This window comes from Dromiciops gliroides, chromosome 1, assembly GCF_019393635.1.
Source record: "Dromiciops gliroides isolate mDroGli1 chromosome 1, mDroGli1.pri, whole genome shotgun sequence".
Taxonomy (NCBI): domain Eukaryota; kingdom Metazoa; phylum Chordata; class Mammalia; order Microbiotheria; family Microbiotheriidae; genus Dromiciops; species Dromiciops gliroides.
In genome coordinates this window covers 569,053,150-569,197,328 of record NC_057861.1, presented here as the reverse complement: position 1 = coordinate 569,197,328, position 144,179 = coordinate 569,053,150, and the positions used below count along the sequence as shown (strand labels likewise).

The 144,179-nt window shown below is 37.3% G+C and overlaps 1 protein-coding gene and 4 pseudogenes across 1 annotated transcript; 3 read left to right on the top strand and 2 right to left on the bottom strand.

Moving 5' to 3' along the window:
• Nucleotides 1-28,397: 28,397 nt before the first annotated feature.
• LOC122751893 lies at nt 28,398-30,612 on the bottom strand (annotated as a pseudogene).
• A 13,167-nt stretch (nt 30,613-43,779) lies between these two features.
• On the top strand, nt 43,780-108,288 carry LOC122737361 (methylthioadenosine phosphorylase). Its single transcript, XM_043979851.1, has 8 exons — nt 43,780-43,940; nt 65,380-65,466; nt 67,048-67,106; nt 72,551-72,718; nt 91,666-91,768; nt 102,303-102,542; nt 105,288-105,410; nt 106,874-108,288. Exons 1-8 carry the CDS (start codon nt 43,908-43,910, stop codon nt 106,910-106,912), a joined length of 852 nt encoding a protein of 283 aa, XP_043835786.1. The 5' UTR covers nt 43,780-43,907; the 3' UTR covers nt 106,913-108,288.
• LOC122751886 lies at nt 107,915-110,331 on the top strand (annotated as a pseudogene).
• Nucleotides 110,332-116,606: 6,275 nt separating this feature from the next.
• On the bottom strand, nt 116,607-117,822 carry LOC122751875 (annotated as a pseudogene).
• A 25,599-nt stretch (nt 117,823-143,421) lies between these two features.
• LOC122751866 overlaps nt 143,422-144,179 on the top strand; it is an 8,355-nt pseudogene continuing 7,597 nt past the window's right edge.

Below are 144,179 nucleotides of genomic sequence, written 5' to 3'. Positions count from 1 at the left end.
TGACCTGGGGCAAGTCACTTAACCCCCATTGCCCCGCAAAAAAAAAAAAAAAAAAGAATTGGAAATCAAAGGAATGCCCATTAATTGGGGAATGGCTAAAAAGTGTGATGAAATATTATGCTATAAGAAATAACAAACGTGGATAGAGCACCAGCCCTGGAGTCAGGAGTACCTGAGTTCAAATCCAGCCTCAGACACTTAACACTTACTAGCTGTGTGACCCTGGGCAAGTCACTTAACCCCAATTGCCCCACCCCCCCCCCAAAAAAAAAAGAAAGAAAGAAATAATAAGCAGGATGACTTCAGTAAGGCCTGGAAAGACTTGTATGAACTGATGTATAGTGAAGTAAACAGAACCAAGAGAAAATTATACACAGAGACAGAAACATATAGTTTGATGAACCAAGACTATCCCAAAGGACTAATGATGAAACATACTATCCACCTCCAAAGAAAGAACTGATATTGATTAAACACATGCTATTTTTTCACTTTCAATCTTTTTTTTCTTTTATTCAAGTAGTTTTCTTGTACAGAATGACTAATATGGTAATATTTTACATAATTTCACATGCATAACACATATCTGATTGCTTACTGCCTTGGGAAGGGGAAGTGAGGGAGGGAAAGAGGGACAAAATTTGGAACTCATAAACTATAAATAAAAATTTTATTATTTTAAAAATAAACAAAAACACATCAAAGAGATAATTCCTTGTCATGAATTGGTTCAATGATACATTTATTTAACATTACATCCAGACAACAATATTTTTAGACAAGCATACTTATTTTCTTTTCTTTTTTTTTTTTTGCAGGGCAATGTGGGTTAAGTGACTTGCCCAGGGTCATACAGCCAGTAAGTGTCAAGTGTCTGAGGCTGGATCTTAACTCAGGAACTCCTGAATCCAGGGCCAGTGCTTTATCTACTGCGCCACCTAGCCGCCCCCCAAGCATCCTTATTTTCAAAAACTTGAGTTATGTATATCCTTAAGATTAATTTCAATGAAAGGAAGGATTCATGAGAGCATTCAAGCCACAAAACCAGCAAGGCTTTCAACTCTGTTTCCATTTCTGAACTTTGGTGTCCACTTAGATGTGAGATTTTTCCATGTACTACTCCAACTCTGTTTGACATGAGCAGGAAGTGGTTTTATGTGGAAAATAAAGAGCATTTGATCATTTTAAAAAGCCATATATATTTTTATAACATACCATAGGTATTTGTGAGAAAATAATTTATTTACTATATTCTTTTCAGAATTCTTCCTATGTATGACTGACAAGTTGTTGGGGTTTTTTAACCAAAATTTTACTTAATCATAATCCTAATACATTTACATGAGTTAAGATTATCTCATCCATGGCATTTTATAATAGGTGAAGAGTTGACCTTGCAGTTAAGAAGAGCTAAATTCATATTCTGCCACTGTAACATTAGTCTCAGGCTATTCTCAGACTATAAATTGCAGATAAGATTGCCAATCTGCATCAATGGAGGGAATTTACATTCCAGGAATTCCTCATAACAATGAGATCAGAGGTCTGTATGGAAAAATAAAACAAAACAAACAAAAATCCATCCTGTGTTAGTGGTAAACATATTATTCTGAAGAAATGCTTTAATGTGAGAAAGTCAGGGAAACTTGGGAAGACTTGCATAAACAGATACAGAGATATACACAATGTTCATGAAAAGAACAATAAAATATATTTAAGGTAAAGACTAATTGATTCCAAAGACAGAGAAAAAAATTAAAACAATAAACAAATAAAAAAACCTTACTTTCCTCTTCTTGGTAGAATGATGACACTATGCCAACATGCTCAGTGTGTTTGTTTGTTTGTTTCTCTTAACTACTCTATTTTGCTATAAAGGAAGATTTTTATAACAAGGGGAGGGTGGTATTGGGAAGAAAAATGGTTATATACAAAATACAATAAGGTTCAATGACAAGAAAAAAATCCTTTGTAGCTTTTCTTTACACAGGAACAAAAGACAAAGTATGAGAAATATTTTCATGGTGCTTTGTACACATTTTAAATGTGTTTAATTCTTTTAGAATTATTAACTATATATGCATGTATATATGTGTACATATGTGTATATATGCATACTAGAAATTGAGCTTTTAATATCATTTCCACTATTTCCTTTATTCCAAATGGGTGAAGAAAGGGTTAATATGGTCAGAAACAATAACCTATTATAGTGTATTCTGGGTAGAAGATTATGATCAAGTACTTCCATTCACATGGTGAATACCGTCTCCAATCCTTCAGGATATCACTCCCACACCAGAGAAAGAACTATAATTAAATCATAGAAAATCATGCTGCTTCTGTAGATAAGTGTATAGGCACAACCTGGAAAAAATATGTTATGACAATTGGGTGTTTTTTTCCCTCTTTAAAAAAAAAATAAAAGCCTGAAGGAAATTCTAGCTCAAGAGTCTTTGCCAGATGACATAGCAATTCATCCTTTTCTCATTCATAAACAAAGTAGAACCTGAGTATCATCCTACATGAATACTCAGTTTTGATCTTTTGTGTGTGTGTGTGTAATAAATCCAGTGGTTCCATTTGCTAAGCTTGGTTGCAACGGGTGTATGGTGACATTTAAAGGAGAATTGTAACACTACTTCAGCATGCCAAACTAGTTTTTCCCTCTTTGGTTCATTTCAAATGATCCTTATACAACTTATGTTGGAAACCTTTCTACACACAATAAAACCGAGAGATTCTTTCCTGAGGTGATAGAGGAAAAGATCCCACAAACATGTAGAATAAGTGGTTTTCAGTTAGGATAAGCTCTGTTGAGCCCCCAATAGATTCAAGAAAACAGACAGACAGACACAGAGACAGAGACTCCATTGTTCACTTATGATACCTGCTGCTTCCAGATTATGCTGATTTTTTTCATGTTATGGACTCATTCACCAGGATACTATGCCTACTAAGAAAGTGCCATAAACAGGTAGGAGAATGTTACTAATTCAATCCATTTGCTTTAGGTAGCAAATTTGTTGTGAGATGTATCTTTAATCATGTGCTGAATAAAAGAAATAAATGTGAAACCATTCATTGGCTTTGGTGAGAAAGTAAGGGAGTCCGGACCAAACTTTGTTACTATGTTATTTATTCCTTAACCTTATGTAAGTAATTTTCGTTTTGTTTTTTGTATTTTTTTTCTCTCATTAGCCAAATGAGGATTATGATGCTTCCAACCTACTCCACGGAGCTTGTTTCAAGCATGTTTGTACTTTTTGTTTTGTTTTGTTTTATCACAAAAGTATTTTATTATTTTCCAGTTACATGTAAAGATAGTTTTCAACATTTGTTTCATAAGATTTTTAGTTCCAAATTTTTCTCCCTCCTTCCCTTCCCTCCCCCCTCCCCAAGACATCAAGGAATCTGATATAGGTTATATATGTGTGATACAATTAAACATATTTCTGCATTAGTCATATTGCAGAAGAAGAATCAAAACACAAGGGAAAAACTCAAAAAAGAAAAGGAAAAACAGCCAAAAAAGTAGAAACAGTATGGTTCAATCTGCATTCAGAATCCACAGTTATTTTTTTATCATGAGTTCTTTGAAATCATCTTGGATCATTTCACTGCTGAGAAGAGTCAAGTCTATCATAGTTGATTATCACACAATGTTGCTATTCCTGTTGTTTGTACTTGTTAAATTAATTGAGGTCCCTTGGTGGAAGACATACTACAAAGTGCAAAATACTAGTATATAAACTTTGTTTAATCCTGTCTTTAAAGAAATTATTCTTTAGGTGATCAGTCTTGGTTTTTGTTGTTGTTTTGTTTTTTTTAGATAACCATAGTAAGTTATGGTTTCATTGAAGTTGTAGTGAAAGAAAAAAGGTTTCATTTCTTCCTATTACATTTATTTGTGTCCCTTTTCTTTGTGAGAATTACAGTATCACAGAATTGAAGGGCTAAAAAAGAATTTCTGAGGCTAGACAGTCAAACCCATAACCAATGTGAGAATCCGTTCAATGATAAATCCTCAAAATTGCTTAGTTTCTGCTTGAAAACTTCCAGTGGGGAACAATGCGTTGGGAAGGAAATAAATGTTTATGTAGTGCCTAATATTCTAAGCACTTTTTTTTACAAATCTTATCTCACTTGATCCTCACAACAACCCTCTGAGGTAGGTGCTATTATTGTCCCTATTTTACAGTTGAGGAAACTGAGGTTAAGTGACTTGCCCATGGTTACAAGGCTAGTAATCATCTGAGGACAGATGTGAACTCAGATCTTCCTGACTCCTGGCCCAGTACTCCATCCACTGAGCCACTAGCTGACTCTTTCATATTATCCCCTAAAGTACCCCATTCCACTTTTGGATAGCTCTAATTGTTAGGACACTCCTTCCTTGCAGAAAAGTAACTTTAGCTCTACCTGACTTTCATCTCCTGCTCCTGGCTCTGTCCTCCAGAGACTAGCAGAACAAATAAAATACTGCCTCCCTATGACAAGGCCCTGACATTCTTTTCTTTATGTAACATTTTATTTTTTCCAATTATGTGGAAAACCAATTTTTAACATTCCCTTATTTCTAATTTTAGGTTCCAAATTCTCCTCCTCCCTTTCTTCCCCCTGAGAAGGCAAGCAATTTTATATAGGTTTATATGTGCAATCATGCATAAGCTATTTCCACAGTAGTCATGTTGTGAAAGAAAACACAGACTAAAAAGAAATAAATAAATAGACAAACCATATCTTTTTAAAATAAAGAAAATGAAAACTAGGTATGCTTTGATCTGCATTCAGACTCCAGTTCTTTCTCTGAAAGTGGATAGCATTTTTTTTATCACGAGTCCTTTGGAAGTGTTTTGTATCTTTTTATTGTTGAGAATAGCTGTCACTCATGATTGATCATTGTACTATATTGTTACTGTGTACAATGTTCTCCTGGTTCTGCTCACTTTACTCTGTATCAGTTCATATACATCTTTCCAGTTGTTGTTTTCTGAAATCCACCTGCTCATCGTTTCTTAGAGCACAATAGTATTCCATTATAATCATATACCACAACTTGTTCAGCCATTCCCCAGTTGATGGGCATACCCTCTTTGCTACCACAAAAAGAGCTGTTTTAAATATTTTTGTCTAAATAGGTCTTTTTTCCTTTTTTTCCCTCCAAATCTCTTTGATATACAGATGTAGTAGTGGTATTACTGGGTCTAAGGTTATGTACAGTTTTGTGGCCCTTTGGGTATAGTCCCAAATTACTATCCAGAATGAAAATATTAGAAAGCAGTAAACCAAGGACAGATCTCTGAAGTACTCCACTATAGATATCTTCAAGTTATCATCATCTCAATGATTAAAACTTTTGCATCCAATTATTAAACAAATTCTCTATCAACCTAACTATATATTTACTTAACTCATATGCCCTCAACTTATTCATAAACATAGCATGAGAGACTTTGTCAAATCCTTTGCTGAAAATGAAGTCTGTTACAATAGCAATAATAATAACAAATAACAACAACAACAATAAATTCCCCCTAGTACCCAGCCAAAAAGAAAATTAGGCTATTCTGACAAAATTGTGCTATACCTCTGAGGTCTCCATTCTAAGATCCTATGACCTGGGTCCTAATCCTGATTGTGACATTAACTACCTTAGTGACATTGGACATCACTTAACCTCCCTGTGTCACAATTTCCTCTTCTTTCAATAAGTGAGTTGATTTCCAGCATCTCTTTCCGCTCTAAATCCTATGATCATATGATGTTAGTGGAGAGAGAACTGCATTAAGTGTCAGGAGACTGAAGTTGTAGTTTTTAATAATAGAATATCCACTGCATCTGCAATGGCATCTAGAAAATTGATCAAAAAAGAATTTATTGGGGCAGCTAAGTGGTTCAGTGGATAAAGCACTGACCCTGGATTCAGGAGGACCTGAGTTCAAATCCAGCCTCAGACACTTGACATTTACTAACTGTGTGACCCTGGGTGAGTCACTTAACCCTCATTGCCCTGCAAAAAAAAAAGGCATTTATTAATCATGACTGGCCATATACTAGGTTCTAGAGATACAATTTTTTTAAATAACATAATTTGTTATCAAGTTACTTGTATTCAAGTTTACATGATATTGGGAAAAATAATATGTATATACGTGCATAAAAATAAATGCAGAGTTAGTTTAGGGGAGGAAGGGCACTAGCCATTGGAGAAGATCAGTAAAGCTTCATTTAAAGCATGTTGAAAGAAATAAAGGATTTTAAGAGAAAAAGGAATGCATTCCAGAAATGAGGGATAGCCATTAGAAAGGTATTGCAATGGGAAATGGAGTGTCATGTATGAGGGATAGCAACAATACTTTTTTTGCTAGACTATAGAGTGAAGGAAAGGGAGCAACATATAATAAGATTGGAAAGATAGGTTGGGGCAAGCTTTTAAAGGCTGTAAAAGTTAAAGAGTAGCTTATATTTGATCCTAAAAGAAGCAATTTGATCTTAAAGGAAGCCATTGTAGTTGAGTAGGTGAGTACCAATATTAGACCACTTGTAAGTTAGGAAAATCTCTTTGGTAGATTTATTGAGAATAGAATAGAGAAGGGCAAGACTTGAAGTCAGGAAGACCAATTGGTAGATGATAGTACAGAAAAGAAGTAATAGAAGTAATGATTGCAGGGGGCAGCTAGGTGATGCAGCAGATAAAGCACCTGCCCTGGATTCAGGAAGACCTGAATTCAAATCCAGTCTCAGACACTTGACACTTCCTAGATATGTGACCCTGGGCAAGTCACTTAACCTTCATTGCCTGGTGAAGAAGAAGAAGAAGTAATGATTGCCTATGCCTGTGTGGTAGTCATATGATAAGAGATAAGGGAGTGAATGAAAGCTATGTTATGGAGGTAAACAATATTTGGCAGTTTAGGATAATGCCAAAGTTGTGAACCTAGGTGACTAGAAGGATGGTGGTACCCTCAACAGAAGGGATGTAGGTTTTGAAGGAAAGATAATAAATTCAGTTTTGAATGTATTGAGTTTGAGCTCTCCACATGACAGCCAGTCTGAAATATCCAATAGGCATTTGGAGGTATGTGACTAGAGCTCAAAAAAGAGACTAAGATGGATCTATTGATTTGGGATTAATTTGAATATCAATGATAATTAAACCCATATAGGTTGATCTGGTCATAAGGTGAGAAAGTATAAAAAAAAGAGAGAAAGGCTCAAACATAACCTTAAAGTAGATCCACAGTTTAGGGGAGAGGGGAATAAGGGTGTGACACGGTTAATGAAAAAGCAAAAGATGTGGTTAAAAGCAAAAGGAGTGGTTAAACAAAGAGAACCAAGAGAAAACAGTGTCACATAAATGAAAAAGTATCCTTTTTTAGTTTAAAAAAAGAGAGAGAGGAAAGAAAATATTAGAAAAAGTGGTCAATAATGTCAAATGCTGCAGAGAGGTCAAGAAGAATGAAAATTGAGAAAAGGCTATCAGGTTTGCTCTTCTGTTGGATGATGAGATTGGAAGCCAGATGCAAGGGGCTATTGAGAAGTGAGCGAGAGGAGGAAAAGTGAAGGTAATAAGGGTAGATAGATTTTTCTAAAAGTTTGGTGGTAAAGATAAAGATAGCTATAAACCTATAGCTTGAGAATATAGTACGGTCTAATGAAAATTGTTTTCAGGGTAGGAGAGACTTGGGCATCTTTATAGACAATAGGTAAGAAACTAATAGATAGGGGTAGAATGAATATTACAGAGAAGTGGAGGGGGTAATGATAGTGGGAACGCCCTCATAGAATGACAGATGGGATCAGTGGTACATATGGAAGAATTATTTTGGTGAAAAGAATGGTACTTAATCTGGGACTATGTAAAGCAAAGGAAGAGAGAATGAGGAATGATAGCAGGTAGTTTTGTGATTCAGCAAAGGACAAGTTTACAATGAATGATCTATATTTTCTCCATTTTTGTTTTTCCTTCATTTTTGAAGAGGACCAATGACATCATGGGGTGAAGCCTTTATTCATACATGAATTGGATTTAAGTGAGGCAGAGTTGCACAAAGACACCATTCTTCCAGAATCCTCAAAGACTAGCAGCAAGACAAAAGTCAGGATGATGCCTGGGGTGCAATGGATGACCTTGATGTCTTCAATGTCTATTCATTCTGCTGGGGGAAGTCTTTATGTGCTTGAGGTAGACATTCTGCTAACCCACTGATAGGTTTGAGGACTGTTGGGTACACTCAAACTGGTTTAATCTGCATGCTTCTTGGAGTCACAGGTAAGAGAGAGAAGACGGTAGTTCATCTACCTTTGGTGTCCACCTGTAACCCAACTCTCATTTTCCCAGTAAGGTCCTTAGCTGAGAGGAATGGGGAGAGGATGGTATATGAGGGAAAAAAGAGAAGGTTTGAAATAGGTTTTGTTCCAAACAGAATTAGAGATAACAAAATTAATTATGGAGGAGTAAAAGGACTGTCTTGCTATTTTGTGTGCTCAGTTGGGATTAGATAACATAAATTTATAGCGGAGTTGATTTGATAAATTGCACAATTTCCTTCATTTCTGTTCAGCAGCACATGAGTAGGAGCAGAAGAGGTTGAATGGGAGCAATCCAAGCTTCCAATTTGTCAAATTGTGAGCAGCAATTGGACAAAACAACATGGAATTTAAGAGTAGAGGATGGTATGGATTTGAATTAGTCAAAATTGGGAAGAGAAGGGAGTGCAGCTAGAGCAGGAGTGAAGGTTTGGAAAAGTATGGAAAGACACAGGAAGCAGGAGTGGTACTGGTCAGGCCACAGAATGAATTTAGAAGGGTAAGGCATAAGGAGAAAAGGAATGATAAGAGGTTGAGATCTGATAAAAAGAATTTGGAGTTTTAATCATTAAAGTAGAATATTTGTGGATAAAGTTGTGATACAGGGTGTAGCCATTCCTGAGTATAGTTGAAGTGGTGTGGAAGAGTAGATCATGAGAGTTGAGGAGGATGAGAAAGTTAAGACATTAGAGTGTTTCATCAACATCATATGTTAATGTCCCCTGATTAAAAGGGATTACAAGTTGGGGTAGAGAGGAATTCAGTGATCAAAGAATTGAACTCCTTAAGAAAAAAAGTGAAAATTACTTGGGAGTCAGATGGATAATTGCTAAAAGGATAATGATTGGGTAGTAGGCTTCCACCAGTCATGGACGACCATGGATCAGCACCTTGAAGAGCCACAACCCACAGTGTGGCTGAGCAGTCCAACACGGGAGCCGCAGCTCCTGCCTCAATGAGGACATCAGAAAACTGCACTCTCTGTTGCCTATAATAAATTTAAATGAAGTGAATCTTAAAGGAGGAGAAATTGCCAAGTGATAGAACAAAAGAGAGAATCTGGAAAGACTGAAGGGGACAGTGGGAAGCTTGGATAATTCTGACTCCATTTCTAGGACTAGCATGAAATAGAAAGTGAAGTTAATTTTGTACAGAATGACCAGAGATATAGTGTCAGACCTTCAGGGAGGTCTCTGGATATTTGAATATGTAGAAAGAGCCCAAGAGGAAAGAAATCTAAAATGTAGGGAAGTATGTTAACTACAAAAATAAAATAAGATAAGGTGTTCTAGAAGGTACAGTGAAAGAGTGGGACATGAGAGCTGTAGGGTTGAGGTCAATGTAAATAAGGCAGTCAGATTCAACATCCCAATGGATAAGATGTATTTGTTAGTAATAAGAGTTGAGTCCAAGAAGAGAGCATTTGAGCCCTCTTTAAACCACTATTTTCTGCAGGTAATGGAAGGCTCAGCCTCCTTGTGCCTCAGGCTCCACATTCAGGAGGCAGTCTGGGGTGGGGGAAGTGGGAATCAATTAACTGCTCCTATTTCAGGCCATTGGGACAATAATAATACTTGTTTTGACTCACAGGGTTGTTGTAAGGGTAAGAGGAATTCACTCATCCCCTACTATCCCCCACCTTCCTGCCCCCATCCCTGTCAAATTAATGTAATCCTCTGGGATTACATCCTAGATTATAATCACAAAATATGAAGTAGGTGTGAAGGAATTTCCCTACAACTTCAGAACAATGTAGTCACACTTAATAAATTATACTTAATGTGTAAACAACATGTCATTTACACCTTATATCCCTTTATGAAGTATAAAGTGAACCTCTATTGGTCAAGAGGGGATCATTAAAATTAGTGGGCAAACAAGCTGGAAGAATTTCACCAGTTCACTATTTTCAGAAGATTGCATGTTCAAGAGACAGTTGCAGGAGACTTTTCCAACAGAGGCTACAGAGCAGGAATTCTTAATCTTTTTTGTGCCATAGACACTTGTAAAACCTATGGACTTCTCTTCAGAATCATGTTTTTAAATGCATAAATTAAAAAACAAAGGATTACAAAGGAAATCAATTATAATTTAAATATATTATAAAAAATTTAAAACAAAACAAGTTCACAGCACCAGTTTAGCACCCCTTTAACATACTACTATGGCCTTTTTTTTTAATAACATTTTTTTTTAATGAGGCAATTGGGGTTAAGTGACTTGCCTGGGGTCACACAGCTAGTAAGTGTTAAGTGTCTGAGGCCAGATTTGAACTCAGGTCCTCCTGACTCCAGGGCCGGTGCTCTATCTACTGCACCACCTAGCTGCCCCTACTATGGTCTTTTTTGTTTGTTTACTTGCTTGTTTTTTCTTTCCTTTCTCTTTTTTTTTCTCTTTTTGCGAGGCAAGGGGGTTAAATGACTTGCCCAGGGTCACACAACTAGTGTCAAGGGTCTGAGGCTGGATTTGAACTCAGGTACTCCTGAATCCAGGGCCGGTGCTTTATCCACTGCACCACCTAGCTGCTCCTTACTATAAGGAGAGATGATGATTTCTAGTTGTAACTCATTCTATGAGGTGCTTTGCTCTGTGGAGTTGAGGAGAGAATTGTATGAGTTTAATTTGATATATCATAGAAATTATGGAGAAGACAGAGAAAGAAGGTGAAAAGAAATGCATTTCTTACCTCAACTTTATTTTTTATGGGGAAAATTACAAGGAGAAGTTTTTTTGAGGAGTGGGTTTTAACTATTAGAAGATAGGGCTTAACAGAAAACTGAAGAGTGTTTCTCTGCCAATGGAAGAAGATGAGCTGGAAAAGATAGATAAAAAGAAGACTGAGGTATCTTTATTCAGTGGGAAACTTGTAACATTTGTCTTTTGAAGAGACTTTATTTGTTATCCTGAGTGAAACAAATTTTGAATTGGGATGAGGGAACATTTGGTTTTAATTAACTAAAATATGTTGAATTTTTACTAATTAATGAGATATATAAACATAGTCCTGGATTACCGTATAGTTCAGGGTGATAAAGTTAAAAAGGAGAAAGAGTCAAGTAGTAAAATGCCAATAAGTGAGGTTGATGACTCATATAACCCTATTATGGGGTGGCTTGCCCAACTAGTGTTAAAACAAGTATTTTAACATAGATCTCCTCTGACTCTAGGTCCAGCACTTTTTGTCAGGAAAACGTATATTCCATCTGCTACTTTAATTTTTTTTTAATTTTTTTTTTTTTAGTGAGGCAATTGGGGTTAAGTGATTTGCCCAGGGTCACACAGCTAGTAAGTGTTAAGTGTCTGAGGCCAAATTTGAACTCAGGTCCTCCTGACTCCAGGGCCGGTGCTCTATCCACCGCACCACCTATCTGCCCCTGCTACTTTTATTTTGATAGAGCATGAGAAACCATGAGGAAAGAGTTCCAACAGTAAGGATTCATTCTCTGGAACATTTTGCCCCCTTTTCCCCAGTCGTGCTGTAGTGGCCTATATCATAAAGTTATACTACTAATATAGCTATGCCATTACTAATGACCAGAAAGGAACTAAGAAGGTCCCACTCTTTTGACTAGCCTAGCCTTCCTACTGATGATGTATATAGAGAGGTTGATCAGAGTACATCTCATCAGTTGAGTACCCTTCAGTTCACTTTGTGAAATGACAAGAAGAGGTAAGTCACTTGGAGACATCAAAGTTTTTAAAGACAAAAGTCTAAAAGAAGTTTTAATATTTTGTCATTGCTTTAGGAGGTATAAAGATGCTCCTCCATCCATTTGATGAAATTTTAAGTTGGAAGGACCTGTCATACCCCCAGCCAGCCCTATAGACTATATATAGTTTTCTTAAAGACTTCATTTCCAGCAGTTTTGAAGAATAACTTTTTGAGAGGGAATCATTCTTAGCTTCAACCTTTTCTCTCTTTTCCAGAGATGGCAAGAGGTAATTTCTGTGCCACCATCCCCTTTTTGCCCCACTGGCAATGGAATCATTCAGCAAAGCAACTTGATCAATAAGATTTGTTGCATTCAGCAGAGAGCAAGCCTCTGAGAGTCCAGTTGAAGAGTCAAGGTGAACAACAGAGAGGAGCAGGAACATGAAACTCAGGTGAGCAACCTCAGTAGAGCTACTACACCAGGGGTGGGCACCATGAGGACACCATAAAAATAAAAAAGACATTAGGGCCCTAGGGTTCCAGAGAGGTGCTTTGCCTTGGCCATGTGTAGCCTTCTACTTGAAAGAAGTCTTTACTGATTCCCCTAAATGTTTGTGCCTTTCATCTAAGATTGAAATTTGTTCTCTTTCTCTCTCTGTTTCTCTCTCTCTGTCTCTTTCTCTGTGTCTCTCTGTTTCTCTCTTTCCCAATTTCTCCTCTCCTTGTCTTTCTCTCTCTCTAAATACATACATATATGTGTGTGGGTGTGCACATGTGCATATGAGTGTGTATATATGTACATACATTCATATATATATATATAATATGTATATTTTTTCAGTTGGTCTAATCTTTGTGACCCTATTTAGGATTTTGTTGGCAAAAATACTGGAGTGGTTTGCCATTTCCTTTTCTATCTCATTTCATAGATGAGGAAACTGATGCAAAGTGGGCTAAGTGACTTATCAGAGTCACATAGCTAGTGTCTGAAGCCAGATTTGAACTCAAGAAGATGAGTCTTCCTGATTCCAGTACATGGTACTCTCTACTACACTACCTGGCTAATACACAAACACACATATGTATATGCATATGTACATATATACACACACATAGATGTATGTATATATATACATGTATGTGTATTATTTGTATGTAATTATTTGCATTTTCCCCCTATTATAGAACTTCTTGAGAGTAGGGATTGTTTTGACCTTTTTTTGTATCACCAGTACTTAACACAGTGCCTAATGCATAGTAGGTATTTAATAAATGCTTGTTGATTTGACAACTTATTAATCATACATTATTATGCATGTTTGTCATATCACGCTCTTAAAAGGTGTTTTTCTTAGCCCTTCACCAGTTGTGACAAGTTAGCTTTCATTTCCAATGCAAATGCCACATTTTCAAAGATGTATTTTATTTTTCTGATTAAACTCAAATAATGTAACAACCCATGGAAGCGCTTTAGTTCTCACCCGTCTCTCATTTTTAAAATGTAGAAAAAAATGTTAAAAGATAAAAACTGGACGATATATCATTAAAAATTTATTAAAAATATATCATATCATGCTTCTCTATGTGTAGTCTCTGTCTCCTGGTCAGGAAAGAGCAGGAAAAGGAATTTCTTTGGAAAAGAAATGAATGTTATAGTCATCTTACACCGGATGGTTATTTGAGTGGCCTATAGTTCCGTTTTCTCTGTGTGTGTATATGTATGTATATGTATGTATATGTGTGTGTATGGATGGATGTATGCATAATTTTTTTTTGAGGGGCAATTGGGGTTAAGTGACTTGCCCAGGGTCACACAGCTAGGAAGTGTTAAGTGTCTGAGGCCGGATTTGAACTCAGGTACTTCTGAATCCAGGGCCGGTGCTCTATCCACTGCGCCATCTAGCTGCCCCTATGCATAATTTTTAATGAGTTAAGGGAGTCCTAGGGATAGCCTATAAAATGAGGGACTTGGACCAGATGACCTCTGAGGTCATTTTCACCTCTAGATCTGTGTCTATAGTTTCGTCATGTAGTGATGAACATGGCCATCAACCAAATACTTTTCTCCCAGAGGGCCTTAATAGCTAAGGTGAATTTAAGTATGCATTCACAATGTTTCATTTAAAAAACATGAGCAAACATGTTGTTTACCTATGAATATTGCTAATTACTTACAAGACTTGTAATGAAAGTATGTGGTAATATGTATGTAATATTAATGATAACAGCTCGCATTTGTATATACCATATATTAAATCATTATTATGGGAAATGAAAAATTCTCCTTCCTTATTGAGTTCTCCTAAAATGGGGATTTCCATATTTTGGTTTTTTTTAATAAGACCCTAAATCCAAGCTTCTGCACTTGGACATTGAAATTGAAAAGGGAAGGAACTGCACCAAACAAAGAATTCAAGATTTCAGAGGCAGTTTGACCCAATAATAACCCCATTAGTGGTTTTCCTTTCTTGCTATCAGGAATGCAAGCAAGTAAATCTATTTTTTTTCTCCTTCTGTATCAAAATCTAAAATGAACTTTTAAAAAATCAAATATACAGAATAAACTTTCAATACATGTTAAAATGGGTTAGAATTCTTTTTTATTTACAGACATTTATTATTTAGCTGAGAGATTTAGAAATAGATGAGCAAAAATTGAAACTTAGTACCTGGCTGGCTTCTGTTCCTTTTTAGCTAGATAGGCATTTTGCCAGGAATGTTTGAAGTTTCGGGTCAAGCGACATCCTGCTCTAAAACCAGTGAATCAGCATACTTTTCTGAACAAGTATTGTAACTCTGAATGTTGTCTTAGATTTTTTTAAAATCTGCCATAAAAATATCGAGTTAAAATAGTTAAATATTTTTATCAGGTGGAGAACAGAAATTAGGGTGGAAGATTGTCCTCTGTTGGCACTTAAATAGTGTGACCAATGATGATCAATTAATACCCTAGAAACATTGCCTCTGTATCAGAGGTTCTTAATCAGGGATTGATAACTGAACATTAAAATGTATGCATAATACACATATGTAAGCATATATACATATGTATTATACCCACAGATGCATATACATATATGCTTGGAGAGACAGACAGAGAGATCTAAGCCTGGAGCTAGGAAGATCTGAATTCAAATCTAGCCTCAAATACTTGTTAGCTATGTGACCCTGATCAAGTCACTTAACCCCATTTTGCCTGAATTCTTCATCTTTAAAGGGGACACATTGAAGAAATAACAAACCACTTCAGTATCTTTGCCAAAAAAAAACCATGGACTTTGTCCATGGGGTGACATAGTTTGACATGAGTGAGGAACTATCTGTCTGTATATATCTATACATACATACATACATTTGACTATTTCAATATATGTGGTTTATTTTGTAATCCTATATATTTTATTTTATTTTATGATTTTAAAACATTCTGAGAAGGCACCCATAGGCTTCATCAAATTGCCAAAGGATGTAAAATAGGCTAAGAATCTTTGCTTTATATGTTTAGTTCAATTTTTCTTGGTTAAGCAATTGATTATTGGATAGCCAGACAAATTAACATGATAGAGGAACACCCATATTGACTGAGACTTGAACAATGTCCAGTAAACAATGACCATTTATAGGGGATATGGAGTTCACAGGACTTTTAGAAGGGATCATAGAGATCATCTAGTTTAACCCTTCATTTTACAGATGAAGACACTCAGCTACAGTGACCTGCTCAAGGCAATATGAATAAAAACTAACAGACCCAGACTCAAACCCTGGACTCTGGACTACAAATTCAGTGTTCTTTCCACTAGATCCCACTGCCTTTGTCTCTCTCTCTATAAGATGGCCCTTCTGTATTAAGAGATCTCAGTCAATCAATGAGCAATTAAGTGCTTAGTATATGGCAGACACTCTGCTGAGTCCAGGCACCTAACTTCTCTGTAAAATTACACTCAGTAATAATAGCTAATAATAATAATGAGCTAGCATTTATATTGTGATTAAATGTTTGCAAATCACTTTACAGACATTATTTCATTTCACAACAATGCTAGGAGGCAAATACTATAATTATCCCCATTTTACAGGTGGGGAAACTGAGGCAGATGGATGTTAAGTGATTTGTCCAGGGTCACACAGCTAGTAAGTGCCTGAGGAAGGACTTGAACTCAGGTCTTCCTGATTCCAGGTCCAGTCCTCTATCCACTGAGATACCTAACTGTCTAACTAACCTCTAAGGTACTTTCCAGCTCTAAATCTATGACTGCCATCCTATGATTGTTTTTCTACCTAATTTGATTGTTGTAATTATAGCTTTAGTCCCTTCTAATGTTTTGCTCATTATACCTTATATGATTTTTTTTTTCAAGTCATGAATGAGTTGTGCAATCATTACCTAGTAGCATGCAAATATGCCGCCACCTGCAGGACACATTGTGAGCATATATGCAGGAAATATGTGAGCAATTTAGGATTTGGTTCATTTGAATCATGGGATTTCACGACTGAAAAAGATCTCAGACATCATCTAATCTGAATTCACATTTCATAGAAATGGAGGCCTGAAAAGATGAAGTAATTTGTCCAATGTTACACAGTGAATTGATGTTAGTCCTAGCATGAGATTGTAGGTCTTTAGGATTTTTCCATACACAGCCCAGTTTCTCAATATTCTAGAAATAACATACAATGCTTTTGTCACATGGGATTTGCTCTTTTCTACTCTGACTTCTCTCTTTCTTCTAGCGAGATAATATGACTCCATACTTCCTGTAATTAACTAGAATTTTGAGTAATTAGAGTTTAAATAATTCAAATTCTCCCACTATTTGCTGCCCCCACCTGGTCAAGTATTTAACACTTTGGAATTTAGTTTTTTCCTGTGCCCAAATGAACTTATAACAATACTTAAAAAGGTCTGTGATTTTAATCCTTACTGACATAGGTCCTAGCCCTTCTACGACTTGGCAAGAAATCATCATGAGTTTCTATGGCCAAAAAGTAAAAAATAAAGAAAAAATAAAGAAAAAGTAAAAAATAAAGAAAAAATTTATAAAGAAAAAACCTTGCCAATTTTCTAGCAATGAGCTTCAGTAAACTTAGCTGGGTTGATTCTCAGATGGATCCAGGAATGTAATATTATTGTTCCTACATTCTGTATTTCTGTGGAAAGTATCACTCTCGTTCCAGATTCACAACCTCATTGTTATTCTTGATTCCTTACTTTCAACCACCAAACATAAGCTGCTAAAGTTTATTAATTCTACCACCATATCTTTTGCATCTCTTCTTTCCCTTCTCATCACTCATATAACCATCACCCTCATTGCTTCTGATCTGAATTATTGCAAGGAGCTACAAATTAGTCTCCATATTGAAAATTTCTCCCTCTTCTATGAATCCGCTACACAGGTGCCAAAGTGATATTCCTAAAGAACAGTTACCAGGTCATCTCCATTTGACAGGCTCTAGTAGTCTCTAAAGTGAAATACAAATTCCTCTGTTTGGCACTTAAAGACCTTGACATAATAGTATGTGACTCCAGTCTGACTTTCCAGACATAAAGCACATTATTCCTTTTCATGCACATTGATCCTACACACTATCCCTCATACATGGCATTTCATAACCTGTCTCTGCCTTTGCACAGACAGACCTTATGCCTTGAATGTACTTCCTCCCCACCTCTGTCTTTTAGAATCTCTAGCATAATTCAAAGCCTAGTTTGAGTCAATTCCTACTTGATCTCCCCAAAGTTATTAATTTCCCTCATAATTATCTAGTATTTACTACATTGTACTTACTGAATATAATACCTTGTATTAACTTTGTATATATTTTGTAAAATATTCCTGCCACAAAATGGAATGCAAGCTATTTGAAAATAGGGATTGCACTGATTTATTTATTTATTTTGGTGAGGCAATTGGTATTAAGTGACTTTCCCAGGGTCACACAGCTAGTGTTAAGTGTCTGAGGCCAGATTTGAACTCAGGCCCTCCTGACTGCAGAGCTGCTGCTCTATCCACTGCACCACCTAGCTTTGCCAATTGCATTTATTTTTGTCTTTGTATCTCCAGAGCCTAGCAGAGTGTCTGGCACAAAGGAGGAACTTAATAAGTTCTTGGTAATTGATTTTCCTAGAAGGTACCTCATGGTGGACTGACCATGAAACCCCAGGCAATAGGTATAGAGAGGGGACAATCAGGGCTAATAATCTGGGGTACATGTGAGGTATTGGAGGTGGGGGCATTTCAGATGTTGGCAGCTGAAGTATAGGAACAGTGAATCAGAGAACCACCTGGGAAAAGATGCATGGTTCCTTGGATATTAGATGCCTATTTGATCCATCAATTATACTTATTTAAGGAGTACAAATGCTATCAGCACTTTCTAAATTTTAGTATACTGGAGAAAAGACCCTGTTATATCTCTGGAAGTGAAATTGTTGTTTGTCCTTCATTCTGGAAGAGGAGCAATGACATCAGAAGGGGGTATGCCTTTACTTGCAAATGAATTGGATTTAATGAGGCAGAGCTGTGCAAAGTCCTCAGTCTCATCGTCTTCTCCACAGTTATTGGAGTCCAGTGGCAAGAAATAGATCAAGACAATGGGAGATGGCCCCTGGAGATGAAGTACAAAGGAACAGAAGGGTAGAAGACCTTGATTTGAGTGAACATTTTATGCGGAGATGATCTAAAATGATTAGAGGTCTTTAAAGAGGTAGGTAGTAACAGATGGTAAGAAAAATTATTTTTGCAGAGGTATTTGGATCAATGTTTTATGTTTTACAACTACTGGCCAATCTTGTCACTGTACATATTCTCAGACAACAAATGTTCTATTGTTGTTGTTTGTCCTTCATTCTTTCTTTTTCTTTTCCTTTATTCTTGAAGAGGACCAATGGCATAAGGAAGGTGATGTGATGACTAGCAAGAGAATTGGATTTAAGTGAGGCAGGGCTGTGCAAAGTCACCAGTCTCACTCTCTCCTCCAGAGCCATCTGGGTCCAGTGGCAAGACATGGTTCAGGACTAGAGTTGGTCCCAGACGTAGTGGGAGACTTTCATTTTTTTTTTTAAAGCTAAGGTCTTTCCCAGGTCTCATTTGGCCTAAGGCTATATACCCATTCAGTAATTAAGGCTAGGTGAAAAAAAAGAGAAAGAGAGGCAAAAGAAGGACCTTTTTATTCACACACAAAAAAATCAATCCGGGAGGGGAAGACCCTCAGGGTTTCTGGCAAGAGCAAAAAGAATTGCTATTTATAATCACTCGGAGCCTCCAAAGCCCAAAGACCAACAGAGGATTGGGCCAGGACTTATTGGTCAATCAGTGAAAGCCAGAATCATGTGCGTTTAAGGCATACCCAAATAGCTCCATATAAATCCTAATGGGCCTTACCAAAGTCTGCTTTTTCCAGAGCTCTGTTTCAAGAAATCTACTTTTCTTTGGGCAGAGTACCCACATATAAGTACATGATTTCCCATGTGGACAGACAGAGGGAGGAGGAGGAAGGAAGAAAGGAAGGAAAGAAAGAAGGAAAAAATAGCATTGCCAAGTGGGCCAGTTAGTTCCCCATTGGGGCAGCTATTCTAACTCACAGATTGGTGTTTATCCTTCCTTCTTAAAGAGGATCAATGACATCAGGAAGGTGATGTCATGACATGCAAATGAACTGGATTCAAGTGAGAAAGGGTCACCAGCCTCATTCTCTCCTTCAGAGTCGTCTGGGTACATAGTTCAAGATGGCTGGAGAAGGCACTAGATTGCAGTGGAAAGACACACTGACCTTTTTTTTTTTTTTTTAGTGAGGCAATTGGGGTTAAGTGACTTGCCCAGGGTCACACAGCTAGTAAGTGTCAAGTGTCTGAGGCAGAATTTGAACTCAGGTACTCCTGACTCCAGGGCTGGTGCTCTATCCACTGTGCCATCCAGCTGCCCCCACACTGACCTTTTTAAACTAAGGTCTTTCCCAGGTCTCAGTATGTCTGAGACTACACTCATTCAGTGATAAAGGCTAACTTTTAACTTTTTAAGGATTTTCCATCTTAGTGAAGCCTCCTAGAGTTTATGATCTGCTAAAATTTCTTTCAAGAAGCTAGAATTAGCTCTATAACATGATAAAGAATGATAGCGGGGCAGCTAGGTGGCGAAGTGAATAGAGCACTGGCCCTGGAGTGAGGAGTACCTGAGTTCAAATCTGGCCTCAGACACTTAATACTTACTAGCTGTGTGACCCTGAGCAAGTCACTTAACCCCAATTGCCTCACTTAAAAAAAAAAAAAAGAATGATAGCAGACAGGGTGAACTTTATTTATTTTTTTGTGGGGCAACGGGGGTTAAGTGACTTGCCCAGGGTCACACAGCTAGTAAGTGTCAAGTGTCTGAGGCCAGATTTGAACTCAGGTCCTCCTGAATCCAGGGCCGGTGCTTTATCCACTGTACCACCTAGCTGCCCCCTAGGGTGAACTTTAAATCACGTAGGCTAGCAAAAAATTCCAGTCATGAATTTAAGTGAATGAATGCAATAGTAAGAAATATTAATCAAGTCCTTACTATTTGATAAGCACTGGGTTAGGTACTAGAATTAGTACTGGAGGTACAAATGCAAGTTAAGACAATCCCTGTTCTAAAAGACAGCTTATACTTTCTACTTTAAAGGAAAAAAAGCAACACATAAAGGAAAGAGAAATTGTGGTGTATGCATACATTTTGAAAATAGATAAGAATAGTTGTGGATTCCTAGTTCTGGGTCAGATGACTAAAAAAACCATATGACCAAAACTATAACAACCAGAAAAATATTGATTGCTAATCGGTAGGCTGGACCAATTTTTTAAAAATGAAAACCCCATATTAATTAATTTATGTAGAGACATACCAATCAAACTATAAAAATATTTTATAGATCTAGAAAAAAATATTAACAAAATTCATCTGGAAGAACAAGGATATCAATGGAATTAGTAAAAAAAAGATGCAGAAGAAGGTAGTCTAGCAGTACCAGATCTCAAACTATATTATAAAGCACTAATTATCAAAACAATCTGTTACAAGAAGCTAAGAAAGAGAGAGATGGATCACTGGAAAAGAATAGGTGCAAATTATACTCTAGTAAATGATATGATAGTATATGATAAACCAATCCAAACCCAAAGATCCAAGATTTCAGAACAAATACTCAGTAACTGACATAGAGCAACATCTCACACTGTATTATTAAAGTAAGATCAAAACGGGTACATGTTTACACATAAAGGGTGATGCCATAAGCAAATTAGGAGAGTATGGAATAGTTAATCTGTCAGAATTATGGATAGGGGAAGAATTTTAGGACCAAAGAAGATAGAGTATTAGAAAATGTAATCATTTTGATTATATAAAATTGAAAAGCTTCTGCAAAAACAAAACTAATGTAACCAGATTATAAAGAAAGCAGAAAACTGGGAAAGAAGTTTTGAAACTGGTATCTCTGATAAAGGCCTCATTTCTCAAATACATAGAAAACCAAAGCAAATTTATAAAAATACAAGACATTTCTAAATAGATAAATGGCCAAAAGATATGAACAGGCAGTTTTCAGACAAAAAAAAAATCTAAGCTATTTATAATCACATGAAAATGTGCTCTAGATCACTATTGATCAGAGAAATATAAAGTAAAATAAATCTGAGGTACCACTTCATACCTATCAGAGTGAACTTACATAATTGGACATGAGTAACATATTTGATCTCTTACCAGCTGATGGAGGCAGGAAGGGGAGGGGGGAAAGAAGGATAGAATTTGGAACTCAAAACTTTAAATAAAAATGTTTATTATTTAACAAAAGAAAATTGCATTCTAAAAAAAGAAAAAGAAATTAAAGCCTGCCACCAGTTGACTTATTTCCCCAATCAGATGAATGCGATTAACTAAATAAGGGTCCAGTCAGGTAAAATCAATTTAGGTAAATGTTCAGGTGAAATGACAATTAAAGTCTGTAGTCAGCTGACTTCAACTGAGATCAGAAATCAGGATGACTAAATTAGCCAATTAGGTTTTCTACTCAAGTGACATCAAATTAAGGTCACAGAAAAGGTGAACATGATCAGTCAATTAAAGTCTCCCCTCAGGTGACTTTCATTCAGATCAGAAATCAGTAGAAATCAATTTATGCAATTATGGCTCATGGGGAAGGCTTAACACATATAAAAATGTCAATCCTACCTAAGTTAATTTATTTAGTACCATACCTATCAAACTATCGAAAAATATTTTATAGATATAGAAAAAATAATTTAAAAATTCATCTGGAAGAACAAAAGCTACAGGATATGAAGGCAACCAGTGAAAAAATGTAGAAGCAGGTGGTCTAAGAGTACCAGATCTCAAACTGTATTATAAAGCAGGAAACATCAAAACAATATGGCACCAGAAGCTAAGAAAGAGACAGGTGGATGACTGGAATAGAATAGGAGCAAATTACATGCTAGTAAATGACAATAGTAATCTAGTAAAAGATAAACCCAAAGATCCAAGCTTTTGGAACAAACACTCATTATTTGACCAAAAACTGCTGATAACACTGGAAAACTGAGTATATTGCAATAGCTCACACTAAAGTAAGGTCAAAATGGGTACATGTTTACACATAAAGGGTGATGCCATAAGCAAATTAAGAGAGCATGGAATACTTAATCTGTCAGATTTATGGATAGGGGAAGAATTGTAGGACCAAAGAAGATAGAGTATTAGAAAGTCTAAACTAGAACATTTTGATTATATAAAACAGAAAAGCTACTGCACAAACAAAACTAATGTAACCAGATTTTAAAGAATGCAGAAAACTGAGAAATAAGTTTTGAAACAAGTATCTCTGATAACGGCCTCATTTCTCACATATATAGAGAACAGAAGCAAAGTTATAAAAATACAAGCCATTTCCCAATTGACAAACGGTCAAAGGATATTAACAGGCAGTTTTCAGACAAAGAAATTAAGTGAAATGAAAAAATGCTCTAGATCACTATAGATCTGAAAAATGTAAACTAAAACAATTCTGAGGTATCACCTCACACCTATCCCAGTGAATTTATGTATTTGGACATGTGATTCACATCTGATTTCTTATCAGCTTGGGGAGGCAGGAAGGGGGGGGGGAGACAAGGAAGGATAAAATTTTGAACTCAAGAGTTTATATGAGGGGCAGCTAGGTGGCACAGTGGATAAAGCACTGACCCTGGATTCAGGAGTACCTGAGTTCAAATTCAGCCTCAGACACTTGACTATCTGTGTGACCCTGGGCAAGTCACTTAACCCCCATAGCCCTGCAAAAAAAAAAAAAAAGTTTATATGAAAATGTTCATTATTTTTAAAAAATAAAATTCCTTTCTAAACAAACAAAAAAAGAAACTACTGTCTCCCATCAGTTGACCTGGCTTATTTCCCTAATCAGATGTCCAGTCAGGTAAAATCAATTTAGGTAAACATTCAGGTGAAATGACAATTAAAGTCTCTAGTCAGCTGATCACAATTGTGATCAGAAATCAGGATAACTGGATAAGCCAATTAGATTTTCCACTCAGGCGACATCAAATTAAGGCCAGGGATCCTGAACACGTTCAACCAATTAAGGTCTCCCCTCAGGTGACTTCTATTCAGATCAGAAATCAATCATCCAATTATGGTGGCCAGTCAGGTGACCTCAATTAAGATCAACAATCAGGTGAACTCAATGAACCCATGAAGGTCTCCAGTCACATAAACTTAAAGATGAAATTAAGTGCCTGGAGACCTGAAATCATTGAAATGATTTATGGGTACCAATCAAATGAACTCAATTAGCCAAATAAGGATTCAGTTGGGTGATATCAGTTTAGGTAAACAGTCAGATGAGCTAGAACAATTACAGACTCTATTCATGTGTACTCAAAATCAGAAAATAGGAGAACTCAATCAGCCAATTAGGTTTTCCAGTTAGGTAACCACAATTAAGGTCAGCAATCAGATGAACTCAATCATCCAATTCAGGTAAGAAATCAGAAGAAATCGATTTATCCAATTATGGCTCATGGGGCAGGCTTAGTGCATATAATAAAAATGTCAGTCCTACCTAAGTTAATATATTTATTTAGTGCCATACCTATCCAACTATGAAAAAATATTTTCTAGATTTAAAAGTAAAAATAAAACGTTCAACTGGAAGAATTAAAGCTCCCAGATATTAAAGCAACCAGTGAAAAAATGCAGAAGAAGGTGGTCTCAAGCAGGAATTATCAAAACAATCTGGTACCAGAAGCTAAGGAAGAGACAGCTGGATGACTGGGATAGAATAAAAGCAAATTACACTTTAGTAAATGACTAGAGTAACCTACTATAAGATAAATCCAAAGATCTAAGCTTTTGGGCCAAACACTTATTATTTGACAAAAATTGCTGGGTACACTGAAAAACAGCATTGGTAGAAAGTGGATATGGGGGCGGCTAGGTGGTGCAGTGGATAAAGCTCCAGCCTTGGATTCAGGAGTACCTGAGTTCAAATCCAGCCTCAGACACTTGACACTTACTAGCTGTGTGACCCTGGGCAAGTCACTTAATCCCCATTGCCCCGAAAAAAAAAAAAAAGGAAGAAAGAAAGTGGATATAGAGCAACAGCTCGCGCTGTATACTAAAGTAAGGTCAAAATGGATACATAGTTACAGGTAAAGGGTGATGCTATAAGTAAATTAAAGGAACATGGCATAGTTAATCAGTGAGAAATATAGATAGGGCAAGAATTTTGGGACCAAAGAAGATAGAGTATTAAAAAGTGTAAACTAGATCATTTTGATTCTATAAAATTGAAAAACTTCCAAACAAACAAATCTAATGTAACCAGATTATAAAGAAAGCAGAAAACTGGAAAAGAAGTTTTGAAAAAAATATCTCTGATGAAGACCTCATTTCTCACATATACAAAGAACTGATGCAAATTTATAAAAATACAAGTCATTTCCCAATTGATAAATGGACAAAGCATGTGAACAGGCAGTCTTCAGACAAAGAAATCAAAGCAATCTATAATAATATGAAAAAATGCTCTAGATCACTATTGATCAGAGAAATATATAGTAAAACAACTCTTAGGTATCACTTAAAACCAATCAGAGTAAACTTATATAATTGCAGATGTGTAAAATATCTGACATCAGCTGAGGGAGGCAGGAAGGGGGATCAATAGTGATCTAGAGCATTTTTTCATATGATCATAGTTAGCTTTATTTTCTTTGAGAACTGCCAGTTCATATCCTTTGACCATTTATCAATTGGGAAATGACTTGTATTTTTATAAATTTGCTTGAGTTCTCTATATATGTGAGAAATGAGGCCTTTCTTAGAGATACTTGTTTCAAAACATCTTTCCCAGTTTTCTGCTTTCTTTAAAATCTGATTACATTAGTTTTGTTTGTGCAGTAGCTTTTCCATTTTATATAATCAAAATTATCTAGCTTAGACTTTCTAATACTCTATCTTCTTTGGTCCTAAAATTCTTCCCCTCTCCATAAATCTGACAGATTAACTATATAATCATATGAAAAAATGCTCTAGATCACTATTGATGAGAGAAATGTAAACTAAATCAACTCTAAGGTATCACTCCACACCTATCAGCATGAACTTACATATAGCACATGTGATTCATAGCTGATTTCTTATCAGCTGAGGGAGGCAGGAAGGCGGGAGAGGCAAGGAAGAATAGAATTTGGAACTCAAAAGTTTAAATGAAAATGTTTATTATTTTTTAAAAAATGAAATCTTTCTGAACAAAAAAACAAATTAAAGTCTTCCATCCTTTGACCTGACTTATTTCCCTATTCAGATGAATTCAATGAGGCAAATAAGGGTCCAGTCAGGTAAAGTCAATTTAGGTAAACTTTTAGGTAAAATGGCAATTAAAGTCTCTATTCAGATGACCTCAAATGAGATCAGAAATCAGGATTAACCAATTAGGTTTTCCACTCAGGTGAACGCGATCAGTCAAATTAGTTCTCCCCTCAGGTGACTTCCATTCAGATCAGAAATCAGGAAACATCAATAACCCAATTATGGTGGCCAGTCAGATGACCTCAATTAAACTTAGCAATCAGGTGAACTCACTAAACCAATTAAGGTCTCCAGTCACATAAACTTTAACAAGAAATTATTGTCGGGGGCAGCTAGGTGGCACAGTGGATAAGCCCTGGCCCTGGATTCAGGAGGACCTGAGTTCAAATCCAGCCCCAGACACTTGACACTAACTAGCTGTGTCACCCTGGACAAGTCATTTAATCCTCATTGCCCAGTGAAAGAAAGAAAAAAAGAAAGAAAGAAAGAAAGAAAGGAAGGAAGGAAGGAAGGAAGGAAGGAAGGAAGGAAGGAAGGAAGGAAGGAAGGAAGGAAGGAAGAAAGAAAGAAAGAAAGAAAGAAAGAAAGAAAGAAAGAAAGAAAGAAAGAAAGAAAGAAAGAAAGAAAGAAAGAAAGAAAGAAAGAAAGAAAGGAGGATAGAAGGAAAGAAGGAAAGAAAGAAAGAAATTATTGTCCAGGAGACCTTAAATCAGCTGAAATGATTGAAGGGCACCAATCAAATGAATTCAAATAACCAAATAAGGATCCAGTTGGGTGACATCAACTTAGGTAAATGTTCAGATGTGCTGGAACAATTAAAGTCTCCAGTCATGGCATAGAATATGTGCAAATTACTCTCTACTAAATGACTACAGTAAACTAGAATATGATAAATCAAAGATCCAAGCTTTTGGAACAAACACTCATTATTTGACAAAAACTGCTGGGAATACTGGAAAGTGAAATGCCAAAAACTAGGTATAAACCAAAAGAGTAATAAAGGGTGACACCATAAGCAAATTAAATTGACATGGAATAGTTTACCTGTCAGATTTATGAAAAGAGGAATAATTTAGGACCTAAGAAAATAGAGCATTACAAAATGTAAACTAGAAAATTTTTATTTTATAAAATTAAAAAACTGCACAAACAAAACTAATGTTTCCTTATAAGGAAAGTACAAAACTGGGAAAGAAATTTTGAAACAAGTATCTCTGATAAAGGCCTCATTCTGAGTCAAATTTATAAAAATACAGATCTTTGTCTAATTGATAAATGGTCAAAGGAGATGAACAGGCAGTTTTCAGACAAGGAAATCAAAGCTATCTAGTCATATGAAAAAATGCTCTACATCACTTTTTTTTTTGGTGAGGCAATTGGGGTTAAGTGACTTGCCCAGGGTCACACAGCTAGTAAGTGTTCAAGGGCCTGAGGCCATCTACATCACTTTTGATCAGAGAAATGAAACTCAAAACAACTCTAAGGTGACCTCACACCTATTAGAGTGACAAATATAATAAAAAAGGAAAATATTGATTTTTGGAGGGGATGTGGGAAAACTAGGATTCTAATGAATATTGATACCAAATTTTTAAATAAAATACTAAAAAGAGGTTAGAACAATACATCACAAAGATCATATTATTACCAAGTGGGATTTATACCAGGAATGCAGGGTTGGTTCAATTGTAGAACAACTTAGTATAATTGACCATATCAATAACAAAACCAACAGAAATCATGATTAACTCAATAGATGCAGAAAAGGCCTTTGGCAAAATACAGCACCCTTTCCTGTTAAAAACACTAAGGAACATAGGAATAAATGGAGCTTACAATATAATCGTAAGGAATATTTATCTAAAAACATCAGTAAACATTATCTGCTATGGGGATATTTCTTCCCAATACAATCAGGTGTGAAGCAAGGGTATCTATTATTACCTCTGTTATTTAATATTGTGCTAGAGGGGGCAGCTAGGTGGCACAGTGGATAGAGTACCGGCCCTGGAGTCAGGAGTACCTGAGTTCAGGTCTGGCCTCGGACACTTAACACACACTTACTAGCTGTGTGACCCTGGGCAAGTCACTTAACCCCAACTGCCTCACTAAAACAAACAAACAAACAAACAAAAAAACAAATATTGTGCTAGAAATGTTATCTATTGCAATAAGAAAAGAAGAAAAATTTAAAGTAATTATAATAGGTAATGAGTAAACAAAATTACTCTTTGCAGTTGGTATGATGCTCTACTTAGAAAATCCTAGAGAATCAACTAAAAAACTACTTGAAATAATTAACAACTTTAGCAAAGTTACAAGATACAAAATTAACCCAAAGTAATCATCAACATTTCCATATATTACCAACAAAGTACAATAACAACAGATACAAAGAGAAATTCAATTAAAAATAGCTGTAGACAATATAAAATACTTGGGAGTCTACTTGCCAAGACAAACCCGGGAATCTGAGGGAGAATCCCAGGGCAGAGTAGGAGGAAATTGAGTAGGATGGTTACAGATCAGATAGCATGGTGTGTGTGTGTGTGTGTGTGTGTGTGTGTGTGTGTTTCTTTATTAGAAGAGATGATTGATTAGGCATCTGCAATGGTGACTTCAACTTCTACACCTGGTTCAATGCTTATAGAAGTGATCTGCTTCAAAATTTTAGGACTGTATAAATCAATAAGACGTTTGTGAATTCTCATCTGGAATCGATTCCAACTCTTAGAACCTTCATCGCAAGGAGTTTTTCTAGTTGTAGTAATTCGAAGTGTCTTGGTGGGCATTCGAACAGGTCCCTTCACTTTCAAGTTCTTTTCTTTGGCTCATCTAATCAGGTCAGAACACATCTTCTCGAATGACTTCACGTTATGTCTGGTGAGCGTGATCCGGATCCGGTGAATGGCCACTTCGGGCTTCACAAGCGTCTTGCTGGTGTTTTTGAATGCCACGGCAGTAGAGCGGCGTCCTGACTGACTTATTCCTCGGTGAGAGAGAACAGCGGTGAGTCAGGAGGAGGAGAGGCAGAAACTGCCGACTCCAAGCGGCTGCGGCGATTGTGCCTTCACCAAAGAGAGGTAGCATGGCTTTTAAATGGCCAGGAAGTGAAGTGTTAGATCATGCGTCAATGTTGTTTGTCATTCATTTTCTTTCCTTCCTTCCTTCCTTCCTTCCTTCCTTCCTTCCTTCCTTCCTTCCTTCCTTCCTTCCTTCCTTCCTTCCTTCCTTCCTTCCTTCCTTCCTTCCTTCCTTCCTTCCTTCCTTTCATGAGGCAACTGGGTTTCAGTGACTTGCCCAGGATCACACAGCTAATAAGTGTCAAGTGTCTGAGGTTACATTTGAACTCAGGTCCTCCTGAATTCAGGGCCAGTGCTTTATCCACTGAGCCACCTATCTGCCCCTATTTGTCATTCATTTTCAAAGAGGACCAATGACATCATGAGGTAATATCTTGAATTGGATTTAAATGAGGCAGTTGCTCAAAGTCATCAGCCTCACCCAAGAGTCATCAAAGTCCAGTGTCAAGACAAAAGTCAAGATGATGAGAGATGGTCCAAGATGCAGTGAATGACCTTGATATCCTCAAATCTCTGACAAAGCTCTAAGCTATCCATAGCCTCCTTCAGTAGTCTTCAATGGCGATTGGAACAAATTGTACTTGTCTGCACATTCTGCCAGGGGAAGTCTTCACATGATTGAGGTAAACACTCTGCTAATTAATTGATGTATTTGAAGCCAGTTAGTACCCTTCACCAAGTTTTGCCCTTCTACCAAGGTTGTTTACTGTGGTGTGGTTGCCGCACATGCTTCAGCTTCTTGGAGCCACAGGTGAGAGTTGAGTTGCAGGTTGTCACCAAAAGTGGAGGAACAGCCCTGAAAAGAGCTCAACAAACCCTCATATCAGAAATATTTGTCCTCCCTGAACACTCTTTATACCCTAATCTGTGGGGAAAGGGCAATTGGCACTACTAGGGCAGGTAAATCAGTTTAGATGAAGCAGCAAGGGACACTCAGGAAGAGACCAGAGGCATGCCAAATGGATCAAACCGCTGTCACCATATCCTCTCAGACCCTAGAAGAGACAGTTCAGACCTTATGTGATGTCCTTGAATCTGAGAACTTTGTTACTTTTTCTATTTGTGTTCCTAGTGCTTACCACAGTGTAATCACAGTGTAAGCATATGCCACATGTCATGTCCTCTCTGAAAAGTAACCAAAGACCTAATTAATTGTTGTATCTTTTTAAAAATTCAATTTCAATTTGACCATTCTTACAAATTTAATACTGTTGACTATTCTCTTTCTTAATATTCCTTCCTTTTTCTATGTAACTTCACCCATCCAGTTTTCCTCTCATTTCTGACTGTTTCTTATCTGTCACTTTTGCTTGGTCCTCCTCCTCCTGAGCCCTAAATGTGGATCTCCCCTAAGGCTTTGTATTTGACACCCTATGACTGAGTCAGAAGAGATAATGTAATTGGTCAAACAATAACTGGTTATGCTAATGGTCAACCCTTCAAGAATGTGATGCATTTCTAATAGGAGGTAATAACCTTTAGGGTAGAAGCCAGTTCTGCAAAGGAAACTGCTCTTGAAGGAGAATAAGATTTTTCTGTCTTTTTTTCCCTCTGCGGCAATGAGAGTTAAGTGACTTGCCCAGGCTCACACAGCTAGTAAGTGTCAAGTGTCTGAGGCCAACTTTGAACTCAGGTACTCAGGAATACAGGGCTACTGGTGCTTTAACCTCCGTGCCACCTACCTGCCCAAGATTTTTCTATCTTACCCCTCAGCCCCACCAAAGATCATGTGATATAACAAAGGTTCTATTCACTCATTAGGAGACACCCATTCTACCATTCAAAGTGTTTGAGGTGCAATTGAGAGAGCAGAGAAACAACCCCCAAATGGAAAAGGAAGAAAGTCCCAGAAATAGGACTTGAACAGCAGAAAACAGAATCAACTCATGCTCTCAAGAGATCACTAGCCCTGATAATCAAAAATCAAGCTTCACTTCAGAGAGGAGCAGACCCTAGGAACACAGTTATGTAGCAGAAATGCTTCATCCAAGTGGGCTTGATCAGAGTTCCAGAAAGGGAGAAAGGATCCCAGGGTCCCCCACAGTGCCAGCATTTTAAATTGCTTTGGCCACATGCATGTGCTTTATTCTTTCTATGGATACTTTGTATAGCTCTAGGACAAAGCTTTTTAAACTGTGGGTCTCGACCCCATATGGGGCCACTGAATGTGGGGGTTACAAAAAATTGGCAACAGTAAAAGGTCATGTATACCTATTTTACATGTCTTTATACCTTGGCTGAAAAGGGGTTGCCAGTGGAAAAAGTTTAAGAAGCCCTGATCTAAGGAGAGTGTAACTCAGGTTTGTGAAGTAAATGTTTTGTAATTATTACTCTCACTATGCTATTTAAGTAAATGCCTTTGCTTACTAACTGACCACTAATGGAAACAACACCAGTGTGATGTGGAGGTTGGGCCAACTAGTTATCAGGATGGACATACCTAAGACATAAGGGAGATAAGCCCATTAGGCATGACTGCTGCCTGATCAGTACCAGGGGACAGAGATAACTCTAGAAGTCAGCACCACCACCCCTCTATTGTCAGGTGGTGGTCACCCCATTTCACCCCTCCACTGTCAGGCAATGGTCACCCCATTTACCCCCTATAAAATAGTTGTTCCCAGTCTGGTTGGGGTAGGAAAAAGTTCTAAACTTTCCTTTTGGCCAGGATCCCTTGTATTGAATAAAACTGTTCGGGCAGCTAGGGCAGCATAGTGGATAAAACACCAGCCCTGGATTCAGGAGGATCTGAGTTGAAATTTGACCTCAGACACTTGACACTTACTAGCTGTGTGACCCTGGGCAAGTCACTTAACCCTACTGCCTCACCAAAATAATAATAATAATTATTATTTAATAAGTATGTACATTGTACATACTTATATTGTGTACATTGTCCTCAACACTGAGGATTTAAAGATGGGGAAAATATAGTGTGTGCCTTTAAAAAAATTAAAATATACTGAGGAAGATAAGACATAAGTAATATAATACAAGTTAGTAGTCTAAGTGATGTAGGAGGCAAAAAGGGGTTAATAGAAAAACCTAAGACCCAAGCTCTAATACAGATATTAGCTCAAAAAGGGAGTCAGATCCCAGTTAATGCATAACTTATGTTAGGTTCTCATACCCATAGTGATCAACATCCATAACGGACCAGAGCAGGTCAGGTCAAAATAACAATAAAGGAAAAAGACAACCTATAGAAATGCTAACGAAAAATGATTATATTTTGAAACTAGCCATGGGAATCAGAAAGAGACATATGCAGAAAAGGCCAAATTTGTCCCCAGATTCACCTTATGACATGTAAACCCCCAAAACACACCTCCACTGAAAAAGGTACCCGCCTCGACCCTGCCAGGAACTCCAAATTAGGATAAGCCCTCCCTTGTAACACCCCTAGGTGGAGAATATTATAATGAGTAGAACAGTCCCTCCTTTGTACCTCCCCAAGGTGGCAATTATTATAATGAGACTGATAATCAATTTATCTATACTATAAATATTACTGTCTTTTCTTTCACTATTCAAGTGATACCTTTCCACTTTTCTGGTTCTCTCCCTGTGATCACTCACAGCATTGCAATAAAACTTGGTAAACTGAGTCACTGAGTCTTGTAATTCTTTTGGGATGACTCACGATCAATTAGACCCCAAATTTCCTGCCCACATCATAAGGACTTTATATTTTCTCCTATAAAAATAAAGCATTTGATGGCTTTTGAACAGATGAATAACATGGTCAGAACTCTACCTTAGGGAGCTTATTTTAGCAGCTATGTGAACTATAGACAGGAGAGAGGAAAAGGTAAGCTACTACAATGTGATTAGGATCTGATCTTGGATGATTTTTATGGAGATAAAAAAAAAAGTATTTATATTCCTTACTTCCAGTTCTCCTGCTTTCACTTACTTCTCAATCTTGTATAGTCTAGTTTTCAGCCTCATTATTCAAACTGAAACTATTCTCTCTAAAATTACCAACAGTCTTTTGTTATTGAGTTGTTTTTAGTTATGTGGGACTTTTTTGTGACCCCATTTGAGGTTTTCTTGGCAAAGATACTGGAGTGGTAGCTCATTTTATAGGTGAGGAAATTGAAATAAATAGGGTTAAGGAACTTGCCCTGGGTCACACAGTAGTAAATGTCAAATTTCTGAGACTGGATTTGAACTTAGGTCCTCCTGACTCCAGAGCTGGTGCTCTTCCCACTGTGCTACCTAGCTGCCCCATTAATTACTTTTTAATTTAACTGAATAATTAGTAAGATTTTGATATAGGGAGAAAGCACATGGGTCCTTAGGATTCTTCTGTAAAGAATTACACTCTCGAGCAAGTCCTATTTAGGAATAAAAGAACAGGTTTATTGGGGTACAAGAGAAACTGGCCAGGAGGAAGGTTTTAGAGAAACAAAAGACTTTCCTCTCTGCCTAGCTTGGGGAGTGCCTTTTTTTTTTTTTTTTAGTGAGGCAATTGGGGTTAAGTGACTTGCCCAGGGTCACACAGCTAGTTAAGTGTTAAGTGGCTGAGGCCGGATTTGAACTCAGGTACTCCTGATTCCAGGGCCGGTGCTCTATCCACTGCGCCACCTAGCTGCCCCTGGGGAGTGCCTTTTTATAGGCTAAGATGGAGTGAGTAAGAATGTCCCTTATTGGGTGATGGGTTGGGGGTCGTCTGGTGGTTGGCTGGGTAGGTGATGATCGCTGTGAGCAATCTGGTGATGGGCATTAACTCCATCCTGGTGGGCTGGAGCAGTTTGCTGGTGGGCGTTTCCTGGGTCTTCTCCTGAGGTAGACACGCCCAATAGGATTACCTCATCCAGGTGGGCTAGGAGGGTTGGAATGCAGGGTGGTGGTCCTGGAGCATGCTCAGTTCGATCTGGTGCTGCTTATCTCTTTTGGGTGTGTCTGTCCTTGGTTGAGCTCAAGGTGAGACCTACTTGATTTCAAGGGAAAATTCCCGGGGTTTCAAGGAAAAAGTTCCTTGACCTCCCCAGACAAGTTCTGGGGTAACCAGGGCCCATAATCCATGAGTCTTTCTCACTCCAGGCCCTGCATTCTATCCACTATACCACCTACCTACCAAGAACCTATTAATAGGCAAATCTAATAGTCCTTTCTCAGTAATCATCCCTTTATACCTGTTTCCTACATTTTACACCCCTGAGAACTCTTTCTTCTTGGCAGCTAGATGTAACAGAATGGATAGAGTGCTAGTTCTAGAATCAGAAAGACCTAAGTTGAAATCCTGCTTTAGCAACTGTATGACCCTGGGTAAGTCAATTAATTTGTTTTCCTTAGTTTCATCATCTGTTAAGGGGGGATAATACCCCCCAGAGGTTATGGTAAGAATTGTCGAATATTAAAATATAGCTTTTGTATCTGCCTGTCTCCTACAAACAGAATCAATAAACATATCAGAGAAATTATAATATCTTATAATATCTCCCACAATTTGTTCCCATACCTGTCCTCCTACAAAATATAACAGATCAGAGAACATGGTTAAGAACCAGATCAGAGAATTTAATATCTCCTATGAGACAAAACCAGATCAGAGACAGACAGAAAAAACATAATATCAATTTAATATTTTGTCCCCAGAAGAAAGAAATAACACATGATCATGTGTGGAGTGGAATAAGCTCCCACTCTCTATAAAATGCTCCAATGGCATGCAGTTCAAATAGCCTCTGACAACTGAAGCCCAACTCCTGGCCTTCTCGTGGCAGAACTGTTTCCACTTACAAGAGAAGGGTCGAAGGGGAGTCACTGGCACCTTAAAACCAGTTGCTTCCAGCAGGTGGGGCTCGTTAGCCTTGGCAGGCAACCCGCCTAGGGGAAGGAACCCTGATTTTAAATCTTCACTGCATACCATATATGGGAAAGGCTTCGGGAGTTAACCCAAGGAAAAATCAGGAGTCAGAGTCCCTTAGGCAGTTGGATGTTGGTCATCACATCCCTCTGGCAACTCCTGCAGTGGCACTGGTGCCAAACTGTATTGGCTCTGCCTCTCCTTTGGGTTCCACCAATGTTGAGGAGAGGGAAAACCTGCTGCATGGGCAACAGTTTGTTTTCCATATTGATCCGCCCAGGCCAGTGCCCTGGAGAGGACACTCCAGCTACTCCTCATGGGGTAGATACAACACGGGATGTGGCAGTTACTGGTTATAAGCCACTCAGGAGCTGTAGCTCCCTTATCAGACTGCACAGCCACACTGATGTGGGAGGCAAAAAAGGGTTAATAGAGAAATCTAAGACCCAAGCTCTAATACAGATATTAGCTCCAAGATCTTAGTTAATGGATAACTTATGTTAGGTTCTCATACCCATAGTGATCAACATCCATAACGGACCAGAACAGGTCAGGTCAAAATAACAATAAAGGAAAAAGACAACCTATAGAAATGCTGATGAAAAATGATTATATTTTGAAACTAGCCATGGGAATCAGAAAGAGACATGCGCAGAAAAAGGCCAAATTTGTCCCCAGATTCACCTTATGATGTGTAAACCCCCAAAACACACCTCCACTGAAAAAGGTGCCTGCCTCGGGGATTGTCTTAGGACTCCAGGAACTCCAAATTAGGATAAGCCCTCCCTTGTAACACCCCTAGGTGGAGAATATTATAATGAGTAGGACAGGCCCTCCCTTGTACCTCCCCAAGGTGGAGATTATTATAATGAGACTGATAATCAATTTATCCATAGTATAAATATAACTGTTTTTCCTTTCCTTATTTGAGAGATACCTTTCCAATATTCTGGTTCTTTCCCTGTGGTAACCCACAGTATTGCAATAAAACTTGAGAAACTGAGTCACTGAGTCTTGTAATTCTTTTGGGATGACTCACAATCAATTTGACCTCAAGTTCCAGCCCACATCAACACTGTGGCCTATGGTTCTTCAAGGCGCTGATCCATGGTCGTCTGTGACTGGTGGAGGCCTACTATGTGTGGAGTCTCCCTTCCCAAGAGAGCTGAGGACTCCCTCTTTCTGAAGGTATATAAGGTTTTCTCTGCTCTCTGGTTACAGGGTGATGTCAGTTTTATTAGCATGATACAAATTAACCTAAAGCAAATACTATAACAGGCAGCTTAAAGACACAGGAAGCGTTTACCAAGGACAAGGATGTCTAGATATTTGCTCTATTTACTCTTTGGGGGAAAGAAGATAGTGAATGGGGACTCATTAGTTGAAGTTTAGTCAAAAGGGGCATTTTGATTTGTTTACTCACTTAGGGAGAAAGGTTAGTAAATAGGGACTTTTCTGCTAGCTATCTGGATTCAGCCTGAAGTTTTAGCCAAAGGGCATTTTCCAGGGTCTCATAAAATCCATTTGGATTATATGGTACCTCCGTCAAATCCAGGTGATCCATATATTCATCTAACAGAATACAATGAGATAATATTTGTAAAGAACTTTGCTCTTATATTAAAAACATTAGCTCTTATTACTAATTATTATACTTTCCTCTCTGGGTTTCTGGAACACTATTATCTCTTCCACCTCTCTGACTATTCCTTCTCAGTTTCTTTTGCTGGTTCATACTCCCAAATTGCAGATATTTCCTGTTTTTTTAAATTAAGTTGCTATTGCTATAGATATCATGATTAAGGAGATCTCAGAGGATCTAATAGACCCAGAAAGAAGATCTCTAAAACCCAAAAGACTCTAATGGTGTCTTCCAAGGATTTTTATCCTCTTTAGATTTAGGTGGGTCATTATACATTCATCAAAGCTAAATGAACTCCACAGATGACATCTGGGAAAAGAATGAAAAAGACTTTCACAGAAGCTGCTCAAGGCAAAGTCCATTATCTAGGTGTGGTTTAATCCCATCAATCTTCCACTGAGCTAGACAAAAGAATCTATATCCATTTTTTTTGTTCCCTTGGGTTTGTCCTAGATCAAGGAGAACTGGACTTTCTGGATGGGGGGGGGGAGGCTTATTGAGAGAAAGGACTGAGAAACTGATCTCTGGGTCCCCCAAAAGAAATACATTATTGGGTTGGTTTTTGGGTTTTTTTTTGCTGAGGCAGTTGGGGTTAAGTGACTTGCCCAGGGTCACACAGCTAGTAAGTGTTAAGTGTCTGAGGCCGTATTTGAACTCAGGTCCTCCTGAATCCAGGACTGCACCACCTAGCTGCCCCAGAAATACATTATTAATAATTATTTTCTCACATCCTCAAGGCTCCATGCTTGGGACTCTTTTCTTTTCTTTCTACACTTTTTTTTGGTGTGATTTTTTTTCAGCTCTCGTGGATTTAATTATCATTTCTATGCATATGACTCACAGGAATATACCCAGCCTTTCTCTCTCCTGAACTTTAGGCCTACACCAACTACTCTACTGCCTATTAAATGTTTCTAACCGGATGTGCCCAGAAGGCATCATAAACACAATATGTCCAAAGCAGAAATCATCTTTTCATCAAAATGCACCCCTTTCTAAAATGTACCTATTTCCATCAAAGGCATCTCCATTCTTTCATTCTCTTAAACTCAGCCTTATCTTTAACTCTGCATTAACCCAATCAGTAGCCAAATCGTGTTTCAACCTCCACATCTCTTGCTTCAGAAATCTTTCTCTTCACTCACAAAGACACAACCTTAGTTTGGGCTCCTTATCATTTCTTGCCTAGATTATTGGAAAACCCTTCTAATCCGTCTCCTAGCCTGTTTCCTTAAAGGAAGATCAGATTGATGTGGGATAGAATTTGGGGTCCCAAAAGAATTACAAGACTCAGTGACTCAGTTTCCCAAATTTTATTGCAATACTGTGAGTGACCACAGGGAGAGAACCAGAATATCGGAAAGTTATCTATCTCTCAGATAAGGAAAGGAAAGACAGTTATATTTATAGTATGGATAAATTGATTATCAGTCTCATTATAATAATTTCCACCTTGGGGAGGTACAGGGGAGGGCCTGTCCTACTCATTGTAATATTCTCCACCTAGGGGTGTTTCAGGGGAGGGCTTATCCTAATTTGGAGTTCCTGGGGTCCTAAGCCAACCCCACAAACGGGTACCTTTTTCAGTGGAGGTGTATTTTGGGGGTAAAAAAGGGGTTAACAGAAAAACCTAAGACCCAAGTTCTACTTCAGATATGAGCTCTTAAAGGGATTCAGACCCCATTTAATGGATAACCTGAGATCTTGGACCCTCATCAAAGACAGGGCCTAGATTCTTGTTTACTGGTACCTTGAAGTCTGGCTTCTATTAATTACTCTACATTAATTCCCACCCACAACAAAAACATAAAGAAACAGGTCATAGAGACCTTAATTACAACAAAAATGCCTAGAGACAGATCACAGAGACCCTAGCTGAATACCCCAAAATTAGGCCTAGGAATAAGAAAAAGATAAAAAAACACCAAGACACTCTGACCTTGGCAAGTTGAGGTATGCTTTTTTTTGGTGAGGCAATTGGGGTTAAGTGACTTGCCCAGGGTCACACAGCTTGTAAGTGTTAAATGTCTGAGGCCAGATTTGAACTCAGGTACTCCTGACTCCAAGGCCGGTGCTCTATCCACTGTGCCATCTAGCTGCCCCTGAGGTATGCTTTTTATGAACATGAGCAGAAAAGCTCAGATTTGTCCCCAGATTCTCCTTATGACACGTAAACCCCAAAAACACACCTCCAGGGAAAAATGTACTTGCCTTGGGGGCTGGCTTAGGATCCCAGGAAGTCCAAATTAGGTTAAGCCCTCCCCTGTACCTCCTTAAGGTGGAGATTATTATAATGAGACTGATAACCAATTTATCCATACTATAAATATAACTATCTTTTCTTTCTGTATTCGAGAGATATCTTTCCATATTTCTTTTCTGGTTGACAGTGTTTCAATAAAACTTGGGAAACTGAGTCACTCAGTCTTGTAATTCTTTTGGGACAACTCAGGATCAGTCTGATCACCCTATTTCCAGTCCACATCAGTAAGTACAGACCCCTTTTTTTTTTTTTGTACTTCATGTATTGGGATATCTTAATTCCCTAGGGCTAGAAAAGGCCTAGCACAGGAGTAATAGCCCAATTTCTCTAGAGGCTAAATAATGATTAGGGAGAGATATAGGATAATAAATTGAGAGGATGGAAGAATACTTTTCAAGAATATAGAACATTTATAGGCAGCAAGGAAGGAATTGGGGGAAAGAAGAGAGATTGTGTGTATGTGCATGTATGTGTGTGAGAGAGAAAGAGATAGAGAGGTGTCAATTTTTGTTTTTATGTCTGTCTCCTATAGAAAAAACAGATCAGAGAAATTATTTTCAAAAGGTCTCCTATAGGAAAAAACAGATCAGAGACAATCAGGAAAAACATAGTATCAATTTATTTGTTCCAAGAACAATCATGCAGATACCCCTTCAGAAGAAGGAACTCGAAGACTCCCTCTTTCTGAGGGTATATAAGGTTTCTTTGTTCACTGGTTACAGGATATTATCAGTTTCATTAACATGATACTAATCAACCTAAAAACAAATACTATGACAAAATGGACATTTTAACAATTTCAGTTATAGTTCAACTTAACAGAAACACTATAAGATTATATGATTCCCAAAAAGGGGTTTTCAAGGAGGAGGATGCCCAGGAGGTAGGGACTTATCTGCTAGCTATCTGGGTTCAGTTTGAAGTTCATTCAAAGGGCATTTTGTTTCTATTAATCCAGGGTTTCATAAAATCCTTTTGGATAATAAGGCAGCTCCATAAAATTCATCATAAAAGAGGGATAGAGAGACAGAGACAGAGATAGGATGGTCAATGAAGCAAGTTCGAAGGGGAAGAAACTTGAAGAGATAGGTTCAAGGGTAAAGGGGAGGAGTTAGCTTTGGCAAAGAGAAGGCCCACTTAATCCTGAAACTGAAAGAGGCAGAGAGGAGGGGAAAAGACAGAGAAGTGGAGAAATGTCATGGGGTGCAGAGCACCCCAGAAGTTCTCTGGGGCACATCAAGGAATCTTCTGAGCTAGCTTCATCTCCACCCTTCATTCTGATCTCCCTTACCCCTGGGGAGATAAGTTTGGGTGTGGCTGTGGCCTTTGTGTCCTGAAGAGAGATCCGTAGCCACCCCTCACCCAATTCCTCTAGTCACTACCAGTGGGGGATGGTCCTCCTCTCCTCACCGAATTCCTCCAGCTACCACCAGTGGGGGATGATCCTCCCTCACTAAAGGAACTTTCCACAGTCAAATGGTCACCCCTCCCCCCATCAGTCCTCTATAAAAGTACCTGCCAGTCTCCTGCTCCAGGAGATTGGTACCTCAGAGCCACGCTTTGTTCCATACCTATCTCCCCATGAGAAGTCCAAGGATTTCTTTCATGGTTTCCCTTCCCCGCCCCCTTCCCTTCCCTTGCCCCTAAGTAAACTACCATCTTATTCTAACTGCTTTTGTGTGCAAGAGGGTGTAATTCTTTAAAGAGGAATTCCTAAGAACCCCAACCCCTAACCCAACCCATACCCCATTTTCCCCCATAACATTTTGAAGTCTGAAGGAGAGGAGAGTGATTGTGCAAGTTAGATTAAAAACCCAAATCTTCTCAGTAAGGTAAGATTAAAAAGTCTCTCCTAGGCTAGACTGGACTCAGGGTAGATTTGGGAGCTTGAAGAAATAAGAGTTAGTATGGTTTTAATGGGGAATGTGAAAGTGATCATCACAGGTGAATAAAAGAATTGCTGTGGCACAAGGGAGCCAACTTGAATTAGATAGCATGAGTTTGTAGTGGACCTAGAGACTCGGATTTGGAAAAAGTTAAAAGACTTAGAACAGGTACTGCCAAAAGTCCTAAAGCCAAAAGTGAGTAGTTTAAGAAGCACTGGAAGATGCTACTAATGAGGCAACTAGGTGGCTCTGTATATAATAGAATGCTCAGTTCATAATCCTGCCTTAGGCACTTACAGTCAATTTGGCCAAGTCATTTTGATGTGGGATAGAATTTGGGGTCAGATTGATCATGAGTCATCCCCAAAGAATCACAAGACTCAGTGACTCAGTTTCCCAAGTTTTATTGCAATACTGTGAGTGACCACAGGGAAAGAACCAGAATAGTGTAAAGGTATCTCTCAAATAGTGAAAGAAAAGACAGTTATATTTATAGTATAGATAAATTGATTTATCAGTCTCATTATAATAATCTCCACCTCGGGGAAGTACAAGGGAGGGCCTGTCCTACTCATTATAATATTCTCCACCTTGGGGAGGTACAGGGGAGGGCTTATCCTAATTTGGAGTACCTGGGGTCCTAAGTCAACCCCCGAGGTGGGTACCTTTTTCAGTGGAGGAGTGTTTTGGGGGTTTACATGTCATAAGGTGAATCCAAGGACAAATTTGGCCTTTTCTGCACATGTCTCCTTCCTGGTTCCCATAGCTAGTTTCAAAATATAATAATTTTTCTTTAGAATTTCTATAGCCTTGCCATTTCCTTTATTGTTATTTTGGCCTGACCTGTTTTGGTCCGTTATGGATACTGATCACTGTGGGTACAAGAACCTAGCATTTTGACTTGTAAGTTCTCCATTAATTGGGGTCTAACTCCCTTTTGGAGCTAATATCTGAATTAAAGCTTGGGTCTTAGGTTTTTCTATTAACCCTTTTTTGCCTCCTACATCAATTTAACCTGTCTGCCTCAGTTTTCTCATCTGGATTATGGGTATAATAATAGCACCCCACCCCCACCCCACCCCAGGTCGTTGAGAAGATCAAATGAAATGTATGTAAACCTTAAAGTGTTATGAACATTTTTGCATTTTCATTATTGTTATTATTCCAAGGAACATACCACAACATGAACCTCAAAGGAACCTAAGTAAAAACACTTTACTTTCAGGTAATGTAACAGCTATCTGAATTCTTACAGCAGGGATTCTTAACTTTTTTGTATCATGGATCCATTTGGCAGTCTGGTGAAGCCTATGAACTCTTCAACATAATGCATTAAATAAAGGAAACCAATTATTTTGAAATGCAGTTATGAAGATATCCCCACATATTCATCCTACAGAAAGAACCCCTTCTATAGAGCAATTTTTTGGTTTTTGTTCTTTCTTGAAAAGGACCATGACATTGAGAAGGCAAGTGAATTGGATTTAAGTGAGGGAGGATTGTGCAAAATCACCAGCCTCACTCTTTCCTCCAGAGCCATCTGGATCCAGTGCCAAGATATAGATCAGGACAAATGGAAATGGCCCCAGATGCAGTGGGAGACTTTGGCCTTTTTTTTTTCTTCCTTTCTATTTTTATTTATTTATTGGTGAGGCAATTGGGGTTAAGTGACTTGCCCAGAGTCACACAGCTAGTATTAAGTGTCTGAGGCCAAATTTGAACTCAGGTCCTCCTGACTCCAGGGCCACTGCTCTATCTACTGCGCCACCTAGCTGCGCCTGACTTTGACCTTTTTTAAGCTAAGGTTTTTCCCCCAGGTCTCAGTTGGCTTGAGGCTATACCCATTAAGCAAATGAGGCTAGGTAAAAATGAGGCAAGAGAAAAAATCGACATGGGAGGGGAAGACCCTCTGGGTTTCTGGCCAGACCAGAAACAATTGCTATTTACACTCACTCTGAGCTACCAAAACCCAAACTATTACTAACAGAGGCATGGGTTGGGGCCCAGAATTATCCAATCAGTCGTTTTGATAGAACAATAAATACGACAGTATAGAATGTTAGACTAGAAGGGACCTTAGGGATAATCAACTCTAACCCTCTCATTTTAGAGAAGCATATCCAGGCCACAGAAATTAAGATGTTTGTCTAAATTATACAGTTTAGAAATATGAAATGAAATTCAAACTTTACTTTTTCCCTTGTTCCCAAAGGTCAAACTTTCTTTATATACAACAAAACTAACCATTTGAATTTATGCCATCTTCAGAACAAGACTACAAAGAAGAGTTCTATTTCTTTTTTAAAATTTAATGTAATTTAATTTAATTTTTTGTGGGGCAATGAGGGTTAAGTGACTTGCCCAGGGTCACACAGCTAGTAAGTGTCAAGTGTCTGAGGCCAGATTTGAACTCAGGTCCTCCTCTTTTTAATGGGTAAAATGGCCCCTTGTAAGGGAAAGAGAACCCAGATACTACAGAAAGGATTCTGGAAATTGAAAACATGCTGTTGTACAGAGTGGGCTCATTCATCAACAGGAAATAAAAACTAACTGGAGACAAGAAGAATCAATTGTTCAGGTTTCTGCAAGCAATAAAAAGCAATTTTAGCAAGTTAAAAACTAGGTTGTATGTAGTACCTAAGTATTTCCATTTCTACTGTCAGACTATGGCTAATCTTAATATTTGCATTACAATTCTTGTGTCCACATTTTTTGTTTCAAAGCCTGTTTAGCAACAAGTCTTCAGTCTAGGGGCACACAACTTCACAACACTGAGCTTTCTTTGTGTCTTTGTTTTCATGTGGTCTTCTCTTTTAGACTTTAATGAAGGCAGTGACTTTTTGTCTTTTTGTTATCCTGAGCTATTAGCACTGTGTAGGCACATTATAAACATTTATTGGTTTAAATTGAATTTTGCCTCTTTTTGTATCCCAGTAAGTGCTTAATAAAAAATGTTTAATGATTGATTAATTGACTGCCTGCTTCTTCTGCAGAGGATGGAAAGGAGGAAGTAAAGAGAGGCCTCCTTTCAAGGCTCACTGGGTCTAACCAATAAGATCCTTCCTGGGACAGAAATTTCTGCTTTTGATGATTTGGGACAGAAAAAACGGAACGGAAGAGCATAAGGAGAAAGAGTTGTTAAAAAATTTAAATTTTAAAAAACTTATGGGGGAAAGGGGGGCCGGAACAATGGCTCCGAGGGGGCGGGGACAATTGCTCGAGTGGGTGGGATTCCACTCAACCAACCAATTCTACTCTGGGGAAGAAAAAGGAGGGGCCAGACGCTGGCCTCTCTTCGGCTGTCTGCGCCCTGCTCCTCCCTCAGCAGCTCTCGGTGTCAGAACCGGGCCTGCAGTCTGCACGTTGTTTGTATGTTCCACGCCTGCCCTGCTCTCTCAGGCCCAGCACTCCTGCAAACATGGCCTCTGCAGCTGCTGCCCCGCCTGTGAAGGTAAGTAAGAAGCTGAGGCCTGTAGTCTAAACTCCCAGAGAGAGGGAGAAGCCCAGCAGAGGATCTGGGATTGGGACCCCGGGCGACTTCTATGCACCCCCCGGGAACCGACGTGAACCATGCTGAGAAGAGAGGACACTAGAACCTCTATCTCACCTTCTGCACGGGTGGGTCGCGCTCGCAGAAAAAGCCGCCCCGCTTTGGGGGCATCTCTGCAGCAGCCCACACCCCGTCCTGGACTCGGGGCCGCAAGCTGGGGTCAGGAATGGGCCCTTCCTTCCTCTCCACCCTTTTGTTACTGATTGCAGTGAATATGCCCTGGGGTTTGCGGGGTAGGCGTAAGTTGGAGGGGGGGAGGGTTTGTAGTTTCCGAGATCTTGAATATCCAGGGGTCTTAGCGGTCATTCTGGAGAAGATATGGTAATATTTGACACAGCGCTAGCCCTTTTGGACTCTCCCAAGTTACACTTGCTTCCTTCCTCCTTTTCTCAGCTACTCTTTTCCGCCCCACGTGTGCACATGTGGGTAGTCGCTTTCAGCTTTACTTTGCAGTAAACCAGGGGGACTCATAGTCATGTAGCGTCCCACCCAAACTTTGAGATTTGGAGGAGCCCAGTGCCAGCAATTACAGGAATTCTGTGGGATGTGACTGAGTGCCTTTTTTTTTTTTAATTAATTCTCTCAATAAAGAGGCTTTTTTTGCTTTAGTCACTTCCTCCCGGCCAGATGCTGCTAGTCTGTCTTAGAGGAGGGTTTCCGTGGCAAAACTGAAAGTTAGAGATGTTTTTATTGGTCTGCACATTGATAACTGGTATACTGGGTTATTGTGTAGTGGAAAGTTTTGGCAGCAGAGAAGAATACCCATCTTTGGCCTGAGTGCAAATCCCTTCCCTAGGGCTTTTAGACATTTATTCCTCTGATGTTATCATTAGAGAATGGAGAATTAGGCTACTTGTTGTTTTAAATTAAAAAATGTCTTCTGGGATTCTGTTTATCATTAGCCAAGAGCATCGTTGATGGCCTCCAACTGAAAATGACCTGTCAACTTTTTATTCTGGAAAATGTTCAATTTTTTACAAGAATTTAATTTTTGTATTCTAGTTCACTTCAGCCAGTCCATATACAGTGTTATTCCTTCCCTTCCATTTTATTCTCTGGGTCTCCTTCCCCTTAATCTTATCCCCTTCTACTTTATCTACATTTTTGTTGCAGTCATATACTGGCTCCCAGGTATTCAACTTTCTTTCCCTAGGAATTCAGAACCAGGCTCACAGTTTTCCTCTTAGTGAAACCACTGTCCTCATACTTATGAACTCAGTGAATACATTGATTTCCCCTTTGATGAACTGGAAATCCACTGTTACCCTCAACGCTCTTGCCCTGTACTTCCATTCCACCTTAGACACATCCAGGGATGGTCATATCTATACTTAATTTTACTGTCACCAATACTTTCGTGATCCAGAATTTTGAAATTTCCTTTCTCTGTTTACAGATTTCATATTATTCCATTTCTCCCTCAGCCTAAATTACTCAATCTGGTTTTCTAGCCTGATACTCCTCTATCCACTCTTGACTCCCTTCCCAATCTTGACCCTATAATTGACTAATTTAGCTATATTCAGACTGTCCTAAAAGTCTTAGGGTAGGTTTAAGCTTAAAGCTTTTATGTTTTAAGAACTCTTACCCCAACCACCTACTTACTGTCTCCATTCTTACTTGAATGCTGCTGAATTCACACTGGAGAAAGACACAATGGTGCCCATTGGGTATACTAATTGATGTTAACTAATCTGAACTAGATCCTCACTATTGCAATACTTTTATTACTAATATTATCTTTATCATTTTTCTCATAGCCATTCCAACCATTATTTACTTGAACTATATACTATAAATTTCTAGACTTCAAGGCTGGAAGACCTGGATTCAAATTATACCTCAGTCTCTTACTAGCTGTGTAACCCGATGAACAAGTTGTTTTATCTTTCTGAGCCTCAATGTTCTATTTAAATTGAGGGAGAGTGCGGTCATAGTACCTATCTCACAAATTTGTTGTGAGGTTAAAATAAGAGAATACCCATAAATCACTATGCTCTCTTGAAAGTGTTATGTAAATGCTTCCCATACTAATCCCCTTTTCTCTGCAGAGTACCTCCACTCCTACTTTATTGAAAAAATAAAGGCCACTAGTCATAAGATCCTTAATTTGCCCTTTAAAAAATCATCATCTCATTCTCTAGTCCACCACACATTTTATCTCCATGATCATCTAGTGAGCAAGTCACTAGCTTCATTTTTTTGTTTGTTTTTAAAATTTCAACACCTAATCAGTGTTTAGTCCATAGTAGATGCTTGTAAATGATCACTTCTTCATTCACTCTTACCTGCTATATGCAAACATATCCACTTCTCCTCCTTCCTTGACCTCTGAAGCTATCCTTTCCCTTTCACTGCCAAACTTCCCCCAAAAGTCATGTGCCTGCACTTCATTGCCAACTGTTCATTTCTCAACTACTTAAAATTTGGCATCTGACCACCACTTAACTAATGTTCTGAGGATGCAAAGGATCTCTGACATTTTGCCAGTTCTCATCTATATTGACTTCTCTGAAACTTGCTGCTTTTGACTCTCTTCCTCCTCCTGGATACTTTTCTCCCTTGTTTCACATAGCAGTGCATTTTTTTTAAATGTCTCTTACCTGTCATACTCTTCTCAGTTTTCTTTGCTGGATCTCTCCATGTCCCATTGTACATGTTCTAACCCCTAACCATAGGTGAACCTGAAAACTGTACCCTAGGCTCTCTTTTCTATCTCATAGTTTTTTCATTACTTCTCTTTGCTGACCTCCAGGCTCATGTCTCCAGCTACATATTAGACACCTCAAACTGGATGTTGAGTAGACATCTTAAATTTAACATGCCCAACACTGAACTCATTTTCTTTCCTCCTAAACCTAAACACCTCTGTTGATGATGGCAGCACCATACTCCCAGTCTCCTAGTTTCAAAACCTATATGCCATCCTTGACTCTTTGTATCTCTTACCCTCTATATTTGTCAAGGCCTGTTGATTTCCCCTTTGCAACATCTCAAATAGTCCTCTTTTCTGCCACTACCACCACTCTGGTGTAGACCCTCTGTCTCCAAATGGCGTCTGCCTCCTACAAGTTGGGGTTTTTTTATTTGTTTGTTTTTTAGTGAGGCAATTGGGGTAAAGTAACTTGCCCAGGGTCACACAGCTAGTAAGTATTAAGTGTCTGAGGCCGGATTTGAACTCAGGTCCTCCTGACTCCAGGGCCACTGCTCTATCCACTGTGCCTTCTAGCTGCCCCACAAGTTTTATTCCCACATCCTCCATTCAGCTGCCAGAATGGTTCTCCTAAAGCTGTCTGAACATGTCCCCTCTTCCCTCCACTCAACAATCTAATGGCTCCCTATATTGTTACTTTTTTTTTTTTTGGTGGGGCAGTGAGGGTTAAGTGACTTGCCCAGGGTCACACAGCTAGTGTCAAGTGTCTGAGGCTGGATTTCAACTCAGGTCCTCCTGAATCCAAGGCCAATGCTTTATCCACTGCACCATCTAGCTGCCCCCATTTTATGTTACTTATTTTTTTTAAGTGAGGTGATTGGAGTTAAGTGACTTGCCCAGGGTCACACAGCTAGTAAATGTTAAGTGTCTGAGGCCAAATTTGAACCCAGGTACTCCTGACTCCAGGGCTGGTGCTCTATTCACTGTGCCACCTATCTGCCCCCTAATGTCTCCCTATAACCTTCAGGAATAAATATAAAATCCTCTCTTTGTGGTCCACACCCCACCACAATATACTATTCTTTTTTTTGGAGGGGAAGAGGGGGGGGGAGGTGTAATGAGGGTTAAGTGACTTGCCGAGGGTCACACAGCTAGTAAGTGTCTGATCCAGATTTGAATTCAGGTCTTCCTGAATCCAGAGCCAGTACTTTATCCATTGCACCACCTAGCTGCCCCACAATGTACTGTTCTTTCCGGTGATACTGACCTCCCTGCTATTCCTTTCATAAGAAAGTTCATCTCTTGACTGCTGTCCCCCTTACCTAGAATGTTCTACATCTGGCTTCCTTGGCTTCTTTCAGGTCCCAGCTAAAAGCTCAACTTTTATGGGAAGCCTTCTGAATACTCTTTTTTTTAAAAATAATAAAACATTTTTATTAATAGTTTTGAGTTCCAAATTTTATATTTGCAATTTTATATATTTGCAATTATATTTGCAAATTTATATATTTGCAATTATATAAAACATTACCATATTAGTCATTTTGTACCAGAAAACTTGAATAAAAGAAAAAAATGAAAGAAAATGAAAAATAGTATGCTTCAGTCTATGTTCAATCAATATCAGATCTTTATTTGAAGGGGATAGTATGTTTCATCATTAGTCCTATGGGATTAGATCATTGTACTGCTGAGAATAATTGTCATTCACATGAATTCTTAATTCTAGGACCTTCCTTATTTGCATATTGTCTCCCAGATTATGATTTCCTTGAGGGCAGGGATTGTTCTTTGCCTTTCTTTTTATCCTCTGTAAGCATTCATGAAGTGTCAACTATGTGCCACAAATTGCTGTGCCTGGCATTCAGTAGATGCTTAATAAATGCTTATCAGCTGAATGATTATCCTTATCTAAATCTCTAGCCCATGTTGGCATCCTGACTTTTAGTCAGAAATAGAAGTTAGGAACTAAGATCAGCTACTTGCTAGACATTTCTACCCGGATGACCTAAAGGCATCTCAAATTAAAACTCTCCAAAACTGAACTTACTCTCCATGAACCTACTAATCTTCACATCATCCTTATTTTTCTTTTTTTCTTGTTTCCTTCATGTGAACTACCTCTCCCCTGACTATCTCTCCTCTTCCCCCTCTCCCAGTCTATTCTTCCTACACCTCAACACTACTTTAAAGATGTCATCATGGGTTAGTTAGGTGGCACGGTGGACAGTGTACCAGCCCTGGATCCACGAGGCCTCAAGCCCAAATCTGGCCCCAGACATAAGGCACCCCACCCTGTCTGCCCCACAAAGAACAAAACATAAATGCAGATATCATCCCTTCATATTCATTTCAGACCTGTGTCTTCTGTGAGTTTCTTACTGAGATAGTTCTTATGATTTTGAAGTATTATCTTCCCATGTAAGAATGTATATGGTTTGATCTTTTTGTTTCTTTTTTTTTTTGCAGGGCAATGGGGGTTAAGTGACTTGCCCAGGGTCACATACCTAGTGTCAAGTGTCTGAGGATGGATTTGAACTCAGGTACTCCTGAATCCAGGGCCTGTGCTTTATCCACTGTGCCATCTAGCTGCCCCCCGGTTTGATCTTTTAATATCCCTCATGAAGTCTTTTTCCTGTTGGCCTTTTTATGCTTCTCCAGGGTCTTGTATTTGAAAGTCAAATTTTCATAGCAAATTTGAAAGTCTTTTCATAGCAAATGCCTGAAAGTCTTCTTTCTCATTGAAATTCCATTTTTTTCCTCTGAAAGATTATGCTTAGTTTTGCTGGGTATGTGATTTTTGGCTGTAGTCCTAGTTCCTTTGCCCTCTGGAATATCATATTCCATGCCCTCTGATCCTTTAATGTAGAAGCTGCCAGGTCTTGCTTTGTCCTTATTGGAGCTCCACAGTATTTGAATTCCTTTTTTCTAGCTGCTTGCAATATTTTCTCCTTGACCTGGGAGTTCTGGAATTTGGCTATAATATTCCTGGAGGTTTTCCTTTTGGGATCTCTTTCCGGAGGTGATCGGTGGATTCTTTCAATTTCTATTTTAGCTTCTGCTTCTAGAATATCAGGGCAATTTTCCCTCACAATCTCTTGGAGGATGGTGTCTAAGCTTTTGTTTTGGTCATGGTTTTCAGGTAGTCCAATGATTTTCAAATTCTCTCTCCTAGATTTATTTTCCAGGTCAGCTGTTTTTCCAAGGAGATATTTCACATTGCCTTCTATGTTTTCATCCAATTGGATTTGCTTTACTGTGTCTTGGTTTCTCATAAGGTCACTAGATTCCTATTCACTAGTTCAATCCTAATTCTTAGGCAATTATTTTCATCAGACAGTTTTTTAATCTCTTTGCTTTTCAAGCTGTTGACTTTTTTCTCATGACTCTCCTGCATTGCTCTCATTTCTCTTTCCATTCCTTCCTCTCTTTCTCTATACCTTCTTTCTATCTCTCTTACTTTCTCTTCAAAGTCCCTTTTGAGAGCTTCCATAGCCTGAGACCAGTTCATATTTTTCTTGGAAGCTTTGGATGTTGGAGCTTTGACCCTGTTATTATCTTCTTCTGAGGTTGTATTGTGGTCTACCTTTCCCCCAAAGAAGTTTTCAATGGTCTTCTGCTTTCTCTGCCTGCTCATCCTGGCTTGCTATTTCTTGGCTTTTAGCTCCTTTTTAAAATGTAGCACTGTTTCCAGGATACATTGTTCGTGCTACAGTGCTGCCCAGGGGGTGATTGGGCTTCTCAGCCTGCCTGGCCTGTGAGTAATCATGACTGCTTTCTCTTTGACCCGGAAACAGAAGTCTGATTGAACTCTGATTCTCTATGGTCGGAAGCTTGGCATGCTTTTGCTCCTCCCCCACTAGTCCACCACCACTTGATTCAGACCCGGGATGCTTTGCCCCAACTCCAGCAGATACTGCCTCCACTTCACCCCGGCCTGCCGCCGAACCCTGTCACCAGTCTGATCGGAGCCTCAGAAGCTGTTGGTGCTGAAGACTCTGACATGTGCAGGAAGCACTGTCCCTGGCTGGGTCCAGACTGCGCACTGAGCTGTTCAGCCTGATCAGTAGGTGATCGGAATTACCCTTTTTTGCAGAGAAATAGTCTCACTCTGTTCTTATATGCAGTAGGCTGTTCTGGGTTTTGTTTTTTTACCGCATTATTTGGGCGTGAGTGGACTGGTTTATCTATCTGGAGCTTGTGGGAGTCACAGCCTCTCCTCTGCCATCTTCACATCCTTATTTTTCTTGAGGTCACTGTCATCTTTCTAGTCAGTCTCTCCAAATCTCTCTTCCTTTATAGCTGCCAAAATAGTCCTGAACTACAGGTCTGACCATGTCTCTCTCCCTGCTTAAAAAACCTCACTGACTCCCTCTTGTCCCTAGGATGAAATTCAGACTCACTGTCTGGGTCCTCAGATACTTTCCCATTCATATTTAACTCCCATTCATGCATTCCATGTTACAGCCAAACTGCTTAACATCTGTTTTCTAAATTTGGGATTCAATCTCCTGTCTTTGTGTCTTTGCTCAGACTGTCTCCCTCCTCCCTGGATTATACATTTTCACCCGTCTTCTTGGTTCCTTAACTTTCTTCAAAACTCAGCTCAAGGACCACCTCCTTTGGGAAACCTTTCCTTAACTCCCTTACTTAAAACAAGTTCTTTTTCTTCTCAGATTATCTTGTGTTTATGTGTTTATGTGTTTACATGTTACCCCCCCCCCCCCTACACACCTCAATAGGCTATAAAATGCTTAAGGTTAAAAACTGTTTTTCATGTTGTCTTAGTATACCCAAGGTCTAGCACAGTCCATTGTACTTTACTCACTGAATCGTAGTGAATGACTTTGTAGGTTCAGTCATTTCAGTTGTGTATGACTCTTTTTTTTTTTTTGCGGGGCAATGGGGGTTAAATGACTTGCCTAGGGTCACACAGCTAGTAAGTGTCAAGTGTCTGAAGCCAGATTTGAACTCAGGTACTCCCGAATCCTGGGCCAGTGCTTTATCCACTGCGCCACCTAGCTGCCCCCTGTGTATGACTCTTCATGACTCCCATTTGGGGTTTTCTTGGCAAAGATACTGGAGTGGTTTACCATTTCTTTCTCTAGTTCATTTTACAGATGAGGAAACTCATGTATACAGTGTTAAGTGACTTGCCCAGGGTTACATAGCTAGTATACTCTGTAAGTATCCTTGACTAACTGCTCTGCTTACTGATCATTTATCTCTTCTTGGCTTTGGTGTAGCTAGGCAGCTAGGTGACAGAGCGGATATAGCACTGGGCCTGAAGTCAGGAAGACCCCAATTCAATTCCCTGATCAAATATTTACTCTGTGACCCCTAGGTAAGTCACTTAACCTTTTTCTGCTTCAGTTTCCTCAGCTAAAAAATTAGGAAATAGTACCTGCCTCCCAAAATTGTCATGAGTAGCAAATTAAATAATATTTGTAAAGCATTTAACATAAACCCTAGTACATGATAGATACTAAATAAATGCTTATTTACTTCCTACAGCCAGGTAGAATTGAAATGCAAAGAAGATTATATTGGAAAATCTTTGTGTACATTATGGAAACTGAATGCTACCTGTTCATCTAGGTTAGTCAGTTATACTGTATACTGGTTTCCAGGATGAGCTGTGAGATTTAAAATTGGATACTAGAGCATTAACCTCCCCTTTTAATCTTTCCTTTATTTTATCTCCCAGATCAGTAAGTTAAAGAAGCCTCTGGTCTCTAGTTAGAGCTTTTATTGTTTGGTAATTACAAGGTGATGTTGATTAGAGGGATAGGAAAGTAGAGATACAAAACAAATAGTCTTAAGTCTAAGCTTAGTCTATATTCCGTATAAAACTCACCAAAAGCCCAAGGCCACCTTTGAGGGGGGGAGAGCCGAGTCAAGCATGTGCTGCTTGCGAGCCGGGCCGAGTCCAACCTCAGTCATGCAGCCAGCGAACAAGGAGAGCCAAAAAGAGATATCACTTCCGTTCTCTCCTTGCCTTTTAAGCTCGCACTCCGGAAGTGGAGTGCCTAGCAGCCGGACTGGCGTGTGTAGCCCATGCACGGCCATTGGTCTCCTCCCTGAAAGGGTGGTCCTTGAAAAACTGGCGTCTTTCCATATTCACTAACCGAGTGTTAAAAACTTTTTTTACCACATTCCCCCCTTTGATTCCTCAAGAAACAAAGTGTTTCCTTGACGGAATAGTAAAAAGAATATAATAACTATTGCTAACTAATAATATGTGAACAACAATATAGAAAAGGAAGAGAGGAAAGTTTTATACAGAGGGGTGATGTTTTTGTCCTCATGAACCGACGCTTTGACATTGGTCTTGCAAAGGGAGGACCTCTGCAGAGAGTACATGTTATAGATGGTGTATATTATAACAGAAAGGAGATAGTAAAAACTAACAAAACAAAACAGTTCATATCAAGTCTCTGAGTTCTCTTGTCTTCTTGAAGTGGTAAGATGTCATCAGGAGGAAACTGGATTCTGGTCTGGAAAACTGGATTCTGGACTCTGGTCTGGAAAGCTGGATTCTCTTCTTTAACTGTTTGAATTGCTGTATCTTTACTAAACCTTAGCATAGCATTGTTAACAATCAAATTAATAAAATCCATTACAGAGCCAAGCAGCTCTAGTGTGTAATTAACCATGAATAGTTACTGTGTTGTTGTTTTTCCAGTTTTATAATCCACACTGCCCAGATTCTTTTTTTTTCCTAGTGAGGCAATTGGGGTTAAGTGACTTGCCCAGGGTCACACAGCTAGTAAGTGTTAAGTGTCTGAGGCCGGATTTGACAGGCCCTCCTGAGTCCAGGGCCGGTGCTCTATCCACTGCGCCACCTAGCTGCCCCCCAATTTTTTTACCCTCCTTTTTTTTTGTGTGGGACAATGGGGGTTAAGTGACTTGCCCAGGGTCACACAGCTAGTAAGTGTCAAGTGTCTGAGGCCAGATTTGAAAGTCAGGTACTCCTGAATCCAGGGCTGGTGCTTTATCCCACTGCGCCACCTAGCTGCCCCCATTGCCCAGATTCTTAAGCACATTAAAGTAAGTCCTATTTTATTTTTTTCCAATTACATGTGACAATTTCTAACATTGTTTTTTTTTTTTTAATTTTGAGTTCTAGATTTTTTTCCTTGCTCCCTTCCTAAGATGGTAATTTGAAATAGGTTATATATGTATAATCATCTAAAACATATTTCCATATTAGTCATGTTGTGAAAGAAGAAACAGGCGAAAAGAACCATAAAAAAAAAGTGAGAATAGTATGCTTAGATCTTCATTTAGACTCCATCAGTTCTTTCCCTGGATGTGGATAGCATTTTCCATCATAAGTCCTCTGGAATGTCTTGTATTGCTGAGAAGAGTTAAGTTCATAGTTGATCATCACTTCACTTTGCATCAGTCCATGCAAACCTTCCCAAGTTTTTTCTGAAATTCGCATGCTCGCCATTTTTTTATAGTACAATAATATTTCCTTAAATTCATACACCACAACTTGTTGAGTCATTCCCCAATTGATGGACATCTTTTCAGTTTCCAATTCTTTGCCACTACACACTTCAACCTTATTAATAATTGTTGCTGTCAGGAGGATCAAACCTATTTGGCTTCTGTTGTGTTACATTTAGAAACTTTAGAACCCTTTTTAATGTGACATTGTAGCAACTTCAAAAAGGCATAATTTTCACAGATCTCTGATTGAGAGGCAGTCTGACATAGTGGATAGAGACAAGCTGCAAGTCCAAGCTACTTAACATTTCAGTCCTCTAGGTACCTCTGTAAGATGAAGTTTCAGAGAAGGTGGCAACCTACCTTGATAGAAGTTTACTTGTTGCAGTATTCCCTATATCAGGGAAATTGCAGTTCTAGTCCTTATCCCTATCCTATATGGCTACAGCTTTTGATGGACAAATAGCAAAATGGCCTTTTTTATACTAGTATGATACTACTGAGGTGAGATTTGAACTCAGGTCCTCCTGATTCCAGGGCTAGTGCTTTATCTACTGCTCCACCTAGCTGTTTCTATTAGGGCTTAGAAAAGACCTAAAAGTCAAGTCTTTAGCCCTTGTTAAAGTGTTTACAATTTGGTTGGGAAGAGATACGGCACACTTCTATAACATGAGTAAATATCTTACATTTGCTTATTTTAATTTCCCTCTTTTCCCCAGAAGAAAGGGAATTCATTTGCTGATACTGTAAAACATCACCTCATCAGAATCTTGAATGAACCAGATTTTCCCTCCATCCCCCCATCCTGCCTTTTGAATATTAAGGGTCAATGAAAATAAAAGAAGCTAGCATAATTTTTTTTCACATCAGTTGTCTTGGAATCTCAAAATAGTCACTTCAATATCTTGTACCTTCTCCAACAGTGTCTTTAATATTTCAATTTACTCTAATTTTTTCAATTATTTAATAAATTAATAAATATACCATGTCATTATTTGTATACCATGTTACATTCTTTTGAAATAATTTTGTTTTTTTGTTTGTTTTTAGTGAGGCAATTGGGGTTAAGTGACTTGCCCAGGGTCACATAGCTAGTAATTGTTAAGTGTCTGAGGCTGGATTTGAACTCAGGTACTCCTGACTCCAGGGCTGGTGTTCTATCCACTGCTCTACCTAGCTGTCCCTGAAATAATTTTGAAGCAGGGGACATGTAATTTTATTTTGTGATCATTTCTAGGAAGAATTTTATTATTTCTTATAACAAATAGATAAAACATAAATAAAAACTATATCTGCCTTTGATCGGAGTCTGCTAGAGGTACTAGCCTATGTATTTCACCTTTATAAAGAAATTTCACTTTAATACTCCATTTCAATGCTTATTGTTAGCTTTTGAAATTCTCATTAGTCAGATTCATATAGTCATTGATCATATTCTTAGTCTTTCAAGTGTGGGAAACCTATTAACCTAAACTAGTGAAGTGAATTTTCCGGTTAACCATAAGCTCCTTCTGCTTCTGACTTTATTGTTGAAAATCTTTCTTAAATGTTTCTGTACATTTTCATAGGTAGATAATTTTGACTGCTAGTTGTTTATTCTTTATTCGAAATAGATTAACCCTTTGATGTTATCAAAGTCTGCTAGTTGCTTGGTTTTGGTTATTTTCTTGTTATTTTCCACTGTCAAAAGTCAAGTATAGTCAAAACCTTTTTTTATTAGTTGAGGGCCCTGATTTTTTTAGGCCTCTGGTGATGGGTTACCACCATTTTGGAGATCTAAAGCGCTTCATGCTAGGAAGAATTACAAATCACAACTAAGAAAATGAACATGCTTGCTGTGCAACAGTATTGTTTTTGGAGGAAATGTTATTGTTAATTACTTGAAAGAATGCTCAACCTCCCTAGTAGTAGATTTATTAATCACTGACTATGTGCCAGGCATTGGGGATACAAAGAAAGGCAAAAAGGTAGTCCCTACTCTCAAGGAGCTCACATTAATCGATTAATTAACTGACAGCTATGCACAAACAAAATATACAGAAGATAATTTGGAGGTGATCAGTAGAGGGAATACAGTAGCATTATGGGGAATCAGAAATTGCTTATCAAAGATGGGATTTTAATTGGGATTTGAAGGAAGCCAGGAGGTGGAGAGGTGGGGGCCGGGAGGGGGGGAAGGGGGAGGGGAACACATCAGTAAAAATGTTTGGAGCCTGGTGATGGAAGTGTCATGTGTGAGGAACATTTAGGAGGTCAGTGTCAATGACGAGTATGTGAATGGATATAAAATATAAGAAAATAAGAAAGGTGAGGGCAGGTAACAAAGAACTTTGGATGCCAAACTCAGGGTTTTGTATTTGAGTGGAGGTGGAGCCATAGGGAGAAAGAAAGATGCCATGGCCAGATTTGAGTTTATAGGATGACTAATTTGACAGCTGAATAGAGGACTCTGATCCTGTAGCTCTTCTGCCCTTTATAAACTAAACTCCTCAAAAAGGCCATCTATGACAGATGCCTCCACTTTTTTTCTTCATATTCTCTTCTTAACCCCTAACAATCCAATTTCCAACCTTATTATTCCATCACAAAACTGCTGTTACCAGTGATGGCTAATTACCAAATCCAATGACCTTTTCTTTTTCTTAGTTTAATCATAAAAGTATTTTATTATTTTCCAGTTACATGTAAAGATAGTTTTCAACATTTGTTGTCATAAGATTCTTAGTTCCAAATTTTTCTCCCTCCCTTGCTTCCCTCCCCCCAAGACAAAAAGCAATCTGATAGAGGTTTTTTATGTACAATCACATTAAACAAACCAATGACCTTTTCTCAATCCTCATTCTCCTTGACCTGTCTGTAAACTTTGACACTGCTAATAAACCTCTTCTTGACACTCTTCTCTAGATTTTCAAGACACCACGTTTTCCTGGTTCTTCTATCTACACTACTCCTCAGTCTCCTTTACTGAATCCTCATCCAGGTTAAGCTTTCTACCCATAAGTGACCTATATATAGTGTTCTGTCTTGGCCCCTCTTCTTGTCTCCTACTATACAACTTCACTTGGTGATCTCATCAGCTCCCATGAATGGTAATTTCCATATTCATTCTGATGATTCTTAAATCTTCATGTCCTGCTCCAGCCTTTCTGCTGACCTCCAATTTTACATCTGGGTTTCAGGCATCTCGCCAAAAGGCAAGATATAACAGTAGTACAAAGTGCTGTCTCTGTTCTAGAAAGTAAGCTCCTTAACTGCAGGAATTGGGTTTTTGTTTGTTTTGTGTTCCCAGTACATAGTATAGTGCTTGGCATGTTAACCAACTGAATGACTTTAGGGAGTTAAAGAAAGGCTGAGAAAAACAATAGACAGCACAAGGAAAGGGAGTGGTATATTGCTCTATATGTAATGAGTTTTCTACTTAGTTAATATTTCTGTGACTTTTGAAAATGTTATGATACCTTGAGCTTCTTTACATGGTTTTAAATTGTACACTCAAGTACATTTTACTTAAGTTTCCAAGGTTGTGCCACAAGGTGGCACCAACGTGCAAGAAATAGCTGTCAGCCCTGAAGGGCATTAGCTCTGTAAAAGGCCTTCACTACAGCAGTTGTCTTGTCATCCTGCAAAGCCACACAGAGATTTAGCTTGTTTTAAAAAAGAGATGGATCTGATTAGTTTTAGTTTGCCATAATGCAGTAGCCACTGAATTAAATTAGAACTGGTAGAATTTATGACTTCAATAACAGATGATTTCAGATATGGAATGGAACCTTGAAAAATGATCTAGTCCAGAAGTTCTTAACCTGGAGTCTGGGAAATGAGAGAGACAGAGAAAGAGGAAGATACATAAGAGAGATATTTCACTAAATTGGTTTCTTTTGTAATCATACTTATTTTGTACATTTAAAAACAATATTCTGAGAAATCCATAAGCTTCAGCAGACTGTCAGAGAGAATCTTGATGCCCCAAACCTCAGATCTAGTATAACCTCATCATTTTACTAATGAGAATTAAGTCCAGAGAAGTTAAGGTAGTTACCTGAATTCATAGTTCCTTCTGAGAAGTCTTTAATTGGTTCACTTTAGAAATTCTATATTCTTTCCATCATTATTTTTATTGTACAAGATTGGTACTGAGAGTTTTTTTTTTCCTCCTAGAAATGTCCAGGATTAGTCTTTTTTTAAATTAATAAAAGTATTTTATTCTAGTTACATATAAAGATAGTTTTTTTTTAATGTATAAGGTATTTTATTTTTTCCGTTACATTCAAAGATAGCTCTCAACTCCTGCCCATACAAGCTTTACCACTTCAGACTTTTCTCCCTCCCTCCCCTCCCCCCCTAAAGATAGTTTTCAACATTTGTTTTCATAGGATTTTTAGTTCCAAATTTTTCTCCCACCCTCCCTTCCCTCCCTCCTCCCCAAGACAGAAAGCAATCTGATATAGGTTATATATGTGCCATTACATCAAACATATTTCAGCATTAGTCATATTGTTAAAGAACAATCAGAGTACAAGGGAAAAACCTCAAAAAAGAAGGAAAAAGACCCAGCCCCAAAGTAGAAAGAGTGGTTCAATTTGCATTCATAATCCATAGTTGTTTTTTTTTTTCTGGATGTTGAGAACATTTTCTATCATGAAGTTCTTTGAAATTGTTTTGGATCGTTACACTGCTAAAAAAAAGTCAAGTCTATCACCATTGTTCATCACACAATATTGTTGTTAAGTGTATACAATGTTCTCCTGGTTCTGCTCCTCTCAGTCAGCATCAGTTCATGTAAGTCCTTCCAGGTTTCTCTAAAGTGCTCCTGCTCATCATTTCTTTTCAGATTGATTTTTTTAAAACCTTGTGTTTTAAATTTTCTTCCTCCCTCCCTCCTTGACCCTCCCTATGAAATCAAGCATGTGTAGTTATGTAAAACATCTTCACATTAGTCAGGCTGTGAAAGAAAATAGACAAAATAACTTTAGAAAGAAGAGCTAACAAGTAAAATTCTACTTCAATCTGTATTCAGATACCATCAATTCTTTCTATGTTGATGGTTTTGTTGTGAAAGTCTGACGAAGGAAAAGAAACAATGAAGTCTCCAAGCTGTAGAAAATAGGTTTATTGAGAAGAGGATACCAGTCTCACAATAAAGCCAGTCTCAAGTCTAGGATCCAAAGACCTCAAGCCACAGGTCCCAAGAGTTTTTATACACAAACAAGGCTTAAAGGTATTTACACAACATAGCCAAAATGGGGCACTTCTGCAAGGCAAACACATGCAAAGTGATAAAACACAAAACATAGGCAAAGGGGCTTCCACAACTGAAGTATGTGTGCAAGTCTTCCAACTAGTAGTTGACTCTTCCTGATCTAGCTCAGGAGTTACTATTCTTTTTTTTTTTTTTAAAGGAGTTACTATTCTTGATAGTTGACCTTAAAAGTTCTGGATTTTGGGGGCAACTCGGTGGCGCAGTGGATAGAGCACCGGCCCTGGAGTCAGGAGGACCTGAGTTCAAATCCGGCCTCAGATACTTAACACTTACCAGCTGTGTGACCCTGGGCAAGTCACTTAACCCCAATTGCCGCACTTAAAAAAAAAAAAAGTTCTGGATTTGACTGATTAGTTATGTGGTTGCAGAACGATTTCAATGGAATATGTGGATGGCCTTACTAAGATTTATCCTTCCTAATCCATTATTATTGGCTTAATCTACTAATAAAATAAAATATCTAGATATACTTAATCACAATTTTACTTAATATACTGATTATTATCTTAGTTAAATCACGTGTAAGGGGTGGGAAAAATCTCACTCACAGTTTGCATTTTTCATACATCCTTCTGATATCATCCTGCTCATCATTTCTTTCTGTTACTATTGCTAACTGTATTACCCTCCATCTTATTCCCTCCCCTTGATATTTATTTACTCTATTTTCCATCTTCCTTCACCCTATTCCTCCTCAAAAGTGTTTTGCTTTTTACTGCCCCGTCCCCCAATCTGCCCTTCCTTCCTTTGCCTCTTACCCTGCCCTCCTATCTCTTTCCCCTCCCACTTTCCCTCAGGGCAAAATATATTACTATACCCACTTGAGTGTGTTTGTTATTCCCTCTTTGAGTCAATTCTGAGGAGAGTAAGGTTCACTCACTTCCCTACTCTTTCCCCATCTTCCCCTCCACTCCATAAGCTTTTTCTTGTTTCTTTTATGTGAGCTACTTTACCACCTCTCCTTTTCCCTCTCTTCCAGTGCATTCCTCTTACACCTTAACTTTATTTTAAACATATCATCATGGGTCAGCTAGGTGACACAGTGGTCAAAAGCACCAGCCCTGGACCCAGGAGGCAGGATTAGTCTTAAATGGCAAATATGATTATTGTTTTTGTTCTTCCATTTCTTTTGTGTGTATATGCCAGTTTTATTTGCCTTTTAAGGCTCTTCTCAAATCCCATCATGACAAGCTTTCCTAAAGTTATTTCTATCTCTCTGATCACATGTCCTTGCACTGTGGGTTTCATTTATTCCTCATACGTTGTATCAGTACTTAGTGCTATAATGTCTTGGGGATGATATTTAATTGTACCTTATGTTAATTCTTCTTCATAAGGACCAATCCATCAGTATTTATTAAATGTGTACTTATGGACCAGGCACTGTGCTAATAAGCTCTGGAAGATTATAAAATGCTTTAAGGAAATTTGTAAAAATAGATTTAATAGGGGCAGCTAGGTGGCACAGTGGATAAAGCACAGGCTCTGGATTCAGGAAGACCTGAGTTCAAATCTGGCTTGAGACACTTGACACTTAATAGATGTGTGACCCTGGGTAAGTCACTTAACTGTTATTGCCCTGCCTCACCCCCCCCCCCAAAATAGATTTAATGAATTTTATCAAACATTTTAAGAAATTATTGAGAGGAAACTCGGGAAGAGGATTGGACTGGGATCCTTGAGACCTAATTTGTAATTCTGACCTTGCTATTAGCTATATGACTTTGGGCAAGTCACCTGACCCCTCTGGATAGAAGTTTTCTCATGTCAATAATGAAGGAATTGAATTCTGTCTATTTAATTTGTATTATGAATATGAAAAAATACTGGCTGAGAAGACATCAATTATTGGTCTGCTTTCTCTTTTTTTTTTTTTCAAGATGGGGCACAGTAGGGCAGCTAGGTGGTGCAATGGATAGAGCACTGGCCCTGGAGTCAGGAGGACCTGAGTTCAAATCTGGCCTCAGACACTTGACACTTACTAGCTGTGTGACCCTGGGCAAATCACTTGACCCCAATTGCCTCACAAAAAAAAAAAAAAAGATGGGGCACAGTAGAAAGAGACCTGGACTTGAATTGTGAAGAGCTGGTGCTAACCAACCTATAACACTCACTGGCCATATGATTGGTGAACCTGATAGAGCTTCAGTTTCCTCTTTTATAAAAGGGGGATAATAACACCAGTATTACCTCTTACTCTTGTGAGGAAAGTGCTTTCTTCCAAACTATATAAATGTAAATGTGAGTTATTATTATAAAAAATGTTAGGATGATTATGTATGCATCAAGGTTATCTTTGATTAAAAAAAACCTGCAAAGTGAACAAAGTTTTTTACAGGTGATTTTTTTTTTCTGAAACATACTGCATTCTTATTGTCTACATGGCTGACTGAGCTGAGAAGTAAAGAGAAAACAAGATACTTCTGGGTTTTTTTAATCAGGGTGTCGCATACAAACATCAAAGTCATTCACAATTCCATGATATGTTTCTGTGGAGATCATTTTATTCAATGATCTAATTAATATTAACATTCAGATGATGCCTTCAGGAGACTGATGAAGCATGCCTTCTGTGTTTGATGGATTAGAAATGCAGAATATGACGTTCAGGCATGGCCACATATTGAGTTGCCTTCCTATTCTATACTTATTTGCTACAGGGTTGGGGAGCTTATTTGGAGGGTATAAGGTTTAGTGGGGAGTAATAAAGATATACACCAGAAGGAAATGATAACATTAATAAAATATTATAAAATGCACAGAAGAAAGCAAGGAAGTTCAAAAGGGAACCCAAACAGCAATTTTATATACATTAAAAAAAATTTACAGACATTCCCAGCCTCACATTCATTGTTTTTTGTTCTTTTTATGTTGAAATGTTGATTTTTTTTTTGTTCATCAGTAATTTCATAATAAAAAGAAAAAAATTAAAATTGACATTAAATGAGATCTTAAATAGGGAGATATGTGCTCACCAGTTAAGGCTAAACAGAAGTAGGGCCCAATAGTAAGTTGATGGCAAGGTCCTACAAGGCCTCATATTTACAGATATGATGCTGATTTCATTGAGTCTTAGAACACTACAAAATGTTCTTGAGAAAAAAATTGAAGTATGGAAAATACATATTGGCCAAGTTCCAACATGTAAGTGGATGGAGCAGTGTGTATTTGGGACAAAAGTTTGTAAGTAGAATAATGAACTAGTCTATATAATGAACTAGAGCTACAGGAGGTCATCAGGCTGATTGCATTTGGGAAATTATGCAGTGTTTTCAAATTGCTGCTTGCTGTAAAAACCTACCTCCAATACTAGTATTCTTCTGACAATGTTTAATGGCTATGAGTCATTGAACACCATAGCCTCAAAAGAATGAAAACTTCAAATTAACCCAAAGACAAGAAAAGTGATAAGGTGGATGGAACATGAACAGGTTATAGCATTTTGCCTGTGACTACTTTGTGTTCAGGAAGTTATAAAATACTAAGGGTTTATGTGATCAGAAGTGGCCTAGGCATGTAACAATGAAAGAAAGAAAATGTGTATGGTATCCTCATACCACAGTTTGAGGGTGGAGTGGTAGCCTCATCATTCCAAGATAATAAAATGGACTCCTCCACTTTGCATGACTCTTTATAGAAAATGTTTTGAGAAAATAAGGAAAAGAATCATTTAGGATGAGAAATAAATCAGTAAGGATTATTAAGTATCTACTGAGTGCCGAGTGGAAAATGCAAAGATCAAACAAAGCAATCTCTTCAGGAGAGAGTCACAGAAGGGAATAACAATGGAATAGAATATTATTTTGCCATAATAAATGATGAAAAGGGATGGTTTCAGAGAAACCTGAGAGGGTCCAGTTACCACTCCAGAAGACTGTTGGATCATGCTTTCTATCTTTTTTTTGCAGAAAACTAGGGTAGCTGGGTGGTTCAATAGAGTACCAGGACTGGAGTTAGGAAGACTTGAGTTCAAATTTGGCCTCAGATATTTACTAGATGTGTGACCCTGAGCTAGAGAAGGAAATGGCAAACAGCTCCAGTATCCTTGCCAAGAAAACCCCTAATGGGATCATGAAGAGTTACACACAACTGAAATGACTACAGTAGACCAGAGATGTTAGAGACACATATTTTCGAATGCATCCAATACATGGATTTGTTTTGCTTCACTGACTTATTTGTTACTGGGAGGGGGGTGGGTTCCCTTTTTTAAAGGGGGGAAGGGTATTGCAGTAGTGAAACTAAGAAAAAGGAAGAAAATGTCAGTAAAACATTTAAAAAAGAGTAGAAGGAAGTTCTGAAGAGGACAAAAGCAATCCAGGTAATGTTGGCACTAACATTTTATAATTACATTGTTTTATTTTATTTCATTTTATTTTATGTGGGGCATTGAGGGTTAAGTGACTTGCCCAGGGTCACACAGCTAATAAGTATTCAGTGTCTGAGGCCGGATTTGAATTCAGGTCCTCCTGAATACAGGGCTCGTGCTTTATCTACTGTGCCACCTAGCTGCTTCCATAATTGTATAATTGCATTATTTTAAAAAGAAACAAGTTGTAAGTAGTTGCTAAGGGGAAAGCCAAGCCATATATAGGAGAAATTTACTTTGTTGTAGACAGTCGGGGTTTTTTGTATTTTTTTGTATATGGAGACATTCCTGGTTTGTTGTTTTTTTTTTTTTTTGGTTTGTTTGTTTTACAAAGTTTCACAATAAGAAAGAAAAATCTTTTAAAAGGACTACTTTAATACCTTATTATCCTGTGGGGGGTGGGGCATAGGTTGTGGAGGTGAGGGAAGGCAAGACATAGCAACTCAGGAAGATGTTGAGATGAGACAGAAGTTATGCTCTACATCAGAGGAGGGTGTACCCACATAGGAGTCACTGATTCTCGAAGTATAAGAAATACTGAGTTCTTAAGTAGGTGGAAAAAGGAGAGAACAAATCTATCCTGAAAAGGTTTACTTTGGGGGGGGGCACTTTTCTCCTGGTAATTTGATTGTAGGGTGCCTATCTTATACTTTTAGCATTTAGATTTCTCCATTTCAATTCATTAAACTATTTTAACATTAGCAACAAATTTTAAAGTATTTCTTTTCACATTAACAACAAATTCTGAGTTACATGCTTTACTTTGTACAGGGTTGGGATATTTTCCCTGTAATGGTAGCTTAAAAAAAAAAAAGCAGGTGCCAAAGTGTACCTGGGCTAATGTCTTCCTAAAAGTTTTAATCCTTCCAATACATTTGAACTCTAGCTGTGTTTATAGAGAGAAAAGATGACAATGTAATCACAAGTTTAAAGGAAGGAAGGAAATAAGCATTTATTTAAACAATTACTATGTGTCAGGAACTGTTCTAAGTAAGACAAGTAAAAAGAAAGAAAGCTTCTGCCCTAAAGAAGCTTATATTTTAACAAGAGACAACACAAAAGACAGGAGCCAAAAACTAGGAGTGAGGTGAAGGGAGGGATGAAGGAACAGGGTTTTAAAGATTTAAAGGCAAGATATAGGAACAGGTTGGGAAGGCTTGCTTGGGCCTCTCCTCAAAATGGAGGCCTCAGGATAAAGTTGGCAAGAAGAAAGAGGGATGGGTTTTGAGAATGTGGAGGCCCCAAGCACTGAGGGAAGTCTTAGGATGAGGTAGCATCAGAGGCATGGCTTAGAAGTTTGGAAGTCAGGGGCAGCTAGGTGGCACAGTGGATAAAATACCGGCCTTGTATTCAGGAGGACACTTACTAATTGTGTGACCCTGGGATCCCCCCCCCCCCAAAAAAAAAGGCTGGAAGTCAGGTAAAGGGCTACAAAGGGAAATAAGGCTGATATAGGCTCTTCCTCAAAATAGAGGCCCGCATAGGAATTCAACTATGGAAGAAGAGGCCAGGTTTTGCAGAGGGACAAAGCAATCACTGAGTGAATGTTTATTTCTTATCTTAAGATAATATGATTATTTTTTGGTCTTTTTTCCCCCTTTAGATTGGTATTATTGGTGGAACTGGTCTAGATGATCCTGAAATTTTAGAAGGAAGAACTGAAAAATATGTTGACACACCGTATGGCAAGGTTGATATCCTAAATCAAGTGTTGCTTATTTTTATTTTTCTCTTGGATATTTTGATTTTTTAAAAAGTGATTACATTTACTTACAGAATCTCCATAATTATTTACTGTATTGATCCTGGCCCCAAGTATAGACCATGTCACTAAATTGAGATATTTTTAAAAGCAGAAAAAATGTGTATATAGTTCATATTCAGATTTTACACAAGCTCAATGTCTTGTATTTCCAGACTGTGAATGTAGATATACCAAAGTATACATGCCAATATAGCAATATCGTTATGTTCTGGGTAACTTAATCATCTGTGGTGACAGCAAATAATGAGATCAAGAAAACAAAATTCTTCATAGAAATGTGATATAGAAAGTTAGAATTATCATTGAGTGAAAAGGAAAGGAACTTATAATAACATGCATGACTCAGCTAAAACCCAAACAAAAGTTTATCCATTCCGATAAAATATTCTAGAACTAGGAAAATAGATTAAATTAGAGTTGAGTCTCAACTTGCCAATTTTTTGGTTCACAGAATAATTGTTATATCATCTCCTTTGAACTCTGCAAAGCACACTAAGTTCCATTACTAGTAACATTCTAAATTTTTTTAACCTATGAAACTTTATGTAATAGATTTAAAAAAAAATTATTTTCATATGTTTAGGTACAATTTCAGGCTGATTCTCAATAATAGAAAAACATTTCATTGTTTTGAATAAGGAAGGCCAAATGTTGCTATTGCCAAAATAAGATAAGGACTTACACGTTGGCATCATAAGAATGCATAGCTTTTTTTTTTTTTTTGGACAGAACATGCAGAGAGAAAATAAGAAGTTCATATAATTCTTAGGAGACCCATTTCACTTAAGTGAACTGAACTTAATCATATTAACACATTTTGTGTGAATAAAATAGTGGTGTGATCATAGCATCGGATCTAGAGATGGAAAGTGCCATCTAGTCCTTACCCTCTCATATCTTTGGGGTCTTTTTAGGCCATTAGCAAAAATAGTAACAACTTTCATTTTTATACATTTGTTGCTGTCATTACTCCATGCTGCTGTTGTTTTTTTGCTCATCCTTAACATAAGGCCCTCTTGTGGGTTCTCTGAGCATATCTTGACAATTTAAAAAAATCATAGCTTGAGTAGGTTTGAAGGATATTTTTTTCTACCTACCAAAAATTAGGTCTTACTTGGGTGAATTACTTGGTTGTCTGGGTTGGATGACTTAATTAGTTAGAACATGAGACTAGAAGGGGTTGGGAAGGATGTCCGACTTGATACAGAAGTACATGTATATACCTTACAAGACTGAAAGTACTTCCAACTCTAGCTAGTGGGCAAGAGAATTTAAACCATTGACCCCAAAGAGGATAAATGAAGAGAGCATGAATAGCCCCATTACCACTTCTAGAAAACTCAGATCACTTATTCACCTGACTAGTTAGTTTTTTCATGTGTGAGGGCAGGAAGATTTATTGTCATAGGGTGTATCTTCTTGGAATGAATTATTTTCTTTAAAATGGTGATTATTTAATTTCTCACCAGTGTCTTATATCCTTTTTTTCCCCTTCATCATGTGCAGCCATCAGATGCCTTAATTTTGGGGAAGATAAAAAATGTTGACTGTGTCCTGCTTGCAAGGTAAGATTTAGAGCTAGAAAGGACCTTAGGCCATAGAATCCAACCCCATACTTTTACAGATGATGAAACCAAGTTCCAGAGAGGTTAAGAGATTTGTCCTAGGCAACTGTTAATAAAGATGCAGCAGCAACAACAGCACTCTGTAAAGATGTGTAACGATTGGAATGACGCCACCTGCTGGAGACTTACTGTAGAAGAGTTCTGCCCATGAAGTGAAGGTCTTTGAGGGCAAGACCAGGAGTCTTTTCTTTGGCGTCAGGAGGGCTAGTGGGAGGAGGAAGAGACTGGCTCTCAGTCTCACTCTCTTGCCTTTGGACTCTGGTGGAGAGAGGAGCTAGAAATGTGCTCTCCCTTTAATAGATAGGAATCTAGGCCTTTCTCTCTCTCTTTACCAAATTCTTGTTTTCCTTAATAAACGCTTAAAAGTCTAACTCTTGCTAAAGCTTATAATTTATTGGCGACCACTCATTAGATATTTTAGACAGACTAGCTAGAATTTTAGCCCTTAACAGATGGAATCTGAATCCAGGTTCTGTGACTCCAAATCTGGTCAAATCCTTTTTCTTTGTGCCACACTGCTTGTAGTTATAACTTGTAACGATTGGAGTGACACCACCTGCTGGAGAGTTACTGTAGGAAAGCTCCACCATGAGGAGAAGGCACCTGAGGGCAAGCCATGTGGTCAGTTCCTTGGCGTCAGGAAGTGACGTTTGCTTGTGGGTACTGTCTATCAAAGCTGCCAGCCAATTAGCTTGGAGCTGTGTGTGCACAAGTGGATGGGATGTTCCCAGTTTCACAGGAAGCTTCTGGGAGGAGTAAGGAAGCATTGGGTCCTTTTTTGTTCTTGACCTTGCCATGGCAGGTTGGATGATGGGGTCTCTTAGAAATAGTTAGATTTTTACCTTTCTCTCTGATCATTAGATCTTTTTTGGTCTTTTTTTTTTGGTAGGGAGTTAAGTGACTTGCCCAGGGTCACACAGCCAGTAAGTGTCAAGTGTCTGAGGCTGGATTTGAACCCTGGTCCTCACTGTACCACCTAGCCCCCCCCCTGATCATTAGATCTTAATGCTCTTTAATAAATATTTAAAAGTCTAAACTCTTGCTAAAGCTTCTAATTTAATGGTGACCACTCATTAGATATTTTAGACAGTATAGCTAGAAAGCAACTTTACAAACTTTAAGGTTTGTTTTAAGTAGGATTTGACATTTTTAAAAATCTTATTTGGCGAGGAGGACTATAATAATCTTGTCCTTTAAAATATTATCAGTGTTTTCTTTTAAACTCCACCTAAACTTCAAATTAAAATTGCCTGTTGGTTAATCTGATTTTTTTCTCCTCCTGTTTTATGATAGATTGTTAAGGGAAGATAATATACCTAATTTGGATTGAGTAGGTTTTTGGCTTCCCTGAAGCCTCATTAATATTGTCTCTAAAACTATTTATACAGTTTTTTTTTGTTTTTTGTTGTTTTGTTGTTTTGTGGGGCAATGGGGGTTAAGTGACTTGCCCAGGGTCACACAGCTAGTAAGTGTCAAGTGTCTGAGGCTGGATTTGAACCCTGGTCCTCACTGTACCACCTAGCCCCCCCCTGATCATTAGATCTTAATGCTCTTTAATAAATATTTAAAAGTCTAAACTCTTGCTAAAGCTTCTAATTTAATGGTGACCACTCATTAGATATTTTAGACAGTATAGCTAGAAAGCAACTTTACAAACTTTAAGGTTTGTTTTAAGTAGGATTTGACATTTTTAAAAAATCTTATTTGGCGAGGAGGACTATAATAATCTTGCCCTTTAATATATTATCAGTGTTTTCTTTTAAACTCCACCTAAACTTCAAATTAAAATTGCCTGTTGGTTAATCTGACTTTTTTCTCCTCCTGTTTTATGATAGATTGTTAAGGGAAGATAATATACCTAATTTGGATTGAGTAGGTTTTTGGCTTCCCTGAAGCCTCATTAATATTGTCTCTAAAACTATTTATACAGTTTTTTTTTGTTTTTTGTTTTGTTGTTTTGTGGGGCAATGGGGGTTAAGTGACTTGCCCAGGGTCACACAGCTAGTAAGTGTCAAGTGTCTGAGTCCAGATTTGAACTCAGTTACTCCTGAATCCAGGGTCAGTGCTTTATCCACTGCGCCACCTAGCTGCCCCTATAAACAGTTTTAATATTGTCTCTAAAACTATTTATAAAACTACTTATGTCCTTATTTATAGGGTATGAATGTCACAGCTGAGGGATTTATATTTAGCTTTAGGCTCATTTGTTGTGCCCAAGTCCTTTATTGTCACCCATCTGCCATACGTTTTCCTTAGGCTGGCTTCCCTGTCTTCCTTCTTTAAAAAGTTAGAATTTTTCCCCCCTTCAGTTTCAAATGTGTCTAAATTACAGAACAGTTGTAAGATTTCTGTCTTCTGAAAGGAAAAAAAAAATCACATGGCCAAAAATGAGTCAAACTGCATATCTGTAAAGGAACCACTTCCCTTAGAATAAACCTTTTTTAAAATTTTAAGTGGGGTTGTGGTTTTATCTAAATGAACCTATTTTCCTTTTGCCATTGATCAAGTTGAGTTTTGTATTTTTACATGGTATACCATGAGAAATCACATATTGTAATTTTTTTGTCTTGAGTGTTAGTAATCAGGATGAATGTAAAGTGGGTTTCGATTTCAGATAGTTCCTAAACAAGCGTGTCTCTAGTTGTATGCAAATTGTTTCACTTTTTCAAATACTATTCAAAATAAAAATGCTAGAAAGAAAAGCACATCAATAAAGCATTTAAAAATGCGCAGCTAGATGATGCAGTGGATAAAGCACCGGCCCAGGATTCAGGAGAACCTGAATTCAAATCTGGCTTCAGACACTTGACATTTATTAAATGTGTGACCCTGGGCAAGTCATTGCCCAACCAAAAAATAAAAAATAAAAGAATAAAAATATACAGAATAAGAAGAAGTTAAAGTGGTACAATGCATTTTTCTTACTACCTCACTAGATATATGGTATACTTGGTTTTTGTTCTTTGTATTTTTTGTTCTGGACAATGAGGGTTAAGTGACTTGCCCAGGGTCACACAGCTAGTAAGTGTCAAGTGTCGGAGGTCATATTTGAACTCAGGTCCTCCTGAATCTAGGGCTGGTACTCTATCCACCGTGCTATCTAGCTGCCCCTTGTTCTTTGTATTTTAAAATGCTTGTGGTTGTTGGCAATTGAAAAGTTCATAGCAGAAAATTTTTTAAAAAGTAAATCCGAAATTCCATAGGTGCTATTATCATTAGCTAATTATAAATAATCAGTCAGGGAGCTTTGAAAAACAATTTGGCACATAAAAATTAACTTAGTTATGCTATGCAAAAGAGAAACCTAAAACATTTGACTTGGGTTTTTTCCTAATGGGTGGGTACTTAAGGCCCTTTGTGATTCTTCTAACAGCCTGACACAGTACCAGGGGCAGAATGTTAATGATATTATATGCAAGGGGTGAATGTGTTTTTTTTGGTAATGTGAGATTTAAAATTGGATACTAGAGCATTAATCTCCCCTCCTTAACCTTTCCTTTAATTTATCTCCCTGACTAGTAAATGGAAGAAACCTCTGGTCTCTAGTTAGAGCTTTTATTGTTTGGTAGTTACAAGGTGATGTTGATTGGAGGGATAGGAAAGTAGAAATACAAAACAAATAGTCTTAAGTCTAAGCTTAGTCTACATTCTGTATAAAACTCACCAAAAGCCCAAGGCCACCTTTGGGGAGGAGAGGCTCATCAGGCACTTGCTGCTAACGGCCGCGTCCAACTCCAGTCAGTATCTGTCTGTGTGTCTCGCCAGTCTTCGGACCAGGAGAGCAGGAAAGAGAGCCCACTTCCATTCTCTCCTTGCCTTTTAAGCTTGCACCCCAGAAGTGGAGTGCTTAGTAGCTGGACTGACGTGCATAGCCCATGCACGGTCGTCGGTCTCTTCCCCGAAAGGGTGGTCCTTTAAAAACTGGTGTCTTTTTACCACATTCACTAACCGGCGGTTAAAAACTTTTTACCACAGTAAACACCCCCTAAGCAAAAGTAGTATTATGGAAGTTTCCATATATCAAGGTTCAGCATAAGAAATTAAATGGGGGGGGAGGGGGCAGCTAGGTGGCACAGTGGATAAAGCTCTGGCCCTGGATTCAGGAGGACCTGAGTTCAAATTTGGCCTCAGACACTAGACACTAGCTGTGTGATTCTGGGCAAGTCAGTTAACCCTCATTGCCCTGCAAAAAAAAAAAAGAAAAAGAAAAAAGAAGTTAAATGGGAATTTGGGGGGGAGTTTTGCAGAAGCTGCAGATGACATAGCCTATGGCCAAATACTTAACCCAAATTTTACAATAAGGTACTTGTAAACCCCATAAAAGAAAAAGAAAAAATTCAGACTTTTCTTCTGGTATCAAAAGAGAGCCAAAAAATTTTACACGGATTTTCCAGATTATGGGGGTGCTACTGCCCAAACCCCCAAGATGTGGAAGGGTAACAGTACTGATAAATTTCCTGGGATGTCTGGATGCTTTTAAAAACTTCACCTGTGGGAGCAGCTAGGTGGCACAGTAGATCAAGCACTGGCCCTGGAGTCAGGAGGATCTGAGTTCAAAGCCAGCCTCAAGACATTTGCTAGCTGTATAACCCTGGGCAAGTCACTTCATCCCAATTGCCTCCAAAAACAAAACAAAAAACTTTACCTCAGAGGCTTTTTTTTCTTTTACTGGCTGTAAACCCCCCCCCCCCCCCCCGTTGATTTGAGGTTTGAAGTATTCATACTACTTTTTTTCATGGTACTCCAATACTATGCACCTGTCATAAAAAGGAATAAATGTTCCTACCTGGTCCCTTGAGCATGTCTGACTTTAAGAAAGGAGAAATATCAGGGGAAAAAATGTTTGGGAAAAGGGGGCAGCTAGGTGGCACAGTGGATAAAGCATGGGCCCTGGATTCAGGAGGACCTGAGTTCAAATCTGGCCTCAGACACTTGACACTTACTAACATCACTTAACCCTCATTGCCCTGCAAAAAGAGAAATAAATAATCTGTTCTTCTCAAACCTTAAGATGCCATATAGATGTCAGATATACTACTTTTGTATCCTGTATTATTCTTCATGGGAAAAATCTATTTTATTTAAAAATTAATAAAGTCCTCATAAGCATATAATACATAGTAATGGGCATTTTACTTTTGTAATTTAAAAAATCCTAGGAGTAGCTAGGTGGTATAGTGGTTAGAATACCACCCCTGGAATCAGAAGGACCTGAGTTCAAATCCGACCTCTCAGGCACTTACTTAGCTGTGTGACCCTGGACAAGTAATTTGATTCCAATTGATTTCCCTAACCACCACCATGCTTCCTCCCCCCACCCCCACCCCCTGGCCGCCAAAAGGAAAAAAAAAGTTCCTGTGCTTTCTTCCTCTTTTGTCTTACAGGCATGGAAGGCAGCATACCATAATGCCTTCAAATATCAACTTTCAAGCAAACATTTGGGCATTAAAGGAAGAGGGCTGCACTCACATTATAGTGACTACTGCATGTGGCTCTTTAAGGGAAGAAATTCAACCTGGAGACATTGTTATAATTGACCAGTTTATTGACAGGTATGAGGTCACTTTTTGATTGTTGTTTTGGTTTTTTTAAGTTTCAAACTCCTGTAATATGTTATTAAGTAGTATGCGAGAAAATGCCTTTCCCCTCCTGGATGGGTATAATTAGGCTTGAGTAGTCATGTCTAAAATGCAGATGTGAAGCAGGTTATTTAAAAAAAATTAGTGTCAAGAATTCAGATGGTCTTATTTCTCTAAAGATCACGTACTGCCTCAAGCCCTGGCAGTAAGCAGAGTCCTGAGTCTGTATTGCATTCCCAGAAAGGATGGGGAGGAATTGTCGACAATAGTGGTGACCTTAGGACCTAAAGTCATTGGGGAAAAGAGACATTAGGTAAATTGGACAAGGAATGAACCTTGAATTAAGCTCAATTCTAGAATTAGGAGAGATAGTGATTTTTTTTAGCTATAAATAATTACCATCCTATATTCCAAACCTTTTTCTCCTCTGTAGTAAAAGTAGGTTTGGGAAGACTTTTGCTGGGTTCTGTTCAATGCCTATCAAGATATATTTGGATCTTTTTTAAAAAGTTAATAAACATTTTTATTTAGAGTTTTGAGTTCCAAATTCTATTTCTCCTTCCTCTTCTCCCTCCCTGAGGTGGTAAGCAATCAGATATATGTTATACATGTGCAATTTAATCACTTTTTAAGGGGTAATGCAGAGAGATCAGAATAGGGTATTGTTAAAGTGGCTTGAGGTGCCTGGGAAGAAAAGAACCTGACTTGAATCCCTCCTTCCTTTGTTTCTCCCTCTCTCTTTTCCTTTATTTCTTCTTTTCCTTTCTTTATTCTTTCTCTTTAAAAAAAATTACAATTCTAGAATGACTATTTTCATTGTTATAGTTTAAAAATCTAGCTGGCTGGTTCCTTTTTCATTGATCTTATCAGACCTGAAGTGTAGAAAGTTTTCTAATTGAGTCTGTAGCTTCTTGAAACTGTTTTTTATTTATTTCCACAGTGCCTGGTATATGGTACAGAGCTTAATAAATGCTTGATAATTGATTGACCATTGAAAAGTTTGAGGATAGGCATGCTCTTAGACCAACCTTGTAATCCATGCTGTCGTCAAATTTGAAATGGGAAGATATAAATGGTCCTCCAAGCATCTACTTACTTATATCTGCTTTACTACTACTTGATTTCTATCTTTTTTGAGCCAGAAGACCTGGATTCAAGTCCTGACTGTGACAACTACATACTGTATGACTTGGAACAAGTTATAGAACAAGTTATATTCCCATATTTGAAAAGAACCTCTTCTGTTTTCCCAATACCACTCTTTTAATATTGGTCCTTATCATCATTTGCCTCAAGTTTTGCAATGCAATAGCTTACTTATAGGTATTCTTTCTCCCCTCTAGTTTCTTATGTTGGCTGTTGGAAAATCTTTTACTTATCTATCTTATCACTTCATTGGTGGTCCAACTTGATAGTTCACTCTGATAGGTGTGAAGTGATACCTCAGAGTTGTTTTAGTTTACATTTCTCTGATCAGTAGTGATCTAGAGCATTTTTTATATGATTATAGATAGCTTTGAATTCTTTGTCTAATAACTGCCTGTTTATATCCTTTGACTATTTAGATATGTATTTTTATAAATTTGACTCAGTTCTCTATATATTTAAGAAATGAGGCATTTGTCAGAGATATTTGTTTATTTTTCTTTTTTTTCCCCAGAGATATTTGTTTCAAAAATTCAGTTTTCTACTTCCCTTGTAATCTTGGCTACATTAGTTTTGTTTGTGCAAAAGCTTCTTAATTTTATATAATCAAAATGATCTATTTTATATTTAATTTTATTCTGTATATCTTCTTTGGTCCTAAATTCTTCCCCTGCCCATAAATTGGACAGATAAATGATTCTTTACTCCCTTAATTTGTTTATGGTGTCATCCTTTGTGTGTAAATCATGTACCCATTTTGACCTTATTTTAGTATATGGTATGAGATGTTGGTCTATACCTAGTTTCTGCAATACTGTTTTCTAGTTTTCCCAGCAGTTTTTGTCAAATAATGAATTTTTGTTCCAAAACTTGGATCCTTGGGTTCATATACTAGATTACTGTAGTTATTTAATATGGTGTAATTTCTATCTATTTCTTAGCCAATATCAGATTATTTTGATAATTATTGCTTTATAATACAGTTTGAGACCTGGTACTGCTAGACCACCTTCTTTTTTGTATTTTTTCATTGGTTCTCATGATAACCTTGAACTTTTGTTTTTACAGATGAATTTTGTTATTTTTTCTAGATCTATAAAATATATATTTTTTGATAGTTGATTGACTTTAGGTAGGGTTGTCATTTTTATTATTGGTTCTGCTTACCCATGAGCAAATAATATTTTTTATTTAATATTTTTATTTTAATATTTTCTCAATTGTTTAGATCTGATTATTTTTGTGAAAAGTGTTTTGTAGTTCTGGTCATATAGTTGCATCTGTTGTTGCCGGACTTTATCAGTAATATATAGAAATGCTGATTTTACGTGGGTTTATTTTGTATTTTATATTTATATTTTGTTTTATATTTTATATATTGCTAAAGTTAATAATTTCAAGCAGCTTTTTTTTTTTATTCTCTAGGATTTTCTAAGTATAACATATCATTGGCAAAGAGTGATACTTTTGTTTCCTCATTACATATTTTAAGTTCTTTTTCTATTATTGCTATAGTTTACATTGCTAGTACAATATTAAATAATAAAGGAGATAATGGACATCCTTACATCACCCCTGATTATATTGGGAAGGCTTTTAGCTTATCCCCATTACAGATAATGCTTGCTGATGGTTTTAGATAAATGTCACATATCTTTTTAAGGTAAGCTCCCTTTTTTCTGCCATGTTCTCTAGTGTTTTGTTTTTGTTTTTGTTTTGTCTTTTGAGGCAATTGGGGTTAAGTGACTTGCCCAGGGTCACACAGCTAGTAAGTGCCAAGTGTCTGAGGCCGGATTTGAACTCAGGTCCTTCTGAATCCAGGGCCAGTGCTCTATCCATTGCGCCACCTAGCTGCCCCCCAATTTTTTTTACCCTACTTTTTTTTTTTTGTGGGGCAATGGGGGTTAAGTGACTTGCCCAGGGTCACACAGCTAGTAAGTGTCAAGTGTCTGAGGCCAGATTTGAACTCAGGTCCTTCTGAATCCAGGGCTGGTGCTCTATCCACTGCGCCACCTAGCTGCTTCTCTAGTGTTTTTTTTGTTGTTGTTGTTTTTAGTGAGGCAATTGGGGTTAAGTGACTTTCCCAGGGTCACACAGCTAGTAAGTGTTAAGTGTCTGAGGCCGGATTTGAACTCAGGTACTCCTGACTCCAGGGCCGGTTCTCTATCCACTGCGCCATCATCTAGCTGCCCCCTCTCTAGTGTTTTTAATAGGAACGGGTGCTATATTTTGTCAGAGGCCTTTTCTGCATCTATCGAGCTAATCATATGATTTCTGTTGCTTTTGTTATTGATGTGGTCAGTTCTGCTGATAGTTCTACTGTTGAACCAGCCCTACATTGCTGATGTAAATCCCACCTGGTCATAGTGTTTGATCCTTGTGATATTTTGCTGTAATCTTTTTGCTAGTATTTTATTTAAAATTTTTGCATCAATATTCATTACCAAGATTGGTCTATAAAAGGAATTTGGTAGGATTCCTTCACTTATTTTTTCAAATAATTTATATAGTATTGGGATTAATTGTTCTTTAAATGTTTGGTAGAATTCACTTTTGAATCCATCTGCTCCTGGAGATTTTTTCTTAGGAAGTTTGTTGATGGCTTATTCAATTTCTTTTTCTAAAATTGGGTTATGTAAATATTTTTTTTCTTCTGTTAATCTGGATAATTTATATTTTTGTATTGGACATTCATCCATTTCATTTAGATTGTCAAATTTATTGGCATATAATTGCCAAAATGGTTCCTAATTGTCTTAATTTCCTTTTCATTGGTGGTGAGTTCACTGCTTTCATTTTTGATAACCAGTAAATTTTTTCTTTCCTTTTTATCAAATTAACCAATGGTTTCTATTTTATTGGTTTTCATAAAACCTGCTTCTAGTTTTATCCAATAGTTTTCTTATTTTCAATTTTATTAATCTCCTTTGATTTTCAGGATATCTAATTTGTTGTTTAGATAGGGATTTTTAATTTGTTCCTGGGGCAGTTAGGTGGCACAGTGGATAAAGTCACTTAACTCCAGTTGCAGCCCCCCCAGCCCAGCAATGTTCCTTTTCTAATTTTTTTTAGTTGCATGCCCAATTCATTGATCTGTTTTTTTCTCTTTTAATTTTTTTGGATGTAAGCAGTTAGGGATATAAATTTTCCCCTAAGAACTGCTCTGGCTGCATCCCATAAATTTTTATGTTATTTCATCATTGTCATTTTCTTTAATGAAATCATCAATTATTTCTTTTCTATGATTTGTTTTTCTTTGACACACTTGTTTTTTAGGATCAGCTTATTTAATTTTCTTTTTTTCTTTCTTTTTTTTTTTTTTGAGTGAGGCAGTTGGGGTTAAGTGCCTTGCCCAGGGCCACACAGGTAGTAAGTGTCAAGTGTCTGAGGCCAGATTTGAACTCAGGTCCTCCTGAATCCAGGGCCAGTGCTCTATCCATTACACCACCTAGCTGCCCCAGATTATTTAATTTTCAATTGGTTTTTAATCTCTCTTTAAATTATCCATTATTGAATATAATCTTTATTGTATTATGATCTGAAAAGGATATGTTTACTATTTTTGCTTTTCTGTTCCTCATTGTAAGTTTTTTATACCCTAATACATGGTCAGTTTTTGTATAGGTCCCAAGTATTGCTGAGAAGTTATATTCTTTTCTGTCCCCATTCAGTTTTTTCCAGAGATCTATCATATCTAACTTTTCAAAAATTTTATTTATTTCCTTAACTTCTTGTTTATTTTTTGGCTAGATTTATCCAGTTCTGAGAAGGGAGGTTTAACTCCCCCACTAGGATAATTTTATTATCTATTTCCTCCTGTAATTCATTCAACTTCTTCAGAAATTTAGATGCTATACCATTTGGTACATATATGTTAAGAATTGATATGATTTCATTGTCTATGTTATCTTTCAGCAAGATATAGTTTCCTTCTTTATCTCTTTTAACTAGATCTATTTTTGCTTTTGCTTTGTCTGAAATCATAATTGCTACTCCTGCTTTCTATTCTGTTGCAGCCCCTGACATGTACCCTGTATCTTTCTGCTTGAAATGTTTCTTCTTGTATTGTAGGATTTTGGTTTTTAGTACATTCTGCTATCTGCTTCCATTTAATGGGTGAGTTCATCCCATTTGCATTTAAAGTTATGACATGGAGAGAACTCCATGCTATTTTTCACCTGTTTATCCCTCCCAGTCTGACTCTCCCCCACCCCATCTCCCGCCTCACAAGTGTTTTACTTATGATCACTGCCTTCCCCAATATCCCCTCCCTTGTATCAGTCCATCGTCCCTTTTTAAACTTCCTTATAGGGTGAGATATATTTCTATATCCAACAGAGTGCGTTTGTTATTCCCTCTTTGAGCCAACTTTAAGAGTAAGGTTTAATCTTTGCCCATGGGCCCCCCCCCCCCTTCCCTTCCATTATGATAGTTCTTTTATGCCGTGTGTGTGTGTGTGTGTGTGTGTGTGTGTGTGTGTGTGTGTGTCTTGGGGGGGGGCAATTCACCCCATTCAATTTCTCCTCTCCTCCCATTTATCCCTTTATTTTGTTTTCTGAAAGTGTCTTTCCATCAATGTCACCTTATGACCACACCCTCTGGGGATCCCAGTTTCTAACCCAGATGTAATGAGTGTTTTCCCCTCCTCCACATATATATTGTCTGCCTTGATTTTTCTCTTAAAGAAATAAGTTAGTAAGAAGGTACTTCCTGAGGCCAAAGGGTAATAGGAAATATTTTAGTGACAGGGGGAAGCTGGGTGGCACAGTGGATAAGGCACCGGACCTGGATTTAGTAGGACCTGAGTTCAGATCTGGCCTCAGACACTTGACACTTATTAGCTGTGTGACCATGGGCAAGTCACTTAACCCTCATGGCCCTGCCAAAAAAAAAAATAAATTAACTCTGTGACAGATAGTAGTACTATATCTTACCCTTTTACACTTGGTTTATGACCTCTATGAAATATATCTTGTCCCAAGTGCCCAGCGTTGTGCTTAGTGTCTACTAAGTGGATGCTTGATGAGGATTCATTGAATTAGATCAAATTTCTTTTGTTGATGTTCTTTTTATTGTGTGTGTGGGGGAATGTGAAACCTTTACTCAAAATTATCTAATAAATCTGGCCATTACTTTACCACCATCACTATCCCCAAGGTCTTCCACAACCCCTATCCCCCAAGTTGAAATCCTACCTCTTATACCTACCACCTGAATTACTTTGAGTAAGTCATTTAGCCATCTTGGGCCCCAATTTTGGCACCTGTAAAAATGAAGAATTCTTCTGAGCTCCCTTCTGACCCTGGTTCTATTATTCCATATGCCTATGAAACTTTTCTCTCCAAGATTACCAAGGATTTCTTAATTGTTAAAATTTTCCTTTTCTCAGTCCTCATCTTCTGAAGTCTTTGACACTATGATCCCTCTCCTTCCTCCCTTGGCTTTCATAACAAGAAGTAGGGGCTTGTCTGACTGCTTCTCTCTCTTTTGCTTTGTCATTCATGTCCCACTTTCTAATCATGATTAGAGCTCTTCAGCAGTGGAATGCACCAGCTTCATGAGGTGATGAGTTTCCTATCACTGCAGATGTCTAGATACAGTCTGAATGTGGAATTTTGTAGAGGGGATTCTTGTCCAGGTGTGATTTGGATGAGGTGACAATATCTCTGAGGTCTTTTCTGACTTAGATTTTATCTGAAGGTGAGACTAGCATACTTCTTGCTTAGGAGTATGAGGAATAAAGAATTCCTTTTTACATTCTCCCATCCCTTCAGAAATAAGTGGAAGATTTTATTTAAAGGAAAGAAAAGCTTTTAAATTTGCAGTCAGTCAGAGTTTATAGGTTATATATTTATTGCTTTTTTTCCCCACAGGCTGGTGGAATACCTCCTAACACTCAGAAAAGTAATAGGATAATAGATTTGGAATTGCAGAACACTTTAGAGACCATCTTATTCAACTCTTTGATTTTACAGATAAATAGACTGAGGCTCAGAAAATAGCTTGCTTAGAATTGAGTGTGGATTTTAACTTTTTTTTAATTAATAAAAGTTTTCTTTGCTTCTCCCTTAACAACCTTCCAAAGTGTGTGTGGGTGGGGGGGGGGGGCGCTTTCAGAGTTGTCTGTCTTGGTTCTGCTTAGTTCTCTCTATCAGTTCAAGTAAGTTAGAAATGTGTTGGAACTGGTTCAAACTTGCTCCAGAGGTGATTGTAAAATTTTCATTTTGAACATTTACACCTTGAAAAATCAGCCTGAAAAATCAAGGCCTGATTTATTGTTTTGTTGATTGTCTAAATTTAAAGTAATGGAGAAAATGTTTAAAATGTAGATTAAAATTAAAAGTGTGTCTTGCTTACATTTTTTTTTCCAGGAGAGCAGTTGTTAAACATAAACCAGGTTACCCTTGATATAATTCTTCATATGTTTCTTTAAAACCGTCTTCATAATCATTTCTTAGGGCATAATACTATTCCATCACTTTTATATACTATTACTTGTTCAGCTTTTCCCCAGTTGATAGATATCACCTCAGTTCTTTGCCACTGAAAAGTAATTTATATTTTTGTACATATGAGTTCTTTTCTTTCTTTGCTCTCTTTCACATATAGGTAGACCCTTATGTTGAAGAATTTGCAGGTTATTAATTTTTGAGGAATAGTTTAAAATTGTTTTCTAGAATGACTGGACCAACATACATTTCCACCCACTGTGCACTAATGTGCCTGTTTTCCCACAGGATTTGGGACAAATGTTGAAAGAGGTGATATGGGACACTAGAAAAAGCACTCAGAAGGATCAGGTTTTGTTTTGTTTTGTTTTGAAACCCAACTCTTCCATATTTGGCTCTATGACCTTGGATAGTTCACCTAAAGCTATAGGAGTTAAGTGTCTTTGGCTTTGAAACGAAGGATTTAGGCAAGATTACTCACACGTACAGTTTTGTCTGTTTTGAATTTATCTCATCTTCAAAGAATGTGACTTCTTATAAGCATTAATTATTAAAGGAATGGTTTGGGTGATCTATTTTTGTTAAAAAATTTTTTTTTAGTATATTTACCAAAAAGTCCCTCTTTATGAATGTTTAATATTGGAGGATTATGTCATTCTCTTCTCTTTTCCCAACTATGTCATAAACTTTTGAAAACACCTCCCACTACCTTAAGTGGGGTCAGGGATAGGGAATTGAAACCCAAATCACTTTACCTCCCTCATCTTCCACTCCACAGAAGTTTTTTCCTTAGTTCATACTTAGGTTTTCTTGATTTAGCAAAATGTTTCTTGGGAATGGGTGTGGTTGTGAGATTTCTGGTTTCCAGAATTGTCTAGTTAATTGAAGGGCAAACCTCTTTTGTGTTGGCCTTGTGAGTGGAAATTTTTATAGAATGTCATTTAGGTGTTCTTAATTTCATTGCTGTAGGGAATCCAAATGAGCAACGTCCTATATCAATATGTGGTTAAAATCAATACATAGGGGGGCAGCTAGGTAGCCCAGTGGATAAAGCACCGGCCCTGGATTCAGGAGTACCTGAGTTCAAATTCGGCCTCAGACACTTGACATTTACTAGCTGTGTGACCCTGGGCAAGTCACTTAACCCTCATTGCCATGCAAAAAAAAAAAAAAATCAATCCATAGTTTACTGTTCTAGAGTCAGATGTGGTTTAGAGAAAGGCCAAAAAGTAGAACTTGGGTTAAAATTCAGATGTTCTCATTTAGGAAAAGTAGTATTGGACTGAGTACTTGTCTTAGACCTGTACTAACTAGGAGAGCATCTCAACAAATTTTTTTTTTTATTTTTTTCTGGGGCAATGGGGGTTAAGTGACTCGCCCAGGGTCACATAGCTAGTGTTGTGTCTGAGACTGGACTTGAACTCAGGTCCTCCTGAATCCAGGGCCGGTGCTTTATCCACTGCACCACCTAGCTGCCCCCTAACAAATTCTAATTTACTGAACTTATAATCAGGAAGACCTGGGTTCAAAACCTTCAGTATTTACTACCTGTGTGACCATTAGCAAGCAACTTACCACCTCACATCTCCCAGCCTCAGTTTCTTCATCTGTAAAATCCTGACAATAATAACTGTAGTACCTGCCTTGGAGCTGTGAAGCTCAAATGAGTTATATATATAAAATATTTTGCAAATCTTAAAGTTTTTTGTTTGTTTGTTTGTTTGGTCTTTTTTTTTTTGTGAGGCAATTGGGGTTAGGTGATTTGCCCAGGGTCACACAGCTAGTAAGTGTCAAGTGTCTGAGGCCAGATTTGAACTCAGGTCCTCCTGAATCCGGGGCTGGTGCTCTATCCACTGTGACACCTAGCTGCCCCTGCAAATCTTAAAGTATTATATAAATGTCAGGTACTATTATCAACACCTCTTCCTTTCCTTCCTCTTTTCCAAGGTAAATCCTGTAGAGAGTAAATGTATTGAAGGAAGAATATCACTAGAGCTGTCCATTCTGTCAAAATGCAGGAAAGATGCCAGTGACAAAATAGGGCCTCGGGTGTCTATATGCAGATAGAACAAAGTATGAGGGACAGTGTGGTGAGTAGTAGTGCCCACCCCTGCTGTTCTCAGCTTTTTCATTTATCCTGCTGCAGTAGCACTCCTTTATTGAGGACTCTCTTACAATCTTTAAATCTAGTAAGTAGTCCTTCAGACCTTGCTTTTCTTGATCTCTGTAGCACTAACCATGTCAGCTGTCTTGTCTTGGCTACTCTTGTTTCCTTACTATTTTGGTAATTTTAATTCCAAGTTCTTCTTTCTCTGACTCCTCTATCTCTTCTTCCTCCCACCCACTAAAAGCAGGCTTTCTCCAGAGTGTTAGTTCCACATCTAGATCTCTACTCTACCTTCTCCATAACACCTCACATTTTGGTTTTAAGACTAGTTAAGTCTGATCTTTGATTCCTCTTTCCCTTTCCCTACATCCTGTTCTTCCTTGTATAATAGCTCTCAAATGGAAATGGAAAAGACACCACCCTGGTTCTGTCCTCTCTCTTATTACCTCATGCCAGGACTATTGTTAGAGCCTCCCATCTCTTGTCTTTCTCCTCCTCCACCCCCTATTTAATCATCACTGCTGCCGAATTTATCACCACTCTCTGCCTAAACTACCTCCCTTACCATTTTTCTGGGTTTATATACTACCTGTCACTTAAGGCCCAATTCAAAAGCTACCCATCCTACATTAAGCATTCCTTCGGTTATCCTAAGTAGAAGCAACTTCTTTCTTAGTATTTCTTTAGGTTATATAACCTTGTATTCTATATTCTATTTGTGTATATGTGTGTATATATATATATATATATATATATATATATATATATATGGTTATGGATTTGTATGTGCATGTGTTGTATATGTATATGTGTGTCTGTCTATATGTGTGTCTGCTTGTATCCAACTTTCTATTTCTTTTTTTTTTTCCTTAGTGAGGCAATTGGGGTTAAGTGACTTGCCCAGGGTCACACAGCTAGTAAGTGTTACGTGTCTGAGGCCGGATTTGAACTCAGGTACTCCTGACTCCAGGGCCAGTGCTCTATCCACTGTGCCACCTAGTTGCCCCTATGCTGGCTCTTTTTAATGTCTCAAACTTATGAAAATTTTTATTTTTTCCCCTTTTAGCTCTTTTATGCATTAGATGAGATGGAATGAATAATGAAATCTATTTTTAGAATGGGTAGATATTAGAAGATAGCTTACCTTCCATATAGTTCCATATATAAAAAAAAAAAAACCAAAGCATTTCTGTCACTTTACAATTTATCAGGTTCTTTCATATTATTCCCTGATTCTCATGAGCAGCCTTATAAACAGAATAGATATTATTAATCTCATTTTACAAATTAAGAAATTAAGGCTCAGAGAATCACAGAATCTCAACCTCTGAAAGGATCCCAGAAGCCTAGATTTAGGCCATACCATTCCTGATAAAGGCTTTACCATATAACCATGATCATCCAACCTTTATTTAAGGGCTGTAGAAAGGGGGAAACCCACTGCCTCCTGAGGCAACCTAAAATAGGTTGAAAAAAAGTGGGAAGGGCAGGTAGGTGGTGCAGTGGATAAAGCACTGGCCCAGGATTCTGGAGGACCTGAGTTCAAATCCGGCCTCTGACACTTGACACCTACTAGCTTGTGTGACCTTGTGCAACTCACTTAACCCTCATTGCCCAACCCCCTCCCCCCAAAAAAGGTAAAATACTTTTTATAGCTTTCATATATTCTTCAAACAAAAAAACCAAAGATACATCAATGTATGGTATGACAAAAATTATGCTGAGTCACAGGACCTGAATTCAGATCCTGCTTTGGCCATGTACCACTGGTATGATCTTGGGCTAGTCATTTTAACCTTTCTGAGTCAGTTTTCTTAGCTGCAAAAGGTTGGGGGGTGGGGGGATTGGACCTAGATGACCTCTAAGAATTTAGTACTCTTCCAGATCTAGATCTATGATCTTAGTTCTTCCCCTGAGACCAAGCAAGAGAAGTATTAATTCACTCTTTCATGTTAAAGACTTTAAAGCACTTGAAGACAGAAATCAATGTTCCTCCACCCATATCCTCTTAAGTCTGATCCAGGTTAAACATTCCTAGTTCCTTATATAGCATAATCTCAACAACCTTCACTATCCTGATATATCTCCAGTTTATCAACATGCTTCTTAAAATGTTGTTGGTAGCCAAACCTTAGTATAGTATTTTAGCTGTGATCTAACAAAGATGGAGTAAGCTTTTGGTGGCTGCCATATTGCCCATGTAACTCATTGACCAACTTGTTCCCTCAACTCTTTATTTTTTAAAGAACAGCTATTTAGTCATACCTTTCCCATGTTATACTGGTAAAATTGATTTTTAAACATCACAATCCCCAATGCCAGCCAACTAGCTCTCCCATCAGAGTTAGCTTTTCTCCTCTTAACTTTTGAGTCATCCACATCTTGCATCCTTCAGAAAACTTCCTCTTTTGTGCCTTCATTATTTCTCACTTTGTCAAGAATTTTATTGTTGAGAGCTTCCCATCCCTCTTTGGCTTACTTCCCCATGAGAATTTTAGTCATAGGCATCCTACTTCCTCTTTCTGAATCCCCTGAGGTCTGTTCTCTTGCTGCATCATCATCATCATCATCATCATCATCATCGCTTTAAGGTTTGCAAAGCATTTTATCAATGTCTCATTTTATCTTCTCAAGAACCACGAGAGGTAGATAATATTGTTATGCCCATTTTGCAGATGAAGAAACTGAGGCAGAAATTAAGTAATTCCCCCAGGGTCACACGGCTAATAAGTGTCTTAGGCTAGATTTTGAACCCAGCTCTTTCTGACTCTGGCTCCAGTTTTCTATCCACTGCACTACCCAGTTGCCTCTAGTAGTCCTCTGCCTAGTTTTGCTTTACTTTATAAATTCTAAAATAGAATGGTCATTTCACACCACCCCCCCTGCCTTTTTTTTTTTTTTTTTTACCATGTAATTCCTTCTAAAGTAAGCTAGGTGACATGGTGGATAGTACTCTGGACCTGGATGTCAGGAAAATCTGAGTTCAATTTCGGACTACCTTTCTAATCCTGGGCGAGTCACTGAACTTCTGTCTGCCTCAATTTCCTCAGCTGTAAAATGGAATTATAAAGCACCTACCTCCCAGGTCCATGAGGATTAAATAATATTTACAAAGTGCTGGCACATAGTAGACACTTAATAAATGCTTGTTTTCTTCCTTCTTTCCTCCTTTTTGGTAAGAATCTGATCCAGAAGAGTAGTTTCCTCTACCTTTTTCTTCCATGTTATTGAAGATTGAAATGATCTTTGTGGTAATCCAAGAATTTATTCTTCTTTTTGGTTTAAGCAAACTCCAGTAGATGTTACTGTACTCCTGGATCATGCCATGGTCCTGGGTTTGTGACTTATTTTTCAAACTCATCTATTCATTATCTCAGTATGCTGTTGATAGTATAGTCCCATAACATTAGGACTCGTTTTTCTCCTTCCTTTGATCTTAAACCAGTTTGTTTCCCTGTTTCTGGTTCCTGGCTTTCCTTATGTGAACCTTTTTTCCCATTATCTAGTTCCCTCCCCTCTACTTTGACCACTTTGTCATACTGTATAATAAGGTATATTTCAAAAGCATATTTCAGTGATGGGTTCTACCCTACTGGGTCTGTGATTCCTGTGAAGTCAAATTGGGCTCTCTGTTAGGATCTTTGGTATTCCTTGTTTTTAGATTTGGGGGAAAAGAATGCTGGCAAAAAGAACAAAGTGGGAAGATCCAGTGGAACAGTGGAGAGAGTGGAGATCATTGGAAAATAGGAGAAGGTAGAAAGGGAGATGGGAGAGGATTCAATAAGGGGTAGGATGGTGTTGGGGAGAGGACATTTGATTTGGAGTAAGGGACCTGAATCTTCACTGTACTACTTCCCTGGGTCCTTCACTCTATTACATGTTTAGCATTGATGTTTGCAATGGAAAGTTATTATCTAAGCCAAAGCAGTTGTGTAAGATAAACAATCACTTTTCATGAAACTCTTAATGGCAATGGGAAATATGGGCCCTCTGGGCTTCATTGCAGTTCTACAAACAAATTCTCACAAACACACAACAGTAAACCTGAAGCTCTAGAGGGGTTCAACTTAATTTTTTCCCCTTTTTGTGTTTCCAGATTTTAGTTGCAACCACTGGGGAGGGGGGTGGGGGGCATATCCTCACATTTCTAATGTTTCCATATTAGTCAGGTTGTGAAAGGAAAGAAACAAAAAAGTCCCAAGAAAAATAACGTTAAAAAAAACCCTGTTTCTTTCTCTGGGGATGAATAGCATTTTTCATCCTAAGTCCAAAGTTGTCTTGGATCATTGTATTGCTGAGAACAGCCAAGTCATTCACAGTTGATCATCTTACACTATTGCTGTTACTTTGTACACAGTACATTTTACTTTCTATCAGCTCATGTAAATCCAGGTCTTTCTGAGAGCATCCTGCTCATCATTTCTTATAGAACAACAGTATCCCATCATAATTACATACTACAGTTTGTTCATTCATTTCCAGTTGATGGACATCCCCAAGATTTTGAATTTTTTTACCATCAGAAAAGTTGCTATAAATATTTTTGTATATATAGCTCCTTTTCCTTTTGGTTTTTTACCTCTTTTTGGATACTGATCTAGTAGTGGTATTGCTGGGTCAAATTATATGCATAGTTTTATAGCCCTTTGGCCATAGTTCCAAATTGTTCCACAGAATGTTTGAATCAGTTTACAACTCCATCAATACATTAATGTCTCATTTTCTCCATATCCCCTACAACATTTGCCATTTTCCTCTGTTGTCCGATTTTCCAGTCTTATTTTGACTTTCATCTTTCCAATAAATAGTGAGTTAGAGCATTTTTTTCATGACTATAGATAGCTTTATTTCATCTGAAAACTTTCATATTTTTTTGATCATTTATCAGTTGGGAAATGGCTCTTATTTTTACTTAGAAAACCATGTTTAAAAATGTTTTCACAGTTAATATTGCTGTTTTTACTTCCATCCTATTCTCTTCCCATGCCATTTACTCTATTCTCTATCTCCTTTCAACCTGTCCCTCCTCAAAAGTGTTTTGTTTCTGATTGCTCCTCCCCCAATCTGCCCTCCCTTTTATCACCCTGCCCCCCCATGCACTTCCCCTCCTACTTCCCTGCAGGGTAAGAAAGAATTTTATACACAATTGAGTGTATATGTTATTTCCTCTTTGAGCCAATTCTGATGAGAGTAAGGTTCACTTACTCCCCTGCATCTCTCCCATTGTCCCCTCCACTGAATAAGCTTTTTCTTGCTGCTTCTTCTTCTTCTTCTTTTCTTCTTCTTCTTCTTCTTCTTCTTCTTCTTCTTCTTCTTCTTCTTCTTCTTCTTCTTCTTCTTCTTCTTCGAGACAATTGGGGTTAAGTGACTTGCCCAGGGTCACACAGCTAGTGTCAAGTGTCTGAGGCTGGATTTGAACTCAGGTCCTCCCGAATCCAGGGCCAGTGCTTTATCCACTGTGCCACCTAGCTGCCCCCTCGTTTGGTTTTTAAAAGACTTTTTGGGCTCTTCAAAGAAGGCTTTTTGGTCTTGAGACAAGATCATCTTCCCACTTGAGTTTTCACTTGTAGGCATTTTGACAAACTCATCTGAATTTAAGTTTTGGTCTTCCCTTTCACCATAGAAGTTGTTAATGATAAGGGTCCTTTTTTTTTTTCTTTCTCATGTTGTAGCCTATTTTTAAACTTATAAAGTTGAAGTCCATTCCTGGGGCACAGGGGTCACTGTTGCAAGCTTCTTACTGCTCTTAGCTGCCCCACTCTCAGCTGTGTCGAATTGCAGCAATGTTGAGCTGTGCTGAACTGAGCCGCATTCCCCTTTCACCCAGGTGAGAGACCTTTCTTGAAGTCTTCTAAATTATCTCAAGTAGGAGGATTGTGTCTCTCTGTAGATTCCGTAGTTCCAGAATCTGTTTAGAGACGTGATTTAATGTTGTTTTTGAGGAAAACACAGGAAAGTGCAGGCAACTTCCTGGCTTCTCTCTACCATCTTGGCTCCGCCCCCAGAACTCCCCTAACTACTCTCAAATCTAAAAAAAGATCAACTTATCTAATTTTTGGTATTATATGCAGTGTTCCACACCCAGCGAATCTTCTACTTCATAGATTTGGGGCCAAATTATAATTTCACAATATTTAGTTTGAATTATTTAGCTGTTGCTGCTCTTTCCATTTATGTTACTGTTTTCTCAAGTAAATATTTGTTATAAATTTTTGTTTTGTAAAACTGAGCTCATATATATAATATATATATATATACACACATATACCAAATTTGTGTGTGTTTTAAGGGGAAAATATATGGTAGAGAATTAAGAATTACTTCATACCAGTCTTCTTAACTTAGACAATTGTCCTGCTTTTCCAGTTAGTTATAGTCATTTGCATATCTTGTCTTGTGCAGGACATGTCTACTGTTTTGAAGCATGTTATTTCATCCTGTGCTTTTTGGTGTTCTTTATGGTTTTGCCATCTCCTAAGTTCTTGACTTACAGGCAAATTATATTTTGAAGGTTTCTTTTGAGTTCAGCCTTTTGGAACTCAAAACACAGCTTTTCTTAGAAACAGTATTTTAGAAGCACCTTTATGAAATATAAAAATGGGGGGAAAGCCAGAACCAGAAGAATGGTGTACCTTGCTGAATGTGATCACATGAGGGAAAGAGAATCCCAATGGGCACATTAGAATTCAGTCCTTTTTTTTTAGTGATGCAATTGGAGTTAAGTGACTTGCCCAGGGTCACACAGCTAGTAAGTGTTAAGTGTCTTGAGGCCAGATTTGAACTCAGGTCCTCCTGACTCCGGTGCCAGTGCTCTATCCACTATACCACCTAGCTGCCCCACAATGGGCACATTAGAGAAAGAAGCTGAAGGAATATGCATTATACGTAGTCATTAATGTGTCTGATCATTGATGTCTGATGCTTTCTTTAAAAAAATAAATTTTGTTGGCAACTTTTGTCTTTCACAGTTAACTCTGTTAAAAAGAAATTCAGTTAAGAAGTTTCCAATGGGGGGAGGGTGGCAGCTAGGTGGTGCAGTGGATAAAGTACCCGCCCTGGATTCAGGAGGACCTGAGTTTAAATTCAGTCTCAGATACTTGACACTTACTAGCTCTGTGACTCTGGGCAAGTCACTTAACCCTCATTGCCCTGCAAAAACAAAAACAAAAACAAAAAAGAAGTTTTCAATGGAGCAAATATATCTACCAATTATGTACCTTCCATTTTGTATTCCATTTCTCTTTGGTGCCATTCATTATCTCTTCCCTGGAAACATCCATCAATAGTTTTTCAGTCTCAAGAGTTTGACTTCCTTTGATCAGGTTTTTCATTTAATTAGTAGTCACTGGAGATAATGGTTCTCTCATTTCTACTTGTTTCCATAGAACACTGCATCTTCTGGTGCAAATTTTCTCCATGTTTCTCTGAATTCCTTATATTTGTCTTTGCTTACTGTACCATAAAATTCCTATACAAACTATTTTAGTGACTGTCTTCCAATTTTGACTCTTGCAGTTTTTTGTTACTTTGCCAAATTGAACACTCGAGGTGTTTTGTCCAGAGCCCCAGGCAACTTTCTTGAGATAAATAAAACCTTGAATAGTTGTAATTTAGATTTCTCTTACTATTTGTGATTTGGTGTATGTTTTCATATGGTCACAAATAGGCTGCAAGTCTTTTGAAAACTGTATACTTTGACCACATACCTAATAGGGCTTATATATCAATTACTTCACTGAGTCCTCATAATAGTTCTACGAAGTAGATAATATAGATAATAGGATTCATTTGACAGATGAAGAAATTAATGTTTTGAGTGATACAATGATTTATTCATGGTCATCTTGTTAATAAGTAATGAAACTAGAACTTAAACCAATTATCTTCTGACCCTTTATTTGGTATTCTTAAGGACAAGAGAAATGGAGAGATGGGAGAGAAAGAAGGGAAAGGGGAATTAAGTAGAGTAGGTTGTAAGGAAAGAAAAAAAGTTATCATGGAGTAACTTCTATGAAGGATTTTTAAAGAGATAATTTATTTTTACAACTATAAGCATACCTAGGGAAATAACCTTAGACACTTATTTTGTGGGACTTGTGAAGCAGTGCCATAGACTAGTGACCTCTAAGTGGCAGAATTATTATGTTTTGCAAAGAAAAACAAATTTAAAAATATATACATATATATCTTAAAATTTGGTATTTTTGAACCTCCTTTTTTGAGCGCTACCTAAGATTATTTTGAGATTGTTACAACTTTCCCTTTAAAGTGCCTCAATACAACATGGGGGCTGAAAGATTTGCTTGCTTGGGTAGACACCAAAAGAAAGTCTCTATTCTCTTAATTTCAATTGTACTCTTGGTTTAAGCTTAAGTCACTGTTTTGGTATGTGATTAAATGGAAATAATTATTTCGGGTAGGCAAATCTTTTGAGTTTTGGATGAGGAAAAACTATTCCTTTTAGATCATTTCCCCACACCTTGAGAACAGGAAATTAAATTATATTCTACTCTGCGGCAGCTATTTGAAACTTTGATTTTGGTTTCTCCATAACCCAAAGGAAAGATAGATAGTTCTGTTTCCTGGCTCACTCATGAATTCAAGCATTACTAGATCTCGAAAACATGAGTAGACTTGTTTCTGATTGCCACTATGGGGAAGGGACTAAGAGACATTTGATATTTTGTGATTCAACAAGTCAATTCTTTCAAGGAGCTTCTGAGATGTTCTTTTAAACAAGCCTTCTAGGTCCAGTTCAGGATATGGTTTTAGCTTCTTTTATTAGCTGTGGCATTGATGTGGGGATAACAAACTGAAATCCAAATAAATTATGAAACCCATCCTACAGCAATTGGCATCAAACTCCCCATTTCCATTATGCCAGAAACTATGCTCTTTTTTTTTTTTTTTTAGTGAGACAATTGGGGTTAAGTGACTTGTCCAGGGTCACACAGCTAGTAAGTGTTAAGTGTCTAAGGCCGGATTTGAACTCAGGTCCTCCTGAATCCAGGACCGGTGCTCTATCCACTGTGCCATCTAGCTGCCCCTGCTTTTTTTTTTTTTTAACTACTAATTCTTACTTGCAAATGAGAAGGCTAACAGGGAGGCAGGACATAAGAGGAAGTGAACAGAGGGCCCTATGTAATGCATAAACTTTGACACCTCAGTTACTGAATAATTGAGATTTGACTGTTTTGGTTTTCATTTTATTTTTATAGGACAACCAAAAGACCTCAAACCTTCTATGATGGAAGCCATGCCTGCTCTGGAGGAGTGTGTCACATTCCAATGGCTGAGCCATTTTGCTCCAAAACCAGAGAGGTTAGTAGAGTACCTGAAAACCCAATTCAAATTTATGATGTACAGACTTCAGTGATGTGGTAGGGGAAGAAAATATCTGTCATCTCATTTTTCAAAATTCATTTGTTAACTCTTATGATGAGGTTTTTCCCCCTTCATTCTTCCACATGTATGGCCCTAAACAAAACAATAAGGCAAACAATAGGTTGCCTTAGCTCCTAGAATGGTTATTCTGCTCTCCCCTAGCTTCCCAGGGGCTAAAAATAGCAACTGCTGAGTCTAAAAAGCCCCATGGCAATATATATATATATATATATATATAAAATTGGGGGGGGGCAGTGAGGGTTAAGTGACTTGCCCAAGGTCACACAGCTAGTAAGTGTCAAGTATCTGAGGTCAGATTTGAACTCAGGTCCTCCTGAATCCAGGGCCACCTAGCTGCCCCTCTCCCCATAGCAACTTTTCTGCTGGGTTTATGGGTTGTGGAAGGCAAATGTAACCATACAACTTTGCCTTAGGTGAGTCTCAGCAGAAATAACTATGGTTAAAGTTAACTTGAAAATCCTTTCTTCTGGGAAATTTTTCTAGTATCCTAGAGACTACAACCAAGCCAGCTATATATATTAATTACTACCTATACCCTAGAGGAAGTCAGACTTTAATCTGAAGAAAATTAAGCAACAAACCTAAAAGTAATTAAACTCTGCCCCTTCCTTTGCTACTTTTCATGAATTTGGCTTCCTTTCTTCATGCTCTAAGACTTTATTGCAGTTGCCTCCTGATTTGTCTCCCTAGATCAATCTATTGCACCCTCAAGCTTTTCTTTTTCTTTTTTTCTTTTTATGAGGCAATGAGGGAGGGTTACATGACTTGCCCAGGGTCACACAGCTAGTAAGTGACAAGTGTCAGAGGCTGGATTTGAACTCAAGTCCTCCTGAATCCAAGACTGGTACTTTATTCACGGCGCCACCTAGCTGCTCCTTTTTAAAAGTATTTTATTCAATTAATTAATTTTTGCAGCCGCGGCTTTGAACAAGAGTGTGAGTGTGTGTGTGTGTGTGTGTGTGTGTGTGTGTGTGTGTGTGTGTGTGTGTGTGTGTGTGTGTAAAATCTCCACCTTGAATGAGGCTATAAGAATATATACATATACAGTGACACACATATATACACATACATTGACAGACATATATATATATATATATATATATACATATATACATACATACATATACATATATATATATATATACACATTCTTGCTAAAGTCTTCTGAAGCTACTGAAACATCAAGCACTGTGGTACAATTATAGATATAGATATGGAAATAATGCAAAGATATCCTTCATCTAGGAAAAATGGGCAATCAGCATTTCCTTTTGTTCACTAAGTGTAATAGAGCTTTTTTGGGGGGAGTGGGGGCAGGGTAATGAGGGTTAAGTGACTTGCCCAGGGATAGAGCTTTAATAATAATCCTCAGAATGATATTCATGATGCGGTGGATAGAATGCTGGACCTGGAGTTAGGAAGACCTGAGTTCAAATTTAGCCTTAGATACTTACTATGTGACCCCGGGGAAGTCATGTCACCACTGGCTTTTTCAGTTTCCTCATCTATAAAATGTTGATAATAACACCAACTGGGGCAGTTAGGTGGCGCAGTGGATAGAGCACCGACCCTGAAGTCAGGAGTACCTGAGTTCAAATCCGGCCTCAGACACTTAACACTTAACTAGCTGTGTGACCCTGGGCAAGTCACTTAACCCCAACTGCCTCACTAAAAGTAAAATAAAGATAATAACACTAATTCTTAGGGTTGTTGTGAAGGTCACATGAGGTAATGTTTGTAAAGTACTTAACTCAGTTCCTGAGAACACATTTCTTCCTTTCTTTTCCCTGTTAAAGTGACCAAAAGAGGGGGAAGCTAGGTGGCGCAGTAGATGAAGCACCGGCCCAGGATTCAGGAGGACCTGAGTTCAAATCCGGCCTCAGACACTTGACAGTTACTAGCTGTGTGACCCTGCCACCCCCCACACCCACCCTCCTACCCCCCAAAAAACTTTGGAACCCCAAACTACAAATAAAAATGATTAGACTTCTAAAAATAAACAAATAAATAACAATAAAGTGACTGAAAGAGAACCTTAGTCCTACAGATGGCATACAGTTTCTGATGAGATTCAAGATTCTGGTTAATTGGTTAGATTTTAATTTGTATCACTGACCTTTTCTTTCAGTCATCAAGAGTTTAAAAAATACTTTGTTTTTTAAGTTGCATTCTCTCAGTTTCTATAATATGGAATGTGTCTGTCCCTTCCACTTAAAAAAATTAAACATTTTAATTTAGTTTTGAATTCCAAATTCTATCCCTCCCTCCTTTACATTTTGTAATCCTTTCTAAATATTCCCTGGTTCTAATTTTTTCCCCTGTCCATAAATCTGACAGATAAACTATTCCATGGCTCTCTTAATTTGCTTATGGTATCACCCTTTATGTGTAAATCATGTACTCATTTTGACCTTATTTTAGTATACTGTGTAAAATGTTGCTCTATACCTAGTTTCTGCCAGCAGTTTTTGTCAAATAATGAGTTTTTGTTCTAAAAGCTTGGATTTTGGGGTTTATCATATACCGTGGTGTAATTTGTACCTATTCTATCCAAATGATCCACCTCTCTATTTCTTAGCCAGTAAAAATTGCTTTGATAATTACCACTTTCTAATAGTTTTTCAGATCTGGTATGGCTAGACCACCTTCCTTCACATTTTTTTATTGATTTGTTCTTCCAGATGAATTTTTTTCGAGATCTATAAAATGTTTTCGTATGGCACTAAACAAATAATTTTAGGTAGGATTATAATTTTTATTGGTTCAGCCTACCCATGAGCAATTAATATTTTTCCAGTTATTTATTTACATCTGAATTTACTTTTCAATGAGAAGTGTTCTGTAGTTGTGTTCATATTGGTTTTTTCATATTGATTCCTGGGTTTGGCTTGGCAGGTAGACTCCCAAGTATTTTATATTGTCTGAAGATATTTAAAATGGAATTTCTCTATCTCTTGCTGCTGGATTTTGTTGTAATAATATAGAAATGCTTATGATTTATGTGACTTGCCCAGGGTTATTATCTACTCTTACTTTAAATGGAACCAATAATAATTTTGTAATTTTCTATTATCCTTCCTTGCAGAACAATGGTGTTTGGAGTGAAACTCTCAGAAATCATACTGTATTAACTTCAACAACTAAATCCTCATAAGTCCTCTTAGAGAAAGCAAACAAGAGTAGATTATGTGATATGTGACAACAAAAACTAGACACCGTGCTCTCAAGACATAAGCAGAATAGAGCACTGCCTCATAAGGACAAGTAAATCTCAAATGATAAATTCATGAAAGTGGCTAAAGACACAACTAAGAAAATTTGCTAAAAGTACAACTGTAAATATCTTCAGGGAGACAGAAATAGCGTAGTGTCATTTTACTTTCCTTTTGGGGGGGGGGCAATGGGGGGGTCAAGTGACTTGCCCAGGGTCACACAGCTAGCAAGTGTCAAGTGTCTGAGGCCGGATTTGAACTCAGGTACTCCTAAATCCAGGGCCGGTGCTTTATCCGCTGCGACACCTAGCCGCCCCCGTCATTTTACTTTTCAAAGTGAATATCTCTTCTAATAAAATTAGACCTAACATATAAAAGAGGAAATTCTGCTACACTTGAAATTCTATTAGTGTGGGGCATTTCATCATCATATTTCAAAAACTATCATGAGAATAAGAAAAAATTCCATAACTTTCATAATTAAAGTAGAAAATATTATGATTGTGTCACAGGAAAAACAAGGCATACATTACATCTAATATTAAGAAGAGAGGCACCTATGACAGGTATTATAGACAGCATCCCTTAACATAATGTAAAAGAGGTTCAAATCATAGTTTTATGAATATTTGTGCCAAAAGCTTAAGCTAGAATATGAGACTCCAAGATTCATAACAGAATCAAATCTTCCCCAAAACATAAGGCAGAAACAAACATGGGGCAAATGGGCCAAAATAAGACATTCAATCCTGCTATTGGGAGTATAGAATCTTTCAAACTTACAAGTACCAGTGTACTGATGGAATTTTTGGGAAATCCAACATCCTTGTGGGCCTATCTGATTAACCTGGTATAACTCTATAATACTATGTAATCTGATAACAGATTATTTTAGAAGTCTTCCCTGTAATATTACTCTTTTCTCTAGTTTGGTTTGTCTACCTAGTGGAGTTTAACTATCAAATATGATTCATATTTATTGAAGGAATATTAGCATGAGAAACATGAATAGGTTCAGGGAATAAGTTTCCTAAGGATGACAATATAGCCCATAGTGCATTCTAGGAAAACAAACATCCTTATAGTGTACAAAAGAAGATGGGCCATCACTAGGTGTACCCAAATATCCCAAGATCAGTGATAAACTAAGTATTAAAATAAAAATTAGATTACAGACCGTCTGATTTAAAGCCCACACTACAGAAGATCTCTGAAATACAGGAGTAATAGGATACTACTGTCTAAACTATCAATATCACTTGAGTAACTGGTCTGTGTGGCAACATCTACACAATTTCTAGTTGTAAAAAAAGGTGTTATTTTGTTCAACAACCTGCAATTCAGAGTAAGGTTCCCTTTGTGTATAAATAATCAATTCTGGAGGATCAATAGATACTATATTAGAAACTGCCTTGCTATATCTAGGATTTGGGGCAATTCCCAAGGCACATAGATAAATTAGGAGTAACAAAATCCATAAAGTGGGTGTTGCCCCTTTATTGTCAGACTCAGTAATGGCATTTGAATTGTTAGACTCAGTAGTAGCATTCTCAAACTCAAAATCAAAATTAAAATCGAAATTGAAATTTATCACACTTCTCCCTCCTTGGAATGGAATTAATAATGCATCACTGGGAGTCAGTAAAATATATAAAGAAGTGGGTGTTGCCTCAAGTGTCACCTCCTCAGATGACAAAAATTCAGAGAAACCAATTACAGACTCCTCCTCCCCTCATGAGGAATCAGATCATGGAATATTAAAACTAACTCAACACCTTTCAAGATAATAGTTACAACTTAAATTATCATTTATACAAAATCACCAATTGAAAAATCATGTAAAAATCAATAGAATCAGATAGGAATAATGTTCTAACTAATAAATCTTTTTAGACTACTTTGCAAATCTCACGTGTGTGTGTGTGTGTGTGTGTGTGTATACATATATAGCTATTGATAGATCTTCCCCCAACATGAATGGTCTTGCTTTCAGGGGTGGATGACTAAATAACATCTTATAATAGTCGCCTCTGGGCCTACTCAAATGAAACAGAGCTAAAGGAAATAAATTAGTCCATTTCAAATGAATGTCTTTCCATAATTTTCCAATCAAAATCTTAATTTCCTTATTTGTAAACTCTACCTGTCCAAAAAATTAAAAATGGAATTTTGGTACAATTTACATATTTTATTTATAAAATAAGAGCTTTTATCTAAAACAATTTGAGCAGGAGAGCCATATCTAGGGACAATTTCTCTAATAATTATTTTGGCCACAAAGGCTGTAGTGAAAACTTTCAGTTAATTAATAAAATCAAACAATATTTTAAATGTCTAACTTTTGGCAAAATCATAAAACTAAGTTACAATGACTCAAAAAGAAGATATATTAGAGAGTGACCACTATATGTCACCTTTCCCTTTACTGGTTGAAAATTAAATCTTCAAAATCACTTACAAGCCAGTTATTATATCTGTGATTGCCTGTGCGCCACAGTGATCTCTTGAATGAACTGCTAGAAAGGCCTGGTGTTAATATTTCTTTGGAAGAAAAGGCTTGCCTTCATCACTTATGCAAACTCCTGATAGCTGTTTAGCATTATACCTAGTATCCAGGTTTCCACTCCCTTGTCTACAGAATTAAGGTCTGTCACAGAGTTTTATAGAATCAGTGGCTGTTTGTTTTTTTTTTTTAAGCTACATCAGTTTATGAGCTGAACAATGGACTTTAAGCAGGTCTCTAATCAAATCAGAATGAACAATCATTTTCCCTGATGAAGTTAAAAATCCTCACTAAGTGACAGGCTTTTGTTAAGACTATAAGTTCAGCTGCCTGTACACTCAGTTAATGGAAGTAAAGTTAACCACAACATGTCATAATCAGTAGCCACAGCAATAAGTCTTAAATAGGCAAGCAGCAAGGGGTTTCACAATACTTTAGATCTTGTGTCCTCGCTGAAATAGTTTCTGAACCAACTGACAGCTATCCTGGTAACAAGCTTCTGGTTTAAGAGCAAAGTGGAACCTTTAATGATAACCATGTAAATGCAAACATACTGGAATTCAGGGTTTCTATATAAATCTAACCCTGAAAAAATAGGTGGCATCACAGTCACAATAATGGCTAGGTTAGGCATGACAAAAATGAAGAACAATTACATAAATATTCCAAAATTCTGAACAAAACAATAGATGGGCTTACTGTCAGGATCAGGCTTTGACTTAGAAGAATTGGAATGTTAGCCCCTGACCTATGTAGATGGTACAGATGGTGATTTCCCTCCTTTGATAATAATATATAGGGGCGGCTAAGTGGCACAGTGGATAAAGCACCAGCCCTGGATTCAGGAGTACCTGAGTTCAAATCCGGCCTCAGACACTTGACACTAGCTGTGTGACCCTGGGCAAGTCACTTAACCCCCATTGCCCCGCAAAAAAAAAAAAAAGATAATAATATATAAATAAATACACAATGCAATTTGAAGATCTTTATCAAACTTAACAATTACTGAATTTTCTAGCACACAATAAACACCAATTTTTCAAATTTGAATAACAATTTCCACCCCAAAATAAGAAATTTAAGATCTCCACTAAAAAGAATAAATGCAGTAAACAATCAAGTTAACAAATCATCAAACATAAGTAAAGACATTTTTTATACCTTAAAAGCATTAACTAACCTGTCCAGGAATGTTCAGACTTGTCCTATTCTACTCCTTGCTCACTCCTAAATTTCTTTCCTGCTTGATCTTTCTTTTTAAACAGTCTTTAGCTAGATGTCCTACTTTTCTACAATAAAAGCAGTAAATTTTTCTCTGCTGTTCTTTCTTCCTGTAGGCACCTGTTGGATGCAAGAATAGCTTCAGATTGCTGACTAGATCTTTCTTCCTTGTCTTTTTCCTCATACACATATTGAGCAGTTGCTTTTAGTTCCCCAATGTTCTTTTCATTCCATCCAGGGCAGTATTTCAAAAAATATTAAGATACTTGGAAGAGACTGATTCACAAAAACAGTATTTATCTTTGTAGCATCCCTAAGATTTATGGGGTTTCTGCTAGCACTCTTACAGAACCTATCATAAAAACTCTTGGGTCTCATCTTTTTCCTGTGTTGTCTCTTGGAATTTACTATAGTTTACTATATGGTCTTTCTGAGAAAATCTCTGTTTTTCTAATGAAATCATCTATAAAAATCTCTTAATTGCTTCATGTCAGGTTAGGACATGTTAGGGCATCCTGAGACATTGGGGCATGCCCAGTTTTCCCCTTCAGGTGTAAAATAAGAAGGAAGACCTGATGGTATATTTAGTATGGATAAAGAATAACAATTTCTTCAAAAATCATGGTAGATAACAATTTTCAACAAACTAAATATTCTATTTCCAATTTTCCTGTTTTTCTAAGAAGTTTTCTAACTTGGCTAGAATATAAAGATTAAAAGTTCCCAAATTTTTTCAGAGGATCCTCTGAAAGGTTTTTAAACCAATTACAAACAATATCTGATGACATTTTCTCTATTTCTTTGCCTACAGTTAATTCTCCTTTGTCCCTTTACTCAAAAATAAAAAATCTAACAGAATCTTGAGGAATTGATACTCACCTGGCCTAATTCCCATGTCACTCAGAATGGGGAGAAACGGTCTGGCTTGTACTAGGCAAACAGGACCAGACACTATATCTTCAACCTGGGGGGCTTTTCTGATCAAAGAGATACTATGCCATACTACCTTCAGGGGGCTTCTCGGTTGAAGATACTATGCCACTCTTCCCTAACACACTCTGGTGGTGCTGGTTGCACAGACTAACTCCAGAGCCTGGGCCTCTACACACCTTCCTCTTTTACTCCAAATTTAGAACAATTTCAGTTTTAGTCACATTAATTGTCCAGATTCTAATTTAAAGATGTTATAAATTATCCTAATTTATTTCTATATTTCCTCTTTTATAAGATATAATCATAAATCTTTTTTTAGGATCATAAATAATTCTGATCTAAATTTCAACCAATTATTATCTCTTTTATAAAGCTAAAATCATAAATGATTCTCCTTCTAACAGAAAGTCAATGATTGCACAGACCTAGTAGGCAGCACAAAAAGCAGAAGTTCTTTTTAAAAACTTAAACAGCTCTTTTTAAAATTGAAACATAGGAACCACAGAGAATAATTTACAGCTAGCTTTCTAATTTCTAAAACCCAATTAAAAAATTAGTATCAGAAGGCAGAAGAAAGAAAAGTAAAGAAAGAAATGAGTATCTCAATCTGCAGCTTGAAAATACTCACCCACTTGGAGAAGCGTGGCTCCATCCAGTGAGAATCTGTGTTTGAGTCTCTCTCCTTCAAGAAGGGACTGAGGGGAAATATCCCTGGGGTTGAGCTCAAATAGAGTCCTGAGTTGAAAAGGAGGAACCCGAAGGACAGTATTTCTGCAGGATGCTGTCGGGATCACCAAAATTGTCACGAAAATTTCTAAGTCCGATGAAGAAACAGAAAGTGAAGTCTCCAAGCCATTTGAAGATAGGTTTATTGGGAGAGGGTACCAGTCTTACAATAAAGCTGGTCAGTCAGGGGTAGGACCTGAAAGATCTTGAGCTGAGGACTCAACAGGGTTTTATACCCTTACAGGGCTCAGAAAATCTAATTTTAGGCCATCTTCTTTGTCAAATTAATATGTAACATTTTCTAAGAAGATGGTCTTCTTAGAAAATATTGACAGACTGCCTACGTGACAAAGTCATCATCAGTTTCCAATAATCTTATCAATCTTCTTGCAATAACAGGTCCTAACTCTGATGCATGACTCCTTTGTTGAACATGTAGTCAAACATGTCACTCATGATTTCTAAGAAAACTTAATCATATCATGTTGCTGACACTAACATCATCTGATATTGTTAAGTATAAAATATCATCTGACATTGTGTAAGAGAGACTTAATCTACTAATATAATAAGATTCCTAAATATCTAAATCACAACTTTTAGTTAATATGCTGATTATTATCATAACTAAATCTCTTTAAATCTCTTATAACTAAGGGGTGGGAAAATTCTCACTCACATCCTCTTGTGATAGAGATAATAATAGCACCTACCTCACAAGGTTATTGGAGGACCAAATGAGATATTTGTAAAGTGCTTAGCACCGTGCATGGAATATAGTAGACACTTTATAAATGCTTGTTGCCTTTCTTCCAAGCCCTTTTGTGAAATAAGGATCAAAAGTGAAACCATGTAATGTTGAGATACATTTTTATAGTTTCAAATTCAGAACCTGGCTATTTAATCCAAATATTATATACTGGGGCAATTCATTCATGTATCTATTGACACTTTAGATGACTTTATAAATCATCTAGTTTAATCCCTTCATTTAAAAATTTTTTTTGGCAGGGGGAGGCAGGGCAATGAGGGTTAAGTGACTTGCCCAGGGTCACACAGCTAGTGTCAAGTGTCTGAGGCTGGATTTGAACTCAGGTCCTCCTGAATCCAGGGCCAGTGCTTTATCCACTGTGCCACCTAGCTGTTCCCAATCCCTTCATTTTAAAGAGAAAGTCAGATGCATAGGTTAAACAAATTGCCCTAGATGAATTACCCTGTGTTGAAACTTGAATTTGGTTGATTCCAAATTACTGCCCCTTCTGATACAACATGATGCTTTAATTACATATGCATCATAATTGAACTCAGTATGCTGTTGTCAAGCTGAATTTCACCCCTTCACCCATCTTCTATGCTACACCCCCTTTCCCATTCATTTTTTACTTCTAGATCAGTAGTTCCTAAGCATTTTTGAAATATTAGGATTTTGGTTTTGTTTTTGGTTTTTTTGCAGGGCAATGAGGGTTAAGTGACTTGCCCAGGGTCACACAGTTAGTAAGTGTCAAGTGTCTGAAGCCGGATTTGAACTCACAGGTACTCCTGAATCCAGGCCAGGGTCAGTGCTTTCCCACTGCGCCATCTAGCTGTCCCCCGCCCCCCCCCCCAATTTTTTTTAATGTCAAAGAACTTCACAGTCCCACACACAAAATTATCAAACATTAGAAATTAGAGAGTAACAATGCTAACACATGGTGCACATGAATTTGAAAGGGCTCGTGGCCAATAACTCCAAGATTGAGAACCACTGACTGACACATTGTCTTAGATGTACCTTTAAGGAGCCTAGATATTTTTGATGTGTATAAGATGGCTATTAGATTTTTTTGTTTATTTATTGGTTGGTCTTTTGTTTTAGGTTCTCATAGAGACTGCTAAGAAACTTGGACTCAAGTGCCACTCAAAGGGAACGATGGTAACTGTGGAGGGACCCCGTTTTAGTTCTCGGGCAGAAAGTTTAATGTTCCGTGTTTGGGGAGCAGATCTTATCAACATGACCACAGTTCCAGAGGTGGTTCTTGCCAGAGAAGCTGGAATTTGTTATGCAACCATTGCTATGGCAACGGATTACGACTGCTGGAAAGAGCATGAGGAGGCGGTGGGTGGAATCTTTTTCCTTACAGAAGTCCCTTGTTTGGTGAAAATTGTAGAGAAAGTTTTCCATGCTCGTTAGAACTAGATTTATGTTTACACAGTACCTTAGATATCACAGTGTTTCAAAATCTGCTTTTGAAAAATGTTAATGAGACTAGCCTTTGGTGTTTGCAGAAATACATTGTAAATAAACTTCCCTTTTTTAGTTTCTAGGGAAAACCTTGTTCTTGACATCTGTCTTTATTAAGGACAAGCTAATTTCTAAATGATCAGTTATATTGCATTTCCAGAATCTCAAAACAATTTGGGGGATATGGCTTTAATGGGAACGATTCTGGTTCAGTGTAAAATTTCATCAGCTTTTTGTTCATTTTCCTTCTCCTCCTGATCCCCCCCAAAAGAATGCCTACTGCTGTATGTTTTTTTAAAGAAGATATAAGGGGGCAGCTAGGTGGTGCAGTGGATAAAGCACCGGCCCAAGATTCAGGAGGACCTGACTTCAAATTTGGCCTCAGATAATTGACAATTACTAGCTGTGTGACCCTGGGCAAGTCACTTAACCATCATTGCCCCGCTCAAAAAAAAAAAAAGATATCACTTGAGCAATTAGGAACTATGCCCAAAGGGCTATAAAGCTGTGCATATCTACCCTTTGACCCAGCAATACCACTATTAGGTCTTTTTCCCAAAGAGATCATAAAAAAGGGAAAAGGACCCACATATACAAAAAGATATTTATAGCTGCTCTTTTTGTGGTAGCAAGGAATTGGAAATTGAGGAGTTGCCCATCAATTGTAATGGCTGAACAAGTTGTGGTATATGAATGTAATTGGAATACTATTGTGCTGTAAGAAGCGATGAGCAGGTGGATTTCAGAGAAATCTGGAAGGACTTGCATGAAATGATGCTGATTAAGATGAGCAGAACCAGGAGAACGTTGTACACAGTAACAGCAACATTGTGTGTTGATCAACTGTGTTAGACTTGATTCTTCTCAGCAATACAACAGTACAAGAATGTTCCAAAGGACTCATGATGGAAAAGGCTCTCCAAATCCGCAAAAAAAAGAACTGTGGATATGGATGCAGATTGAACCATACTATTTCTTTTGTTTTTGGTTCTGTTGTTTTTCTTTTTTAAGGTTTTTCCTTTATGCTCTGATTCTTCTTTCACAGCATGACTAATGCAGAAATATGTTTAATGTGATTGTACATATATAACCTATATCAGATTACTTGCTGTCTTGGTGAGGGAGGGAAAAAAATTTGAAACCAGAAATCTTATAAAAACAAATGTTGGGGGAAAAAAAAAAACCAAGAAGATATCACTCATGGTCTGGATAATTCACAGTGCTCAGTGTAATAGCCCCATAGTTTTCATTGGCCCTTTAATAGGAAATTTCAAACCTGAGTGTTCTTCACTGGGAAGCCATTGATTTCCAAAGTGAGAAAGTATTAAGGTGAGGTGGAAAGAACACTGGTCTAGAAACTTGCTCTGTCACTAACTCTGTGAGCCTGGACTGATTTGTGTTCACCTCTCTGGGTCTCGGTTTCCTTATATGTAAAATGTTGGGCTTGGGTAAAGTTCCTGCTATTTCTAAAGCCCTGTGATGGTAGAATAAGGCAACCAATTTATTCTTTTCTGACTGTGATACTTGCACATTGCTCTGGGGAAATAACCAGCCACATAGTACTTTAACATTTATAAACTACTTTTTCCTCACAACAGCCCTATTGGGTAGATAGTATTCTATCTACTCCCATTTTACAGATGAGGAAACTGAGGCTTAGAGGTCAAAGTAACTTGTTCATGGTCAGGTAACTAGTAAGTAGGTATAGCAGTGGATGGAGTGCTGAGCCTGGAGTCAGGAAGACTCATCTTCCTGAGTTCAAATTTGGTCCCAGACACTTAACTAGCTGTGTGAACCTGGGCAAATCATTTAACCTTGTTGGCCTCAGTTCCTCACCTGCAGAATGAATTGGAGAAGGAAATGGCAAACAACTCCAGTATCTTTGCCAAGAAAACCCCAAATGGTGTTACGGGGAGTCATATATGACCAAAATGACTGAGCAGCAACTGCATATGGGGCTCAATTCCAGGTCTTCTTTTTTCATGTCTAATATTTTTTCTTCCACATTGTGTTCCCTCCTTGGCTATGAAAGTTCTGAACAAGTATGTAAAGGGGCCATGGGATTATCTTCTCTCAGAGTTTTCTCTCTCATTTTTGTTTTTATGACACTGCATTTTTCTTTGAAATTTAAAACTTATATTAAAGTGCTTTCTTTTGATAAACGAAAAGGATTTAGACCTGGAAGGAACCTTAGTGGTTATCTCCTCGAACTCCTTTGGAAATTGAGGTCCAAAGAAGTCACTTCCAGGGTTTAAACCTTGGAAGTTCTACAAATCTAGGCATTCTTTCCATTGCTTACTATCTCCTTTGGAAAATTAGATGTGGGGGCAGCTAGGTGGTGCAGTGGATAGAGCACCGGCCCTGGAGGCAGGAGGACCTGAGTTCAAATTCGGCTTCAGACCCTAGCTGTGTGACCTTGGGCAAGTCACTTAACCCCAACTGCCTCACCCCCCCCCCAAAAAAAAAAATCACAGAAAATTAGATGTAAGTGGTGTAAATGGTGATGTCATTTTACATAGACTAATAGGTCTCTTCATGAAATGTGTTAGTAGTCACAGAATGTAAATGTGTGAATTGAAAAATATTAGGGTTTTTAATGTCACTTGCTATTTTATCTAGGTTTCAGTTGATAACGTCATGAAGACTCTGAAAGAAAATTCAAATAAAGCCACCAGTTTACTTCTTACTGCAATACCACAGATCGGGTCAATGGAATGGACAGAAACCCTGCACAGCATGAAAGTAAGTCTCTTAAAAATGAACTTGCAGCAGAAGACAAATAATGGACTAATCAGCTGCCTGACTACATTCAGCCTTTTCTACCCCCTCAGCTTTGTTCTTCCTTTCCCTACTTTGTCCTCAACCCTCAGAACCTCCCCGCCCTCCTCCCGCCTCTGTATGTTTGCCAGGAAAACCCTAAATGGGGTCACAAAGAGATGGACACTACTGAATGACAACAACAAAAATTATATAGAGCAGTGTTGTCTAGCTCTAAGGGAAACAGTGGGCCCCTAAACCCATAGTTAAGTCTTCATGTGGACCACATATTAACCTTATTTATGTTATATTGTATTTTTTATTTTTTGGTCAGATAGTTCCCAATGGCACTTTAGTCTAGTTTGGCCTTAAGGCAGCATGTTTGACACCTGGTGTAGAGAAAGGATCAGAAAGGGAAGAATGTTGTGTGAATCATGTGATTTAGTACTGGAATGTATCTTAGAGAACACAGCTTAAGCTTCTCATTTCATAGATGAGAAAACTGAGGCTCAGTGAAGTTATTATTTGAATTGTCTGTGATCCAAAGTCAAATAAGTAGCAGAATGGAATTTATACCCATATCCTGACCCTAATTTCCTATTATACCACACTGTTTTCCATACTAGACATTTGGTTGTATTCCTGATCTTGGGAACTAGAAAAGTAGTGAATAGAGGCTACATTATTTACTTGGAGATGGAAAGCACTTTAAGGAACTAGGGCCAGTTTCTGATATAACCAGAGTTCTGTAGCCTCTTATCACCAAATGAAATGAATCATAAATATTAAACAGAGGAATCATTTTATTAACAATAGGAAAATAAGTTGCAAGAATGAGGAATATCAACTTAGAGTGGAAATGTTAGGGGCTTGCAAAATTATGAGCACAATTGAATGGGGTTTGTGACAGAGGCTCTTCCATCAGGGAGGCATAAGGGTATAATCAGTATAAAGAGCACTGGATCTAGGCTTTATGGCATGTGTAGTGGGAAGAATGCTAGACTTGGACCTAAGAAAACCCTAGGTTTAAGCCTTATTACTACTTGGTTTTTTTGTTTGTTTGTTTTTGGTGGGGCAATGAGGGTTAAGTGACTTGCCCAGGGTCACACAGCTAGTAAGTGTCAAGTGTCTGAGGTCATATTTGAACTCAGGTCCTCCTGAATCCAGGGCCAGTGCTTTATCCACTATATCACCTAGCTGCCCCACTACTTGTTAATAGTTGTATGACCCTGGGGATATCGCTTAATCTCTCTGATCCTTTTCTTCATCTATAAAATAAAGATATTAATATATTTTAGTACCTACCTTAACAAAAAGAGTTACTGTGAGGAGCAAATGAAATCATGTATCTCCAGTGCATCAGTATTAAATTTTTCTGTCAGTGGATTTGTAATCTTGTTTATAACTACCTATTAGAATTCATTAATTTGTTGACATTTTTGTTTCAGCATGTGGTCCAGTTTTCCATTATTTTACCAAGACACTGAAATGGTGTGGATACTCAAGAGGAGCAGAAAGAGATCCCCTCTCCAATAATTTCCAGGATGTATAATTACCAGAATCACATGCTTTTTACCACTTGTGAAATAGTTGTGGTGATAAAAGACTGTATTTACTCAAGTGTTTATTTCTGCTAGATCTTGGTAGCTTCAGAAGTAAGTGAACCTGTAGATTTCTAAAGGTACTTAGAGACAGACTGTCATCCCAGTATCTCTGATGTTTACAGGTTTAAAGAAAGAAAATACAATACTAAAATAGAGTACTAAACTTCTCCCAACATTAAATGATGGCAATATTTGTGTTTTTTAGAGGTAATTTATTGAGTCTCTTAGAAAAGTACTTGGCATTCATTTTTATTGCTTCTCTTTCCAAGAAGAATATTTGCTTAGAAATGAAGACATAATTCAAGAGAATATATTTGCATTTCACTGTTGTAGGCATTTTATTGATATTTTATCTATTTTTAAAAATTGTTTCTTTTGTGGGTCTGTGAATTCTTTTATATATAGTTTATTAATTTGAACTTTTTGATTTTCTAATAAAATAATTTTCTTGCCTACCATATAAAGTTAAGCTTTTTTTTTTTAAAAAAAGATGATTGATATTGAACAGAATTTCTGAGGAAGACCATTTAGACTTGACATTTAATGTGTATCAAAAGATACAAAGAGTGTTCCAAGAAAGCTTTACCTTGAAAATAGAATGTTTGTTTGTTTTTTCTTCTCTGTGGTTTACAACAAAACGTTCTTTAAAAGTGTTGTAAGCCTTTGTCTGTTGTTTCAAATGTTTGTGATCACGTTTCAGTTCCATACTATGTTGTATGTAGAATATATACAGGCTTTCCTTTGAGATAACCTGTTTCTCTAAAAATAAATCATATACACGCCTGCAATCAACTTGTTCACATTGTTAGAAAAAACAAGTTATGGATAACTGGTGGGTAGAAGAGAAGGTGACTTTATGAGTGTCTGCCTATTTAATCTGAGAAAATGGAGACTGAACAACCTGCAGAAATCTTTCTGCAAATCAAAACCAATGGTGAATTTGATAATTAGCCTGCTGAAAAAATAGAAGAGGTGCAGGCCTTTAAAAGGTATAGAAACACTGATGAACTATGTTGAACTATGCCTTTTTCTTCAAAGTTAGAAGGCTGGAGCAATGATTGAAAAAGGAAACAAAAATATTAAAACACTCTGTAAAACCTACAGTGCCAGTGTTCCACTCCTAAACAGTCACCCCAGGGTCATATAAGGGATATCAGTGCAGATATTGAAAGAACTGGAGAAATTCTGAAAAAAAAATCATCCCTATCTTGGAAGAGGATGTGCAGTAGCCACTGCAAGAAGCTTGCTTGTGGGGCAGCTAGGTGGGGCAGTAGTTTTAGGCCCTGGATTCAGGAGGACCTAAGTTCAAATGTGGCCTCAAATACTTGACACCTACTAGTTGTGTGACCCTGGGCAAGTCACTTAACCCTCATTGCTCCACCCTCCCCCCCCCCCCAAAAAAAAAGCTTGCTTGAATCTGAGGCTGTGGAATGCTTAAATTACCAGCAGTATAAAGGAAATTCCTTTGACAGTTAAGTTTGTTGATTTACTAGAGTCTAGAAATTATTGGGGTCTAAGTTGCTATAAAATCAAAGATCTGGGAGAGAACACTTAGCTATCAAGCTTTTCCAGGAATGTTGTCTTCATTCCACCAATAGAATTGTTCTTATCATTAGAAAGCCTCATAGGGTTGGGGAGTGCATAAATATGCTTGATCTTATATCTGAGTCTCCATTTCTATGATAAAACCTGTGACTATACTGGTTTCAAAATGCTATTCAGTGATCAATAAGGATGCCTTGTAGGATTTCCCATGAAGAGAAGGAGACGGCTTTGATAGAATGCTGCAGGTTTTAATGGTCATCCTTTGGCAGTATCTAAAAGAGAGTATGATAACATGAACCCTTGTAGAGGACCCCCTCACCTCATGAATTTCCTGGCAGGGGTTGATATCAGAACTGGAAACCTTCCATCTCTACTATGGCTTATGACAGAAGAGGAAGACCTAGTGACTGTTAGGATGACATGATTGGGTTTAATGCTGAGGAGACTTGGGACTTCAGTGGATACATGGAGTCCATCTGAATGGCACATGGCTTATGAACCACAGGGTAGGTTTAGAAATAACCCTATTTCATTTTAGATATCTTAACTTGGATATCCAAAGTAGAACTCATTCTTTTCCCCTAAATCCTCCCCTTTCTCCCACCTTCCCTGTAGAGGGCAACAAGATTTTCCCAGCCCTTCAGACTCACAACCTAGGAATCATCCTGGATTCCTCACTGTCTCTCACATCACATATCCTGTCAATTTCACCTTTGTAGCATCTCTTCAATATGCTTTCTGACACTGCTACCACATTGGTGCAGGCCCTCATCTCCACATAGCAATGGCCTGCTAACTACCTCTGCCTGCCTCAAATCTCTCCCCACTCCAATTCATTCTTCATTCAGCTATTAAAGTGATTTTCCTAAAATGCAAGTCTGATCATGTCATCCCCTTACTAAATAAACCCAATACAAAATACTCTCTGGCATTCAAAACCTAGCCTTTTGTAACCAATCTTATACCCTACCTCCTGTCATGTAGTCTTCAATCCAGTGACACTTGTTTCCTGGCTGTTCTACAAACAAGACACTTCATCTCTTAGCTCCAGGAATTTCCTTCTGCTGTCCCCCATGCCTGGAACACTCTTCCTCCTTTGGTCCCACTACTGACCTCCTTTGGCTTCCTTTAAGTCCCAACTAAAATCCCATCTTATACAGGAAACTTTCATTCCAATGCCTTGCTTCTGTTTATTCTTTCCTATTCAGTATGTAGCTTGCTTTGCATATATTTGTTTGCATGTTGTCTTCATTGTCCCTGAGGACATGAACTGTCTTTTGCTTGTTTTTGTGTCCCTGGGACTTAACACAGTACACAGCACATACTAGGCTAGGCTCTTAAGAAATATTTATTGAAATTATTCTTATGCTACATGTCATGGCTCATACAGTGATCTTGGTGGGCCTATTTTAATGAAACCATAAGTAACTACTCTCAAAAATTTGGCTGGGTCGATTATTGACAAAAGTGGTCATTGAATCAAACAAATGTATTATGAATCCAGGGCATAAATCAATTGATGAACCTTGCGATAGACCTGAGGAGGGAATTATTACCATTACAGGAACACAGGACCAGATACAGAATACAGTATTTAGAGCAAAATGGTGATTCAAAATACAGATGTCGAAGGCTTCTGATGCAAGATATCTTTTCCTCTTTATAATGTGAAGCAGGACTCTGGAAAGTTTTTCTAAGACTAGTCCTGGAGCTTTTTTTTTTTTTTTTTAAATGCTTCTGTTGAAAAAGCCAACTTTTTTTTTTTTTTTTTGGCGGGGCATTGGGGGTTAAGTGACTTGCCCAGGGTCACACAGCTAGTAAGTGTCAAGTGTCTGAGGCCGGATTTGAACTCAGGTACTCCTGAATCCAGGGCCAGTGCGCCACCTAGTCGCCCCCGAAAAAGCCAAGTTTTTAAACTTTTTAACCTTTTGTTTTCCTCTACTTCATAGGCATTCTGAATTTGAGGTGTGGGGAAATCTTTGCTGTTTACCAAATGTTAAATTTTAGTTCCTTACAAACAAGGGGGGAGGGTGGGTTGGGAAGGGCACTGACAAAACTAATACTGAAATTTTGAAACAGTAGTAGGGAGTGAATTTTGTTGGTATTGTGAGTGATTCTTTTTTTAATTGCCTTTCCTGTAACTATTGTGAACAGCTTGTTTTATGGTCAACTGCAATTTTTTTGAGGGGGATGAATAGGAAAAAGGGAAAGAATAGTATTTATGGTCCATGACATAGCAATGTTCAAAATGTAATGCTCTTATGTAAGAAATATTTTCTAAAATAAATTTAATCTAAAAAAGAAAAAGGAAAAAAAAAACATGCATATCTAAGAAGCACTGTAAAACCCAGACACTATTTGAAGGAAGTTTATACATATGGCTTTTGATTTGCTACAGTGAATAATATTATCTTATGGGTTCTACAGATGTTTTTAATTCACCAAATCATCATCATCATCAAATAATAATAATAGTTTTAAAAATCCCCATTTATACCTAGGCTTCATGAACAGATTGTGAGATACCAGTAAGGAACAAGAGATAAGAGGAGTATAACTCTAGAGAGTTTAGTTAAAAGGGGGAAACACAAACTACAGTTGTCCCACAGGAAATGGTTTCTGAACCAAGAGTCCTATGCTTTCTTTCTGAAAAAATAAATGTTACCTATTTAAGCCCTGTGGAAATTAGACTGTAAGGGTCAACATTTTGTCAAAATGAAATGGAGTAATAAAATATAAAGCTGAAATAGACCTTTTAAGATCAAAGTTATAATTCTAGAATTTAAAGGAACCTCTGCAGCAATCTACTCCAACCCATACCCAAAAAGTTTGCCTCTAGTTTGGGGCTTTTTAAAATAACTTTTTTTTTTCTGATTAATAAACATTTATTAAGCAACTACTATGTGCCAAGCAGGCATTTTGGTGGTGCAGTAGAGCACCAGCACCTGACTAGGAGTCAGGAAGATCTGAGTTCAAATGTGACCTCAGACACTAGCTGTGTGACTCTGGGCTAGTCACAACCCCTCACTTCATCTCTAAAATGGGGGCACACTGGAGAAGGAAACGGCAAACCACTATGGTGTCTCTGCCAAGAAAACCCCATGGATAAAAGTCATGTAGAGTTAGACATACCTGAACAACAGTGTGCTAGGTAATAAAAATACAAAAAGATAGTCCTTGCCCTCAAGGAGCCTTACAATTTAGGAGGGACACAACATGCAAATTAATATACAAAGCAAGCTACATACTGGACAGATAGGAAATAACAGAGGGGAAAGCAGTAGAACATTGTTTGGAGTCCTTGGCTTTCTTCGGGCTCAAACTCATTTTGAGTTTGAATACTGCATGACATTTTGACAGGTTCATCTTTATCCTCCCTTATTTGGCCTTGTTTTTATATTCTGTAGATAGCTCTTTAAAAAAAAAAAAGTTTTGGGGGCAGCTAGGTGGTGCAGTAGATAAAGCACCGGTCCTGGATTCAGGAGGACCTGAGTTCAAATCCGACCTCAGACACTTGACACTTACTAGCTGTGTGATCCTGGGCAAGTCACTTAACCACCATTGCCCTGCAAACAAACAAAACAAAACAAAACAAAAAGTTAAGTTTTATAGAGTGTTGTAGGCTAAGCAATTTGGAAATCCATCAGATTTTTCCAGTACAATAGGCATTTGTGAGATAAGGCTTGGTTGTCTTGAGTCTACCATGTGACAGTCTTCCCTTAAGGGAGGCTATAACTCTTAGAATCTATGCATGGAAACCACTGCTATAAGATTAGGCCATGGAAACACAATGACAATATTTTTAAGGCTATTACAGCCATATGTCTTTTTGGTTTTTTTTTAGTGAGGCAATTGGGGTTAAGTGACTTGCCCAGGGTCACACAGCTAGTAAGTGTTAAGTGTCTGAGGCCGGATTTGAACTCAGGTCCTCCTGACTCCAGGGCAGGTGCTCTATCCACTGCGCCACCTAGCTGCCCCTACAGCCATATGTCTAAAAGTAATATCTTGCTAACAGTTTATCTTACCACCATTCCCCTGTGTATTTCAAAAATCCCTTATGTAGGGACAGCTAGGTGGCACAGTGGATAGAGCACCTGCCCTGGAGTCAGGAGGACCTGAGTTCAAATGTGACCTCAGGTACTTGACACTTACTAGCTGTGTGACCCTGGGCAAGTTACTTAACCCCAATTGCCTCACCCAAAAACCAAAAAAAAAAAAAAATCCCCTATGTAGTAATGGAAAAATTGCAACCACTATTGGCCAATAAATTTCTCTTAATCTAATCCACCAGCCCCTAACATTGTATTCACTAGTATGCAAATGTACCCTCTGCATAATATAAAACAAATGATATACCAAGTCTAACTATAAACAGTAATAATAAAAGTAAAAAATAATTTTATTTTTAGCAGCATAAATTCCCTCATGTATTCTCAAGGCAGAGGGTAGATGGGTAGGGGAAAAAAAAACATTAAAAATAACAGATAGGGGTGAGGTAGAGGGAGAATGGGATGGTTGGTGAATCTTGATGTGCAAATCAGCCAACTCCACACAGCCACTAACATCAGGATTTAAGTATCCCACTCTCCGAAGGGTATTTTTGAGTACATTTCCCCAGCTCTGAAGGATAAGTCTTCCTACCTGAATGGACCACTTGAACGAACCTGTGTGCCAGTTAATATGTATATTTCTGACTTGTCCCTTTTGTATATAGGTCCCTTTCTCTTCTCCTTCCTTCCTTCCCTATTATTTGTTAATTTTTTTTTTGAGTTCCAATTTTTCCTCTCTCCTTCCCTCCCTTTCCTCTCCCACCCCCTCCCTGAGGTGGTAAGCAACTCGATATGTATTATACATGTATGATTATGTAAAATATTACCATATTAGTCATTTTGTACAAGAAAACTTGAATAAAAAATGAAAGTGAAAAATGGCATGCTTCAGTCTGTTCCATCAATATCAATTTTTTCTTTGGAGGTGGATAGTATGTTTCATCAATAGTCCTTTGGGATTGTCTTAGATCATTGTATTGTTGAGAATAGTTGTCCACAGTTATTTATCAAAAAATATTGCTGTCTCTGTGTACAATGTTCTCTTGGTTCTGGTAACTTCACTTTGAACTTCATCAGTTCATACAAGTCTTTCCAGGCCTTTCTGAAATCATTCTGCTTGTCATTTCTTATAATACAGTAATATTTCATCACCATCATATAGCACAGCTTGATTATACCTTTGGGATATAAACCTAACTGTGTTATTGGTGGATCAAAGGGTATGCTCAATTCTATAGCCCTTTGGGCATAGTTCCAAATTGCTCTCCAGAATAGTTGGAACTTTTCACAACTCCACCAACAATGGATTAGCATCCCAGTTTTCCCACATCCCCTTCAAAATCCAACATTTTCCCTTTTTGTTATATTAGCCAATCTGATAGGTGTGAGATAGTACCTCAGAGTTGTTTTAATTTGCATTTCTCTGCTCAATAGTGGTCTAGAGCGTTTTTTCATATGATTATAGATAGCTTTGACTCCTTTGTCTGAAAACTCCGTGTTCATATCCTTTGACCATTTATCAATTGGGGAATGACATGTATTTTTATAAATTTGACTCAATTTTCTATATATTTGAGAAATGAGGCCTTTAGCAGAGATATTTCTCTTTTTCCCAGAGGTATTTGTTTCCTTTTATTCAAAAATAATTTTTTAGAAGAGGAAAGGTATAAGTTATATGAATATTTTTAGAATAGTTTTGTTTTTCTTTTTCATTAGTTGGAGTGGGGTAGGAGAGGTGGTTTGCTATTTGAAAAAATAATTTTTAAAATGATTGAAAAGTTATATTACTAGCACACTACATTTTATTTTCTAAAAGAATATTTCTTGACCTCACGTTTTATTAAGTTAATAGCCAAGCCCCTGCAAATATATTTTTCCACCTTTCTTTTTTACTTCTTGAAGACCATATTTATTTTTCTCCATAGTATTCCTTCCCTCAGCTCTCTGCTCATCACCCTTCACTACTATTTTCCCACTAGGATGAATCACAAGTCAACTTACTATAGCTTCCTGATTGTTCTCCCTGTTTTCAGTATAAACCTCTCTAGCATTGGGGTCAGACCATGTCACAGAAAGGAAGAAAACAAGCATTTTACCATTGAGAGGTTTAGTGACTATCCCTGAGTTAATTAAGTGTCTAAAGTTGGATTTGAACTCAGGTTTTCCTGGTTCCAGATCCAGTGCTCTATCCATTGCACCACCTGGCTGCTTCTAGTTGTCACACCTGTTCCTCTAGCTGGTACAGGTGTTTCTCTAGCTGCCACAGGCTTTCCTGAAAACCTTCAGTTACTTATTTTTGCCTCTGAATGCAAACTGCCAAACTTGGCATTTAAGGCCTTTAATAGTCTGCCTTCAGCCTACCTTTTTAGCAATGGTTGACATTAGCTAATTGATCAATCTGCATTTATAAATGCCTACTATAAAGTTGGCAGTGCTAGACACTGGGAATACAAAGACAAAAAATAAAACAGCCTTCACCCTGAAGGAGCTCACACTCTATTGGGAGGCAACATATTTACAAATAAATACATATAAAATAAATACAAGATGATTTTTTTTTGGCATGGGGAGGGAGATCAGAAAAGACTAGAGAAGATGTCACCTGAGCAGAGTTTCAAAGGAAAGGGAATCACTGAAGTTCATTGGGTAGCAGAATGACATGGTAAAACCAACACTTTAAGAAAATCTCTGGCACCTTTGTGGAGGATAAATTGAGGGAATGAGGTAGGAACAATACTTATTAAAACTTTGCCACATATACTGGGATAGTTTCTCCTAATGCCTTCCCTCCTCCCATGTCTCCTTTAAAATTCAGAAAATTTATCTCAAGACAACTGACTGGCCCAGAAGGTTCAAGCTATGGACATGCTTTCCTAAACAGAACACAAAAGGGCTAGCCCACGAAGTCCATGCCCTTCAGACATGGTGGATGTCCCACTTCCATTGAGGTCACCATAACCCAACACATTCTTCTAAACTGATATGTTTCTCTAAACCCATAATGTGATGAGTATCTTTTTTTTCTGTCTTTAGTAAATATGTGTATATACAAATATATATGCACATATGTATATACACATAGACAAACATAAACATTTACTGATACACAGCAACGTTTATCACAGAACATAAAAATGCTTTAAAACAAATTTAACAAGGAATTCTCTAGGTACCTTATATAAGACACAAAATGAATGCAATTGTAGATCCATCTAAGAAAGTTTTGCAATTTTTAAAAGGTTGAACATCATTTCCCCATTTAACTGTAATTAACAGATCTTTAATAAGGCAAGAAAAACTTTAAAAATTCTGATACAAAATGATGTAAACTAATAATTTGTATTAGTTTACTGATAGACAGGAAGAGGAGATGGACAGCTGAGAAAATGCCTTTTCTTTTAAAACACAATTGTGCATCAGTTGAAGATTTCAAAGAACTTTAAGACTGCAGTTTTGGCTATTTGTACTTTTTTCTATTACATATTTTAAATCACATTAGGAATGCAATCTAAAACCGTGTACTACTTCATTGGAAAGAAGTTTACATTGTGCAATTTTCTGCCTCTTAATTTTAAAAAGTGGCAGCAATTCCTGCACATACTGTGTTTCAAATAAAGATTTCAAACACACATTATTTTAAAAAGTACAGAAGGCAAAAATTGGCAGTTAGCCAGGAGCTTGTTTCTTATTAAAACAATGTAGGTGACAAGAAATTTCATAATTAAAAATTGAAATAATTTTAAATACAGTTTATCTGGCATTTGCACTGACTAATTCGATAAATCTTTAAGTAAACAAAGGCTTTAACTATACTCTAAGCTTCAAGTATAGGTGTCAGATTTCCATATTTCATTCTCACTGAGTCTTATAACCTGGGTATCATAATTGGATATCCAGTTTGATTGGGAAACACCCCTAAGGTGGCTGTAAGCCATCTATAATTTGGTACCCATCCTTGGTGCAGAAGTCTGTGATAGCAGTGGTCATGGTAGAGGAGGTGGTATCTGATTAAATCCCTATTGATTCCATGCCTGTCCTTACATTTTTTTATACATGTACTTGCCAACCACAAGGGATACACTAGCCCACTTGTTGGGCATTTCCATACTACTGGCCCCACTGACCAAAAAGCCTTTGGATATCCAATATATGTTTGTCAGAGCATTTTAAAATCCACAGTGTGAATATGTCGATTGAAAAGGTCACGCTCTCCATGTCACTACAGCATTCCATGAAACACCACTCTGGAAGTGTTGAGCTGGATTTAACATATCAAGAATTTCTTTGCCTCAATATCATTTCACAACATGTCCTTCAATTGTAGTACCATTAACTGGAACAATCACATGTGTACCACTCTCAGGAATTGAACTGTACAAATGAGTACCCTTTGTCTGGGAAGACTCAAATTTCCATTATCTGTCCAAATGGTGAAAAGGTCTGGCACTTTAGTTGTTCTGTTAGTCCTGAGGTCCAATGTTGTTTGACATTTGACTCATAAATATCGTTTGGAACTAGAGGTTTCCATGTTGCCCAGTTCTGATTTGTCTTCCTCTAAGCCACAGTCCATCTGCTGTTTGGAATTTTCTGCATCCCATTTAACAAAGGCATATCCTTTTGACATCCCTATTGCCATGTCTTTCACAACTTAAGCATTTAATATTTTTTTAAATGGTGCAAAAGTGGTGTTTATATATTCAGTTGCAATTACTGGACTGAGACCACCAATAAAGACTTTAAAAAGCATTTGCTTTTTTAAAAAAAAAGACTTTGCAAGCATTATAACAGTTGAAGCATTTGACATTTTTCTCAAAAACCAACAATTTTTGTTGTCCAGTCATTACACCATCCATTTTATGTGAATTCATGTTCAAGTGAACTAAGATTTGTGAATACAGGGTGCTGACAACAGTACTACTTGCTTGTATATTTCTTCTGACTGCTGGGGGTTGTCTCCCAATTCACTTTGACCTCTTTGCTCATTATTTCTGTCCATCTATAGCAGCGAGTGCTGCAGCTGCATGACAGTGTTCATAAAACTTCACAAAACAGTAAAGATCATTTCCATCTATATCCATAATCATCTTCTAGTTTTTACACTATATAATCTTACAAAACAGCTGGAGCTTCTTTCACATCTGGAGAATGCTTGCCTACATATAAAGTCTTGGGCATCTTGTCCTCCATGATGGCAGCTGAGGCAGCAGTTGCTCTGCCTCCTGCTCCCACATCTCTACCACCTCCACTGGTGACCCAGTAGTAAGGGGTATAGGGTTTCTGTCACTTATCAGTGAAACCAAGTTTTGTCTGCCTCCTCTTTGTCCAGTGGTGGCAGCAACACAGACCCACTCATTCTGGTACCTGAAAAATGAAGTCCTAACACAAGATGAGACAAACTTGGGTACCCAGGAGTAGTCAAGCAGCCTGGGCCACACAAGTAGAGAGAAAGGCCTCTCCTTCTGTGTATCCTTTCCATGCTAGGGCTAAGAAAACCTACTATTGGTAACAATTAGATATTCTACAAATGTCTTACTTTGTTTCAATCCCAAATCTAAAACACAAGATAGCCCTGAAGCAGGTCTGACCTAGAACAGGAGGAGAGAGAAATATACCAATTAGTAGCCCATTATAACAATCTAGGATGAAGGTGCTACTAGCATGATGAATTAAATGATGGCCATGTGAAAAGAGATAATGTGATAGATTTGAAGGAATATAGAAATAGAAACAAGATTTAGCAAATGATGAACCCATTTGGGGTGAGGGAGAGTAAAAGTGTTTTATTATATTCCATGTACAGACAGTTTTCAACATTTGTTTTTATAAGAATTCTAGTCCCATGATTTCTGATTCTAGATGATATATACATATGTGTATGTGTATAACATGTATACATATATATACACACACTCACATTAAAATATTTCTGCATTGATCATGTTGTAAAAGAAGAATCAGAACAAAAGTGAAAAACCTCAAAAAAGAAAAAAAAATAGAAACAGTATGGTTCAATCTGCATCCAGATTCCATAGATATTTTTTTCTGAATGTGGAGAGCATTTTGCATCATAAGTCCTTTGGAATTATCTTGGAACATTGTATTTCTGAGAAGAATAAAGTATATCACAATTGATCATCACACAACGTTGTTGATACTGTGTACAATGATCTCCTGGTTCTGCTCATTTCACTCAGCATCGATTCATGTAAGTCTTTCCAGGTGTTTCTGAAATCCAATAATATTCCGTTATATTCATATACCACAATTTGTTTAGCCATTCCCCAGTTGATGGGCATCCCCTCAATTTCCAATTCTTTTCCACCACAAAAAGAGCAGCTATAAATGTTTTTGTACATGAAGGTCTTTTTCCCTATTTTATGATCTCTTTGGGATATAGACTTAATAGTGGTATTTCTGGGTCAAAGAGTATACACAGTTTTATAGCTCTTTGGGCATAGTTTTAAATTGCTCTTCAGAATGGTTGGATCAGTTCGCAGCTTCACCAACAATGCATTGGTGTTCCAATTTTCCTACAACTTCTCCAACTTTATTATTTTCCTTTTTTGTCATATTAGCCAATCTGATAGGTATGAGGTGGTATCTCAGAGTTGTTTTAATTTGCATTTCTCTAATCAGTAATGATTTAGAACATTTTTTTTCACATGGCAGTAGATAGCTTAGATTTCTTCATCTGAAAATTTCCTGTTCATATCCTTTGACCTTTTCTTAATTGGGAAATGACTTGCATTTTTATAAATTTGATTTTGTCTCCTATATATTTTAGAGATGAGGCCTTTATCAGAAACACTGGCTATAAAAATGGTTTTCCAGCTTTTTGCCTTCCTTCTAATATTGGATGCATTACTTCTGTTTGTACAAAACCTTTTTAATTTAATGTAATCATGACAGTGTTCATAAAACTTCACAAAACAGTAAAGATCATTTCCATCTATATCCACAGGCAACATTAATGCATCCTAGGATAAGAAGAGAAATGATTGAATAGGAAAAGAAACTTTGTATCAGATTTCCCTGATAAGGATTTAGTATCTAAGATATATAAGCAATTAATGAATATATTTAAGATTAATATCCATTCCCTAATAGATTAAAGGTAAAAAGATATGAATGAACTGTTCTTTAAAAAATTTTTTTGTTTTCTTAATTTTGGGGAGGGGCAATGAAAGTTAAGGGTCACACAGCTAGTAAGTGTCAAGTATCTGAGGCTGGATTTGAACTCAGATCCTCCAGAATCCTGGGCCAGTGCTTTAACCACTGCATCTCACCTAACTGCCACCAGAATGAGCTGTTCTTAAAAGAATTATTGGGAATTCACAACCATATGAAAGAATGCTCCATTTCACCAGTACTGAAAAAAATGCAAATCAAAACAGCCCTGGGGTTTCACCACACACCCTGCAAACTAGCAAAAATGACAGAAAAGAGTGATGGTCAATGTTGGAAGGGTTGTGTAAGGATAAGCACACTAATAAATATTGGTTGATAAAATGTAGTAGTGTATAATGTTGGTGAAGCTGTGAAACAATACTTTGACTGCTTCTGAGTCTTCTTTTTTGTTGTTGGTTTTTTTTTTTTTTTTTTTTTTGCAGGGCAATGGGGGTTAAGTGACTTGCCCAGGGTCACACAGCTAGTAAGAGTCAAGTATCTGAGGCCGGATTTGAACTCAGGTCCTCCTGAATCCAGGGCCGGTGCTTTATCCACTGCGCTACCTAGCTGCCCCCACTTCTGAGTCTTCTTCACTAGATCATCATTCATATCATATTTTCCAAAGCTCTGTCATGTGCCTTCTTTACTTCTCTCTCTCTCTCTCTCATTTACTTCTCAATGACTTCATTGAGTTTAATTTATTATCTCTGTACATATTACTCACAAACACATATTCTATTCCAGTTCAATATCTCCAATTTCCCTGTTTCATCATGGATGGTCTGTAGGCTTCTCCAACTCAACAGGTCCCAAACTGAACTCATTATATTTTCTCTCAAACCTTCTGAACTTAGTATTTGTCAAGGATCCCACTATCCTTCCAGTCACTGTATGATGATGATGATGATATAAAAATATCCAACACATATATAATGTTCTGAAGGGTCTCCAAAATTACTTATTCCTCCCCTCCATCAAAACTCTCAATCCCAGGGGCAGCTAGGTGGCTCAGTGGATAAAGCACCGGCCCTGGATTCAGGAGTTCCTGAGTTCAAATCCGGCCTCAGACACTTGACACTTACTAGCTGTGTGACCCTGGGCAAGTCCCCCATTGCCCCGCAAAAAAACAAAAACAAAAACAAACCTCTCAATCCCCTTGTGTAAATTGCATACATGAGTTTGCTTTACTCTAATATCTAGGTGAGAAAGTAAAGCTAAGCTATTGTGATAGCTTTCCCAAATATACTTACAGATTAAAAGAAGGCACTTAATGGAAATGACTCTCTAATTGGTGGAATGTACACAATGTGAGAAAGAAAAATGAAGGACTTAAGGCAGTATGATGAAGAGTATTCTCCATGTTAAAATAAAATCACCATACAGGTGAATTGTTTATTCTGCTGACAGACCAGCTTTGCTCACACCCAACTTTCATCTATTCATAATAATCAACAGTGACTGACTCATTTTTCTCTTCCTTAACTCTGCCCCAACCAAAAGAGAGGAGTCAGTATATTGGCACACCACTTTTCAGGGATTACTGACCCCTAGTTAATTTAACACATTAAGATTATGAAATTCATTAATTCATTTGACAAATATTTACTAAGTAGTAACCATGTTTAATCACTTTGCTAAGTTAAATGACTCTGACAAGGAAACTGATTAAACTGATTTTAGCTGTTTTTCCAGTTGGATCATCCTTTTTTTTTTTTTTTTTTTGCGGGGCAATGGAGGTTAACTGACTTGCCCAAGGTCACACAGCTAGTTATGTGTCAAGTGTCTGAGACTGGATTTGAACTCAGGTACTCCTGAATCCAGGGCCGATGCTTTATCCACTGTGCCACCTAGCCGCCCCCATCTTTTTTTTTTTTTTTAGTCTCTATATGACTTTGTTTCTTGTTTATCATGGCCTCCTTTCACATTAAAAATAGATAGATCCATAGGAAACTGCATATTTTTATCTGGGTGCCCATCCATTGCATAGATAACTTTCTGACTTTATGTTCCACATTTTTGTCATATCCTCATAAATAGATATAGGTTCCAGCTGGGTAAGCTTTCTCCTGATGGTTAATGTTTGCTTAGAATTCAATTCATGGAAATCAAAGGAATGCCCATCACTTGGGGAATGGCTAAACAAGCTGTGGTATATGATGGTGATGGAATATTATTGTGCTATAAGAAATGACAAGCAAGATGATTTCAGAAAGGCCTAGAAAGACTTAAACGAACTGATGTATAGTGAAGTGAGCAGAACCAAGAGAATGCTGTGCAGAGGCAGCAATATTGTTTGATGAAGAACTGCAAATGACTTATTCACAAATAACTATTCACAGCAAAACAATGATCCAAGACAATCCCAAAGGACTAATGATGAAACATACTATCCACCTCCAAAAAAGAACTGCTTTTATTTAAGGGAAGAGAGGGAGGGAAGGAGGGAAAAAAATTTGGAACTCAAAACTTTAAATAAAAATGTTTATTATTGTATTTTTAAGTAATAAATGTTTTTATTTATAGTTTTGAGTTCCAATTTTTATCAGATATGGGTTGCACATGTATGATTATGTAAAACATAATCATATAAAAATAATACAAAAACATATTAGTAATTTTGTACAAGAAAACTAATAAAAGAAAAAAATGAAAGAAAGTGAAATTTTTAGTCTATGTTCCATCAATATCAGTTTTTTCTTCAGTTTTCCCTCAATTCTAGCTGCTGTCTGGGCAGCTAGATGATGCAGTGGAAATCTCACCTCAGACACTTACTAGCTGTGTGACCCTGGGCAAGTCACTTAACTCCAATTGCCTTTAACATCTGGGTCCATCCTTTTGATGTATATCTTGCCACTGGACCCAGATGGCTCTGGAGGAGAGAGTGAGATTGGTGATGTTGCACAACCCTGCCTTGCTTAAAATTTCAATTCAGTGCAAATCATGACATCATGACATCATGACATCTTTGGGAATGGGTTAAAGAGGCTGAGGTATCTCTAAACTATCTTCCCCCTTTATTTTATTTGTGTGTGTGTGTGTGTGTGTGTGTGTGTGTGAGGTAATTGGGGTTAAGTGACTTGCCCAGGTCACACAGCTAGTAAGTGTCAAGTGTCTGATGTTGGATTTAAACTCAGGTCCTCCTGACTCCAGGGCTGGTGCTCTATTCACTGCACCACCTAGCTTCCCCCTTTTTTGGGAATGAAGGACAAACAAACAACAACTTATAAGTGTCTATTGTTATGTCACCAAGTATAGAGATATGTAACAAGGCATTATCTCTGCATGCTAGTTTACAGAGCATAAGAAGCAAGAATCTTTCTGTCCTCTACCCTCATAAGATCTAATGTAGAATATTTGGTCCAATTTGGAACACCACATTTTAGGAAAGACACTGACAACCAGGAATATATTGAGAGGAAGATGACCAGGATGGGACAGGATGAGACAAATCTCCCTTCAGAACCTTAGTATTTTTTTTAATCATAAAAGTACTTTATTATTTTCCAGTTACATGTAAAGATGGTTTTCAACATTTGTTTTCGTAAGATTTTTAGTTCCAAATTTTTCTCCCTCCCTCCCTTCCCTTCCCCCTTCCTAAGACAGAAAGCAATCTTATATAGGTTATATATGTACAATCACATTAAACATATTTCTGCATTAGTCATATTGTGAAAGAAGAATCAGAACAAAAGGGGAAAACCTCAAAAAAGAAAAAACAAAAACAAAAGTAGAAACAGTATGAGAACCTTAATATCTTAAAAGAGTACTGAGGAAGTAAGAAAAACAAAGTTCCTAGGGGTTGGATGGCTCAGTTTTCATGGTTTGAATAGGATTAAAGGAGGAATACACTAGCTTAAACAAGAGGAGGGGGCAGAAATTGCCATTTCTCATCATTAGGATGCATAAAAAGAAGATTGTGAAAACATGAAGGAAGTGGAATAGTGGACATCAGATGAACCTCCTCACTCTTATCCAAAATGAACAATGGAAGGTTGAAAATACTCAATAGGGAAACAAGTGGAAATAAGAACTAGAGACTTAAACAGAAGGATAATACTGAGGAGGGATTCTAAGAAAGGGGTTTAGATTACTCTTTAGACAGGTGGGGCTGAACAAGTGGAATGTGAATGTAATGGAATGTTATGAGACATGACAAAAGAGGTGATCTCAGAGAATCCTTAGTAGTATGAATTGAGGGAGAGTGAAATGACCATAAACAGGGGAATAATATCTACAAAGACAACATAGCAAACAAAAACAATTTTGAAAGGCTTAAACATGCTGATCAAAGCAATGACCAATTATGTCTCCAAGGAACCTATGATGAAACATGTTACTTACCTCTTTTTTTAAGCCACTATTGAGTAGAACAGGAAAAAAGCCCACTCAGTGGAAATCTATTTTTTTTTTTTTGGTGAGGCAATTGGGGTTAAGTGACTTGCCCAGGGTCACACAGCTTGTAAGTGTGAAGTGTCTGGGGCTGGATTTGAACTCAGGTACTCCTGAATCCAGGGCCAGTGCTCTATCCACTGAACCACCTAGCTTCCCCCAAATCTACTTTTAAATGTTCAAATATATACTCATGGTATTCTATAGCAAACAAATCCTCCCCTCGATAGCATATGAATTGAGTGAAAAAGAGATGGCAGGAATTTGATTCAATGACAGATATTAAAAAAAATGAGCTTTTAAATTCTCAGATCCCTTCCTCTAAAATGATATGATCTTTGTTTTTTTGTTTTTGTTTTTTGGTGAGGCAATTGGGGTTAAGTGACTTGCCCAGGGTCACACAGCTAGTAAGCGTCAAGTGTCTGAGGTCAGATTTGAACTCAGGTCCTTCTGAATCCAGGGCCAATGCTCTATCCACTGTGCCACCTAGCTGCCCCTTAAAATGATATGATCTTAAGAGAACATGCGTTCCAAAGGAAATAGCATTACTTGTCTTTTAACTTAAAAATTAAGGTGCAGACAGTTCACACTTTATGTAAAGCCACATTCCACAAATTTGATTCTCATGGGGAGGTAGGGAGATGAAACATAACACCAAGCATGCTGGGGTTCCCAACACAAGCTCCTGCAGCTTGGGTGAAGCCCCCAGCCAGGGATCCTTCACTCCAGACACTAAAGATACTTCATGAACAACAGAGCCATGGAGGGAGCAAGGGAAGACACAGAAGCATGAGGAGAGGGAGAGAACTGCAGAGCAGTCCACTTACATTAAGGGAGTGTTGGCCCTTGCATACAGAGAAGTTTCCTCAATTTACAGTAAACACTATTTTTTCCTTATTCTCTTCTCCCCCTAGTCTTTTTTTTAAGCAGGGCAATGAGGGTTAAGTGACTTGCCCAGGGTCACACAGTTAGTAAGTGTCAAGTGTCTGAGGCCAGATTTGAACTCAAGTCCTCCTTAATGCCAGGTTGGTGCTTTATCCACTGTGTCACCTAGATGCCCCTCCCCCATTTCTTTAAAATGCTAGTTTGAAACTGGTTCTCCAGAGCCAGTTTATTCCAATGAACATACCTTTAATAAGTCAGTAGTGGGTGATCCATGAAAATAGTGAAGTGAATTGTAGGAGGTTTGGCTCCACCCCCTCCCCCAACCCTCCTTTTTTTTTTTTTAAGTGAGGCAATTGGGGTAAAGTGACTTGCCCACGGTCACACAGCTAGTAAGTGTTAAGTGTCTGAGGCAGGATTTGAACTCAGGTACTCCTGACTCAAGGGCCGGTGCTCTATCCATTGCACCAGCTAGCTGCCCCCAACCAACCCATTTTTTTAAACTTCCCTATTCAGCTCCCACTCCCAGCCCAATATTCTTAAATCAAAGCCTGACCTTCATTTTTAATTGGTTATCACTATCTTTATGTTGTTTTCTCAATTTAATTAAAACTACCTCAAAGGCAGGAGGTGTCTTTAGTCCCGTCATAGTATCCAATACATCACTATGTATAAAGTAGATGTTTATGAAATGCTTGCTCTAGTGTTCCAAAGGAATCAATTACAGAGTTTAGGTGTGTGGACATAAGTAATAGACCAGGTACCATAATTTGTTTAGCCATTGCCCCTTCAATGGACACCAGCATGGTTTCTAATTCTTTGCTACTAGAAAAAGTGCTGCTATAAGTGTTTTGGTGTACATAGAAATTTTCAATGATAATTTTTATGAGAGAAAAATGCTGATTTAATCCATAGTAAAATATAAATAAGAATAGCCTAGGATGGATAGGCTCAGCTGTATTATAATCTACATATTTTCAGAGTATTCACACATTAATGAGATCAATGATTTAGTATATAATATATGTGTGTGTGTGTGTGTGTGTGTGTGTGTGTACACATAATCCAAGCAAAAGGTGGTCCTTCATCAAAAGTGACTTTGCCTGAAAAATGTGTGCATTTTTTTTTTAAAATCATACAATCTTTGAGTAAGAAGTTTTTTTGAGGATCATCTTGTTCAAAACTTACCCAAAGCATGAATCTGTTCTACAGAATCCTTGTGGCAGGGGAGGAAAGGGGGTGTCATCTTATTAGTTCCTTAACCCAAGATGTGGCATAGTAATAACAGAAGATTATGCCTTTTTAACTGATTAATCTAACATGTCATACCAAAATCAACTAGAGGAGGCTGATAACATTAATGATTTTGTGATGAGTGCTTCATTTCTGGCAAAGACTACATAATAGTTGCTTTCCTGATGAATGGAAGCTAGAATGAAAATGGGAACTATGAAATAAAAGGTAAGACAAAATATATTTAAGTGTAAGACAGTAACTTTCCAACCAGGAGGAATTCAGATTTCTCTTTTTCATTAACATGTGCATAATATAACATCCAAATGTGACTAGTTACTGAGGAATTTAAATTCTAAATATTAGAGGCCAGAAAAAATACTCCCCACCCCAACCACTACTATTCTAAACATAATAGGCTACTGTAATAAATCATTTGAGGAAACTAACTCAAAATGACAATGGTGAAGTTTCCAATTGATCAGTCTATGTGGTTTGCAGTTTAGTCCAATTAGGAGGAAAATCAAGTTGCCATACACACATGTAAATATATACACATACATGTATACACATACATATATGCACAAATACAGTATTTATTTCAACATTAAAAAAATTTTGAGTTCCAAATTCTCTCTTCCTTTCCTCCCCCACCTATTGAGATGACAAACAATATATCAATCATACTTTTTATACTTTTATTTTTAAAAGTTTATATGATATATATTTACTGAAACTGCTACAAAAATTGGAAAAGGAAATCTAATAATGGAATTGGTGCTGGAAATACAGGGACTGGGGTTCTGTATTCAGTCATAACTTTTAATGGACTGTATTCAGTACTGAGGAGCTCAATAGGCAGATTAGGCTCTCTGACCTTAACCTCATTGACTCACTAACAAACCACAACACCAGCATCCTGGAAATAATACTAATTATAGTAGTTAGTAGTTACAGTTTGAAAGTCTAAGGTGTTTCCCAAATTAGGAGAAGCAAAAAGGTTTTCAATGCACAAACATACATAGGGCATGGGGAAGGTAACTTATTCTAACACAAAGAAAAATGCTAAATATAAAAATTGTTGTGCACACTAACAGAATGATTTAAATGGGATTAAGTAACAAAATAACTATGGTTAGAATCTGTTGGAAGTTAAAGCTTATGATATCATACAACTGTTTGAAATGCTGCTAAGGAAGCCTTTCAAAGCAATTTTATATTTCATTTCAGTTTGACCAACTCCTGATTTCTACCTGCTGTTGAAACAGCCAAGCTAGTCCAATTCCCTTTCTGTCAGTCACTACAAATTTTCCCCATACAAACTTCCCTGGCCTTCAGTTACTGCTGTCACTTAGCTCCTACTGATGAGATCTGTGGACATTCTGAATTCACAAGGTCCTCAGGACACTTCCCTCTCAGGGCCATTGAAACATTATAATTAACTTAGAAAAACCCAGAGAATCAGCAAAGAAAGTAGTTGAAACAATCATTTTTGAGAGAGAAGAAAACGTGAGATTCCTATGGCGAGCAGGTGGGAATATGTTTTAGGGTCATAGTTACCAATAAAAGAATCTTTAAAGGTTATCTGGTCCAATGCCCTTATTTTACAGTTGATAAAACTGAGGCTCATAAAGGGTAAGTGACTTACCCAAGAGCCAAATGGGTAATAAGCCACATGGGTAGTAAATAGTAGAGCTAGGTTTTCTGAGTCCAAATCTAACACTGTTCCCACTATAAAACACTGCCTGAATAGAAGAAGACTTTGGCCCTTTCAAAAATACTTAATGTGAACTATTCCAACTATTCAAGGGTCATATTCTTTCCTCTTGCCTTGTACGTTTATGCCACACAACTGGAAATATCAGTAGATTATTTCAATATAACAAAAGTCTTGTGATTTTATCAATGTGAGTTCCATCAACAAATATTACAACTGCTGCATATATTGTATTATATATATATATACACACATATATATGCATAGGTAGATAGATGGATAGATAGATAAATAGAACATTACCTTAGTGGTTTTCCTGTGCCCCTCAAATACATCACCTTGTGACTGACCTTTTGGTAAATTTAACTATATTAATCCTCAGAAAAAGTGCATCACTGAATTTGTTCTTGAGAAATTTCTAGCTTGGTGGAACGCACCAGAAATTTCACTCTCTTGTCATAACCTTAGAAACTCTAGGTCACCTGCAAAACATGATTAGGCATTGAAAGAAAATAATGAGAAGTGACTTCAGAGGTCATCTAGTTCAACTCCTCATTTTACTGATTATGTAACTCATACAATGGTCAAGTGATTTGCCCAGGGTCCCACATGTAGTAAGAAACAGTGTCAGAAATCAAACTCAACATCCTTCTGACCCTAAATCCATTATCCTTCTGATCCTAAACCCAGCCTTCTTTCCACCATCCCAAACTAGGTTCTATTGTATGTAGAGATGTCCACAAAACATAAAGTACTATATAAATGAATGCTATACACCAGTCTATTGTAAGAAACAATGAAAGTGTCTACTATGTGCCAGGCATTGTACTTTACAAATGTTATCTCATTTCGTCCTGTGAGATACTGCCTATTTAAAATTTTTTACATGCCCATTTTACAGATGAAGAAACTGAGTCAGAGAGAGAGTAAGTGACTTGTACAGTTACATAGCTAGTAAGGATTTGAAATATATGGAGTGTGTGTGTATGTATGTATGTAGTGTAGTGTACACCCACAGAAAGACACATTTCTAACTGCCTCATCTTGGTATAGATGTGACCAAAGGGGTGAGTGTGTATAAATCATGTTTTCATACACATTTACATAGGCATGTGCACATGTGATGTCTGCTTTCTGTATATATTTACATATACAAACACTTCTAGAATGTGCCAATGTGGATGTGGGTGTGTATAACATGTAGGTAGGTAGGTAGGTACGGGGTGTGATATTAGAAAAGAAAAATAATCTAGATTGTAAAGGCATCAGCTACTAGGTTAATTCATATTCCTACTTCCTTATCCTTATAAAATGGTTGGTACTTATGCTTTACAAATTATTCTCAAAAATTGAGAAAGAACCCTAGAAGAATCCCTTAATGAGATATAGTACTAATATCCAAACCAGGGAAAGATAAAACATGGAAATAAAGCCATAGAAATAAACCCTCAAAAATTTAAAGCAAAAGCCTATTAAACAGATTACTGTGTTTTATCCAAGAAATCATTCATTATGCTCAAAGTGGGATCCATTCAAGGGATGCAAGGATGATTCAACATTAGGAAGACAATCAACATAATTAATTAATCATATGAAAACCCCAAACATTCAAAACCACATTATCATCTCAATAGATGCAGAAAAAACTTTTGACAAAGAACCCTCTTTTATGCTAAAATTTTTACAAAGTATAGTCATAGAGGGTCTTTTTTATATCATAAAAAGCATCTCTCTAAAACCAAAAGCAAGCATCCTGTGCAATGGGGATACACTAGCACCTTTTCTGATTAACATGGCAGAGAGGCAAGGATACACACTCTCCACACTATTATTTCATCTAGTACTAAAAATGTTAGCAATAGCAATAAGATAAGAAAAAGGAATAAACATCAGTAAAAAGAAGATAAAACTAAATGTTTGCTGATGATAAGATGCTTTATTTAGAAAACCCAATGAAATCATCAAAAATACTAATCTAAGACAATATCTTAAGCAAAATTGCAGACTAAAAAAGTTCGCAAAAAAAAGTCAATGGCATTTCAATAAAATAATAACAAAACACAAGAAACAATGATAGAAAGGGAAATTTCATTCCAAATAACTACAAAATGGGTAAAATATCCAGAGGTAAATCTCCCGAAACACATTTCTGTGTTTGACTTGTATTATATTCAAGACTTGTATTGATGCAATCAGAAAACACTACTTAAAGAATTAAAATATAACTTAAATAGCTGGAGGGATATTTAGTGCTCATAGGTAGACCATACCAATATAATAAAAATAATTATGCTGCCAAAATTGATTTATATTTTTAATGCTATAAAAATCAAATTACCAAGCAGATATTTTACAGCTCTTGATAAAATAGGAATAAAATTTATATCTTCCTGACTGAAAGTTACATGCTCTAACTACTGTACCTATTAGGTAGACATTATTATTTTCATTTTACAGATGAGGAAACTGAGGCTAAGGGAAGGTAGGTCATTAAGGACACATAGCTAGCAAGTGTTGAAGGTAGGACTTGAATTCAGTCTTCTTGACTCCATGTCCAGCTCTCTGTTCACTGTCTCTGACTGTCGGTAAGGTAAAAAATGCAAAGCCCACTTCCACTCATTTTAATACAGAAAATAATGTGGGATCTGGAACTCAATAAAAGTTATCTCCTTTTCTTTTTTCCAGACCTTTATTTAAATTTTTTTCCAATTACATGTAAAGATAGTTTTCAACATTCACTTTTGTGAGATTTTGAGTTCCAAAAAGTTCTCCCACCCTCCCTTCCCTTCTCCTCCTGAAGCCAACAAACAATGTGATATAGGTTATACATTACAATCATGTTAAACATACTTCCACAATAGTCATGTTGTAAGAGAAAAATCAGAACAAAAGGAAAAAAAACACAAGAAAGAAGAAACAACAAAAAAGCAACAAAAGTGAAAATAGTATGCTTCAATGTGCATTCAGACTCCATAGTTCTTTTTCTGGATGTGGAAGGCATTTTCCATCATGAGTCTTTTGGCATTATCTTGGATCATTGTATTGCCCAAAACAGCTAAGTCTGTCACAGTTGACTATCACACAATGTTGTTGATACCGTGTAAGATGTTCTCTTGGTTCTGCTCATTTTATTCAGCATCAATTCTTTCCAAGTTTCTTTGAAATCTATCTGCTTGTTGTTTCTTTTTTTTTTTTAAGTGAGGCAGTTGGGGTTAAGTGACTTGCCCAGGGTCACACAGCTAGTAACTGTTAAGTGTCTGAGGCCGGATTTGAACTCAGGTACTCCTGACTCCAGGGCCACTGCACCACCTAGCTGCCCCTGCTTATTGTTTCTTACAGCACAATAGTATTCCATTACATTTATATACCACAACTTCTTTAGCCATTCCCCAAATGATTGGCATCCCCTCAATTTCCAGTTTTTTGCCAAAGTTATCTCCTTTTCACCTAAATAAGAAATTTAAATAGCTATTCAGTAAATAGCATTTACTGAAAGGAGAAAACATTAGTGGGGAGGTGTTGAAAGATGTAAAAGAAGGTAGTCAGAGTGAGTCAGTTTGCTATCAAAGGTGAGGAAGAACATGAATGTGAAGGTAAAGAAGAGAATAGGCTAGAACTGGTTAAAGAGTAAACCTACACAGGACTGTTCATTTCTCAAGTGTATTCCCAAGAGTTTCATTGGTTTTGAAGGAGGACCATCCAGCTTATTTTTTAATTAATTAATTTTTTGATTTATGGAATAAACCAAACATTTTCAAAACATAGATGATTGCACAGGAAACTGCAAATACTGTTAAACTGTTAAATAAACAGCAATGTTATGTAAATTTCCTTCCCCCCTTTTTTTCTTCCCTCCTCTCTCCCACTCCAAAGATGGCTATTAGACACAAATAGGTATATGTACATATATACACATGTATGTGTGTGTTATTCTATACATGCTTCTATTTATGAATTCTTTCTCTGGATGCAGAAAGTGTCTTTCTTGTTGCTTTTTTGTTCTATATAGTTAACTTGGGTATTTATAATAGTCAAAATGACTTTTTCACTCAGTATTTTTAAAACAATGTTGCTATAACTGTATACAATGTTCTCCTGGTTCTGTTCATTTTGTTCTTTAATATTTTGGGCAACTGTTTCCATGCTTTTATAAGATCATTGAGCTAATAATTTCTTATAGTACAGTAATACAGTTATTCCCTCCACATCCTAACTTTCTCCATCATGGTTTTGATATTATCTCAGGTCAGCATAATAAATTAAATGGGAATTTGGGAGGAATTTTTTGGAAGCTGGAGAAGATACTTGAATTTCAGCAGATGGCACTCAGAAATGCATAAAATATATGTATAGTGTTGTATAATATCAACATATTGTATCTTTTAATGACATAATAATTCAGACTTCTCTGGTATGAAGGGAGGTTCAAACTTTTGATGCAGATTTTCCAGATTATAGGGGTCCTGCACACCTAACACCTGAGATATGGAAGGGAAAACTGTATTACATCACAATCATATACTACAACTTATTCAATCATTCCCCAATTGATGGGCATCCCAGTTCTTTGCCACCACAAAAAGAGCTGCTATACATATTTTAGAACATATAGATTCTTTTCCTTTTTCCTTAATCTTCTTTGGAAATAGACCAAGTAGTGCTATTTCTGGGTCAAAGGGTATAGGCAGATAATAACTCTTTGGGCATAATTCCAGATTATGCTCTCCAAAATGTTTGGATCAGTTTACAATTCTACCAACAATGAATTAGTGCCTGTTTTTCCATATTTCCCTCCAACATTTATTACTTCCCCCTTCAATCATTTTAACCAATCTGATGGGTGTAAAATTATATATCAAGGTTGCTTTAATTTATATTACTCTAATCAATAATGATTTAGAGCATTTTTTTCATAAATTGTTTTGATTTCTTCATTGGAAAACTGATCATATCCTTTGGCCATTTATCAATTCATCATTATCAATTCTTTGACAAGTCAATTGGAGCACTTCTTCCTATACTCCTCTAGACAATGCCAAAACCCCTTGTTCTTAAACCTTTCAAACTGTTCAGGCCCACCCTTAAATAAGCTCATCTCCCCTTTTTTAAGTACCTTTGTGCCATGCATCCCCCATGCCTGAAATGCACTCCTTCCTTACCTCTGCCTCCTCAATGGAAAAGTCTGGGTGTTTTTCAACAAAATTTGTGGTCAGTTTGTCTGGATCTAATGGGAAAATTTGCTTAAGAACCCATGGGAGTTGTCAATATAATTGGCATAAAATGTCATATAAACTGAATTTAAGCATTAAGCATATAATGACAGCTGTTTATAACTAAGAGAATATCAGATACCTAATGTCGTTCTTTCTAGCTTCTGTTCTACTAAGTCTATGTATATCATTAAAATCTACTGATAAAAATAGGTGATTAGCAAGAGTCATCAGGGGGCAAAGGACCTCTTATGGTAGATTTATGAAAAGACTTTAGTACCAGAACAATAGCTATACACCTTAATTTTATAAGGAGGAAGTGAAAGGAGGAAATTTTATTGCTGATCTGGAAAAAACATGTCTACTTGATTTAGGAGGTGTCAGTGGGCTTGTTTGCATGTGTATAATACATGCAAGGTACACATTATTTATGATCTCTAATAAACTGCACTTTGATATGGAAAATACTTTCTGATCTGAAAAGAGGGAAGAAATAAGCAGTCTTTGCTAGCAATACAAAGAAAAGTTAAGTAACATTCTCTTTTCCCTTCACTTACCATTACAGAGAATTGTGCTTAACCTTCAATAAATATTCTAGTTCTTTTTGAAATCAGTTGTTAATACATTAATATTAGTTTGAGGAATAACTTTTTAAAAAAGTCTTTCTTATATCTTGTGATCCAAAAAATGATTAGCGGGCAGCTAAGTGGCACAATGGATAAAGCACTGGACCTAGATTCAGAAGGACCTGAGTTCAAATCCAGCCTCAGACACTTGACACTTACTAGCTCTGTGACCCTGGGCAAGTCACTTAATCTTCATTGCCCTGCCCCCCCAAAAATGATTGACTAATTAATACATAAACAAACTAAATAGTTTGTTTTACTCATTTGAAAGAAACAAGATATCTGACCACCATCACTTTTTTCCATGACATTCATCAGCTTAAATCTAGACATGTATTCATGAAGATGTCTGAGCTAATTGAAATTTTCTTTCCAACTTTATTTCCTGCTACTCTCCTTCATGTACTCCACATTCTAGTCAAAGTGGACAACCAGCTATTCTCCCCAACAATCACTGAACAAGGATGTTTCCACCTCCTATACCTTTGCATTTTACAAAAGCCTCTACTTATCAACCCACTTGATCTTATTTACAGTGTCAGGAGCTTTGACCAGGTAGGGGAAAGAGGAAAAGGTCACATCAAGTGGCATATGCAGCTGCAGCACAGGAGTACCATGGTGAAAGTCTCTTTGCTGGGGAGAGTGCCATTGGGGTCTGCCCATCCAGCTCCATGAAAGAAGAGCTAACTATGGCATGAAGTAGTCAGAGGTCTCTCTGGTAGCTACAAGACTGGTGAGACTGAGAAAAGAACTGACTTTCAGAACTGCTGTTTTTTTTCAAGTTCACTGGGACCCTTCCCAAAGTCCATCTCTTTTGCTGTGTCCAGGCTTTTGGTTCCTTCCTCTAAAAACTGGCCTAAAAGGAGTTACTCCTTTGCCTGTTTATAGGGGAGTAATCAGGAGGAAATAACAATCTCAAACTGTATTTCCCGGAATTCCTGAGTTCAAATCAATACTATGTGATCTCTGGAGACTACTGATTTGGAGGATTTGGTTCTCTGTGGGTAGGAGATATATTCTTAACCTAACAAGTGATAGAGGCAATTACAAAATATAAATAAATAACTTTGGCTACTTGAAACTGAAAAGTTTCTATATAGAGAAAAATAATGCATACAAAATTAGAAAATAAATAATCAAAGGGGAAAATGTTTGCATCAAATTTCTCTGATAAGTGTAAGATATCCAAGATGCACAAATTTTAGTATATTTGATATATTATTATAGATAATATGTACTATAATTATATAACAACTGATAAAATAAATCAATATTATCTATAATACTAACACAAACATTTAAAATATATATATAGTAATTGTTTCTGTATCTTTAATGCTAAACCCTTATCACAACATATATATATCAGAAATCTATAATATATAACATATTTATGTCATATATCACTAATAGCCATTCTCCAATAGATAAATGGTCAATGAATAGTTGTCAAAAGAACTGCAAAGTATTCACAACCACATGAAAAATTACTTTAAATCACTACTCATAAAGAAATACAAATCAAAATAATCCTGAGGCTATAACTCACACTCTACAAATTGGAAAAAAATGCAAAAAAAAATTAATGGCAATGGTTAATATTAAAGGGGTTGTGGAAGGATAAGTACATTAACATTGTTGGTGAAGCTGTAAAGTAGTACAACCATTTTGGAAAGCAATTAGGAATCATGCAAATAAAGTGACTAAAATATCCATACACCAGAGACTCCATTACTGGGCTTATACCCCAAAAAAGCCATCAATAAGAAGAAAGTCTCCATATACTCCAAAATATTTATAGCAGCACTTTTGGTCATAGTTAAGATTTGGAAACAAAGTAAATGTCCATCAGCTGGGGAATGGTTAAACAAATTGTGGTTCATGAATGTAATGGAATATTACTGTGCTATAAGATATGATGTGTATGATGAATACACAGAAACATGAAAAGATCCATATCTAGAGATGTAAAGTGACATAAGCAGAACAAAGAAAACAATATACACAGCATGTAAATGGAATGTAATTTCATTGCATCAATGTAATGTAATGTAATTATATCAATGTAAATGGAAAGATCAGTTACATACTAACAAATCAAAAGTAAATGTAGGAAATACATGGTCAGCTATCATAACTATAAAGGTGAATGGGATGAACTCATCCATTAAATGGAAGTGGATAGCAGAATGGATTAAAAACCAAAATGCAACAATATGTTGTTTACAAGAGACACATTTGAAGCAAAGAGATACATACAGGGTAAAAGTAAGGAAGTGGAACAGAATCTATTATGCTGAAGCAAAGAAAGTAGGGGTGGCAATCTTGACAAAGTAAAAGCAAGGATAGATCTAATTAAAAGAGATAAAGAAGGAAACTATAGTTTCCTGAAAGGTATCACAGACAATGAAGTCATATCAACAATTAAAATATATACAAATGGCATCTAAATTTTTGAAGAAGTTGAATGAGTTACAGGAAAAATAGATAATAAAATTATACTAGTGGGGGAATTTTAATCTTCCCCTTTCAGAACTGGATAGATCTAACAAAAATAAGCAATAAAGAAGTAAGGAAGTAAATAAAATTCCAGAAAAGTTAGATATGATAGATCCCTTGAGAAAACTTAATGGGAATAAAAAGGAATATACCACCTTCTTGGCACTTAACACAAAAATTGAGCATGAATTAGGACATAAAACCTCACAATCAAATTTATAAAGGTATAAATAGTAAACACATACTTTTCAAATCATAATCCAATAAAATTACATTCAACAACGGACAATGGAAAGAGAAATTAAAAATTAGTTGGAAATTTAATAATCTAATCTAAAAAAGTGGTTCAAACAACAAATCATAGAAATAATTGATAATTTAATTAAAGAAAAAGACAATAATGAAACAACATATTAAAATTTATGGGATGCAGCCTAAGTGGTATTTATGGGAAAATTTATATCACTAATTCCTTATGTTAATAAAATAGAGAAAAAGAGATCAATGAATTGGACATGCAACTAAAAAAACCCCGGAAAAACAGACAAATTTAAAATCCCTAATTAAACACCAAATAGGATTTCCTGAAAATCAAAGAAGAGATCAATAATATTGAAAGTAAGAAAATCATTAAACTAATAAATAAATCTTGAAGCTGGTTTATGAAAAAAATAAATAAAATTTTATTTTAAAAAGGGAAGAAGAAAACCACATTACTAGTATAAAAATGAAAGAGGCGAACTCACTACCCATGAAAAGGAAATTAAGACAATTGTTAGGACCTATTTTGTCCAATTATATGCCAATAAATTTGATAATCTCAATGAAATAGATGATTACTTACAAAAATATAAATTACCCAGATCAACAGAAGAAATAAAAGTCTTATATAATCCAATTTTAGAAAATGAAATTGAACAAACCATCAGTGAACTTCTTAAGAAAAAATTCCCAGGACCAGATGGATTCACAGGTGAATTCTACCAAACATTTAAAGAATAATTAATCCCAATACTATATAAACTATTTGGGAAAACAGGTAGAGTTCTATCAAATTTCTTTTATGACATAAATGTGCTGATACCCAAACTAGGAAGAGACAAAAAAGAGAAAGAAAATTATAGACCAATTTCCCTAATGAATATTGATGCAAAAATTTAAATAAAATACTAGCAAAGATATTACAACAATGAATCATAAAGATTGTACACTATGACCAGGTCAGATTTATACCAGGAATTCAGGGCTAGTTCGATATTAGGAAAACTATCAGCATAGTTGACCACATCAACAACAAAACCAGCAAATTATATGATTATCCCAACAGATGCAGAAAAAGCCTTTGACAGAATACAGGAACCCATTCTTATTAAAAACACTAGAGAGCATAGAAATAAACGGAGCTTACTTTAAAATAACAAGTAATACTTATTAAAAACCATCAGCAAGCATTATCTGTAATGGGCATAAGCTAGAAGCCTTCCCAATACAATCAGGACTGAAGCAAGGATGCCCATTATCACCTCTATTATTTAATATTGCACTAGAAATGATAGCTTTAGAAGAGAAGGAAAAGAAATGAAAAGAATTAGAATAAGGCAGTGAGGACACAACACTATCACTCTTAGCAGATCATATGATTTTTATACTTAGAAAAATCCTAGAGAATCAACTAAAAAACTGCTTGAGGGGGAAGCTAGGTGGCGCAGTGGCTAAAGCACCAGCCCTGGAGTCAGGAGGACCTGAGTTCAAGTCCAGCCTCAGACACTTAACATATACTAGCTGTGTGACCCTGGGCAAGTCACTTAACCCCAATTGCCTCACCCCCAAAAAATAAAAATAAAAAAAAAACTACTTGAAATGATTAAGAACTTGATCAAAGTGGCAGGATACAAAATAAACCCACATAAATCATCACTATTTCTCTATATTACCAACAAATTCCAGCAACAACAGATAGAGAAATTCCATTTAAAACAACTGTGGCCTATATAAAATATTTGGGAGACTACTTGCCAAGATAAACCCAGGAAATATATGGATACAACTATAAAACACTTCTCACACAAATAAAATAAGATCTAAAAAAATGTAAAAATCTTAATTGCTCATGGGTAGGCTGAGCCAATATAAAAAAAAAATGACAGTTCTACCTAATGACAGTGCCATACTATCAAAAAACTATCTAGAAAAAATAATAACAAAATTCATCTGGAAAAACAAAAGCTCAAGGATATCAAGGGAATCAATGGAAAAATATAAAATGTGATCTAGCCATACCAGATTGCAAATTGTATTATAAAGTGCTAATTATAAAAAAAAATCTGGTACTGGCTAAGAAATAGAGTGTGACTCTTTGCAGATGATATGATGGTATACTTAAAGAATCCTAGAGAATCAACTCAAAAATTACTTGAAACAATTAACAACTTTAGCAAAGTAGCAGGATATAAAATAAATCCACATAAATCATCAGCATTTCTATACATGACCAACAAAGTCCAGCAGCAAGAGATAGAAAGAGAAATTCCATTTAAAGTAACGGTAGATAATATAAAATACTTGGGAGTCTACTTGCCAAGACAAACCCAGGAACTCTATGAACACAACTACCAAACGCTCTTCACACAAATCAAATCAGATCTAAATAATTGGAAAGATATCAATTGCTCATGGACAGGCAGAGCTAATATAGTAAACATGACAATACTGCCTAAATTAATTTACTTATTCAGTGCCATACCGATCAAACTACCCCCAAATTATTTTATACAGCTAGAAAAAATAATAACAAAATTCATCTGGAAAAACAAAAAATCAAGAATATCCAGGGAAATAATGAAAAGAAATGCACAGAAAGGTGGGTTAGCGGTACCAAACCTGGAGCTTTACTATAAAGCGGCAGTCATCAAAACTATCTGGTACTGGCTAAAAAATAGAGTGGTAGATCAATGGAATAGGCTAGGCTCAGGAAATGCAGTAGTAAATGACACTAGTAATGTAGTGTTTGATAAACCCAAAGACTTCAGCTTCTGGGATAGGAACTCAGTATTTGACAAAAACTGCTGGGAAAACTGGAAGATAGTATGGCAGAAATTAGGCATAGACCAACATCTTACACCTTATACTAAAATAAGGTCAAAATGGATACATGATTTAGACATAAGAGGTGATACCATAGGTAAATTAGGAGAGAAAGGAATAGTGTACCTATCAGATCTTTGGAAAGGAAAACAGTTTTTGACCAAACAAGAGATAGAGTATATTATAAAATGCAAAATGGATGATTTTGATTATATTAAATTAAAAAATTTTTGTACAAACAGAAGCAATGCATCCAAAATTAGAAGGGAGGCAGAAAGCTGGGAAAAAATTTTTGAGGCCAGTGCTTCTGATAAAGGCCTCATCTCTAAAATATATAGGGAATTAAATCAAATTTATAAGAATCCAAGTCATTCCCCAATTGAGAAATGGTCAAAGGATATGAACAGGCAGTTTTCTGATGAAGAAACCAAAGCTATCTATTCCCATATGAAAAAATGCTCTAAATCTCTAATGATTAGAGATGCAAATTAAAACAACTCTGAGGTACCACCTGACACCTATCAGATTGGCTAGAATGACAAAAAAGGAAGATAATAAATGTTGGAGAAGCTGTGGGAAAATTGGAACACTAATGCATTGTTGGTGGAGCTGTGAACTGATCCAACCATTCTGGAGAGCAATTTGGAATTATGCCCAAAGGGCGATAAAGCTGTGCATACCCTTTGACCCAGCAATTCCACTTTTAGGTCTTTTGCCCAAAGAAATCATGGAAGGGGGAAAGGGACCCACATGTACAAAAATATTTATAGTTGCTCTTTATGTGATAGCAAGGAATTGGAAGTTGAGGGGGTACCCATCAATTGGCGAATGGCTGGACAAGTTGTGGTATATGAATACAATGGAATACTATTGTGCTGTAAGAAACGATGAGCAAGGAGGAGTTCAGAGAAACCTGGAGGGTCTTGCGTGGGCTGATGATGAGTGAGATGAGCAGAACCAGAAGAACATTGTACACAGTATCATCAACATTGAGTGTTGACCTACTGTGATGGACTATATTCTTCTCACCAATGCAATGGTACAGAACAGTTCCAGGGAACTCATGATAGAAGAGGATCTCCAAATCCAAGAAAAAAAAAAAAAGAACTGTGGAGTATAGATGCTGATTGAACCATACTATTTCTTTTGTTTTGGGTGCTGTTGTTTGGTTTTTTTTTTTTTTTTCTATTTTGAGGTTCTGCATCACTGCTCTGATTGTTTCTCTTGTAACAGGATTAATGCAGAATAGGATTAATATTATTATGTGTATATATATCTATATGTATATGTATATAGATATATAGATATAACCTATATCAGATTACCTGCTGTCTAGGGGAGGGGGGGAGGGAGGGGGAGGGAGGGAGGGAGGGAGGGAGAAAAATCTGAAATTGTAAAGCTTGTATAAACAAAAGTTGAGAACTATCTTTACATGTAACGGAAAAAATAAGATACCTTATATGTAAAAAAAAAGCTGCACAAACTTTAAAAATGATTATTTTATTTAAAAAATAAAATAATTTTATTTAAAAAATAAAATAAAATAAAATAAAATTGGAAGGTCCCCCCCCTAAAAAAAGAAAGAAAGAAATAGAGTGTGGGATCAGTTGAACAGAATAGGTATGAATTGCACTATAGTCAATGATGATAGTGATCTAACATATGATAAACCCAAAGAGCCAAACTTTTGGAGCAAATACTCATTATTTTACAAAATCTGCTGGGAAAACTGAAAAACAGTATGGCAGAAACTAGGTATAGATCAACATCTCACACAGTATACTAAAATAAGGTAAAAAATGGGTACATGATTTACACATAAAGGGTGATATCATAAGCAAATTAAGAGAGCATGGAATAAGGGAGCTTATTATGAGTCATTCCCTGATTGATAAATGGTCAAAAGATATGAACAAGCAGGTTTTGTTTTTGTTTTTGTTTTTTTATTGAGGCAATTGGGGTTAAGTGACTTGCCCAGGATCACACAGCTCGTAAGTGTCAAGTATCTGAGGCCGGATTTGAACTCAGGTACTCCTGACTCCAGGGCCGGTGTTCTATCCACTGCGCCATCTAGCTGCTCCAAACAAGCAGTTTTCAAAGAAATCAAAGCTACCTATAGTCATATGAAAAAATGCTCTAAATAACTGTGAGGTTGACCTCCTCATACCCATCAGAGTGGCTAATATAACAAAAAAAGAAAACGTTGGATGTTGGAGGAGATGTGGGAAGAGTGGGACACTACTGCAGTGTTAGTGATGTTGTAAACTGATCCAACCATTCTGTGGAGAAATTTGGGACTGTACCCAAAGGGCTATAGAACTGTGCATACCCTTTGATCCAGCAACACCACTGCTAAAGTTTGTATCCCAAAGACATCCAAAATAAAGAGGAAAAGACCTATTTGTACAAAAATATTTATAGCACCTCTTTTTGTGGTGGCTAAGAATTGAAAATCATAAGAATGCTCATCAATTGGGGAATGGCTAAACAAGTTGCGGTATATTATGGTGATGGAATATTATTGTGCTGTAAGAAATGACAAGCCAGATGATTTCAGAAAGGCCTAGAAAGACTTACATGAACTAATGTATAGTGAAGTGAACAGATGCAGGAGAACTTTGTACACAGTGACAGCAATATTGTTTGATGAAGAACTGTGAATGACTTGTAAGTCATTGAACAATTAACAAAATGAGTTTTATTAAGCTTTAAATGGCAAGAATATTCAACAGGGAAAATGGGAGAAAAAAAATGTGCTTAGTCCCCTCTTAATACCAGCACCCTCATAGTTCAGGTTTGATTCTAAAACAAAATAAGACATTTTAAAGTCATCGAAAAGTTAACATAAGATTTACTTAGTAAGAACACACCAAAAAAGGATACAATAATCCTTAGCTCCTAAATTCGTGCCTCCATCCTATCTCCACACAAAAATGAGTTTGGGCAGCAAGGTATGAGGACTAAATGGGTCTTCAGAATAGGATGCATGACTTCATGTTGGTGGGGTTTTTCATTCCCTTAGGTGACTAGGAAACTGTGTGAGGGTCTGATAGATATTGGTTGTATCACATTGATTAAATTATTTTGAAATAATATGTATCAGAGATAAGATTTAAACTCACACCATCCTAATTTTTAATGATGGTACTCTATCCACTGTATCAATATCTTTCAATAAAGCAGAGTATTGATCTTAATAGGAGCTGAGGAAGATTGACTAGTAGCAGAGGAATGTCCAACAGACATTTATTTTACTATTTTACAGCAATGGATCCCTGATCTCATTGAAGTGCATATGCCTTCCATTAGTCCAGATGAACCCCCACCCATGCCTTCTCATTGTGCAAAATTCTTTGTTCATGTTCTCCCATAGGTTCTCTTTGTCTCTCTCTCTCTCTCTCTCTCTCTCTCTCTCTCTCGTCTCTCTCTCTCTCTCTCTCTCTCTCTCTCTCTTTGGCGGGGCAATTAGGGTTAAGTGACTTATCCAGGGTCACACAGCTAGTAAGTGTTAAGTATCTGAGGCCAGATTTGAACTCAGGTCCTCCTGAATCCAGGGCCAGTGCTCTATCCACTGCACCACCTAGCTGCCCCTCCCATAGGTTCTCTAGAAAGGTTTGCTATCTTTTAATTTTTTAAACTTTTTCATCATATATAATCAAACCAATATATCTAAGGAATGGGATGCTCTTGGATCTCAGTATTAAGAAGCCAAATGTAAAAAAAAAATGAGAGCTAAGGTTAGTGATGCCCAAAACTTCAGTAAGAATTCCATAGTTGCAGGCCAGACACAACCTCAAATAATACTGATAGATACAGAGTATTAGAAAATCAAGGAAAACTAGCAATGGACTCAGAAGAAACTGATTCATAGTGACTGTTGTGCATCTCATGATATCAGGTTAGTTTTAGAAAGCCAGGTATCTGAACAAATGTGCTCTTCCATAAAAATCTACTAGCATTGTATCTTGTTTCCTTACAAGGCCTGGTCTAACCTGCTATGTGGATTGGAATCCAGCCTGGCTATTGATATCATCTGCACCACTAGTATGAACTCGTTCCTTTTTTCCACGTCAAATGGCATGACAAACTATCCAATGAGAAGGTTTGGGCATATAATCACTCCACAGGCAGTAAAATTGGGCTCCTCCCAACACTGCTAAATAAGAATTAGTCATGAGTTGAGGTCTGATGCCAAAGGCAGAAGGTGGTGCACTGGGGCTTGGGCAAGTGGATGTATATCATTTTTTTCTTTGCCAAAATAAACCCAGGAACTGAGAAATAGTTGAAGGTATCTAGCAGTGGCAGTAAGATTAAAAGAAAAAAATCATGATGATATAATAAGGATGTAAATAATGAATACAACTTCCTGCTCACCACAGGAACAGAGCATCTTTAGGATGTAGAAACCACTACTGCTCACTACAGGAAAGTTGAAAATTTCTCCCTTTGTGGAAGAGGAAGGCTGCACAGGCTACATAGAGCTTTGCACTGGGGATTCCCTGACTCTGGAATGTCCTTTGCTTCACAGACTCCTTCATTTCTATCAAAAAATTACTTTGATACCATCTCCTCCTTTTATAAGTAGTTCCCTGATCCCTGAAGTTGTTAGGTCTCTCTCAATCTCCTGAAATTGTGTTGCGTTACTTTGTGTATCTGTGTTCATGTAGAATATCCTTGTATAAGTTTTCTGAGGGCAGGAAATCTTTTTTCCTTTTCTCTCTCCAGTGCGTTGCACACATTAGACACACC

Coding starts and splice junctions, on each gene's coding strand:
- LOC122737361 (XM_043979851.1), top strand. CDS start 43,908: ATGGCCTCTGCAGCTGCTGCCCCGCCTGTGAAG. Junction 65,467..67,047: donor TTGACACACCGTATGGCAAG/GTTGATATCCTA, acceptor CATCATGTGCAG/CCATCAGATGCCTTAATTTT. Junction 91,769..102,302: donor TTTGCTCCAAAACCAGAGAG/GTTAGTAGAGTA, acceptor CTTTTGTTTTAG/GTTCTCATAGAGACTGCTAA.